We start from the raw sequence: 143,032 nt of genomic DNA on the forward strand, positions 1-143,032 counted from the left end.
ATCAGTATTGCCCCTTAATCAGATGGGGAAAGCTCCAGACAACTGTCGCCACATAGGCAGCTGAGCATTTGCCAACTACCTCAAACATGGAACATTTCTCTTACCCAAGATGGTGCTGGCTCTGCATCCCAAATGTCAGATTGTATTTATGGGGTGTTTCTAGAAACCTCCAAGTCAGAGGGCCCAGGAGCTTTGGAGCTTCTAAAGCAATCTCATTTTTTTTTTTTTTGAGGCGGAGTCTCGCTCTGTCGCCCGGGCTGGAGTGCAGTGGCCGGATCTCAGCTCACTGCAAGCTCCGCCTCCCGGATTTACGCCCTTCTCCTGCCTCAGCCTCCCGAGTAGCTGGGACTACAGGCGCCCGCCACCTCACCCGGCTAGTTTTTGTATTTTTAGTAGAGACGAGGTTTCACCGTGTTAGCCAGGATGGTCTCGATCTTCTGACCTCGTGATCCGCCCGTCTCGGCCTCCCAAAGTGCTGGGATTACAGGCTTGAGCCACCGCGCCCGGCCAAGCAATCTCATTTTCTATGGAGAACTTTAAACCCAAGAAAGCTGGCAATTTGAAGACTAGGTTTTAAGTCAAAAAACCAAACTCTCCCCACTTACATTTTCTAGAGGCTCTAAAGTTTACGGAAGGGAAACATCTTTTTAAGATTTAAGATTTTTAAGTACCAAAAAGGAAGTTTAAAAAGAATCAAGAACAAGTGGCTCAGGGCAGGGAGAAGTGTGCCTGGGAAAATGGCAGCTGTCACTCCTTGCATCCTTAGAAGCTGGGAAAGGAACATGGTACATTCACCAAGGCTGCTGCTGCTCTTTCCTGTAGAGCAGTCACAGGAGGCCTGGACTGGACACTCAATGGCCTCTTCTTGGCTTTTCCACATGGGATCAATCATTTGCTTTCAGAGTACAATGTTGGGCAATCAGGCTCCTCAGCTCTGGAAAAAACCCTTCTACCAATAACAACTTACACAGGACGTTAAGAACAAACATACAAACAAACCACCACTCAATCAAAGAAAACTATTAAGCTGCTGTCTTGGCACTAAGGTATTCATATAGTTTTACATCTGCTAAGAGGCAGATTACACTGTTTCTGATCAGATAAAGATCCACAAATAATTTAATTTAATGAAAAGTGACTGCTCATCACAAAAATGTCTGCCTCTGCCTTACCCAGACCAGGAGTAGACACAGAACGAGCAAAGCTGGTTGGTGATTGTATTATACATTCAGTCAGAGGACAAAGGCCTTAAAGGCTTACTTAGTCCTAATCATTGAGCTTTTCTCCTTACATTTACTAAGGTAAAATATGCCAACAATGAAGGAATTGCTTCATGAATAGTAACCTTGACAATATGATCCCATCTCATTTCCCTATTTCTAAGCTCATCTGAGAAATTGGTCTGGAAATATTCAGAGGGGCCTGAATATCAACCACTTATACCAGTCTTGACTAAAAAAGGTTATAGTGCCAGGGAAACACTTAAAAAAGGCTTTTGTTGGGTGGAGAAAACTAAGAAAAAGCCAGTTTTCATCTAAGTGCATGCACAATGTAAAAGAAAATGGGCTGGGTGAGGTGGCCTGTAATCCCAGCACTTTGGGAGGTCCAGGTGGGTGGACTGCTTGAGTTCAGGAGTGTGAAGCTGCAGTGAGCCATGTTTGCGCCACTGCATTGTAGCCTGTGCAACAAAGTGAGACCTTGTCTCAAAAAAAAAAAAAAAAAAAAAAAAAGAAAAGAGAGAAAAAGAGAAGGAAGGAAAGTAAAGAAAGAAAGAAAAAGGAAAGCGGGGAGGAGGGAGGCAGGCAGCCAGCCAAAGGGAGGGAAAGGAAGAGAAAGGAAAGGAAAAAAAAAGGAAAAGAAAAGAAGGGACCAGCTGGGTGCGGTGGCTCACACTTGTAATCCCAGCACTTTGGGAGGCCGAGGTGGGTGGATCACGAGGTCAGGAGATCGAGACCATCCTGGCTAACACGGCCAAACCCCATCTCTACTAAAAATATAAAAAAATTAGCCGGGTGTGGTGGTGGGTACCTGTAGTCCCAGCTACCGGGGAGACTGAGGCAGGAGAATGGCATGAACTCGGGAGGCGGAGCTCGCAGTGACCCGAGATTACGCCACTGCACTCCAGCCTGGGCGACAAGGGCAAAACCCAGTCTCAAAAAAAAAAAAAAGGGACCAGCTCCAGGAGTGCCCCAAAGGAAGTCTATTTCCTCTTGTTGGATGTATAGTGCAAACAGTTTGCCACCTTCAGTTATTTTCATATTAAAAATCTGCTTTCTTGGCCAGGTGCCGTGACTCATGCCTGTAATCTCAGCACTTTGGGAGGCCAAGGTGGGCAGATCACCTGAGGTCAGGGAGTTCAAGACCAGCCTAGCCAACATGGTGAAACCCTGTCTCTACTAAAAACACAAAAAATTAGCCAGGCGTGGTGGCATGCGCCTATAATCTCAGCTACTCAAGAGGCTGAGGCAGGAAAATCACTTGAACTTGGGAGGTGGAGGTTACAGTGAGCCAAGATCGCCCCACTACACTCCAACCTGGGTGACAGTGAGACTTTGTCTCCAAACAACAACAAAAAACAAACCTCCTTTCTCCTAACATCACTCATCAGAATAACCTATCACTTGAAATAGTGTTTCACAAAGGGAAAATAAGGAAATCAAAAGGAGATGGGATTCCAAACGCTAGTGACAGTTTTCTGTAGGGGTAATAAAAACGCTTACTCCTGATTTGGAAGGAAGGAAAGATGTATTTATAATCCTGACTCAGGAATGGGAAAAGAGGTTTTTTTATTTTTTATATTTGAGACTGAGTTTCGCTCTTGTTGTCCAGGCTGGAGTGCAATGGCGCGATCTTGGTTCACCACAACCTCCGCCTCCCGGATTCAAGCGATTCTCCTGCCTCGGCCTCCCGAGTAGCTGGGACTACAGACATGCGTCGCCATGCACCGCTAATTTTGTATTTTTAGTAGAGGCGGGGTTTCTCCATGTTGGTCAAGCTGGTCTTGAATTCCTGACCTCAGGTGATCCACCCACCTTGGCCTCCCAAAATGTTGGGATTACAGGCGTGAGCCGCCAGGCCCAGCTGAGAGTTCTTCTCTTAAAAACTTACCCTGGGTAGGCCGGGCGCGGTGGCTCAAGCCTGTAATCTCAGCACTTTGGGAGGCCGAGACGGGCGGATCACGAGGTCAGGAGATCGAGACCATCCTGGCTAACACGGTGAAACCCCGTCTCTACTAAAAAATACAAAAAACTAGCCGGGTGAGGTGGCGGGCGCCTGTAGTCCCAGCTACTCGGGAGGCTGAGGCAGGAGAATGGCGTAAACCCGGGAGGTGGAGCTTGCAGTGAGCTGAGATCCGGCCACTGCACTCCAGCCTGGGTGACAGAGCGAGACTCCGTCTCAAAAAAAAAAAAACAAAAAAACCAAACCAAAACAAAAAAAAACTTACCCTGGGTAGTTAAGGGGTGCCATACAGCACACAGAGACAGAGTCAGAGTTTCACCTTAATTACAGACAAGGGACAGTTTATAGGCATTCCAGCCATTATTTAGAAATAATCCATTTCTCCTGACAAGCTACGCAGGTCTCAAAATAACCTGCTGAAGCAAAGAGGAATGATTCAGAAAGCAGAGTATCTTAGCAGTTGGAAGTGAAAGAAGAATGCCTCTATTGCTATGTTAGCGTAGAGAAAGGGTCTCTCTCTGACAACTACCTTTTCCTTCTCTCCACGGACCTTCCTAACTTCTTCCTCCCCACCCCTACAGCCCTCCTTCCAAGTCTTTGTACTAGTCAAAAGTGCATAAATCCGCAGGACAATGCTACCTTTGACCACTGACTGGCCAATAGCAAAGCATGTAAGTATCTGAAGTGACTTTTTACCAAGACACTGCCCCAGCTTTAACCTGACAAAGTACTTTTGGCTATTAAGAAGCAAACAAAAGGAAACCATACTTGATGTTCTCCTGTAACTTTTCCAAGATAATCAAGGTTTCTACAGACTGGCCTTTACATATGACAAAGCCATAGAAACTTCTGTGATGAGCAATGTGGTCCCAGATGAAAACCACCCTGAGAGGGACTTTTTTTTGGTGACTGGGAAAAGTGGCTTCCCTCACTGGGCTTTCATTCTGGCCAGGTACATATACACAGACTGGACCAAAGAAGCTTCATACTCAAATTGGGCAAGACCAAAACGCATTCAAGGGCCTAATGTTGTTTGTGACCATCCAAACCCCTTCATTTGGCACCTGCACACCTGGAGGATGGCTTTTATTTGGCACCTAAAAATACTTAAGAACATTCTTGTGAAAATATCCATATTATGATCTCATAAATGGTAATAAGACGGATGCTAAGATGACAGGCAAATATACAATGAGCTTTCAGGATCTGTGCAACTGACCCACAGTCAACAGTATATAGCTAATAGCAAGCCAATAACTGATGGAAGGCTGGGTATGGTGGCTCATGTCTGTAGTCCCAGCACTTTGGGAGGCTGAGACAAGAGGATCGCTTGAGCCCAGGAGTTCAGGACCAGCTTGGGCAACATAGTGAGACTCCTGTCTCTAGAAAATTAGCCAGGTGTGGTGGCATGTGCCATAAGTCCCAGCTACTTGGGAGGCTGAGGTAGGGGCTGTTTGAGCCTGGAAGGTTGAGGCTACAGTGAGCTGTGTTGTCATGACTCTGACTGCACTCCAGCTTAGGCAAGAGAATGAGGCCCTGTCTCTCTCTTAAAAAAAAAAAAAAGATGGATTTCCACTTGCCAATAATACTGAGAATACAGGGTGATTTTAGGCTTAAGCTAAATTCTAACTCCTTTCCCCACAACTGTTAACAGTTAAGCCTTTTCTGCAAAGTCAAGGATGCTAATAAGCATCCCTGAAATGCTTATAAGAGAACTGTAAGAGGTTTTGGGTTTTATCACACAAGTTCCAAGGTGGAGGAGCAGTGACAGTGAGAGATAAGACAAGGTGAACAAGTTTAAAACCAAAAGCAGTGGACATTTATTCCTTAATTTTTGTGCAAGAGTGTAAAGATGCATTTGAAAGAACCTGATGGCTAGAGCATCAGCCATGGCTTTCAGGTTGGCCTAGTTTACAATCAGGAAAAGAAGGAAAAAAAAGATAACTTGCCTAGTTCACATGATTGATGTTTCTGGCAAACACAGTCGTTTACAAGTTTCAAGCTATATTTTACTCGAGTCAAGGGAAGACTTCAAAAAGCCACATACAGTACAATTTAAAATGGGATGAATATCCTGCAAATGTTAGTGCAAAGTAATTATGTAGACTCTCCAAACAAGATTGTGCTCTTGTTTCCCAGATTTGGTCAATGTTGCTCTTTTATGATTACAATCACAGAGGCTTAACTTACCAAATAGCAATGCCTCTGTGTTTTATGTCCTGTGTACCAAGGGAATGTCACAAGGTTTTGAAGAAACGCAGCTTAGTTTCATTAATAAAGCAAATTTCTTATTGAATTTAACAATCAGGTTCCTGGAATGCTGCATGTGTTAAGTTTCATGGAAATGCTCTTAAGCTTATGCCTCTATCTTGTTCAATAAAATCACTCTTAAGATATCCTTTTTACTATGTAACTGGAATTGTTTCATGATCTTGAAATGCAACCAGTATAAATGAACATTTCAGAAGTGGGAGAAAATCCACCACTAATCTCAACTAGACAAACTTCTTAAAAATCAAAAAGCCTATTCACACAAAATTATATGTAATGACTGTAGTAATCAGTTTATTACACAGATTAATCATTCTTGAACGTACAAGCTCCAGAGGAGCAACTGGGTCTTTAAATATACACAAGTATTTCCATCAAATGAATTTTCACCCTTACATCCAAATAGACCTAAGCGGTTAAAAACATAAGAAAAATAAGAGCTATTAGCTATGTATTAACTGAGAAACCACATACAAACCAAAGAATATGGAAGAGAGGAAGAAGGGATGAAAGGCCAAAGGTTGAAGGGGTAGGGAAATGCAAAAGAGTTGGGAACAAAGCCCATCACACTTGATGTACTAATAGCTCCAATCCATTTAAATGTTGACCAGTTAAACTTAGACCTTAAAATGCAGGATGTGGGTAGAGTTTAATCTGGTTGGTCATAACTTTCACCTAAGACGTAGCTCCTTCGGAATAAAATGAATACAGACACAGTTTCATGTTCTTCACCTTGCTTTTCATAACTGTTTTGAGTTTAAATGGATTCCACTTAAAAATAATCTCCTACAGGTGAGTGGAGCCTTTTCTTTCCCATCCAAGCTCACACCATACCCACCACCCCCCTCACACCTTGCTGTTATCCAAATTTAAGTCAGTAAGAAAAGCTTTTAGTCTCACACCTAGGTAATGCCTGTAGAACTGGCTTGTCACACACACACTTCTCTGCTAGGAGGCAATGTTGGTACAGAAGTACAGTATTTCTAGTTTGTTGTTCCAAGTATGTACAACACGCAGCACTGCTGTATCAGGTAAACATGTGCACAGGGGAAGATGAGGCGTGGGCTCATAGAAAGCAGTCAAATGGAAATCAAAAGGACTTTCTCTTTCAGAGTTCCCCTATCTTTATTTGTAGAGGTTATCCAATAATTTCTTTAATTACATCGCATACTTCTGAGTCCATTCCCGAGCTATTCTGTTGTACCTGTACACACAAAGAGAAGCTTGGCTTAACACAGGTGTGGAGTCAGTAAGCAACAGATTCCATTCATTATCCCATCAAGTAACTTGAAGAGAGTAATTCATAGGACATTCAAGGAAAGGCCCCTTTCTATCCCAAATTTCTGATAAGCATTAATTCAATGATAATGGGAAGGAGCTGTAAAATGTGAAAGTCTCCTTTAATTGCTACTTACAGAGAGTTCTGATTAAATTTTAGTATTTGTTGGCATATACCTTATTCTATACTTGATTGGCCCATTGCTACAGAAGACATCAACTCAATTCATTTATTTAAAGTACTTGAAACTACATGATTCTACATTATATAGTTATTGAACTCATATACTAATAATGATTAAACTGACATAAGGCTGGGTGCAGTGGCTCAGACCTGTAATCCCAGCACTTTGGGAGGCTGAGTCGGGTGGATCACTTGAGCCCAGGAGTTTGAGACCAGTCTGGGCAACATGATAAAACCCTGTCTCTACAAAAAATACAAAAATTAGCAGCGTGTGGTGGCGCATGCCTGTAGTCCAAGCTACTCAGGAGGCTGAGGTGGGAAGATCGTTTGAACTCAGGAGGCAGAGGTTGAAGTGAGCTGATACTGCAACACTGTACTACAGCCTGGGTGACAGAGTGAGGCTCTGTCTCAAAAAAAAAAGGGGGGGGGAAACCCCAACTTTCCTATCAATAAAACTGGTTCTGGTAGAACTTATTTCAACAATTCGGTTGACAAAATGAATGGGTTTATTGCTTCAGAAGAATGTTTGAATAAAGTAAGCAGAGCAAATGGTTCTATAATTCTATTAAAAAAGGGATGCTAGGCCGGGTGCGGTGGCTCACGCCTGTTAATCCCAGCACTTTGGGAGGCTGAGACGGGCGGATTACCTGAGGTCAAGAGTTTGAGACGGGCCTGGCCAACATGGTGAAATCCGGTCTCTACTAAAAATACAAAAAAAATTAGCTGGGCGTGGTGGTGTTCACCTGTAATCCCAGCTACTCGGGAGGCTGAGACAGCAGAATCATTTGAACTTGGGAGGTGGAGGCTGCAGTGAGCCAAGATCGTGACATTGCACTCCAGACTGGGTGACACAGCAAGACTTCAGCTCAAAAAAAAAAAAAAAAAAAGATGCTAGAAAAAAAAGAAAGAAAGATAAGGTCAGGTGTGGTAGCTCATGCCTGTAATCCTGGCACCTTGGGAGGCCAAGGCAGGAAGACTGCTTGAGGTCAGGAGTTCAAGACCAGCCTGGGCAACACATCAAGACCTAATCTCTATTAAATTTTAAAAAAGAAAAAAAGGGATGCTGAGCCTGGGCAACATAGGGATACTCCATTGATACAGAAAATTTAAAAATTAGCTGGTGACTGGGTGTGGTGGCTCACGCCTGTAATCCCAGCACTCTGGGAGGCTGGGGCGGCTGGATAACTTGAGGTCAGGAGTTCCAGACTAGCCTGACCAACATGGCAAAATCCTGTCTCTACTGAAAACACAAAATTTAGCCAAGAATGGTGGTGTGCGCCTGTAATCCCAGCTACTCAGGAGGCACGAGAATCACTTGAGCCTGGGGGGCAAAGGTTGCAGGAAGCCAAGAATGCACCACTGCACTCCACCTGGGCAATGGAGAAAGACTCGGTCTCAAAAAAAAAAAAAATTAGCTGGATGTGATGGCATGTGCCTGTGGTCCCAACTGCTTGGGAAGCTCAGATTGGAGGACTACTTGAGCCTGGGAGATTGAGGTTACAGTGAGCTGTTGATTGTGCCACTGCATTCCAGTCTGGGCAACAGAGCAAGACCCTGACTCAAAAACAAAGCGGGGTGGGGATGGGTATGCTGGCCTCGCATGGTGGCTCATGCCTATAACAACAGCACTTTGGGAGGCTGAGGTGGGAGGACTGCTTGAGGCCAGGAATTAGAGACCAGCCTGTGCAACACAGTGAGATACTGTCCCTACAAACAAATAAAACAAATTAGCCAGGTGTAATGGCATGTACTAGCAGTCCTAACTACTGGGGAGGCTGTGGTGGGAGGATCACTTGAGCCCATGAGTTTGACACTGCAGTGAGCCACGATTGTGCCACTGTACTCCAGTCTGGGCAGAAGAGCAAGACCCTGTCTCTGAAAAAAAAAAAGTGGGGGGTTAGAGGGTGGGGGCAGTGCGGTTTAGGAAAGTTCTGTTCAACAGTGTTCAACATTACTCCATGCTGACTTGGGAAATGACTTCCGGTAAGCATTCAGGCCCACAATTCTAAATATTGGACAAAACAGTTCACTAATCAAAAAAATTTGTGAATAAATTCACAAATAGGAAAAAGCAAGAACCAACTGTTAGAATACCCCATTCCCAGTGTTACCTCCATTAAAAACAAAAAAGGTATCTATGCCTCTCTAATCCAGTAGAATTCAAGTAATTCTTAAATCCTTTCTATTTTAATTTTTTTTTTTTTTTTTTTTTTTTGGTAATGGGAATCTTGCTCTGTCGCCCAGGCAGGAGTGCAGTGGCGCAATTTCAGCTCACTGCAACCTCCACGTCCTGAGTTTAAGCAATTCTCCTGCCTCAGCCTCCCGAGTAGCTGGGATTACAGGTGCCCGCCATCACGCCTGGCTAATTTTTGTAGTTTTAGTAGAGATAGGGTTTCAGCCTGTTGGCCAGGCTGGTCTCAAACCCCTGACCTTGTGATCCGCCCACCCTGGCCTCCCAAAGTGCCGGGGTTACAGGCATGAGCCACCGCGCCCGGCCCTAAAAAAAAAACTATCTACCCTCTCCTATCTACTTCCTCTTATAACGTCACTGAATAGTACATAAAACAATAGATGTTATTAGTGCTAGGCATAGTGGTATATGCTTATCATCCTAGCTACTCCAGAGGCTGAGGTAGGAGGACTACTTGAGCCCACGAGTTTGAGACCAACCTAGGCAACATAGCAAGACTCCATCTCAAAAGAAAAAAAGAAAAGAATAAATGCTACTAGAACACTTTCAGCTACTATCTCTTTTGATATCTTGACCACTGTTCAGTAATTCATAGTACAATTCTAAAACACCCAAATTCTACAATCAAGTTTTGTTTTTAAAAGAAATTTGGGGCTTTCATGCCTAATGGCATTTATTTACTTTCTTCCTTTAGATTATGTCAAATGGTAGAAAATCAATTCTCTTTTCCCATTAATTCACAAATACAAATTCACAAAGCAGGCAAATGGGTACTTGATGAAAAATGCTTTATATATCAAAAGCCAAGCATAAGACATTAAGCTGTTGAAAAATATACCATAGGAAAGTTTTTGTATGGGCATGGTGGCTCACACCTGTAATCCCAGCACTTTGGGAGGCCTAGGCAGGAAGATCATTTGAGGTCAGGAGTTCGAAACCAGCCTGGCCAACATGGTGAAAGTCTCTACTAAAACTACAAAAAAAATGAGCCTGGTGTGGTGGCCCGCACCTGTAATCTCATCTATTCGGGAGGCTGAGGCATGAGAATCATTTGAACCCAGAAGGCGGAGGTTGCAGTGAGCCAAGACTGCACCACTGCACTCCAGCCTGGGTGACAAAGTGAGACCCTGTTTCAAAAAAAAAAAAAAAAAGTTTTTGTAGACAAAAGGAGTCCCATGAAACAATCAGGGATAATAAGACTGGCATCATCTACTTATAATAATACTCAATGCATATATTCTTCTTTTCTAGCCCCGGGAGAGTATATTAGGACTTCACTTTAAATATTTGGCCCATATTCAGCCCTTAAACAAGAAAGATTTGTGACAAACATCTCCATCCCACCACAGACAACTTTCCATCTTGAGGCCATACTTACTTTTCTCTATCTGTTTTGTAGATCCGAGCAATCTCAGGCACTAAAGGATCATCTGGATTGGGATCACACAACAGAGAACAGATGGATAAGAGTACTAGAATGAAAAAAATCGTGTAAATTAGTAGAGGATAAAAGCAAAGGGTTGAGAGAAACATGAGATGCCAAAACATGAGAAAATTCTAAGAATTTATACTGTAATGCCTACAGCTTTGTAAGTTTTACTTACCTTTATATTAACAGTAAACAACAAGGATTTTTTTTTTTCTCTTTTATAGCAGAGTTGAGGTTTCACCATGTTGGCCAGGCTGGTCTCGAACTCCTGACCTCAGGTGATCCACACATCTTGGCATCCCAAAGTCCTGGGATTACAGGCGTGAGCCACAGTACCCGGCCTAATTTTTGTATTTTTAGTAGAGTCGGGGTTTTGCCATGTTGGTCAGGCTGGTCTTGAACTCCTGACCTCGTGATTCACCCACTTAGGCCTCCCAAAGTGCTGGGATTACAAGCGTCAGCCACCACGCCTGGCAAATAGTTTTTTGAGACAGAGTCTCACTCTGTCGCACAGACTGGAGTGCAGTGGTGCAATCTCGGCGCATTGCAAGCCCCACCTTCCGGGTTCATGCCATTCTCCTGCCTCAGCCTCCCGAGTAGCTGGGACTACTGGCGCCCGCCACCATGCCCGGCTCATTTTTTTGTATTTTTAGTAGAGATAGGGTTTCACCATGTTAGCCAGGATGTTCTCGATCTCCTGACCTCGTGATCCACCGTGTCCAGTCTACCAACAAGGATTTTAAGAAGCTTAAACAGACTTCAGTTAGGTCATTAAAAAACAAAAATGAAGGCCGGGTGCAGTGGCTCATGCCTGTAATCCCAGCACTTTGGGAGGCGGAGGCGGGTGGATCACAAGTCATCCTCGGGCTCAAGTCATCCTCCCACCTCACTCTACAGGGGAGACTACAGGTGAGTGCCACCACGTCCAACTAATTTTCTTTGTATTTTTTGTAGAGGTTGGGTTTTGCCATGTTGGCCAGGCTAGTCTTGATCTTCTAGGCTCAAGTGATCCACCTGCCTCCGCCTCCAGAAGTGCTGGAATTACAGGTGTGAACCACCACACCCGGCCATATCTATCATTAACTTATGCATTCCTTACTGAACGCAAAGGGGGCATAAAGTCACTGATTACATTAAGTTCAGTAGCCTCTGACATAATGAAATAAATTTAAATCCTTCTATACTAATGCTAATAGAGCGCAGCCATCTTTCTTTTCTCTAATGTTCTGTACCAAGAGATAATAACTCTCAGCCTACTTTACTCCCAGCACAGAAATCCAGCAGGGAAAGGATTCACTCATATTCCTATCAAATCTATCCTATAGAGATCAAGGGCTTCTGAGAAGTAAAGAAAAAGTTGACATGCCCTATTCGGTTTGGTAACAAAAATGCTATTTCCTTGCCTTAAGAGTATATGAAAAGTTCTTTTAAAAAAATCAGGAAAGATGTTTTGTGACTCTTCATTACTGTTGCCCACAGTTCTGGCAGTTGGCATTCCAAAAACATTTTCCCACTGTCAGGTGTCATCACCTGAAGCCCTCTTCAAGCATAGAACATTCTAACATCAATTAGGAAAGACCACAGGTATTTCCTGGAAATGACAACAGGAAGTTAGAAATTTTTGAATGTTCCTTTAACTTATTCTTCTAAATATTCTAATAAGTCAACTTTAAAGGACAGGTTTTAAAGAAAGGGCTCTTCCTTCTTTCTAGAAAAGTAGGGTACTGGCTATCTGGACCTTGTAAAGATTCTTAGTACACTACTTAGCTTCTTGAATTCATGAAAAATTCCTTTTGGTTTATAATATACTGATATGGTTTGGATCTGTGTCCCCACACAAATCTCATGTTCAACTGTAATCCCCAGTGTTGGAAGTGGGGCCTGGTGGCAGGTGACTGGATCATGGGGGTGCATCCTTCATGAATGGTTTAGCACCACCCCCTTTTTTTTCTTTGAGACGGAGTCTCGCTCTGTCGCCCGGGCTGGAGTGCAGTGGCTGGACCTCAGCTCACTGCAAGCTCCGCCTCCCGGGTTTACACCATTCTCCTGCCTCAGCCTCCGGAGTAGCTGGGACTACAGGCGCCCGCCCGCCACCTCGCCCGGCTAGTTTTTATGTATTTTTTAGTAGAGACGGGGTTTCACTGTGTTAGCCAGGATGGTCTCGATCTCCTGACCTCGTGATCTGCCCGTCTCGGCCTCCCAAAGTGCTGGGATTACAGGCTTGAGCTACCGCGCCCGGCCAGCACCACCCCTTTGATGCTGTTCTTGTGATAGAGTTCTCATGAGATCTGGCTAATAGTGTGTGGCACCTCCCCCCATCTCTCTCTCGGTCCTGCTACTGCCATGTGAGACAGGTGGCTCCCCCTTTGCCTTCTGCCATGAGTAAAAGCTCCCTCAGGGCTCCCCGGAAGCAGATACTGCCATGCTTTCTGTATAGTCCACAGAACTGTGAGCCAATTAAACTTTCTTTTTATTTTTTTTTTGAGATGCAGTTTCACTCTTGTTGCCCAGGCTGGAGTGCAATGGCGCGATCCTAGCTTCCTGCAACCTCTGCCTCCCAGATTCAAGTGATTCTCCTGCCTCAGCCTCCCAAGTAGCTGGGATTACAGGCATGCACCACCACGCCCAGCTAATTTTTATATTTTTGGTAGAGATGGGGTTTCTCCATGTTGGTCAGGCTGGTCTCAAACTCCCAACCTCAGGTGATCTGCCCGCGTTGGCCTCCCAAAGTGCTGGGATTACAAGCGTGAGCCACTGCGCCCAACAAACCTCTTTTCTTTATAAATTATCCAGTCTCAGGTATTTCTTTATAGCAGTGCAAGAATGGGCTGATATATATACTATACCTTTTTCTGTAAAGATAATAACTCTTATTTCTATAACCTGTATAGTTTCTTCATTGAACTTTTACCTATATATATTTATCAGTATTACTTTTTTTTTTTTTTGAGACAGAGTCTCGCTCTGTTGCCCAGGCTGGAGCACAGTGGTGTGATGTTGGCTCACTGCAACCTCCACCTCCCAGGTTCCCAGGTTCAAGCAATTCTTGTGCCCCAGCCTCCTGAGTAGTTGGTACTATAGACACACACCACCCTGCCTGGCTAATTTTTGTATTATTGGTAGAAATGGGGTTTCACTATGTTGGCCAGGCTGTTCTTAAACTCCTGACCTTAAGTGATCCACCTTCCTCGGCCTCTCAAAGTGGATTACAGTCATTACTGCACCTGGCCAGTATTTTCACTAGTGTTACAACGACAGTTACTTTCACTTCTAAAAACATGTAATCAAATGGCTTTATGACACACTTATCTGCTTCCTTTCATTTTTTTTCAGTTTTTTTTTTTTTTTTTTTTTAAATATATATATATAAGGTCGGGCGCGGTGGCTCAAGCCTGTAATCCCAGCATTTTGGGAGGCTGAGACGGGCGGATCACGAGGTCAGGAGATCGAGACCATCCTGGCTAACACGGTGAAGCCCCGTCTCTACTAAAAAAATACACACACACAAAAAAAACTAGCCGGGCGAGGTGGCAGGCGCCTGTAGTCCCAGCTACTCTGGAGGCTGAGGCAGGAGAATGGCATAAACTCGGGAGGCGGAGCTTGCAGTGAGCTGAGATCCAGTCCGGGCGACAGAGCGAGACTCTGTCTCAAAAAATAAATAAATAAAAAATAAATAAATAAATAAATATATTTAGGTCCCCGTCATGGATCTTCAAAGTAGAGGGAATACTGGGTCAAAATTTCTATCCTTGAAGACAGACTATATGTTAAAGGAATAATATCATACAGGATTAAGGCGTTTCATAGAACTACTTGCCCATACATTCAATTTCAAAAAGGGAATCATTAAAACCTTAAACCTGAGACAGTTAACACAATCAAATTCAACAAAATGGCACTGCAATTATTTTAAAGGATAGCTATCCAGATAGAACCTAACAAATCAAACTTGTAACAGTCCTTATCATTTACAATAGCTGAAAAAAAATCAATGCTAGGCGAGAGAAGGGGAAGAACAAAAAGAGATATGGCAATAATTTCAGCTATCTTGCGCCTCCAACACCCCAACCCACCAAAACACACCTCTCACATAATTCCACTTATCTTGGTCCCATTACTAGATTTACATCTCTATTGCTATTTGGTGAAGGAAGTGCAACCAATGGGACCTTCACCAGGCCAGGCACAGGTCCATAAACACTTTCTCAAGTAGCTCTTGAATTGTAAGAGGGCCCACCAAAAGAAAAGGGGACTCTTCTCTAAAAAACTACTTCATTACAACTTTTTTTAAAAATGTGGTTCTCTGGCATCCTGTTTTTATTTCTGCCTAGGACTCTAAAAATTTTACATTAATGCCTCAGAGTTTTGTTTGCTTTAAAAAATTAATTTGTGGGCCGGGCGCGGTGGCTCACGCCTGTAATCCCAGCACTTTGGGAGGCCGAGGCGGGTGGATCACAAGGTCAGGAGATCGAGACCACGGTGAAACCCCGTCTCTACTAAAAATACAAAAAAAAATTAGCCGGGCGCGGTGGCGGGCGCCTGTAGTCCCAGCTACTCTGGAGGCTGAGGCAGGAGAATGGCGGGAACCCGGGAGGCGGAGCTTGCAGTGAGCCGTGATCGCGCCACTGCACTCCAGCCTGGGCGACAGAGCCAGACTCCGTCTCAAAAAACAAAAAAAAAAACAACAAAAAAAATTAATTTGTGGCCAGGAGTGGTGGCTCACACCTGTAATCCCAGCCCTTTGGGAGGCCAAGACAGGCGGATCACCTGAGGTCAGGAGTTCAAGACCAGCCTGACCAACATGGAGAAACCCCGTCTCTACTAAAAATACAAAATTAGCCAGGTGTGGTAGCGCATGCCCTGTAATCCCAGCTGCTCAGAAGGCTGAGGCAGGAGAATGGCTTGAACCTGGGAGGTGGAGGCTGCAGTGAGCCGAGATTGTGCCACTGCACTCCAGCCTGGGCAACAAGAGTGAAACTCCTTCTCAAAAAAAAAATAAAATAAAATTTTAAGATTGAGTCTTGACATCCAAGTTATAACATGACAAATATTCAACACTTTTGACAACTGTGCCTTTATCCCAGTTTCTGGAGTACTTACAAGGAACCAGTTAACTGTCCGTTTTTGCTTCTTTAATCTTCGTAACAACAATGAAATATTTATTATTGTTCCTTTTCTACTGATGACAAAATTTAGGAATATAGGGGCCAATGTGTCTCAAGTCTCATTTAATAAGAGGTGGATCTGAGATCTGAACACAGGCAATTGGATCTAGAATCTATGTTCTTTACCATGAAACTACGTTGCTTCCTGTCTAAATACATGCGTTAAACAAATGCTAAATTATAAGCAGATAATTTCTACTAAAAATACAAAAATTAGTTGGGCGTGGTGGCGGGCGCCTGTAATCCCAGCTACTCGGGAGGCTGAAGCAGGAGAATTGCTTGAACCCCGGAGGCGGAGGTTGCAGTCAGTCAAGATCGTACCATTGCACTTCAGCCTGGGCAACAAGAGTGAAACTCCGTTTCAAAAAACAAAAAAACAAAAATTCATACACCACGTTTCACCACACAAATACCAAAACTAACATTGTTTGTCTATTTCTGGCCACTTAACCACCTTTTTTTTTTTGAGATGGAGTCTCGCTCTGTTGCCCAGGCTGGAGTACAGTGGCGTGATCTTGGCTCACTGCAAGCTCTGCCTCCCGGGTTCATGCCATTCTCCTGCCTCAGCCTCCCGAGTAGCTGGGACTACAGGCACCCACCACCACGCCCGGCTAATTTTTTGTATTTTTAGTAGAGACGGGGTTTCACCATGTTAGCCAGGATGGTCTTGATCTCCTAACCTCGTGATCCGCCCACCTCGGCTTCCCAAAGTGCTGGTATTACAGGCGTGAGCCACTGCACCCGGCCTCACTTAACATACTTTTACATGTAACTTTTGTTACAGTGTATATGCCTTTTTTCTTTTTTCTGCTTTTCTCACAGTATTTTCCTATTTTCGCAATATTTGTAAAGTTCAATACTTTTTTTTTTTGGCAATAGAGTCTCCCTCTGTCACCCAGGCTAGAGTGCAGTGGTACCATCTTGGCTCACTGCAACCTCCGTCTCCTGGGTTCGAGTGATTCTCCTGCCTCAGCCTCCTGAGTAGTTGGGCACACGCCATCACACCCAGGAGTGTACAGGCGCGTGTCATCATACCTGGCTAATTTTTGTATTTTTAGTAAAGATGGGGTTTTGCCATGTTGGCCAAGCTGGTCTCAAACTCCTGGTCTCAAGTGATCTGCCCGCTTCAGCCTCACAAACTGCTGGGATTATAGGCATGAACCACTGTGCCTGGCCAGGGTCAATACTCTCTTAAATGCATGTGCTAGAACCCATTTATTTTTTCCTCTTATGTAAGTAACCTCTAATTTTCAGAACTAAATCACACTGTCACAAATGTACTTGCATACAAAGTTTTTTCAGCATTTGGGATTGTTTTCTTAGTATAAATAAATGAAACTAGAATTATTGCGTAAATGGGCATGGATGATTAAGTATCTTAACACATACTGGCAGACTGGGCTCTACAAACCTGTACCTCTACTTGAAGTATAGAGTGTTCATTTCAATATACCTCATTAGCCTTTTGTCTCCTTCTAAAAATATCTTTGTTAATTAAAAAGGTAAAAAAGGGGCCGGGCGCGGTGGCTCAAGCCTGTAATCCCAGCACTTTGGGAGGCCGAAACGGGTGGATCACGAGATCAGGAGGTCAAGACCATCCTGGTTAACACAGTGAAACCCCGTCTCTACTAAAAAATACAAAAAACTAGCCGGGCGAGGTGGCGGGCGCCTGTAGTCCCAGCTACTCGGGAGGCTGAGGCAGGAGAATGGCGTGAACCCTGGAGGCGGAGGTTGCAGTGAGCTGAGATCCGGCCACTGCACTCCAGCCTGGGCCACAGAGTGACACTCTGTCTAAAAAAAAAAAAAAAAAAAGGTAAAAAATGGGAATGTAACATTCATTTATTTATTCTTTGGTCCCCCTGTGTCCACTCATCTATTAGGATCTGAATTTTTTTCTGATTTTTGTACTTCATATTTTAAACATATTAATCCATTACCATATTTCATTTTTCTCTTAAACAATTGATTTCATTTTCACAAAAGTACATCCAGTAAGCTCTTTTATCACCTCTCAGAGTAGAGTGGTGAGATCTGATAAAGATTCTTTTTTTTTTGAGACAGAGTCTTGCTGTGTCCCCCAGGCCAGCCAGGCTGGAGTGCAGCGGCGTGATCTTGGCTCACTGCAACCTCCGCCTCCCGGGTTCAAGCGATTCTCCTGCCTCAGCCTAAAATATAAAAATTAGCCGGGCGTGGTGGTGGATGCCTGTAATCCCAGCTACTAGGGAGGCTGAGGCAGGAGAATCACTTGAACCCGGGAGGCAGAGGTTGCAATGAGCCAAGATTGTGCCACTGCAGTCCAGCCTGGGCGACAAAGTGAGACTCCACCTCACAAAAAAAAAAAAAAAAGAAACAAACAAACAAACAAAAAATATATATATATACAGAGAGAGAGAGAGAAAATTTTAATCCACTTGTGATTTCATCTGGGAATAATGAGAGAGTATTTTAATCCAAGTGTGATTTCATCTGGGAATAATGTTCAAGGGTTGTACAATTTCAAACCAACACATAAGACAACTACATCACTCAGTTCATTGATATAGAAACCTAAAGACAAGAGCTGGTAAAATATTTACCAATATTTCGTTCTTCAAGAACCTAATGTCTATGTTTATACCATAAGCATTTGTCTAAAGGGCTGATCTATTTCCTGTTCTGGAATAGTCTCTATCTTTTCCATTCATGAATCTCAAGGTTGGAAGAGATGTTAATTGTGTTTATGTTCTAAAAAAAATTCATACCAGTGTCCATCTTTTTTTTTTTTTTTTGTGAGACAGCATCTCGCTCTGTTGCCCAGGCTGGAGTGCAGTGGCATGATCTCTGCTCACTGCAAGCTCCACCTCCTGGGTTCACACCATTCTCCTGCCTCAGCCTCCCGAGTAGCTGGGACTACAGGCGCCCACCACCATGCCCGGCTAATTCTTTTGTATTTTTAGTAAAGACAGGGTTTCACCGTGTTAGCCAGGATGGTCTCGATCTCCTGACCTTGTGATCCGCCCACCTCGGCCTCCCAAAGTGCTGGGATCACAGGCATGAGCCACTGCGCCCGGCCCAGTGTCCATCTTCTAACCTATGCTTGAGTAGCACAACTGACAGAGTAGTCACTACACCAAGGAACGCTTTTGCTTGAAAAATCCAACTCGTTTTCAGTTCTCAAGGTCCACTTCAGAATAAGAAGAATTACTATCTCTTCTTAAAAGAAAAATAATCTTTTCAAAAATAAGTAACTCTAAAAAGACAAAAGACACGGTTGTGTTATCTTGATATCAAATACCCATTGTTACCTTTTGAAATAGTTAGTGCTGGAGACCACTGTGATCGTAGAATATCAAGACAAATGCTGCCATTACTGTTAATATTTGGATGATAAATTCTTGTCGTAAATGCAACCTACAGAAAGAAAGGAAACTTTCTGTAAACTAGTTTATTAGTATTATAGAAAGCATATTAAAAACTGCCACATTCCAATTAATTACCTTAGGTGGTTTGAAGGGGTAATCTGTTGGGAAATGAATTGTCAAGAAAAATACTCCACCCTGATAGGGACTGTCATTCTGTTGATAAAAGAAAAGTGGGATTAAAATGAGTAAATTACATAAACTGTTTATTCTGAAATTAAACTGAATACTTACTGGCCCCATTATTGTAGCTTGCCAATGGAACACTGAAAAATAACAAGAAAAAAGTCACCATGTAACAATATCTACATTGTATCTGTGCCATAGTAACATATCATTCCCCTTCTAATCCAAATTCATTTATAAATAATATGATGAGTATGAGCAAGATGAGGAACATAAAATAACAGTCTAAAGAAACAAGAAAAATGACTAGAATGTCCTAGAACACTGATAAGGTGCTCAATGAAAAATATTCGGAGCCAGGTGTGGTGGCTCACACCTGTAATCCCAACACTTTGAGAGGCTGAGGTGAGAGGATTGCTTGAGCCTGAGAAGTGGAGGCTGCAATAAGCCATGACTGTGCCACTGCGAGACTCTCTCAAAAACAAACAAAAAAAACAAAGTATTTGGGCTAAAACTTCTTGAAACTTCATGTCAGAGAAACAAACTTCTTGACAAGGCTCATAGTTCTACTTTTAAACAGCTATTTCTTTACCTCACAGGGTAAATCATTTCTTCAAAACAATTACATATAATATCCTTTTTTTTTTTTTTTTTTTGTGAGACAGAGTCTCACTCTATCGCCCAGGCTGGAGTGCAGTGGCACCAATTTCAGCTCAATTGCAACCTCCGCCTCCCGGGTTCAAGCAATTCTCCTGCCTCAGCCTCCCAAGTAGCTGGGACTACAGACAAGTGCCACACACCTGGCTAATTTCTGTATTTTTAGTAGAAACAAGGTTTTGCCACATTTAGCCAGGTCTCAAACTCCTGACCTCAGATGATCCACCCACCTCGGCCTCACAAAGCTGGCATTATAGGCATGACTTCATTTATAATGCTGGTATATGGGGGACAAAACAGTAAAGTCAAGGTAGATAATACTCAAACTAAGAAAGACTGGTTTTAACAATGAGAACAAATTTCTAAAAACTCTTGTGTAGGTCTGTACATTACTGGTCCTCATTAAAGAAAGAAAAACATCATCTCTTCTAACGTAGAGGATAAGTTAAAGAGGAAAAAAGAGAAAAAAAGGAGTGAAATTTAAAAAGAAAATATTAGCTAAAAGCCCAAGGTTGATTACAAGCTCTAGGGATACTTCCAATAAGTTACAAACTTGTTCAATAAATAAATATCTTCCAAATGCAGAAAATGGTGCTTGTTCCATGTTCTCATGTTACTAAGTGCAGTATGAGAGATCAAAAGCCAGAGTTTTTATTTATAAGCAAGCTACTACTTAGCACACTTAACATTCATACTATGATCTGAGCAACCTAAGGGAAGTTGTCACTGGGGTTATATTTGAACAACCCAAACGAGATAACTCTTGTCACAAGGTAGAAGAAACATGAAGACTAAGAAGCCATATAAAAATCCACCAGAATGTCAGTCCAAATCCTAAAGTTCCTTCCAACCTCCTTAATATGAAACTAATCCCTATGGTTGGTTTGTTGCTTACTGGGACTTGAACCTAAAAATAGCAGCTTGTTGATTAGGAGTTAAAGGTAAAGGACAGGAATTGCTGAGGCTCCCTTCCTTAGATTAGCCCTCACTAGTACTTAGAAACACTTATATTACTCTCTGCCGACCATTTAATGGATTGTGTAAGCAAAGGACAAAGCCATTCTGGGCCACTAAAACTGGACCTAGTATCTTCAAGGGAAGTCCTATAAAAAGCCCCTTATATGCTGTTTAAAGACACAAAAGCAGGCACCTGTAATCCCAGCTACTCAGGAGGCTGAATTGGGAGGATGATTTGAGCCCAAAAGTTCAAGCCCAGCCCAGGCAACATAGCAAGATCCTGTTTCCGAAAAAATAAAAACAAGACTACAACACACACACACACACGCTCACACGCATGCATGCACACATACACATGAATCTCACTCTATTTTTAATCACAAATATACTTACAATTTGAGTAAATAAAACATTGATAACTAGAATTAACCCCCAATAACAAGGCTAAAAACACTATTAGACAAAAGAATGACCAACTGGCCAAGGGACCTGTTCTTCTACTTAATTCTTTTATGTTATTTAAATTTGTGGTTATAATGGAAGAGTATTAATTGTACCTGCATTCCCGCGCAAAGCTGTAAGAGTTGGGTAAGATAATAAGAAAGCACTGCTTTTAAGTGTTCTCAGGCACTGCCTGCCACAGTGGCGCCCTCATCTCTAATGTCTGCGCTACCTCTAGCTTGCTGAGAAGGCGGATAAGCAAGGAGGTATCTAGATCATGACTAGTTTCTAGAAGGTAGATTATCAGCAAATTGGCCCAGTGGTAAAGCACCCAGGAAGCAACTGGCTACAGAAGTTACTCACAAGAGTGTACCCTTTACTGGAAGGGTAAGGAAACCTCACTGTTACAGGTCTGGTACTGTGGTACTCTGTGAAAATAGATCTCATCAGAAGTCCACTGAACTTCTGATTAGCAAACTTCCTTTCCAGCATCTGACAGAAAAAGTTGCTGAGGACTTCAAAACAAATCTACACTTCCAGCTTTTGGTACTTTGCAGGAGGCAAGTGAGGCCTATCTGATGGGCCTTTATGAAGACACTAACTTATGTGCTACTCATGCCAAATATGTAACAAGTATGCCAAAAGACATCCAGCTAGCATGCCAATTACATGGAGACTGTGCTTAAGATTGGGAAACATTTCATTCTCAAAAAAAAAAAAAAAAAAAATTATTTTTCTTCTGTTATTGGTAGTTCTCTGTTAGATGTATTTTTCCCCCATGGGGTCAAAAGGTAACTATGTATATGACTGCAAGTGGAAAAATAGGGGACAGAAATCAGGTATTGGCAGTTTTTCCATTTTAACTTGTGTGTGAATTTCTAATATAAAATTGAGGATGTAAAGCATTAATTCAAGTCAAACTATTTCCGTGAACAAGTTTCAGCAGTTCACCTTTATAACAATTATAAACAGACCTGTAAATTTTTTCTGGACAATGCTAGCACTTGGATTTTATTTTTGTCACTAGTTATATCATTAGTTTAATATAAAAGAGAGACATGGAAATTATTTACATGATGACAGATTTCAGAACTTCAGTGGAATGGGCAGTTTCACACTGATGTCATTTCAACAGTGATTTATTTCAGTCTACACACTTTCCAAGAATGTGGCCATCTCTTAAAGAAATAAAACTTGTCTCTGGGTGCGGTGGCTCACGCCTGTAATCCTAGCACTTTGGGAGGCCAAGGCAGGTGGATCGCCTGAGGTCAGGAGTCGAGATCAGCCTGACCAACATAGCGAAACCCCATCTCTACTGAAAATACAAAAAATTACCTGGGTGTGGTGGCAGGTGCCTGTAATCCCAGCTACTCGGGAGGCTGAGGAAGGAGAATAGCTTGAACCCAGGAGGCGGAGGTTGCAGTGAGCCGAGATCGTGCCACTGCACTCCAGCCTGGGCAACAGTGCGAGACTCCATCTTAAAAAAAAAAAAAAAGAAAAGAAAAGAAAAGAAAGCACTTTAAAAAAAAGAAAGAAAGCACTTAATAAAGTATTATTTTATTTTATTTTTGTTTAAAATACAGATGGGTGGCCGGGTGCGATGGCTCACGCCTATAATCCCAGCACTTTGGGAGGCCGAGGCAGGTGGATCTCCTGATGTTAGGAATTCGAGACCAGCCTGACTAACATGGAGAAACCCCGTCTCTACTAAAAATACAAAATTAGCCAAGCATGGTGCAGCATTGCCTGTAATCCCAGCTACTTGGGAGGCTGAGGCAGAAGAATCGCTTGAACCTGGGAGACTGAGGTTGCGGTGAGCCAAGATTGCGCCATTGCACTCCAGCCTGGGCAACAAGAGCGAAACTCCATCTCATTGAGAAAAAAAAAAAAAAAAGAGAGAGAGATGAGGTCTCACTATGTTGTCCAGGATGGTCTTGAACTCCTGGGCTCAAGCAATTCACCCACCTCAGCCTCCCAAAGTGCTAGGATTATAGGTGTGAGTCACCATACCCAGCCAAAATATAAAAATATTGAGACAATTTAAAAAATTAAATTTTCCATTAACCATTTAAGTACTAATTCTTTCCTCCTAGTCCTTTTTTTTTTTTTTTTTGAGACGGAGTCTTGCTCTGTCACCCAGGCTGGAGTGCTGTGGCCGGATCTCAGCTCATTGCAAGCTCCGCCTCCCGGGTTCACACCATTCTCCTGTCTCAGCCTCCCGGGTAGCTGGGACTACAGGCGCCACCACGTCGCCCGGCTAGTTTTTTGTAGTTTTTAGTAGAGACGGGGTTTCACCGTGTTAGCCAGGATGGTCTCAATCTCCTGACCTCGTGATCCGCCCGTCTCGGCCTCCCAAAGTGCTGGGATTACAGGCTTGAGCCACCGCGCCCGGCCCTCCTAGTCTTTTCAAGATCAATCTTCTTCTTTTCTTGCTAATACTACTACCAGACTTAAGAAGTTATTAGAAAAATTTAAATCAGAATTTTTTTTTTTTGTTGAGATGGAGTCTTGCTCTGTCGCCTGGACTGGAGTGCAGTGGCTCGATCTTGGCTCACTGCAACCTCCACCTCCCAGGTTCAAGCAATTCTCCTGCCTCAGCCCCCTGAGTAGCTGGGATTACAGGTGCGTGCCACGACATCTTGACTAATTTTGCTGTATTTTCAGTAGAGACGGGATTTCACCACGTTGGTCAGGCTGGTCTTGAACTCCTGACCTCAGGTGATCCACCCACCCTGGCCTCCCAAAGTGCTGGGATTATAGTCATAAGCCACCAGGCCCAGCCTTAAATCAGAAATTTTTAGCTAAATATTTCTTTTTTTGTGTTTCCCTGTTCTTCCTACTAACACAAACAAAGCACAAACAGGCTGTGGGATCAAAATCTACTAACAATCGGACAATGCAGAATCCCCAACAGGGTTGAAGCAGAAATGCCAACAAGCTGCTCATGTTTACAATTATGGAAAGAATACCCTTCTTCTTCTTCTTTTTTTTTTTTAAATGGAGAAGGGGTCTTGCCATGTTGCCCAGGCTGGTCTCAAACTCCTGGGCTCGAGCGATCTGCCTGCCTTGGCCTCTCAAACTGCTGGGAATATAGGCATGAGCCATCAGCAGTGCCCAGCCAGAATACCCAGAATACCCTTCTTTCTTTGAGACAGAGTCTCGCTCTGTCAAGGCTGGAGTGCAGTGGCAAGATCTGGGCTCACTGTAATCCCTGCCTCCCAGGTTCAAGTAATTCTCCTGCCTTAGCTTCCCAAATAGCTGGGATTACAGGTGTGCACCACCTCGCCCAGCTAATTTTTTGTATTTTTAGTAGAGATGGGGTTTCATCACATTGCCCAGACTGGTCTCAAACTCCTAAGCTCAGGCAATCCACCCACCTTGGCCTCCCAAAGTGCTAGGATTATAGGCATGAGCTACCACGCCTGGCCAGAATACCCTTCTTGATAGAAGATGGCAAAAAAAACCCAGATATTTTCAACTAATATTGCAATCTTTCATACGATACTCTAGCATACTGTATATTTTATATATATGTATATATACATACATATATATGCATATATATGTATGTGTATATATATGTATTTTTAAAGAGACAGAGTCTCACTCTATTGCCCAGACTGGAGTGCAGTGGCACAAACTTGGCTCACAGCAGCCTCAAACTCCTGGGCTCAAGCAATCCTCCCACCTCAGCCAACTGAGCAGCTGGGACTACAGGCGAGTGTCACCATGTCCTGCTAATTTTTTTAATTTTTATTTTCATAGAGATCAGGTCTTGCTATGGTGCCCAAGCTGGTCTCAAACTCCTGGCCTCAAGCGATCCTTCTGCATTGGTCTACCAAAGTGCTGGGATTACAGGTATGAACCATTGTACCTGGCAGAAGATTCTTACATTATTGTAAACTTTTAACTCAACATCATAGGTGACCTCATCTGTAATCCATATCTATTTAGTTTAGTAGATCATATCTGTTTAACATTCCAACAGGACTAAACATATATAATCCATTGGCATTAAACTCTGAATAAAAACCTATTCACATTCTAATAACACTATGTTAATTTGTCTTCACTGTGATTAAGGTCAAATTCCATCATCAAGAAAATGAGCAAAAACACATACACAGGACTAAGTCTTTAAAACAGGTGAAGGAAAAGGAAGAAAAAAATTACTAACGTAGCAACCAAGACAAGTAATCTTTATGCCTCTCATAAAATGATCTACAATCTACAGTACCAATAAAAAGGCAGAGAAAGAGAAACTAAAACCCATTCAGATGAATTGAATTAATTAAAGCATTTAAAGACCTACCATTTAAATCTTGAGAATTTTGTCACATTGGTTGAATATAAAGATACCTACTAAAACCACTGATTTAGGTTACTCTCTGGAAGCCTTTCTAGACTCCCTAGCTCTTACAGGTAGAAGTATAAATCAGAGAAGGCAGTGAGAGAATACCAAACCTGCCTCACATTACAATGTTTTTAGAAATAGCTCAAGTAGGCTAGGCGCGGTGGCTCATGCCTGTTCCAGCACTTTGGGAGGCCGAGGCAGGCGAATCACGAGGTCAGGAGTTCGAGATCAGCCTGGCCAACATGGTGAAACCCCATCTCTACTAAAAATACAAAAAATTAGCTAGGCGTGGTGGCAGGTGCCTGTAATCCCAGCTACTCGGGAGGCTGAGGCAGGAGAATTGCTTGAACCCAGGAGACACAGGTTGCAGTGAGCCGAGACCATGCCACTATACTCCAAGCAGACGATAATGTGAGACTCTGTCTCAAAAAAAAAAAAAACAAAAGGAGAAATAGCTCAAGAATTACTAGAGGTTCAAGTAAAAAGGACCCCAAAAATAGTTACTGAATGAAATACTGGCCCATAAGTATAAAATATTGCTACACTTTACATAAACATCTATTTCAAAAATCTTTCATTTAATGATCCATCTTAGGATTGATCAAAATTGACCAAAATAAAAAGTTTTGATAGTAAAAAACAAAAATAAGTTCCCAGCACTATGTTGGTTTAATACTATCAAACCAAATTATGCAAACTGAAAGTTACACAATCTGTTTTATGAGAGTTTAAATGTGAAGTTCACAGATGAAAGATTACTCTTTAATATTCTGAATGAAGCCTTGAGGTTAAAAGGGACAGGCTGGGCACAGTGGCTCACGCCTATAATCCTAGCACTTTGGGAGACCGAGGTGGGTGGATCACCTGAGGTCAGGTGTTCAAGACCAGCCTGGCCAACATGGTGAAACTCCATCTCTACTAAAAATACAAAAAATTAGTCAGGTGTGGTGGTGTATGCCTGTAATCCCAGCTATTTGGGAGATGGAGATAGGAGAATTGCTTGAACCCGGGACGCAGAGGTCGCAGTGAGCCGAGATCGCACCACTGCACGATCTGTTGCACACCTGGGCAACACAGCGAGACTCCGTCTCAAACAAACAAACAAACAAAAAAGCAGGGGACAGTGAGAATATTTGGTAGTATGAGACTGAATCTCCAGAGACCTACACTTGAATGCACAGATCTCAAGACAGTCACATTTACCAAGTGTTCAAAACAAAAGAAAATTGGGTACGGTGGCTCACAGCTGTAATCACAGGGCTTTGGGAGGCAGAAGCAGGAGGATCACTTGAGCCCAGGATTTCAAGACCAGCACAGAAAACATGGTGAGACCGTATTGCTATATATATATATATATATATATATATTTTAATTAGCCAGGGGTGTAAGGGCACGTACCCATAGTCCCAGCTACTCAGGAGGCTGAGGTGAGAGGATCCCTTGAGCCCAGGAGTTTGAGGCTTCAGTGAGCTGCAATTGCGCCACTACACTCCAGCCTGGGCAACAGAGTCATCCCCTGCCTTGAAAGACCAGAGGAGACTCTGTCTCAAAAAAAAAAAAAAGGGCTGGGTGTGGTGGCTCATGTCTGTATGCCTATAATGCCAGCACAGGGGGAGGGGGAAAGGCGGGGAGGGAAGAGAAGATAGAAGGAAACAGACACATGGCCATTCAATCTTCAGCTTACTTTCTTTTTTTTGAGATGGAGTCTTGCTCTGTCGCCCAGGCTGGAGTGCAGTGGCATGATCTCGGCTCACTGCAAGCTCCACCTCCTGGGTTCACGCCATTCTCCTGCCTCAGCTGCCTGAGTAGCTGAGACTACAGGCGCCCGCCACCATGCCCGGCTAATTTTTTGTATTTTTAGTAGAGACAGGGTTTCACCATGTTAGCCAGGAGGGTATTCATCTCCTGACCTGGTGATCCGCCCGCCTCTGCCTCTCAAAGTGCTGGGATTACAGGCGTGAGCCACAGGGCCCGGCTGCTTACTTCTTTCAGGAAATACATTTCTTCCTGCTTACCAGATCTTTGCAGGAAAGTGAAAAAAAATTTACTGGTACATTAAAATCTGGATGTTTTAAAATAAAGCACAGATCTCTACTTTATTTTTATACAAAATATCAACATTAAAATCTGTATGTTTTAAAATAAAGCACAAGTCTCGACTTTATTTTTACACTAAATATCAATAACATGTGGTAATGAGGGATTTGGGTACCAGGATAGTCAAAAGGAGCTCAAAAGTTTCAAAAGGCCAACAGTTTCTGTCTTCCTTCTTCTAAGATTAAATTCTGACTCCTTATAACAAAAATAAGATGACAAAAGGACATTTAGCTATCCAATTATACTTTATGTACTCTTTTTTTTTTTTTTTTTTGAGGCGGAGTCTCGCTCTGTCGCCCAGCTGGAGTGCAGTGGCCGGATCTCAGCTCACTGCAAGCTCCGCCTCCCGGGTTTACGCCATTCTCCTGCCTCAGCCTCACGAGTAGCTGGGACTACAGGCGCCCGCCACCTCGCCCGGCTAGTTTTTGTATTTTTTAGTAGAGACGGGGTTTCACTGTATTAGCCAGGAGGGTCTCGATCTCCTGACCTCATGATCCGCCCGTCTCGGCCTCCCAAAGTGCTGGGATTACAGGCTTGAGCCACCGCGCCCGGCCTACTTTATGTACTCTTATGTGAGGTTCATCAGAAAGATCTGATCAATACTTGTTTTTTTTGTAGAGACTGGGTCTCGACTGTCATCCAAGCTAGAGTATAGTGGCCCAATCATAGCTCACTGCAGCCTCAAACTTCTGGGCTCAAGTGTTCCTCCTACCTCAGCCTCATGAGGAGGTGGGACTACAGGCATGAGCCACCACTTCAAGCTAATTTTCGTTTTAAAGATGGGGTCTTGCTTTGTTGCCCAGACTGGTGAAAAACTGCTGGCCTCAAGTGATCTTCCAGTCTCAGACTACCTAGTAGCTGGGATTACAGGCATGAGCCACTGTGCCTGGCTCTTCTTCACTGTAGTTTTGATTTGCATTTCCCTAATGACAAATGATGTTGAGCATCTTTTCATGTGCTTACTGGCCATGTTCTCTGGAGAAATGTCTATTCGGATCCTTTGATTATTTTTTAATTGGGTTATTTATTTTTATACTGAGTTATAAGAGTTTTTAAACAGCTGGGTGGGATGGCTCACGCCCGTAATCCCAGCGCTTTGGGAGGTGGAGGTGGGCGGATCACCTGAGGTCAGGAGTTCAAGACCAGCCTGGCTAACATGGTGAAACCCCATCTCTACTAAAAATATGAAAATTAGCTTAGGCCGGGCACGGTGGCTCAAGCCTGTAATCCCAGCACTTTGGGAGACCAAGATGGGCGGATCACGAGGTCAGGAGATCGAGACCATCCTGGCTAACACGGTGAAACCTCGTCTCTACTAAAAAATACAAAAAGCTAGCCGGGCGAGGTGGCGGGCGCCTGTAGTCCCAGCTACTCGGGAGGCTGAGGCAGGAGAATGGCGTAAACCCAGGCGGTGGAGCTTGCAGTGAGCTGAGATCCGGCCACTGCACTCCAGCCTGGGCCACAGAGCGAGACTCTGTCTCAAAAAAAAAAAAAAAAAAAAAATCTACTGGATATATATCCCTTATCAGATATATGACTTGCAACAATTTCTTCCATTCTATGTGTTTTATCACTTTCATGATAGCATCATTTGCAGCCTGTATATCTTTAATTCTGATGAAGTCTAATAATACCTATTTTTTTCTCTTACTGATTAGCTTTGGGAGAGTTTGCTTGTTTTTTTGAGACGGAGTTTCAGTCTTGTTGCCCAGGCTGGAGTGCAATGGCGTGATCTCGGCTCACTGCAGCCTCTGCCTCCCGGGTTCAAGCGATTCTCCTGCCTCAGCCTCCTGAATAGATGGGATTACAGGCTCCCACCATCACACCTGGCTAATTTTTTGTATTTTTAGTAAACGGAGTTTCAGCAGAGTTCAAGGCCAGGCTGGTCTTGATTGAATTCCCGGCCTCAGGTAATCCGCCTGCCTCGGCCTCCCACAGTGCTGGCATTACAGGCATACAGACGTGAGCCACCACATCCAGCTTTTTTTTTTTTTTTTGGAGACAGAGTCTCACTCTGTCACCCAGGCTGGAGTGCAGTGGCATGATCTCGGCTCACTACAACCTCCACCTCCTGGTTCCAGCGATTCTCCTGCCTCAGCCTCCTGGGTAGCTGGGATTACAGGCAGGTGGCACCACGCCCCGCTAATTTTTGTATTTTTGGTAGAGACAGGGTTTCACCATGTTGGCCAGGCTGGTCTTGAACTCCTGGCCTCCCAAAGTGCTAGGATTACAGACATGAGCCATCGCATTCGACTGTGGGAGTTTTATTTAACTCTCCAAAGGGAACAATTTTTCAATCTGAGAAAGAAATGTATAGTGCTAACTATGGCAGAAGGGAAGCAAAGCAAAGACAGATTACTTCAGCATGCTAAAGAAAACTTCCAAAATGAAATCAAGTCCCCTGATTCCAACCACTTTTAATTAAAGCTTTTCAGCCATTCTTAATTTGGAGGAATTTACCTAAAACAAAAGCACTTTTCCAACTGAATAGAAAGAGTACGCTGATGGATGTGGCTGATATGATACAGTGGAAGGACAAACTAGAATGAGAAAACCTGAGTGTGAGTCCACACGGAGAATCTCCATGAGCTTCTCATGGGACTCTTTTCTAAAACAGTTTAAAATTTCTACTCCAGTCACCTAAATGAGTTGTTGTAAGGCTTAAATGAGACAATAGTGTGTAAGAGCACTTACTAGATCATTTGGTATGGTTTAGGTACTTAGTCTGCCTTGTTTGGTACCAAATACTATAGTTACTCACGCTAGGTAAGTCAGAATACAATAATGTAAATGAGTTTTTTCATGACATGTACTTGGACTCATAATTTATAATATTTATCTATTTTATCTGTAAAGTAATCCTTGTAAAAGGGCCTTGCTTTGATTCTTCAGGATTTAGTAGACCAGACACATTCTTTTTTCCTTTTTTTTTTTGTTGTTGTTGTTTTTGTTTTGAGACAGTCTCGCTCCCGTTGCCCAGACTGGAGTACAGTGGTGCAATCTTGGCTTACTACAGCCTCAACTTCCTGGACTCAAGCAATCCTCCCACCTCAAACTCCTCCTGAGTAGCTGGGGCTACAGGCATGCACCACCAGGCCAGGCTAATTTTTGTATTTTTTTGTAGAGACAGGGTTTCACCATGTTGCCCAGGCTGGTCTCGCACTCCTGGGCTCAAGTGATCTGTCTGCCTCAGCCTCCCAAAGCACTGAGATTACAGGTGTGACCCACTGTGCCGGACCCAGACACAACATTAGTAAGAAAAATCAGGAAAAAACAATTAGAGGCCGGGTGCAGTACCTCATGCCTGTAATTCCAGAACTTTGGGAGGCCAAGGCAGGTGGATCACCTGAGGTCAGGAATTCAAGACCAGCCTGGTCAACATGGCAAAACCCCGTCTCTACTAAAAATACAAAAATTAACCAGGTGTGGTGGCAGGTGCCTGTAAATCCCAGCTGCTTGGAAGGCTGAGGCACGAGAATTGCTTGAACACGGGAGGCAGAGGTTGCAGTGAGTCAAGGTCGCGCCACTGCACTCCAGCATGGGCAAGAGAGTGAGACTCTGTCTTAAAAAACAAAACAAACAAACAAAAATATTAAACACAAGCTAATTTAACCCTGTACTCATTTTGACCTTAACCTACATATTTACACAAGTATTTGTAAGTATATATACTTAAAATACTTGTTAAATGTTACAAATTTTTTTTGGAGAGTAAGTCTCACTCTGTCACCCAGGCTAGAGTGCAGTGGCACAATCTCAGCTCACTGCAACCTCTGCCTCCTGGGTTCAAGCAGTTATCTGCCTCAGCCTCCCGAGTAGCTGGGATTACAGGCCCCTGTCACTACGCCCGGCTAATTTTTTTAGTATTTTTAGTAGAGACAGGGTTTCACATCTTGTCCAGGATGGTCTTGAATGCCTGACCTCGTGATCCGCCCACCTCGGCCTTTCAAAGTGCTAGGATTACAGGCGTGAGTCACCAGGCCCAGTCCTGTTTTTAGTTTTTGAGACAGTATCTCACTCTGTCACCAAGCTGGAGTACAGTGGCATGGTCCTGGCTCACTGTGAACTCTGCTTCCCAGGCTCAGGTTCAAGAGATCCTCCCACCTTAGCTTTCCAAGGAGCTTGGACGACCGGCATGCACCAACACACCTGGCTAATTTTTTTGTGTGTTTTTTGTAGTGACAGGGCTTCACCATGTTGACCAAGCTGGTCTTGAATTCCTGGGCTCAACTGATTCACCTGCCTCGGCCTTCCAAAGTGCTGGGATTAGAGACATGAGCCATCACACCCAACCAAATGTTACAGTTTTTTGTGAATTAGTTTTACACAGCACAGTCTCGTTCAAATATCCCCTCTTTTAAAAAGTTCAGGCCGGGCGCGGTGGCTCAAGCCTGTAATCCCAGCACTTTGGGAGGCCGAGACGGGCGGATCACGAGGTCAGGAGATCGAGACCATCCTGGCTAACATGGTGAAACCCCGTCTCTACTAAAAAATACAAAAAAAAAAAAAAAACTAGCCGGGCGAGGTGGCAGGCGCCTGTAGTCCCAGCTACTCGGGAGGCTGAGGCGGGAGAATGGCGTGAACCCGGGAGGCAGAGCTTGCAGTGAGCTGAGATCCGGCCACTGCACTCCAGCCTGGGCGACAGAGCGAGACTCCATCTCAAAAAAAAAAAAAAAAAGTTCAAAGACACTATATGGGAAAAAATTATGTTGCAATGAAGTGGAACACAGAGGAAATTATCATCCAATGTATGCATTAAGACATCTCATAGATTATTTTAGACAAAATTAAGCAGATAAATTGGACTTTAAAAATAAAGATCTGCTTTTGGCCAGGCGTGGTAGTTCACGCCTGTAATCCCAGCACTTTGGGAGGCTGAAGCAGGCAGATCACCTGAGGCCAGGAGTTTGAGACCAGCCTGGTCAACATAGCGAAACCACGAATCTACTAAAAATATAAAACTTAGTCAGGCATGGTAGCATGCACCTGTAATCCCAGATATTTGAGAGGCCGAGGCACGAGAATCACTTGAACCCAGGAAGCAGAGGCTGTAGTGAGCCGAGATCATGCCACTGCACTCGAGCCTGGGTGACAGAGCGAGACCCTCTCTCAAGAAAAAAATAAATAAAGACCTGATTTCACAAGTATGAGCCAGTAGAAAGTTGGACACAGACACATATACCATCATCCGTAGTATTATCTTACTCAAGAATAATAGCTAGCTGTAGGTAAAAGCTCAAATCCTTCCTGCCGGGCGCGGTGGCTCAAGCCTGTAATCCCAGCACTTTGGGAGGCCGAGACGGGCGGATCACGAGGTCAGGAGATCGAGACCATCCTGGCTAACACGGTGAAACCCCGTCTCTACTAAAAAATACAAAAAAAAAACTAGCCGGGCGAGGTGGCGGGCGCCTGTGGTCCCAGCTGCTCGGGAGGCTGAGGCAGGAGAATGGCATAAACCCGGGAGGCGGAGCTTGCAGTGAGCTGAGATCCGGTCACTACACTCCAGCCTGGGCGACAGAGCGGGACTCTGTCTCAAAAAAAAAAAAAAAAAAAAAAATACAAAAAAAAAAAATCCTTCATTCCAGGAAAATACCCAGAAGGGATGAAGGTCAGGTAGGAGAGGACCAGAACAACTAACTATACAGCCAATACCTGGCAGAAGATTCAAAATGTAATGAACAACACAGATGATAATGGGATGAACACAGAGTTGCTCCATTCATGGGCCACTAAGGGTTAAACACTGCCTCTTCCCTATAGCATAATTGTTTCTTCACACAAATAACCACTGTTATGCTATTACTCCATTATTCCTTTTAAATACTTACTATCATCTCCAACAGGACCTGCTGAACACTGTGCTGGAGGGTCCCTTGCCAGATCATTCAATTCCTACAGAAAAAAGAAAGAAAAGAAATATATTCAATGTAAATGTACCTTTTATCCATTACTAAAGTTTATATTGTTACCAATATTCTCTGTCATGCTGGTGAAACTCTTTTAAGAGCATTCCTTCAGAGTAAGAGATCAGTAGATTGGTGAATCTTTAAGGTATTTTGGATTCTCCAATGCAATGTGTATTTTTTAAAGTGGGTCATTTTTGCTTTGTTCAGAGCTTAGTAAATAAATACAATGAGGAAGGTAAAACATGTATTATGGGCTGGGAGCAGTGGCTCACACCTGTAATCCCAGCACTTTGGGAAGCTGAGGCGGGCAGATCACTTGAGGTCAGGAGTTCAAGACCAGTCTGGCCAACAAGCCTGTCTCTAGTGAAGATAGAAAAAATTAGCCGGGCATGGTGGTACATGCCTGCAATACCAGCTACTCAGGAGGCTGAGGCAGCAGAATCCCTTGAACCAGGGAGGCGGAGGTTGCAATAAGCCAAGATTGCACTACTGCACTCCAGGCCAGGTGATAGGGTGAGACTCCATTTCAAACAAACAAACAAAAACAAAAAACATGTATTATGTATTAAAGAGCCATAAAAACCGTTTTTTTTTGTTTTTCTGAGACGGAGTCTCGCTCTGTTGCCCAGGCTGGAGTGCAGTGGTGTGATCTCAGTTCACTGCAAGCTCCGCCTCCTGGGTTCACGCCATTCTCCTGCCTTAGCCTCCCGAGTAGCTGGGACTACAGGCACCTGCCACCATGCCTGGCTAATTTTTTGTATTTTTAGCAGAGATGGGGTTTCACTGTATTAGCCAGGATGATCTCGATCTCCTGACCTCGTGATCCACCCACCTCGGCTTCCCAAAGTGCTGGGATTACAGACACGAGCCACCGTGCCCAGCCAAAACTGTTTTAATGTAAACATTTCATTTATTATTTTTCAAAAAAAAATTTAAGGCTAATTTTAGTACCTCAAAACTATTAGGTTACACTTGGGACAACCTCCTAAAGTCATAAATGTTCCAAAATTATACTGGACCATCTGACAAGTTGATACATTTTCAGTGGAAGTCCACTACCAGGGTTCTAAAAGCAGAAAAAACTTTGAAAGAATATATTTTAGACTGGGCACGGTGACTCATGCTTGTAATCTCAGCACTTTGTGGGGTCAAGGCGGGAGGATAATCTGACGTCAGGGGTTCGAGACCAGCCTAGCCTGGTGAACATCGTGAAACCCCATTTCTACTAAAAATACAAAAATTAGCCAAGCATAGTGAGTGCATGTCTATAGTCCCAGCTACTTGGGAGGCTATGGCAGGAGAATTGCTAGAACCTGGGAGGCAGAGGTTGCAGTGAGCCAAGATCATGCCACTACACTCCAGCCTGGGGCAACAGAATGAGACTCTGTCTCCAAAAAAAAAAAAAAAAATTTTAAAAGGCTGACTGAAGTAATAAAAGCCACCATCCATAAAGCTTTGTCGTTTCCAAGAGTGATGGCTCACACCTGTAATCCCAACACTTTGGGAAGCCAAGGCAGCGCCAATCACTTGAGGCCAGGAGCTTGAGACCAGCCTGGCCAACATAGCGAGACCCTGTACTAAAGAAACACAAAATTAGCTGGGAGTGGTGGCACACACCTGTAATCCCAGCTACTCGAGAGGCTGAGGCAGAAGAACCCGGGAAAGGGAGCTTGCAGTGAGCTGAGATCATGCCACTGCACTCCAGCCTGGGCGACAGAGCGAGACCCTGTCTCCAAAAAAAAAAAAAAAAAGCTTTTTAGTCAGAGACTCCTCTATCTGTAATAATGCTTTATAATCAGTTACCAGTTTCTCAGCTTTTTAAACATAAAAGCTCAGAAACTTGAGACTTGTTATTGGGTGGGGACGCCTGAAAAATTACAAGGCAGGAAATCATACTATATTCCATTTCCCCTCAGCTTGGTTTTTGAGACAAAAACAAAGTTCTCAAGAAGAACTAGTGTTTGATTATATTTTAAAACTACAACAGTAAAAAGAGAAAAGTCTAAGATTTTTTAAATCCAAAAACCATTTAGACTCTTACGTTGTTTCATCCTGTCTGTAAGTTTGGAGTACAAAGCATAAAGTACAGAGATAAAGTTTGAAAAAGGGCCGGGCACACTGGCTCCTGCCTGTAATCCCAGCACTTTGGGAGGCTGAGACAGGCGAATCACGAGGTCAGAAGATCGAGACCATCCTGGCTAACACGGTGAAACCCCATCTCTACCAAAAATATAAAAAAACTAGCCAGGCGTGGTGGCAGGCACCTGTAGTCCCAGTTACTCAGGAGGCTGAGGCAGGAGAATGGCGTGAACCTGGGAGGCGGAGCATGAGTGAGCCGAGATTGCACCACTGTACTCCAGCCTGGGCAACAGAGCAAGACCCCATTTCAAAAAAAAAAAAAAAAGAAAGTTTGAAAAAAAGAAGGCTCTGGATTGAGATGATTAACTTACTCAAATATCTCAATTTTTGGATTTTGTGTCTCTAAAATAGAGATTTTCTGCCCATCTCAAGAAAAAAAGTAATAGTTCCCATTCTCAAATATTACTGACAGCACAGCTTGGTATAACTAAGAACATCTGGCTTTATTTAAGACACTGCTGTAGCAACAGGTTGTTATTAAACTATAACTTGAATTTAACAATTGAACAATTCTGAGGTCCTGCCATGTTCATTAAGTGGAATTTTACTTTTGATTTCACTTTAATCTTTTGCTCCTTTCAAACTGAGTTACTTTTTTCCATGCTGAATGACATCAAGGTTTTTAACTCAAGAGCTACGATTTATCTAAGCAGAATACAAGATCCATCAGTCTGTTTCACGAGCCAGTAAGATACAATTTTAAAACCCTAAGCCAAACTTAGACTAATAGACCTTTAACACGCTCATTCAACACTTCCTTGGCTGACGGCACTGATACAGCTGAATCTCAAAAGCATACTGCTAAGTGAAAGAAGCCAGACATAAGGCTACATGATGTATGATTCCATTTATATGACATTCTAGAACAGGCAAAACTATAGTGACAGAAAGCAGATTCATGGTTCCAGTGGCTGGAGGGAGTTGGAGGGGGGAATAACTATAAACAGACATGAAGAAAATCTGAGGAATGATAGAAGTGTTCAAAATCATTATTTTGGTAGAGATTGTACAACTATATGCCTATTTGTCAAAACTCAAATTGTACACTAAATTTTAAGGTATGTAATACTGTATCTCAAAGTTGTTTATTATTGTTTTTTAAAGGGGAGATAAGGTCTCACTATGTTGCCCAGGCTGGTCTCTAATGCCTGGACTCAAGCAATCCTTCCTCCTCAGCCTCCCAAAGTGCTGGAATTACAGGTGTGAGCCACAGAGCCTGGCCAGTTTTTTATTCTTAAAAGCACATTTGGGCTGGGCACAGTGGCTCATGTCTGTAATCCCAGCACTTTGGGAGGCCAAGGCAGGTGGATCACGAGGTCAGGAGTTCGAGACCAGCCTGACCAACCTGGTGAAACCCCATCTCTAAAAAAAAATACAAAAATCAGCCAGGCGTGGTGGCACACACCTGTAATCCCAGCTGCTGGGGAGGCTGAGGCAGGAGAATCACTTGAACCCAGGAGGCGGAGGTTGCCGTGAGCTGAGATTTTGATACTGCACTCCAGCCTGGGCGACAGAGCGAGACTCCATCACACACACACACACACAGTACATTTGGATTCAGAAACAGATCTTTTTTAAAAAAGAAAAAAGCACATAACTATCCATCTTTACATGTGCACAAAATATCTCCAAAGAATACAAAAGAAACGCCAGGCACAGTGGCTCACAGCTGTAATCCCAGCACTTTGGGAGGCTGAGGCACGTGGATCACGAAGTCAGGAGTTCGAGACCAGCCTGGCCAACATGCTGAAACCCCGTGTCTACTAAAAATACAAAAATTAGCCGGGCATGGTGGCACACACCTGTAGTCCCAGCTACTTGGAAGGCTGAGGCAGGAGAATTGCCTGAACCTGGGAGGCAGAGGATGCAGTGAACTGAGATGTCATTGCTGCACTCCAGCCTGGGTGACAGAGTGAGACTCTGTCTCAAAACACACACACACACCACACACACACACACACACACACAAAGAAACTAGTTAATAATGCCTTTAGGAAGGAAAGCTTAGGGGTGAGAATGGGAACTATATTCCTTTTATACATTTTGAATTTTATAAAAGTGTGTATACTGCCTATTTGAAAAATAAATTACCCTTTAAAATTTTTTTTCTCTTTTTTTAACCAAGTGGGTCTGTGCAAGAATTATCCTGACCACAAATGTGGATTAAAATAGCTGTTAAAAATTGTCATCATGGCCGGGCACAGTGGCTCACCTGAGGTCAGGAGTTCAAGACCAGCCTGGCCAACGTGGCAAAACCCCATCTTTACTAAAAGTACAAAAATTAGCCGGGCGTGGTGGGGGCTCCTATAATCCCAGCTACTTAGGAGGCTGAGACAGGAGAACTGCTTGAACCTGGGAGGCAGAGGTTGCAATGAGCCAGTATCGCACTACTCCACTCCAGTCTGCATGACAAGAGCGAGATACCGACTTAAGAAAAAAAAAATTGGCCGGGCGCGGTGGCTCAAGCCTGTAATCCCAGCACTTTGGGAGGCCGAGACGGGTGGATCACGAGGTCAGGAGATCGAGACCATCCTGGCTAACACGGTGAAACCCCGTCTCTACTAAAAATACAAAAACTAGCTGGGCGAGGTGGCGGGCGCCTGTAGTCCCAGCTACTCAGGAGGCTGAGGCAGGAGAATGGCGTAAACCTGGGAGACGGAGCTTGCAGTGAGCTGAGATCCGGCCACTGCACTCCAGTCCGGGCGACAGAGCGAGACTCCGCCTCAAAAAAAAAAAAAAAAAAAAAAAAAAGAAAAAAAAAAATGTCATCATTTGCAGTGTAATCTAAATAGTGAAAACCCAATTACAGCAAATAAACATACAATCTATAAAACTGATTATCTCTACATCATGATGAAAACTGAAGTTGAATCTAGTTGGAACATGTGGGCAGAAAAAAATAATATCCCAATATATCAGGCTGTGTTTTAACAGTTGGCTTTAAACCTATACATTAATTTTAACTATTTTATGAGAAAGAACAACAGAGAAATAAAGTACAGCCAGCCCTCTGTGTCTACAGGTTCCACTAACTGTGGGTCAAATACACTGGGGAAAAAATGATGTCTGTACTGAACATGTGCAGACTTCTTTGGTCATTATTCCCTAAACACCACAGCATAACAACTATTCACAGAGCACTTACAGTGTATTAGGTTTTGTAAGTAATCTAGAGATGACTTAAAGTATACAGGAAGATGTGCAAAGGTTATATGCAAATATTTTTTTTTTTTTTTTTTTTTTGAGACGGAGTCTTGCTCTGCCACCCAGACTGGAGTGCAGTGGCCGGATCTCAGCTCACTGCAAGCTCCGCCTCCCGGGTTTACGCCATTCTCCTGCCTCAGCCTCCCGAGTAGCTGGGACTACAGGCGCCCGCCTCGTCGCCCGGCTAGTTTTTTGTATTTTTAAGTAGAGACGGGGTTTCACCGTATTAGCCAGGATGGTCTCGATCTCCTGACCTCGTGATTCGCCCGTCTCGGCCTCCCAAAGTGCTGGGATTACAGGCTTGAGCCACCGCGCCCAGCCTGTTATATGCAAATATTATGCCATTTTATATCAGGGACTTGAGCATCTGTAGATTTTGGTATCCATGGAAGGACCTGGGACCAACCTTTCATGGATACTGAGGGAGGAATGTATATATAATTACGTTTAGAAAGAAGTGATAGGTAAGGAACTTTGACAGTTAAAGTAGAACATTCTCAATTTAATAAAAGATTCTCAACCCGGTGCAGTGGCTTACGCCTGTAATCCTAGCACTCTGAGAGGCTGAGGCGGGTGGATCACCTGAGGCCAGGAGTTCAAGACCAGCCCGGCCAACATGGCGAAACCCGGTCTCTACTAAAAATGCAAAAATTAGCCAGGTGTGGTGGTGCGTGCCTGTAATTCCAGCTACCCAGGAGGCTGAGGCAGGAGAATCGCTGGAACCCGGGAAGCAGGGGGCGCAATAAGCCGAGATCGTGCTGTTGCACTTCAGCCTGGGCAATAGAGACTGCATCTCAAAAAAAAGAAATTTTAAGGAAAAAAAAAAGATAATTAAAGTAGAATACTAAAACTTTGAAAGCCAAAGACATATATGCATCACACCACTATAGCAAAAAGAAACCCTCTAAATTCCTTGAGGGGAAGGCATCCTTCAAGGGACGTGCAGATTTCCCTTTCACTATATCCTTGAGTAGGCAACTCAAGCTATTAGTCAGTAAAAATTAATGCTTCTTTACAAACCACCCTCCTTCCCTAATCATAACAATTATGGGCCGGGCGCGGTGGCTCAAGCCTGTAATCCCAGCACTTTGGGAGGCCGAGACGGGCGGATCACGAGGTCAGGAGATCGAGACCATCCTGGCTAACACGGTGAAACCCCGTCTCTACTAAAAAAAAATACAAAAAATTAGCCGGGCGAGATGGCGGGCGCCTGTAGTCCCAGCTACTTGGGAGGCTGAGGCGAGAGAATGGCGTAAACCCGGGAGGCGGAGCTTGCAGTGAGCTGAGATCCGGCCACTGCACTCCAGCCTGGGCGACAGAGCGAGACTCCGTCTCAACAAAAAAAAAAAAAAAAAAAACAATTATGAAACAAAATAAAAATAGCATGGGAAAGATGTGTTTACCCTTGGTCCTCATCCTATGGTGTAAGGTGAAAGGAACAAGATGGGAAACTGAAAGGGGTTATGATTAACTTTGTAGAAAAATGGCTCTGAAGTCAAGTTTTAGTAGTCTGAATATTGCTATACAAATCAAGGCTCTTTGGTGGTTAAAATCACACTATGAAAATATTTAAACAAAGATTATGATTCATAGCATTGTAATTTCAGGGCTGCGCATGGTGGCTCACGTTTGTAATCCCCACACTTTGGGAGGCTAAGCAGGGAGGATGACTTGAGGCCAGGAGCTCCAGACCAGCTTGGTCAACACAGTGAGACTCTATCTCCACACAAAAAAATTTTTTTTAATTAGCCCAGCATGGTGGAGGGAGCCTGTAGTCCTAGCTACCTGCGAGGCTGAGGTAGGAGGATTGCTTGAGCCTAGGAGTTCAAGGCTGCAGTGGATTGTGTCACTATACTCCAGCCTAGGCAACAAAGTGAGAGCCCATCTCTAAAAAAAAGTACATATTTTAAAATACATTTTTCATATGTTACGTATGTGTCTATTACATACATACGTATTTGTGTTATATATACATTATATACATAATATATACATCATGTTGTACATTATATACATTATATAACAATGTATACATTATGTTATATTTTTTACATATTAAAAACATATATTAAAATACATATGTATATATAAAACTTCAGGGTCATAAGACATCATTTAGAACTATTCCCAATTTTATAAGAAAACAAAATACAAAGTAACCCAAGGGTAAGGACTTGAGTGTCCTGCTATACCATGGTTCTTTAAATTTGGATCTAAAATATTAGAAATGTACAAGTTAGAAATGTCTGAGAATCGGCCGGGTGCAGTGGCTCATGCCTGTAATCCCAGCACTTTGGGAGGCCGAAGCGGACAAATCACAACGTCAAGAAATCAAGACCAGCCTAGCTAACGTGGTGAAACCCCGTCTCTACTAAAAATACAAAAATTAGCTGGGCGTGGTGGCACTTGCCTGTAGTCCCAGCTACTCAGGAGGCTGAGGCAGGAGAATCACTTGAACCCAGGAGACGGAGGTTGCAGTGAGCCGAGATAACGTCACTGCACTCCAGCCTGGGTGACAGAGCGAGACTCTGTCTCAAAAAAAAAAAAAAGAAAAAGGCCGGGCGCGGTGGCTCAAGCCTGTAATCCCAGCACTTTGGGAGGCCGAGACGGGCGGATCACGAGGTCAGGAGATCGAGACCATCCTGGCTGATACAGTGAAACCCTGTCTCTACTTAAAAATACAAAAAACTAGCCGGGCGATGAGGCGGGTGCCGGTAGTCCCAGCTACTCGGGAGGCTGAGGCAGGAGAATGGCGTAAACCCGGGAGGCGGAGCTTGCAGTGAGCTGAGATCTGGCCACTGCACTCCAGCCTGGGTGGTAGACCAAGACTCCGTCTCAAAAAAAAAAAAAAAGAAAAAAGAAATGTCTGAGAATCTACATGGCATTTGGGAAATTAAGCTGAACCTCTTTTAAGACTACTGAACTGCAGCCGGGCACGGCGGCTCATGTCTGTAATCCCAGCACCTTGGGAGGCCAAGGTGGGCAGATCGCGAGGTCAGGATATCGAGACCCACCCTGGCTAACACGGTGAAACACCATCTCTACTAAAAACACAAAAAAGGCCGGGCGCGGTGGCTCAAGCCTGTAATTCCAGCACTTTGGGAGGCCGAGACGGGTGGATCACGAGGTCAGGAGATCGAGACCATGCTGGCTAACACGGTGAAACCCTGTCTCTACTAAAAATACAAAAAACTAGCCGGGCGAGGTGGTGGGCGCCTGTAATCCCAGCTACTCAGGAGGCTGAGCAGGAGAATGGCGTCAACCTGGGAGGCGGAGTTTGCAGTGAGCTGAGATCCGGCCACTGCGCTCCAGCCTGGGCGACAGAGCCAGACTCAGTCTCAAAAAAAAAAAAAAAAAAAAAAAAAACCACAAAAACATTAGCCGGGCGTGGTGGCACACGCCTGTAGTCCCGGCTACTCGGGAGGCTGAGGTAGGAGAGTCGCTTGAACCCAGGAGGCGGAGGTTGCAGTGAGCCAAGGTCGTGCCACTGTACTCCAATCTGGGCAACAGAACAAGGCTCTGTCTCAAAAAAAAAAAAAAAATTACTGAACTGCAAAGAAAGAACAGTTAAACCAGTAGTTCTCAAAACTGAGATACTGGCCGGGCGCGGTGGCTCAAGCCTGTAATCCCAGCACTTTGGGAGGCCGAGACGGGTGGATCACAAGGTCAGGAGATCGAGACCATCCTGGCTAACACGGTGAAACCACGTCTCTACTAAAAAAAAAAATACAAAAAACTAGCCGGGTGACGTGGCGGGTGCCTGTAGTCCCAGCTACTTGGGAGGCTGAGGCAGGAGAATGGCGTGAACCTGGGAGGCGGAGCTTGCGGTGAGCTGTGATCCGGCCACTGCACTCCAGCCTGGGTGATAGCGAGACTCCGTCTCAAAAAAAAAAAAAAAAAAAACTGAGATACTGACACAGCAGGATCACCATCACAAGGAAGCTTATTAGAATTAGAAATGCAAATTCACAGGCTCTACCCCACAATTACCAGGTCAGAAACTCTGAGGTGGAGTTGAACTGTTTTAACAAGGCCTCAGGAAATTATAATGCACACCAGAGCTTATTACTTTTATGTCTGATGAGTTAAAAAGTATCAGAGACAAAAGGTGATACTAGAAAACTCACTACCAACAAGATTTGAAGGGAAAGCAAGGGAAGGCAAACGACAAAATGGCAGAAACTGAAATCAAAGAGATGAGACTTAGAAGGCCAAGGTGTGTTCCAGGTTTTCTTTTTTTCCTTTTTTTTTTTTTTTTTAAGACAGAATCTTGCTTTGTCGCCCAGGCTGGACTGTAGTGGAGTAATCTTGGCTCACTGCAACCTCTGTCTTTCCCAAGTTCAAGCAATTCTCCTGCCTCAGCTTCCTGAGTAGCTGGAATTACAGGCACCCGCCACCACGCCTGGATAATTTTTGTATTTTTAGTAGAGACGGGGTTTCACCATGTTGTCCAGGCTGGTCTTGAGAACTCCTGACCTCAAGGGATCGGCGTGCCTTGGCCTCCCAAAGTGTGGAATTACAGGTATTAGTCACCACACCCGGCCCCAAGTTTTCAAGACTGATGGAAGGTGAGCAATCTGTCCTTACTACAGTACATGCATTCTCCCTGCCTCACTCCTTTCTTAACTAGGGGTGCAACAGAAACAATTTAATTTTTACTACTTGCTTATGTTCCCAGCACAACACTTAAGCTAATATTTGAAAATAACTGCTTGCATATTTTTAAATTATTAATTTTTAAAACTCAGGAAATATTAGTAACTCATAATTAACTTATATGAGTTTGAAAGACATAATTTCTGACAAATCAAATTATCTGATGCTGATAGACTTAATCCCTTAGCACTCTTACTTTCTTTTCTTTTCCTTTTTTTTTTTGAGACGGAGTCCTGCTCAGTCGCCCAGGCTGGAGTGCGGTGGCGCGATCTCGGCTCCGCCACCCGGGTTCACGCCATTCTCTTGCCTCAGCCTCCCGAGTAGCTGGGACTACAGGCGCCTGCCACCTCGCCCGGCTAGTTTTTTGTATTGTTTAGTAGAGATGGGGTTTCACCGTGTTAGCCAGGATGATCTCAATCTCCTGACCTCGTGATCCGCCCATCTCGGCCTCCCAAAGTGCTGGGATTACAGGCTTGAGCCACCGCGCCTGGCTGAGACAGAGCAACACTGTCTCAAAAAAAAAAAAAGAAAAAAAAAAAGGCTAAACAAGACAGGTGCAGTGGAGGCTGACGCAGTAAGACTGCTTGAGGCCAGGAGTTCAAGACCAGCCTAGGCAACAGAGCAAGACTCCATCTCTACAAAATAGAAACATTTAGCCAGGCATGGTAGTGCACATCTGTAATCCCAGCCACTTGGGAGGCTGAGGCCGGGTTATCACCTGTGCCCAGGAGTTGGAGACTGCAGTGAGCTATGATATGCCATTGTACTTCAGCCTAAGCAACAGACTCTGTCTCTAAAAATACTTTTTATAAAAACTAAACAAGGCAGTATATTGTATTTATGCTGATAAAGTAAATGGTCTAAAATTCTGTTTAACAAAAGAAGATGCTGATTACCCTAACGTAAAACAAATAATTCAAAAAACTATAGACATTTTAAAGAAAATTCTTTTTTTTTTTGGAAACAGAGTCTCGCTATGTTGCCCAGGCTGGAGTGCAGTGGCGAGATCTCTGCTCACCACAAGCTCCACCTCCTGGGTTCAGGCCATTCTCCTGCCTCAATCTCCCGAGTAGCTGGGACAACAGGCGCCTGCCACCATGCCTAGCTATTTTGTATTTTTAGTAGAAATGGGGTTTCACCATGTTAGCCAGGATGATCTCCATCTCCTGACCTCGTGATCCACCCGCCTCGGCCTCCCAAAGTGTGGGGATTACAGGTGTGAGCTACTGCGCCCGGCCTAAGAAAATTCTTTTTTAGACTCATCATTGACCTTAAATACAAAACCAGATCTACACTTGAAGAGGGGGTGGAGAGTGTTAGTTAGAATCAGGAAGTCAGAGAATAAGGTCTATCACTGTTCGTTAAGTAGAAAAAGTCAGCTATGGTAAAAGCAGTTTTAAAGTCAGTGAGTTCCATCTAGTAAGTTATTTATATCCAATAAATTGTAGTTAAGACATTAACATTTGCTTACCACGTTTAAAGTTTCACAAAGGATAAACCAATATGAAATTCTGAGATTAAAAAAAAAAAATTCTAAGCTAGACCCCAGATAATCTTTATCTATCTTCACAACATCAGTTATGGTTTTAAAACATCAACACTAAACATTTGCAATTAAAAAGATTAGACTTATCTTTCTTAGGATGAAAAAAATCTTAACTCTTTATTCTTTATAGGCCTCCTTTTCCTAGAAAGCTATTTTATTAACTGTACTATACAAATCTAGTATCATATATGGCACTATATAGCTATATGTGTGTGTGTGTATATATATATATATATATATATTTTTTTTTTTTTTGGAGACAGGATCTTGCTCTGTCGCCAGGCTGGAGTGCAGTGGCGCAATCTCGGCTCACTGCAATCTCCGCCTCCCAGGTTCAAGTGATTCCCTTCCCTCAGCCTCCCTATATTTCATTTTTAAATTATCTACAACTACCAGAAGTTAACCTCTGCACAAACTCATCTCTATCCCTTTAATGTTTAATTATGACTGCTTGAATGAGAGACAAGGTGTATCATATTCTTCACCACATTCTGTAGAGACTGGAACATGAGAGGCACTCAAATGTCTGAGTGGGTTAATGCTTAGTAGGGTACCAAGCAGAATTAGTGCTTAAATACTTACAAAGGCAAATAAAAAATTTCCAAAAGAAAGTCTAGTCCATTCAGCCCAATAACCAATAATACCAGGAAACAGAAAGCCTACAGGCCAGGTACAGGGACTCATGGCTATAATCTCAGCACTTTGAGAGGCTGAGGCTGGAGGACTCCTTCAGCCCAGGGGCTCAAGACTAGTTTGGTCAAAATAGTGAGACCCTGTCTCTACAAAAAATTAACAACAACAACAACAACAATTAGCCGGGATGTGGTAGCACATTCCTGTAGTCCTAGCTACTCAGGAGGCTGAAGCAGTAAGATTCCTTGAGCCCAGAAGTTTGAGGCTGTAGTGAGCTATAATCTCACCACTGTACTTCTTCAAGCATCTTGTGGGAAGGGGTAAAACTCTGTCTCAAAAAAAAAAAAAAGAAAAGACCTGCATGCGGCCGGGCATGGTGGTTCACGCCTGTAATCCCAGCACTCTGGGAGGCTGACGTGGGCGGATCACGTGAGGTCAGGAGTTCGAGACCAGCCTAACCAACACGGAGAAGTCCTGTCTCTACTAAAAATACAAAATTAGCTGGGCGTGGTGGTGCATACCTGTAATCCCAGCTACATGGCAAGCTGAGGCAAGATAATCGCTGGAACCCAAGAGATGGAGGTTGCAGTGAGCCAAGATCATGCCATTGCACTCCACCCTGGGCAACAACAGCGAAAATGCATCTTAAAAAGAAAAAAAAGTTAGTTTATAGTGACATACACAATATATTACGATGTAATTACTGAACTTGAATGAAAAAGGTGTTTTGGGCCAGGCGCAGTGGCTCACGCCTGTAATCCCAACACTTTGGGAGGCCACGGCACGTGGATTACCTGAGGTCAGGAGTTCGAGACCCTCCTGACCAACATGGTGAAACCCTGTCTCTGCTAAAAATACAAAAATTAGCCAGGTGTGGTGGCGCATGCCTGTAATCCCAGCTACTAGGGAGACTGAGGCAGGAGAATTGCTAGAACCCAGGAGGCGGAGGATGCAGAGAGCCAAGATCGCGCCATTGCACTCCAGACTGGGCAACAAGAGCGAAACTCTGTCTCAAAAAAAAAAAAAAAAAAAAAAAAAAGAAAGAAAAAGGTGTTTTGGGGTAAATGTGGAAAACATGAGAGAATAAGGAGTTTCTTTCTTTGAGTACTTTAGCAACCACTAAGATGGAAATGTGTTTATGAAGAGAATATAGTCATGCTAAACTTAACAAAAGGCATATATTCTGAGAAATCTGTAGCTGTAGAACATCGAAGTGTACTTACAAAAACCTAGATGGTACAGCCTAGGCCACATGGTATACAGCCTTACTGCTCCTAGGCTACAAATCTATACAGCATATTACTGTACTGAATACCACAGGCAACTATAACACAATGGCATCTGTGTATCCTAAACATATGTAAACAGAAAAGGTACAGTAAAAACATGGGGGGGGGGAGGCCGGGCGCGGTGGCTCAAGCCTATAATCCCAGCACTTTGGGAGGCCGAGACGGGCGGATCACGAGGTCAGGAGATCGAGACCATCCTGGCTAACACGGTGAAACCCCGTCTCTACTAAAAAATACAAAAAAAAACCTAGCCGGGCAAGGTGGCGAGCGCCTGTAGTCCAAGCTACTCGGGAGGCTGAGGCAGGAGAATGGTGTGAACCCGGGGGGCGGAGCTTGCAGTGAGCTGAGATCCGGCCACTGCACTCCAGCCTGGGCGACAGAGCAAGATTCCGTCTCAAAAAAAAAAAAAAAAAAAAAAAAACATGGGGGGAGAAAGGTAAAAAATGGCACACCTCTATAGGGCACTCACCATGAACAGAGTCTGCAAGACTAGAAGTTGCGCTGGATGAGTCCATGATGACTGAATGTGAGTGCCCAGGGTATTACTGATTATTGTACACTACTGCAGACTTTATAAACACTGTGCACTCAGCCTATAATACATTTATTTTTTAATTTACTTTTTTTTTTTGAGACGGAGTCTTGCTCTGCCACCCAGGCTGGAGTGCAGTGGCCGGATCTCAGCTCACTGCAAGCTCCGCCTCCCAGGTTTACGCCATTCTCCTGCCTCAGCCTCCCGAGTAGCTGGGACTACAGGCGCCCACCTCATCGCCCGGCTAGTTTTTTGTATTTTTAAGTAGAGACAGGGTTTCACCGTATTAGCCAGGATGGTCTCGATCTCCTGACCTCGTGATCTGCCCGTCTCGGCCTCCCAAAGTGCTGGGATTACAGGCTTGAGCCACCGCGCCCGGCCCCTAATTTACTTTTTTAAAAAAGGAATTACGCTACATTACAACAGCTACAACGTTACTAGGCAACAGGAATTTTTCGGCTCCACTGTCTTATGGGACCACTGTCATATCATCTGTTATTGACCAAAATGTCATTATGTGGCATATGACCGTATTCTCTGTTCATTATTGAATATCAAGAACCTTTCCCATTTTACCTTTAACTATCCTTTGCTCATTTCACAATTTTTTCCTTTTTTCTTTTTTTTTTTTTTGAGATGGAATCTCACTCCGTTGCCCAGGCTGGAGTGCAGTGGCGTGATCTCAGCTCACCGCAACCTCCACCTCCTGGGTTCAAGCGATTCTCCTGTCTCAGCCTCCTGAGTAGCTGAGACTACAGGCGCCTGGCACCACGCCCAGCTAATATTTGTATTTTTAGTAGAGACAAGGTTTCACCTTGTTGGCCAGGTTGGTCTTGAACTCGTGTCCTCAGGTGATCCACCCACCTCAGCCTCCCAAAGTGCTAGGATTACAGGCGTGAGCCACCGGGCCTAGCCAACTTCTTTCTTCAAATTGACAAAATTGTATATATTGTCACGCACAACATGTTGTTCTGGAATATGAATACACTGTGGAATAGCTAAATTGAGCTAATTAACATATTATTATCTCACATACTTATTTACCTCACATACTTATTTCTTTTGGCAGTGAAAACACTTAAAAAATCTACTCTCAGCAATTTTTAAGAATACATGGTTATTGGTCAGGTGCAATGGTTCACGCCTGTAATTCCAACACTTTGGGAGGCTGAGGCAGGTGGATCACCTGAGGTCAGGAGTTTGAGACCAGTCTGACCAACCTGGTGAAACCACGTCTCTCCTAAAAATACAAAAATTAGCTGGGTATGGTGGCGCATGCCTGTAATCCTAGCTACTAGGGAGGCTGAAGCAGGAGAATCGCTGGAACCCAAGAAGCAGAGGATGGAGTGGGCCGAGATCACGCCTTTGCACTCCAGCCTGGGCAACACAGTGAGACACTGTCTCAACAACAACAACAACAACAACAAAAGGCCAGGCGCAGTGGTCACGCCTGTAATCCCAGCACTTTGGGAGGCCGAGGTGGGTGGATCATGAAGTCAGGAGATCAAGACCATCCTGGCTAACACGGTGAAACCCTGTCTCCACTAAAAATACAAAAAATTAGCTGGGCATGGTGGCGGGCACCTGTAGTCCCAGCTACTCGGGAGGCTGAGGCTGGAGAATGGCGTGAACTCAGGAGGTAGAGCTTGCAGTGAGCCGAGATTAGCCACTGCACTCCAGCCGGGGCGATAGAGCAAGACTCCGTCTCAAAAAAAACAAATTTGAATCTAAACTGCTCCAAAATCTGAAACTTTTTCTGAGTACTGACATAATGCCATAAGTAGAAAATTCTACACCTAGTCTCATGTGGTAGGCAGCAGTTAAAACACTGTCAAATTTTATTTCATGAACAAAATCATTTAAAATATTGTGTAAAGGCCAGGCACAGTGGCTGACGCCTGTAATCTCAGCACTCTGGGAGGCCAAACTGGGAGGATCACTTGAGGTCAGGAGTCTAAGACCAGCCTGGCCAACAGGGCGAAACTCTGTCTCTACTAAAAATACAAAATTAGCTGGATGTTACTTGAACCCAGGAAGTGGAAGCTGTAGTGAGCTAAGATCACACTACTGCACTCCAGCCTGGGCAACAGAGCAAAACTCCATCTTAAAAAAAAAAAAAAAAAAAAAAAATCACGTAAGCCTATAATTCCAACACCTGGAGGCCAAGGCAGGAGGATAACTTGAGTCCAGGAGTTCAACACCAGCCTAGACAACATAGTGAGGCCTTGTCTCTACAAAATCAGCTAGGCGGCAGTGCCTATACACCTGTATACACAGTGCCTGCAGTCCTTGGGAAGATGGCTTGAGCACTGGAGTTTAAGACTGCAGTCAGCCATGATTACACCATTGCATTGCACTCCAGCCTGGGCAACAAAGTGAGACTCTATCTCAAAAAAATTAAAAAGGCTGGCACGGTGGCTCATGCCTGCAATCCCAGCACTTTGGGAAGCCAAGTGGCTGGATCACAAGGTCAGGAGTTTGAAACCAGCCTGACCAACATGGTGAAACTCCATCTCTACTAAAAATACAAAAATTACCCAGGCGTGGTGGCGCACGCCTATAGTCCCAGCTACTCGGGAGGCTGAAGCAGAATAGCTTGAACTCGGGAGGCGGAGGTTGCAGCAAGCCGAGACTGCACCACTGCCCTCCAGCCTGGGTGACAGTACGAGACTCCATCTCAAAAAAAAGGAAAAAAAAAGAAAAAACTAAACTAATAAAATTATCTTCAGGCTTCAAAAAATTGTACAAGGCCTATATGAAACATAAATGAATTCTGTGTTTAGACTTGGGTCCCACCCCCAAGATACCTAATTATGTATATGCAAATATCCCAAAATCCAGAAAAATTCAAATCTGAAACACTTAGGGTCCTAAGCATTTTGGATAAGGAACGATCAACTTTACTTTTTTTTTTTTTTTTTTGAGACGAAGTCTTGCTCTGTCACCCAGGCTACAGTGCACTGGCGTGATCTCAGCTCTCTGCAACCTCCGTCTCTTGGGTTCAAGCGATTCTCCTGCCTCCACCTCCTGAGTAGCTGGGATTACAGGTGCTTACCACCGCACCCAGCTAATTTTTTTGTATTTTTAGTAGAGATGGGGTTTCACCATCTTGGTCAGGCTGGTCTCAAACTCCTGACCTCATGATCCACCCGCCTCAGCCTCCCAAAGTGCTGGGATTATAGGCGTGAGTGACCACGCCCAGCCTACTTTTTCTTAATTAACTTTTAAATTTCAACCACTCCGGGACTATAGGAACACTCTGCCTAGAATATTCTTCCCATCCTCTCCTTCCCCACATCCACCTTCAGGCTTCACTTAAATGTTGCCCTTAGAGACCTTCCCAGAAGCCTCTTTCTGCCATTTCCATTTATTTCTTATTAAGTACTATGGTAAAGCCCAGGTTGCTTTAACAACTTTATACAGTTCATATTTGTCTGTGTGGTTATTATTATTTGAGACAGAGTCTCACTCTTGTCGCTCAGGCTGGAGCACAGTGGTGTGAATCATAGCTCACTATAACCTTGAACTAGGCTCACGCAATACTCCTGCCTTAGCATCCCGAGTGAGCTGGGACTACTGGCACATGCCACCACACCTGGCTGTTGTTTATTTTTAAAATTTTTGGCCGGGCGCGGTGGCTCAAGCCTGTAATCCCAGCACTTTGGGAGGCCGAGACGGGCGGATCACGAGGTCAGGAGATCGAGACCATCCTGGCTAACACGGTGAAACCCCGTCTCTACTAAAAAATACAAAAAACTAGCCGGGCGAGGTGGCGGGCGCCTGTAGTCCCAGCTACTCCGGAGGCTGAGGCAGGAGAATGGCGTAAACCCGGGAGGCGGAGCTTGCAGTGAGCTGAGATCCGGCCACTCCACTCCAGCCCGGGCGACAGAGCGAGACTCCATCTCAAAAAAAAAAAAAAAAAAAAAAAAAAAAAATTTGTAGAGGTTGGGTGCAGTGGCTCACACCTGTAATCCCACCACTTTGGGAGGCTGAGGCAGGCGGATCATGAGGTCAGGAGATCGAGACCATCTGGCTAACATGGTGAAACCCTGTCTCTACAAAAAATATAAGAAATGAGCTGGGTGTGGTGGCACATGCCTGTGGTCCCAGCTACTCAGGAGGCTGGAGCAGAAGAATCGCTTGAACCTGGGAGGCGGAGGTTGCAGTAAGCCGAGATCGCACCACTGCACTCCAGCCTGGGTCACGCAGTGAGACTCCGTTTCAAAAAAAGAAAAAAATTTGTAGAAACAGGGTCTCACTCTGTTACACTGTCCCAGCTGGTCTTGTGCTCCTGGACTCAAGCCATCCTCTCTCCTCAGCCATTCAAAATGATAGGACTGGCCAGGCAAGGTGACTCACGACTATAATCTCAGCACTTTGGAAGGCTGAGGTGGGCGTTATCACTTGAGCCCAGGAGTTCAAGACCAGCCTGGACAACATGGTGTAACCCCACCTTTACTAAAAATACAAAAAATTAGCTGGGCATGATGGTACATGCCTGGAGAATCACCTGAGCCCAGGAAGTCGAGGCTGTAGTAAGCCATGATTGTGCCACTGCACTCAATGCTGGGTGACAAGAGTGAGACTCTGTCTCAAAGAAAAGCACTAGGCATGAGCCTTATCTATGTGAACAATTTTTTTTTGAGACGGAGTCTCGCCCTGTCGCCCAGGCAGGAGTGCAATGGCATCGCATGATCTCAATGGCATGGCATGATCTCAATGGCGTGATCTCAGCTCACTGCAACGCCACCTCCTGGGTTCAAGTGATTCTCCTGCCTCAGCCTCCTGAGTAGCTGGGATTACAGGCACACGCCACCACACCCAGCTAATTTTTTCTATCTTTAGTAGAGACAGGGTTTCACCATGTTGGCCAGGCTGTTCTCGAACTCCTGACCTTGTGATCTGCCCACCGCGGCCTTCCAAAGTGCTGGGATTACAGATGTGAGCCACCACGCCTGGCATCTATGTGATTATTTATCTTTTTTTTTTTTTTTTTTCCTTTTTTGTGGAGAACGGGGTCTCGCTGTATTACCTAGGCAGGTCTCGAACTCCTGGGCTCAAGCTATCCTCCCGCCTCTGCCTCCCTGAGAGCTGGGATTACAGGCGTGAGCCACCGCGCCCGGCCATATGTGATTATTTAATGTCTCTTGACCCAGTAACAAATAGGGACCTGACTTCCAGCTTTTTGCACAGAGCCTGGTCCATCAAAACTGCCCAGTAAATATCCGTTGAAGAACCAGATAGTTACAATTACAGTGATTGTCACTGATCTTAAGACTTTAAAAAAAAAAAAAAACATAGCAGAGGTTGGGCACAGTGGTTCATGCCTGTAATCCTAGCACTTTGGGAGGCCAAGGTGGGCGGATCATCTTGAGATCAGGAGTTCCAGACCAGCCTAGCCTTGCTAACAAGGCAAAACCCCATCTCTACTAAAAATACAAAAATTAGGCCAGGCACGGTGGCTCACCCCTGCAATCCCAGCACTTTGGGAGGCCAAGACGGGTGGATCACCTGAGGTTAGGAGTTTGAGACCAGCCTGACCAACATGGAGAAACCCCATCTCTACTAAAAATACAAAACTAGCCAGGAGTAGTGGTGCTTGCCTGTAATCCCAGCTATTTGAGATGCTGAGGCAGGAGAATCACTTGAATCCGGGAGGCAGAGGTTGCAGTGAGCCAAGATCATGCCATTGCACTCCAGCCTGGGCAACAAAAGCATAACTCCATCTCAAAAAAATTTAAAAAATTAAAATACAAAAATTAGCTGGGCGTGGTGGCACACATCTGTAATCCAAGCTACTCAGGAGGCTGACGCAGGAGAATCACTTGAACCTGGGAGGCAGAGGTTACAGTGAGCTGAGATTGCGCCACTACACTCCAGCCTGGGCAACAGAGTGAGACTTCGACTCAAAAATAAATAACTAACTAAAAATAAAACATAGCTGAAATCAGGCTGCATATCATAATCAATGGCATGTCAGCTTAACTGGCACTAAGTATACTTTCCTTCTTAGTAGAATAATGGTAAATCTTTCAATTGATGGCATTTTAGAGTCAATGAAATAAGGTACATGGGAAGGCAATAACCTCATTCTCTGATACTGCAGCCATGGGATCATATAAAGTTTAGCAGAGTGCGGTGGCTCTTGTCTGTAATTCCAGCACTTTAGGAAGCTGGGACAGGAGGATCACTTGAATACAGGAGTTTGAGAGCAACCTGGGCCACATAACAAGACTGTGTCGGCCGGGCGCGGTAGCTCAAGCCTGTAATCCCAGCACTTTGGGAGGCCGAGACGGGCGGATCACGAGGTCAGGAGATCGAGACCATCCTGGTTAACACAGTGAAACCCCGCCTCCACTAAAAAATACAAAAAACTATTCGGGCGAGGTGGCGGGCGCCTGTAATCCCAGCTACTCCAGAGGCTGAGGCAGGAGAATGGCGTAAACCCGGAAGGCGGAGCTTGCAGTGAGCTGAGATCCGGCCACTGCACTCCAGCCTGGGCGACAGAGCAAGACTCCGTCTCAAAAAAAAAAAAAAAAAAAAAAGACTCTGTGTCTACAAAAAATAAAAAACATAGCCAGGTATGGCAGCACACAACTGCTGTCCTAGCTACTGGGAAGACTGAGGTGGGAGGACCACTTAAGCCCAGAGGGTCAAGGCTGCAGTGAGCCATGATTGTGCCACTGCAGTCTAGCCTGGGCAACAGAGCAAGACCCTGTCTCCAAAAAAAAAAAAAAAAAAAAAACATACACAAAACATAAGTTTAGAATTTTGGCAACCAGAGCCAAGGTAGAAGATAACTAAGTAAATGAGAGAGACAGGACAGGAAAATCGTAGGGATGCCAGTAAAACTACTTCTACTTCTATAGCAAGTAGGGGAACAAAAGCATTAGGAAGTATACATAGCACCAACAGCAGATCAGCTGTTCCTTGCTACCAACTCCAGGAGATGAGGAGCAGGGGTGGCGACTCCACAGAGAATCTCTGTCAGGACCTGAAATTCCATCTATTTCTAGTTACTGAAGCAGTGGTCTCTGCTCTCCACCCCTCTATGTCCAAAACAAGGGTGGCACATAGCCAGGTAGATGGAAAGAGTCTATGTGAATAGACAGATGGTGGAGCACCTATGCCAAAAGACTTCACCACTCACTAAGCTTCAAAGGAAACACTGAAATGCTAGGAAAAGGGCTTCTTTCCTGGCATTTGTGCCAGGATCTCCTCCACCGGCTGAATCCCTCCTTAGTAACTACACAGCAAACCAAGAACCTGAAGAACTTATTTGTTGGGTTACTGACACCCTCTTCTGTAACACTAAATCACGCATGTACCGTAATACGAAGCTTGAGAAAATGTGGTGGGGGGGGAGATGAATGCTAATATAATTAACTTGGTGTGTTTTCGTGCTACTTAATATGGCAGGATAGTGGAGACCTTAAAGAGATGCCAACTGGCTGGCCAGGCACAGGTGTGGTGGCTCATGCCTGCAGTCCGAGCACTTTGGGAGGTCAAGGCGGGTAGATCACCTGAGGTCAGGAGTTCGAGACCAGTCTGACCAATATAATGGAACCCCATCTCTACTAAAAGTACAGTAATTAGCCAGACGTGGTGACATGCACCTGTAATCCCAGCTACTCGGGAGGACGTGACAGGAGAATCACTTGAACCCAGGAGGCGGGGGTTGCAAAGAGCCAAGATCACGCCATTGCACTCCAGCCTGGACAACAAGAGTGAAACTCCATCTCAAAAAAAAAAAAAAAAAAAAAGAGATGCTAACTGGCATCCTGTTTTCTACTATACTCTGTAAAACTATGATCACTGAAAAGAACCTGCATGGGCCGGGTGCGGTGGCTCAAGCCTGTAATCCCAGCACTTTGGGAGGCCGAGACGGGCGGATCACGAGGTCAGGAGATCAAGACCATCCTGGCTAACACAGTGAAACCCCGTCTCTACTAAAAAATACAAAAAAAAAAAACTAGCCAGGAGAGGTGGTGGGCATCTGTAGTCCCAGCTACTTGGGAGGCTGAGGCAGAAGAATGGTGTCAACCCAGGAGGCAGAGCTTGCAGTGAGCTGAGATCTGGCCACTGCACTTCAGCCTGGGCCACAGAGCGAGACTCCGTCTCAAAAAAAAAAGACCCTGCATGAACTATTTTTAGTAAGGAGCATATAGGTAAGTTTCAGTACTCTGATGTTTTGAAATACAGTATGTAAAAACTGTTAACCTAAAACTGTAAATCCTGGAAACTTAAAAGTAATACTTTTCATGGACTTTACTCTTTCAAAGCACAGTTGGTTAAGTTTCTGTTTTACAAATTCTCCAACACTAACCTAGAGTGTTCAAAATGATGAGTCTGACCACGGTTACCACAGTCTTCCTACAGACAGACAATCTCTATAAGATGAGTAGATCAATAGTCACATAAACTTAAATTTTACTATGCTACAAAACTGGCTCTATTTGCAAAATTCTTTTTTTTTTTTTTTTTTTTTGAGACGGAGTCTTGCTCTGTCACCCAGGCTGGAGTGCAGTGGCCGGATCTCAGCTCACTGCAAGCTCCACCTCCCGGGTTTACGCCATTCTCCTGCCTCAGCCTCCCGAGTAGCTGGGACTACAGGCGCCCGCCACCTCGCCCGGCTAGTTTTTTTTTTTTGTATTTTTAGTAGAGACGGGGTTTCACCGTGTTAGCCAGGATGGTCTCGATCTCCTGACCTCGTGATCCGCCCGTCTCAGCCTCCCAAAGTGCTGGGATTACAGGCTTGAGCCACCGCGCCCGGCTTCAAAATTCTTAAGAATAACTTAAGAGAAAAAAAAAATTCAAGTTACAAAAAAAAAAAGCCAGATCCAAGTTTCAAGCCTAGGAGTATATTTCAGAATAATTATTCAAAACATCAACTGACAGAGATTTTTGTGGCTCCCTGGAACATTCCGGCCTCCAAAACTAGACGTGAGACACTATTAACAAAAATGTCAACAGGTACATCTAAAGAAGTATCTTTTTAAAATTACATTTTATGTAAGCTTAGAGATGGGAGCCCCTTTGTCCACAATGAAAGCACCCAAGATGGCATCTAATCAAGTATCATCTACTACAGTAATAAAAAGAATTTACTGGCCGGGTACGGTGGCTCACAACTGTAATCCTAGCACTTTGGAAGGCTGAGGCGGGCAGATCACGAGGTCAGGAGATTGAGACCATCCTGGCTAACACGGTGAAACCCCATCTCTACTAAAGATACAAAAAGTTAACTGGGCATGGTGGCACGTGTCTGTAGTTCGTTTCAACAAAAAAAAAATCATCTTTGGGTTCCGTGGATGTGCAAGTTTAATGACAAGTGGCCATATAAAACCCAAAAGAGAAGACACACACAGAGAAGGTAATACAAAGATGGAGGCAGATGCTGGAGTGATGTAGCCACAAAACAAAGGACCCAAGGAATGCTGACAGCCACCAAAGTTGGAAGAGGCAAGGAAGGATTCTCCCTTACAACATCCAGGGGGAGTATGGACCTGAAGACACAATGACGTTAGACTGCTGGCCTCCAGAACTGTGAGAGAATATAGCTCTGTTACTTTAAGCCACCCAGTTTGTGGTAACTTATTATGGCAACCCTAAGAAACTAATACAGATGGTATAAATACGTAAACATTTAATCTAAAGAAAATCACTCACTCCATTAGTGTGCTATTATTTTAAGAAATCTAACACTCCTACCACTGAGGCTTTTGTAAAAATCAACTTTGATTTCAAGGCTTGTTTTCAGTCAGGATCTCGCTCTGTCACCTAGGCTGGAGTGCAGTGCAGATTATAGCTCACTGCCACCTTGAACTCTGGGCCTCAAGAGATCCTCCTCTTCCACCTCAGTCTTCCCAGTAGCTATGACTACAGGCGTGTGCCACCAAACCTGGCTAAGTTTTGCAGTTTTTGTAAAGAAAGGGTCTTGCTGAATTGCTCAGGCTGGTCTCCCAGCCAAGTGATTCTCCCACCTTGGCCTCCCAAAGCACTGGGATTATAGGCATGAGCCACTGTACCCAGCTAATTTCAAAGTTTTTCCCTGACATAAGCCCTTAAGAATTTGGCAAAGCAATTCTATCACTTACATTGGCATGATGCATTACAGGTGGTGGGGTTACTGCTCAAAGAGAACAGCAGACACTTCTACAGTAAGATAATGTTTAACAGAATTGATCTCACAAATCTAGACCTACAAAAATATCACATGTATTAAAAATGTATTTAAGGTAACAGTATTTTGAAGTTTGCTGAAGAATACTGGGATTCAGTCCCTTTTTTAGTTTAGAAATATTATAAGACTTCATTCTTTTCACATTCAGGTTTTTTTTTTTTTTTTTTCATTTTTTGCTTGGGTGACAATGAAGTAAAATGTGAAACACATATCTAACACTGACACCTAAGATTTCGAGATTATACCAATTCCATAGGTCAACATTATTGGCAAGTTAAGACACCATGATAATATTTAAAAACCTTAAAAAAAAAGTCCACCAAATCCAAGAGGCCCATTCCCTCTGTAATGTCCCTCTAGTGTCCTCTATTGACAAAGTCCAACATTTTGTTCACTGCAAAGGTGAAAGAGTCCAGCCCTTCACCAGCTCAAATATATACTTCAGAAGTTATTTAGTCAAAGCAGAGCAAGTACTGGAGGGTGAACTTGGAGCCGACTAATAAACTGCTAAGTGGCAGGGCTGGTTTCACTATTTGTTCCTTTTTATTGGTGAGTAATGCTCCAGTATATGATTTTCTACATTTTGTTTATATATTCAGCTAATGATGGATATTTGAGTTATTTCTTTTTTTTTTTTTTTTTTTTTTGAGACGGAGTCTCGCTCTGTCACCCAGGCTGGAGTGCAGTGGCCAGATCTCAGCTCACTGCAAGCTCCACCTCCCGGGTTCACGCCATTCTCCTGCCTCAGCCTCCCGAGTAGCTGGGACTACAGGCGCCGCCACCTCGCCCGGCTAGCTTTTTGTATTTTTAGTAGAGACGGGGTTTCACCGTGTTAGCCAGAGATGGTCTCGATCTCCTGACCTCGTGATCCGCCCGTCTCGGCCTCCCAAAGTGCTGGGATTACAGGCTTGAGCCACCGCGCCCGGCCTTGAGTTATTTCTAAATATTGGGTACTGTGAATAAAATTGCCAAGCACATTTGTAAAAAAATAACAACAAAACTACCTTTTATGTAGTCCATAAGTGCTAAACCCTCTTCTGTCTAATTTTCCCCACAGGCTTGCAGGGTATAATTCCCATTCTACAGACAGGGAAGCTGAGCTTCAAGAAAATTCACTGGCCGGGCGCGGTGGCTCAAGCCTGTAATCCCAGCACTTTGGGAGGCCGAGACGGGCGGATCACGAGGTCAGGAGATCGAGACCATCCTGGCTAATACGGTGAAACCCCGTCTCTACTAAAAATACAAAAAAAACTAGCCGGGCGAGGTGGTGGGCGCCTGTAGTCCCAGCTACTCAGGAGGCTGAGGCAGGAGAATGGCGGAAACCCGGGAGCGGAGCTTGCAGTGAGCTGAAATCTGGCCACTGCACTCCAGTCCGGGCGACAGAGCGAGACTCCGCCTCAAAAAAAAAAAAAAAAAAAAAAAAAAAAAAAAAAGAAAATTCACTAAGTCACTTGCCTAAGGCCACAAATGCTCCAAAATTCCACTTTTTCTTTCTTCTTCTTTTTTTTTTTTTTGCCACACCACCTGATATTGGCATTCACTGAATGTTATTAGCAAACATGGAACACCATGCTTTAGCTACTAGGAATACGAAGAATAAGACAAGAACTTTGCCCAGGGGAGTTCAGTCTAAATAAGGGAACAATCAATCATGTCTACACACTAGGAAACAATTCTACAGTTGAACTCTGACTGCCTGTATGCCTCATGCATGCTTCCTAGAGAAGCCATTTCTGCTGGGTCTCCAAGTATGAATAAAGAATTTAGGAGGTGGCAGAGGGGTGAGAAGAGATTCTCTGTATAAGCAAAGGTGCTGAACAAAGATCAAAGAGAACATGATTCTGGGAAGGACCAACTACAAGTGTTACAACTACAGCAGCATTCCCCGGGAGATACTAATTACTAATATATATTATAGTAATAAAGACAGTAATATTTTTGTTTCAAATTTTACTTTTTTTTTTTGAGATGGAGTTTTACTCTTGTTGCCCAGGCTGGACTGCAGTGCGCGATCTCAGCTCACTGCAACCTCCGCCTCCCAGGTTCAAGCAATTCTCCTGCCTCAGCCTCCTGAGTGGCTGAGATTACAGGCACCCCCCACCACACCCGGCTAATTTTTTTTTTCCTGTATTTTTAGTAGAGACGAGGTTTCACCATGTTGGCTAGGCTGGTCTTGAACTCCTGACCTCAGGTGATCTACCTGCCTCAGCCTCCCAAAGTGCTAGGATTACAGGCTTAAGCCACCATGCCTGGCATGCTTTTTTTTTTTCTTTTTTGAGACAGAGTCTTACTCTGTTGCCCAGGCTGGAGTGCAGTGGCTCAGTCTGGGCTCACTGAAACCTCCGGCTCCCATGTTCAAGCGACTCTCCTGTCTCAGCCTCCTAAGTAGCTGGGTCTACAGGCACCCACCACCGCGCTTGGCTAATTTTTGTATTTTTAGTACAGCTGGGGTTTCACCATGTTGGCCAGGCTGGTCTCTAACTCCTGACCTCAGGTGATCCACCCGCCTTGGCCTCCCAAAGTGCTGGGAATAACAGGCAAGAGCCACAGCGCCTGGTCAATTCTATCACTTTTAACACGTTTTTAAGAAATACTACATATTTTTGTAGTTTTAAAGCAGTAATTTGCCTTAAGAAACTTGCACACAAGAAAGCAAATGATGCCTACATTTGACTTTCCATCTGTGTTCTGAGGTATAAACATCATTTAGTTTCCAGCATTGTCTATTTGACCATCACAGATCTATCCTATGTTTCTTATCATAATTCAATATATATTTGAGAAGTTATTGCCAGGCACCGTGGCTCACGCCTGTAATCCCAGCACTTTGGGAGGCCGAGGCAGGTGGATCACCTGAGGTCAGAAGTTCAAGACCAGCCTGGTCAACATGGTGAAACCCCATCTCTATCGAATATACAAAAATTAGCTGGGCGTGGTGGCGGTCACCTGTAATTGCAGATACTTGGGAGGCTGAGACAAGAGAATTGCTTGAACCTGGGAGGCGCACATTGCAGTGAGCCGAGACCACGCAGCTGCACTCCAGCCTAGGCAACAAGAATGAACTTTGTCTCAAAAAAAAAAAAAAAGTTATTTAACTGAAGCTTATTATATATTAAATATTTCAAGTGTACTAACCCATCCTCAATTGACTTATATCTAGGAGAAAGACATTTATTATTATTTATTATTATTATTTGTTTTTTGAGATGGAGTCTCACTCTGACACCCAGGCTGGAGTACAGTGGCAAGATCTCGGCTCACTGCAAGCTCCACCTCCCGAGTTCACGCCATTCTCCTGCCTCAGCCTCCCAAGTAGCTGGGACTATAGGCACCTGCCACCATGCCCAGCTAATTTTTTTGTATTTTTAGTAGAAACGGGGTTTCACCATGTTAGCCAGGATGGTCTCAATCTCCTGACCTCATGATCTGCCCGCCTAAGCCTCCCCAAGTGCTGGGATTACAGGCCTGAGCCACTGCGCCCGGCCGAGAAAGACATTTTAAACTGAAAGCAGAGTCCTTTGATTCTTAAACCCAAGGTGTCATATTATGTTAAAATAAACATGAGCAAAGAACAGGCATTTATTTTTCAGAAAAATTAGGGTGACCTATCCATGATGGGATAATTAATGTCAGCAGCAGTCTAACTGCAAAATATGCAGTCTGTATTCTTTCTTTTGCTACCATGTATCTGTTTGAAACAAATTTTCTTTTTTTTTTTTTTGAGACAGAGTCTCGCTCTGTCACCCAAGCTGGAGTGCACTGGCCAGATCTCGCTCACTGCAAGCTCCACCTCCCGGGTTCACGCCATTCTCCTGCCTCAGACTCCCAAGTAGCTGGGACTACATGTGCCTACCACCACGCCCGGCTAATTTTTTGTATTTTTTAGTAGTGATGGGGTTTCACCGTGTTAGCCAGGATGGTCTCGATCTCCTGACCTTGTGATCCGCCCATCTCAGCCTCCCAAAGAGCTGGGATTACAGGCGTGAGCCACCTCGCCCAGCCTCATCTTGATAGTTCTTAATAATTTTGTTTGTGACATAGTTTGATTATATATTTTAATTAATTTATCTGAGATTGGGTGGGGCATGATGGCTCACACCTGTAATCCCAGCCCTTTGAGAGGCTTAGGTGGGTGAATCACTTGAGGCCAGGAGTTCAAGACCAGCTGGCCAGCAAGGTGAAACCTGCTAAAAATACACAGCCAGGCATAGTGGTGCATGTATTTATTAATGTATCTGAGATAATTTGTGCTCTCAATTTTTTTTTTTTTTTTAAGAGACAGATCTCGCTCTGTGGTCCAGGCTGGAATGCATGGAATGCAGTGGCATGATCACAGCTCACTACAGCCTTAAACTCCTGGGCTCAAGCAATCCTCCCACCTCGGCCTTTTGAGTAGCAGGGACTACAGGCACATTTAATTTTTTGTAGACACAGGGTCTTGCTATATTGCACAGGCTGGTCTTGAACTCCTGAGCTCAAGTGATCCTCCTGCCTTGGTTTCCCAAAGTCCTGGGATTGCAGGCATGAGTCACCATATCTGGCCAGTGCTCTCAATTTCAATACAAGTATGCATGATTTCATACATTTTGGCTTGTATTCCATTAATAATATTACTTTGATAAGCATTCTAATAAAGTTGGGAAACACCAGATATGAGGAAGAAGAAAGCAGTTTATCAGAAGCCAAAAGAACTGAATAAAAACGATGCCAACTATTACAAAAATTAAACAAAAACTGAGGTATCCACTGAATGTGGCAATTAAATAATCATTAGTGAACTTACTAAATAGTTCCACAACAGTGAAGACTATTCTTTCAATAATTTTGGGACTGAAATGTCAGAGATGGGAAGGATAAAGATGAAGAAGGAAGTAGCTCTTCTTGGGGAGAGGAAGTTTAAAAAGTTATTTTACTGCCTTTTTTTTTTTTTTTTTTTAATGGGGGAAAACCTTCAATAAGTTTGGATGCTAAGAGGAGTTAGTGGAGAAGAGATTGGAAGTATGAAAACAAGGACAATTACCGGAGAGCAAAAACAAGAAAAGGAAAAAGGTAGGAAGGAGGGAGGGAGGGAAGGAAGGAAAGAGGGAAAGAGAGAGAGAGAAAAGGATGGAAAGCAAAAATTAAGTATGGCAAAGGGAAAAGTAACGTTTCTCTAGAGATTAGAGGGGAGAAGGGCAATGACTAAAACAAGTAAACCTGGTGAGACAACAGCTCTACAGTCAAGATCGCCTGTATCTGAATCCTAGTTCTTCCTACTATAACCATATAATCTTAAGCAAATTTATTTCTCCCACTGTTTCCTTATCTAACCTGGGGAGAAAAGAATTATTAAAAGATTGCTGAAAAGATCAAGTAATTCCTGATGCACAGTGAGTACTCTAAAGAGGATAGCTGAAATGTTTTTTTTTTTTTTGAGACGGAGTCTTGCTCTGTCGACCAGGCTGGAGTGCAGTGGTGCAATCTCGGCTCACTGCAAGCTCCGCCTCTCAGGTTCAAGCAATTCTCCTGCCTCAGCCACCGCACCTGGCTAATTTTTGTATTTTTAGTAGAGACGGGGTTTCACCACGTTGGCCAGGCTGGTCTCGAACTGCTGACCACACAATCCACCCACCTCGGTTTCCCAAAGTGCTGGGATTACAGGCATGAGCCACCGCACCCGGCCAGTCTGTTGTTATAATACCTTGAAGGAAATCCCTAAGAACTCACGTGTAAGATTTCTTTTTTCTCTGCAGAACAGATACTCTGTTTATCTGCTGAGATTAAAATAATGTTTAAGGTAGAAAGACGGTGGTTTTTAATCTTTTTAGATATTAAGGCTGCTCTGCCTAGGGAGTAGACATTCCTTTACTTTCTTAATAAACTCGCTTTCACTTAAAAAAAAAATCCGGCCGGGCGCGGTGGCTCAAGCCTGTAATCCCAGCACTTTGGGAGGCCGAGACGGGCGGATCACGAGGTCAGGAGATCGAGACCATCCTGGCTAATACGGTGAAACCCCGTCTCTACTAAAAATACAAAAACTAGCCGGGCGAGGTGGCGGGCGCCTGTAGTCCCAGCTACTTGGGAGGCTGAGGCAGGAGAATGGCGGAAACCCAGGAGGCGGAGCTTGCAGTGAGCTGAGATCTGGCCACTGCACTCCAGTCGGGCGACAGAGCGAGACTCCGCCTCAAAAAAAAAAAAAAAAAAAAATCCATTTGACTCTGATAAAAGATATATGCAGAAAGCCGGGGGCGGTGGCTCATGTTTGTAATCCCAACACTTTGGGAGGCTGAGGCAGGTGGATTACTTGAGGTCAGGAGTTCGAAACCAGCCGAGATGGGCAGATCACGAGGTCAGGAGATAGAGACCATCCTGGCTAACATGGTGAGACCCTGTCTCTATTAAAAATACAAAAAACCTTAGCCAGGCGTCGTGGCATGCGCCTGTAGTCCCAGTTACTCGGGATGCTGAAGCTGGAGAATCACTTGAACCCAGGAGGTGGAGGTTGCAGTGAGCCGAGATCACACAACTGCACTCCAGCCTGGGTGACAGAGGGAGACTCCATCTCAAAAAAAAACAAAAAACAAAAATTAGTCAGGCGTGGTGGCATGCACCTGTGGTCCCAGCTACTTGGGAGGCTGAGGCAGGAGAATCTCTTGAACCCGGAAATGGAGGTTGCAGTGAGCCGAGATTGCACAACTGCACTCCAACCTGGTCAACAGAGGTAAAGACTCCATTTCAGACAAAAAAAAAAAGGCGGGGGTGGTGGTAGCGAGAATAGAATACCAAATTTGCAATACTTGTTTTTGTTGTTGTTGTTGTTGTTTTGACACAGAATCTGGCCCTGTTGCCCAGGCGGGAGTGCAGGGGTGTGATCACAGCTCACTATAGCCTTGATCTTCCATCCAGGCTCAAGTGATCCACCTGTCTCAGCTTCCTGAGTAGCCAGGACCACAGGCACACATCACCATGCCCAGCTAATTTTGTTTCGCTTTGTTTTGTTTTTGTCTCCCATTATGGACAAATCTGGCCTTGAACTCCCGGGTTCAAGCAATCCTCCCACGTTGGCCTCCCAAAGTGATGGGATTACAGGCATGAGCCACTGTGTCAAGCCTAAATAAATTTGCAGTTTTAAGAGGGCTTATGAGCAACCCTGCCAACAATAAAAAGGGAAGTTGAGGAAGATCTTCAGGTTCCAAGCCATAGTTTAAATATCCAATTGTTTGAACAAAAGAAAAAAAGGCTGCATCCTCTGGATTTATATACCTAACAGCTATGTAACAATAACACATGGCTTGCCAGAACACTGGACAGAGTCAAGAAATCCAGGTTCTCAATTCAGACCTAGTCTTATCTGGTAGGTCACACAGCCTTTCCAGACAGCAGCCTTGAGATGTGCTACAGTGCTAACATTTTATGATTTTATTACCCGAAATCTCACTTGACTCTGCAGACAGAAATACTACTTTATTTCCCTATGTTATAGTTTAACATGATTTTGAAGGTTTGTCTGGAAATCTAACCATCAAAACTTTATTTCTACAGACAAAACAAGTGTGTTCCTGCATTTCTGGGATAAGGCTGCAAAAGTTTTTGCTAGCATGAGGAATGAGTCAGATATTCCTATCCTGGGAACTGCCTAGGATATTTTAGCAGAAATATACAGAATTGGACCTTGTCAAAACCTCTTCCTTGTCAGTCATCAGTACAGTAATACACACTGGGAGACTTCAGAGAAAACCTAGATTTATTAACAGTTATCCTCAATGATGGCTGTTTGAATTATATTTAAATAACAACCTAGTAGAGCCAAAGAAAGTGCTTCAATTCAATGATCTTTTGTAAAGGAAATAACACTTTTTTAGTGGGGGAAAAAACAACTACCTAGAAATTATGTGAAGAAGCTCACCTTTTGGATTAAGAAGGTATGTCTGCTATCCAAGATAAAACTAATTTAAATAGCCATATTCAGACAACCGTTTATTAAACTTCCCAATACTACTACCTGTTAATTCATTTTGTCATTTTGATAGGAATTCCATCAGTCCTTACCTCTAATATTAATCTAATATATGGTACCACACCTCTAGTACAGTATTCCTTTTTTCTTTTTTTTGAAACAGAGTTTCGCTCTTGTTGCCCAGTCTAGAGCACAATGGCGTGATCTCGGCTCACCGCAACCTCCGCCTCCCAGGTTCAAGCAATTCTCCTGCCTCAGCCTCCCGAGTAGCTGGGATTACAGGCATGCACCCCCACGCTCGGCTAATTTTGTGTTTTTAGTAGAGACGCGGTTTCTCCACGTTGAGGCTGGTCTTGAACTCCTGACCTCAGGTGATCTGCCTGCCTCGGCCTCCCAAAGTGCTGGGATTACAGGCATGAGCCACTGTGCCCGGCCTTTTCCTTTTTTTTTTTTTTTTGAGACAAAGTCTTGCTCTGTCGCCCAGGCTAGAGTGCAGTGGCGTGATCTCGGCTCACCACAACCTCCACCTCCTGGGTTCAAGCAATTGTCTGCCTCAGCCTTTCCAGTAACTGGGATCGCAGGCACTCACCACCATGCCCAGCTAATTTTTATATTTTTGGTAGAAACAGGGTTTCACCATCTTTACCAGGCTGGTTTTGAACTCCTAACCATGTGATCCACCCACCTCAGCCTCCCAAAGTGCTGGGATTACAGGCATGAGCCACCGCGCCCAGCCTACAGTATTTTAAAGCAATTTTCTTTCTTCTTTTTTTTGAGATGGAGTCTCGCTCTGTTGCCCAGGCCGCAGTGCAGTGGCAAGATCTTGGCTCACTGCAACCTCTGCCTCCCACGTTCAAGTGATTCTCCTGCCTCAGTCTCCCGAGTAACTGGGATTACAGGTGAGTGCCACCACACCTGGCCAACCTTTGTATTTTTAGCAGAGACGGGGTTTCGCCATGTTGGGCAGGCTGGTCTCGAATTCCTGACCTCAGGTGGTCAGCCCTCCTTGGCCTCCCAAAGTACTGGGATTACAGGCGCAAGCCACCACACCCAGCCTAAGCAATTTTTTAAAATACAGCACTGTTCAGCGTTACAACTACTTTCTTTAAGATCATGCTTTGGTGGCCGGGCGAGGTGGCTCAAGCCTGTAATCCCAGCACTTTGGGAGGCCGAGGCGGGCGGATCACGAGGTCAGGAGATCGAGACCATCCTGGCTAACACGGTGAAACCCCGTCTCTACTAAAAATACAAAAAGAAATTAGCCGGGCGTGGTGGCGGGTGCCTGTAGTCCCAGCTACTCCGGAGGCTGAGGCAGGAGAATGGCGTGAATCCGGGAAGCCGAGCTTGCAGTGAACAGAGACGGCGCCACTGCACTCCAGCCTAGGTGACAGAGCGAGACTCCATCTCAAAAAAAAAAAAAAAAAAAAAAAAAAAGATCATGCTTGGTAACTTCCCAATCTCAGACATTTTTAAAAGTGTATTGTCAGTCTACAGAAAAACTCAAAACATGAAACAGATCATAATGGAAGATTAATACATAAACTTCTACGGGATCAATGTATTTACAAAACTGGTTTTCCCAAGACCTCACACAAAACCATATAAAAATTAGCAAATTGGCCGGGCGCAGTGGCTCACCCCTGTAATCCAGCACTTTGGGAGGCCGAGGAGGGCAAATCAACTGAGGTCTCAAAAAAAAAGCAAGTTTGTGCGGGCACATTGGCTCACGCCTGTAATCCCAGCACTCTGTGAGGCCGAAGCGGGCGGATCACAAGGTCAGGAGATGGAGATTATCCTGGCTAACACGGTGAAACCCCGTCTCTACTAAAAATAGAAGAATTAGCCGGGCGTGACGGCAGGCACCAGTAGTCCTAGCTACTCGGGAGGCTGAGTCAGGAGAATGGCGTGAACACAGGAGGCAGAGCTTGCAGTGAGCCAAGATCACGCCACTGCACTCCAGCCTGGGCAACAGAGCCAGACTCTGTCTCATTTAAAAAAAAAAAAAAAAAGGCAAGTTAATTAGAATTGTATTTAAAAACTACGTTAAGACCAGGCACAGTGTCTCATGCTTGTATTCCCAGCACTTTGGGAGGCCGAGGTGGGTGGATCACGAGGTCAGGAGTTCAAGACCAGCCTGGCCAATATGGTGAAACCCCATCTCTATTGAAAATACAAAAATTAGTTGAGTGTGGCGGCGCAAGCCTGTAGTCCCAGCTGCTCAGGAGACTGAGGCAGGAGAATTGCTTGAATCTGGGAGGCAGAGGTTGCAGTGAGCTGAGATCATACCACTGCACTCCAGCCTGGGTGACAAAGCAAAGACTGTCTAAAAAACAAACTTAATCTTACATAAAGCAATACTTTCAAACTTTTAAAAATACAGGAAGAAGGCCGGGCGCGGTGGCTCAAGCCTGTAATCCCAGCACTTTGGGAGGCCGAGACGGGCGGATCACGAGGTCAGGAGATCGAGACCATCCTGGCTAACACGGTGAAACTCCGTCTCTACTAAAAATACAAAAACTAGCCGGGTGAGGTGGCGGGCGCCTGTAGTCCCAGCTACTCGGGAGGCTGAGGCAGGAGAATGGCGTAAACCCAGGAGGCAGAGCTTGCAGTGAGCTGAGATCCGGCCACTACACTCCAGTCCAGGCGACAGAGCGAGACTCCGTCTCAAAAAAAAAAAAAAAAAAAAAAAAAAAATACAGGAAGTATTGTTTAAATGACTTAATCTTTTTACACTCCTGATTACTTAAGGAACCCCAATCCCTTGTTACTTTAATCCACATACTAAACTGATGTCGACCAAAACGTGTATTTTTTTTTTAATTTGAATCGGTTGGCAAAAAAATCTGGATTTGTGGCTTCTCTCTCTGTTTTTTTTTTTTTTTTTTTTTTTTTAAATGAAAGATATGGCAACACTGGGTCCACAGATTTTGGCAATGGCAATATTTGCAAGGAGCTGGTTAGCAGTTGCCCTCATCTGATAGCACATGCATTTTCTAGCTCCCTCAAATTATCTCTGCTCACTTTGGTACCTGCCTGGCTTTTATAGACATCAGCGTTTGAAATCTTTTTTTTTTTTTTTGGACACAGGGTCTCACTCTGTTGCACAGGCTGGAACATAGCGGTTTGATCACGGTTCACTGCAGCCTCTGCCTCCCAGGTTCCAGAGATCCTCCCACCTCAGCCTCCCACCTAGGTGGGACTACAGTCATCCACCACCATACCCAGCTAATTTTTTGTATTTTTTGTAAAGATCATGTTTTGTCATGTTGCTCAGACTGGTCTCGAACTCCTGAGCTCAAGCGATCAGCCCACTTGGGCCTCCCAAAGTGCTGGGATTACAGGCATGACCCACCGTGCCTGACCTGATACCTTTATTTCATTGAGAACTTTGTCTTGAGACGCCTTAAAAGAAGCTAGCCGTAGGCTGGGTGCAGCGGCTTACACCTGTAATCCCAACACTTTGGGGGGCCGAGACGGGCGGATCTCCTGAGGTCAGGAGTTCGAGAACAGCCTGGCCAACATGGTGAAACCTTGTCTCTACTAAAAATACAAAATTAACTGAGCATGGTGGCGGGTGCCTGTAATCCCAGCTACTTGGGAGGCTGAGGCAAGAGAATTGCTTGACCCTGGGAGCCAGAGTTCATAGTGAGCCAAGATCATGCCACTGCACTCCAGCCTGAGTGAGACTCTGTCTCAAAAAAAAAGAAAAAAAAATCTCTATCACAGAAATAGATCAAGTGACAATCCTGCCATTACTTTGTTTGAAAGCTATGTATACTAAACGTTACCTGCTACTAGTAGCACACCATTAAAATGTACAATGCACTATTACTGTTAAGAAAAGCTTTTAGTATCCAACTCTGGTCAGTCTTCAACTCCTCAAAGAATCAAGATATTTAGCCTTTTACCCTTCCAAAGAATAGAGAAACTAACCAAATACTTCAACATTACAGCACTCTAAGAGCACCAAAAAGCCTCCTACATCTGTATAGCAAAAGTAAAGAAGAAAAACAGGAAGCAAGTCAAAAAGGTCTCTGATCAGCCAAGGAAACCACAGTTCACGGAGTACATGAAGCCCTCTTCAGTCAAGAGCCTACTGGATCTTAATTTAGACACAATTTTAATAAGCTCTGTGATCTGGTTTCTTAGCCCACAACAGATGAGATGCAGCCAACTGGAAAAGGGCTGGGGGTGGTGCTGCTAGAGGCAGGCACTCAAAGCATCAAAATCAAAGCTGAAGACCTAAAAAGTCAGCAGAAAACTTCAAAATATAGCAGGGTGGGGCCATGTGGTATAGATACCAACAATCCCAAAGGATCCTAATCCCTGCCCAGAACTACACACAGTGTTCATAATGACACTCTTTGCTATGCTCTTTTATAGCATAGGTCAGGGGACCTGAAGATGTATATCAAAATAAAGTCCATCAGAAGCTTTTTCCAAAAAAGACATGGCATTTCAAAGACTGCCAAATTCACAGACATGAATAGTGTCCCTCTGTCAAAGAAACAAGATACTGAATTCCTGAAGATGTCACATGTCAAATGTAGTTTTTCTTAGAAAAATTTCATTAGAACCCAGATGCAGCAACTCATGACATATAAGTCAAGAAGGTATTTAAGTAGAATTATTTTTTTTCAGGGAACAATTGGGAAGGTTCAAGATCAAGATCAATTATAGAAGCCAAGCAATGGGGATTCCACTGCAGACACATTACTAGGACTGAAGATAAGATAGAACTGATCTTATCCATGCCTAGTAAATCTGCTGTTCAACTTAACATTGTGGTACAAACAGTTTGGAAAAAAAAATTCATCTCCATTTTGTTTTCACAATCTTTTTGACTGGTATATCAAAATAAATTTCATTTTTCTTATCACCAGCAGTCTCAGAGAAGTCAAGCCATACTTTGTGAAGGGCTCTAGGGGTATAAACTAGGGGAAAATGGCTAATATCGAATTTTACAAGTTCAGGCCGGGCCAGATGAGATGGCTCACACCTGTAATCCCGGCACTCTGGGAGCCCAAAGTGGGCAGATCACTTGAGGTCAGGAGTAATCACTTGAGGTCAGGAGTTCAAGACCAGTCTGGCCAACATGGTGAAACCCCTTCTCTACTAAAAAGACAAAAATTAGCTGGGCATGGCGGCAGGGTGCCTGTAATCCCAGCTACTCCGGAGGCTGAGGCAGGAGAATTTCTTGAACCCGGGAAGCGGAAGTTGCAGTGAGCCAGGATAGCACCACTGCACTCCAGCCCGGGCAACAGAGGGAGACTCTGTCTCAAAAAAAAAAAAAAAAAAAAAAGGTTCAGGCCAGACAAGACAGCTCACGCCTGTAATCCCAACACTTTGGGAGGCTGAGGCAGGTGGATCACTGGAGGTCAGGAGCTGGAGACCAGCCTGGCCAACATGGTGAAACCCTGTTTCTACTAAAAATACAAAAAATTAGATGAGCATGGTGGTGCGTGCCTGTAATCCCAGCTACTCGGGAGGCTGAGGCAGAAGAATCACTTGAACCCAGGAGGTGGAGGTTGCGGTGAGCCAAGATCATGCCATTGCACTCCAGCCTGGGCAACAAGAGTGAAACTCTGTCCCCAAAAAAAGTTCAAATTATTTCTAAACTTGATGTTATTTAAAAATCTTACAAAGGCATATTTTAGGGAAAATCTATTCTGGAAAATATGTAGCAACTCATAAGAAACCATATTACCAGGGCAAGTATTATTAATTAAAATGTATGTTTTGTGTCGAAGAGATATTTCCCTCTCTGAATAAGTCCATTACACACATAAATCAATGTAGAGATTAAAGTCTACATTTCTTTATCTGTAAATTATCACACATTATACCCACTTGCTCTTCCTCAGGTTTTAAAATAAGAGCACAATCTTCTACAAATATTTGATAACTTCCCAATTAGATTCTATAAGGACCTAGCAATTCCTAAATGCCTTAAAAATACATATGTATACATTTTATTTGGATGACTATTCCTGTGTGCTCCTGCCCCTTAAATGGTTAAGACATCTTTGCTTAAGTTCAAGCTTCTTTATGGTATTCAACAAATACCATTTCATTTTAGTACAAGATTTATTGTCTAAAATCTGCCCTTCTTCATTTGTTAGAAATCGAAGTCAAAAGAAGTTAAGGAGCTAACCTAATTATAGTAACCAATGGGACTGATTCCACACTAAGTCTGAGCAAAAATGAAATTACGACCAACCGCTGAGCTGAGGTGTTTAAATCATCAATCTGTATTCTGACTTAGTTTAAGACAAGGTGAAAACTGGTTCTCTTCCTCTTGCACACCCATCCCATCATCCAGAATGGATAACCCCAGTACCTACTTCTCACTAAGTAGCTACAGGTATAGGCCGTGTGCAGTGGGTAATTGATGCCTGTAATCCCAACACTTAAGGGAGGTAGAGGTGGGAGGCTAGCTTGAGCCCAGGAGTTTGACACCAGCCTGGACAACATGGCAAGATCCCATTCTCCACAAAAAGGAAAAAGATGTATTGAAGAAAAAAGTAGCTGCCAGTTTAATATAGCCAATCTGAGTAGCCAGGTGAAACACCGAACAGAAATTAATAGTGGTGCCTCCTTACTTCCAAGGAAAAAAACATGAAAGTGGCACTAACAGGTTACAACATCAGAAAGGGAAAAAAACTAAATTTTAAGCCAATCTTATACTCTAGATGTATTATTAGGAAAACCTCCTTATCGATAACTAAATAATCCTTCACTTTAAAGAGCAAAGAAATCCTTTTAATACAAAATCTAGTATAATCCCTTCCCAGTTAACAGTCTCCGTAAACGTATCACTTAATAGCGTCAAGCCCATTTTGCGAAGAGACTGTGAAAGGAACTTTTGTGTAATTTCTCAGGTGGTTTTTTCAATGTTCAGGTTTCTATCTCTACCTTTGCCAATGTACAGCTTTTCTATTAAATCCAATCCTGCAAAACGGAAGTGTTAGTTTCTAACTACATATTGCAACCTCAAAGAATAAAATGATTCTCCCTCTACTTCCCTCCTCCCTCATAAGTCATCTTTTTTTTTTCTTCTGAACTTCCAACTCTTAACAGTTTCTGGACAAGCAGGGTGGACCGATGTGTGCTGCCACCCAAGAGGTAAGTGAACTCAAGAGATACTTGTGGATCGGGCAAAACGACTTCCTCCGTCAGCCCGAGCTCAGGCGGTTTTGTGGAGGGAGCTAGGGCAGGTGTGGGAGGAGGGAACAGAAATGGGGCGAGAAGCCCTTTCGACCTCTGTCGAAGGGGCCGCCCAACGCCCCAGCGCCCCCCACGGCCCCAACCCCGCCATCCTGGCCGGACAATGGCCCTCAAGTGCAGCGGCAGTCCCAGACTGGAGAGAAGCCCTAAGAGTCCACACCATGCGGGCCTGAAAGGGCAGCCGGGGAGGAACGCTGAGGCCGCCAGAGCACCTCCGGCCTTAAGCGCGGGCTGCGCGCCGGGGCCTCCGCGGGCGCCATCACTGGGAGTGGGGTATGGAGGCCGCCCAGTGGGGCGAGCACCGGCAGCGGGATCCAAGGAGGCCGCGAGGCCGGCGGAGACTACGGCTGGAAGTGCAGGCCGCAGCCTGCTCAGCTGGTCAGCCCCGCAGCCGACCTCCGGCCGCTTACCTTGTGGATTCTCTTCAGAGCCATGGTGGGAGGCGGGTGGCGGCGGCCCCCGGGGCGGGGACGGGGGCGGGGAAGGGACGGGGAAGGGGCTAGGGAGCCTGAGGCCGCCTCGGCGATCGCGGTCGGCCGGAGAAGATGGAGAGTTGAGGAGAGCGGGTCTGGCGGCACGGGCTGAGGGCCGGGGCCCACTCAGCTCCTGGGCCTGCCGCAGCGGTCACCGCATCACCCGGCGGCGGCCCCTTTATTCGCCGCCGCCCCAGCCGCCCCAGCCGCCGCCGCCGCCGCCGTAGCTGCCTCTTCCTCCCAGGATCAGCGCCGCCTATTCAGCCGCCGCGGATCCCTCCGCCAGAAAGCAAAAGCCCAAGCTCAGCCGGCGTCTCTCGGTCGTACAGCCGGAGGGACTGCCTGCCTTCCTGCCTGCTGCAGGTGGACCGAGGGACGCGCGGGCGGGCGGGCGGCGCCGCCGGGGTGGGGCCGTCGGAGCACGGGGTGGGCCCGACCGAGGAGCAGGTCGGGAGGCGCGGGGATTGGCGGCCAGGGGAGGGAGGGCCGAGCCGCGCCGGCGGCGGAGGGATACGGGCCGCCCCTGTGAGTAAGCTACGCACCGCCACCGCCGCCGCCGCCGCCGCCGCCGCCACCACCGCCGCCGCCGCCACCGCCACCGCCACCGCCACCGCCACGGCCGCGGAGGGGCTGATGCTGCGAAGCCCTGGGCGGAGATCCCGCGAGAGCCAGAGCGCGAGTTCTGCAGGCTCCCGCGCCGCTACCGTTGACTTCCTTTCTGATGGGAACCGACGCGCGTGTTACAAAAGATCAATAAACATTAAAAGGCGAATGTTGTCAAAATCGCACGACCGTCCCCGTACCAGTTCCGGGAGGAGGCACTTAGGCCCACTGCAACGTTCCTGAAGGAGGAAGGGACTTGGCCAAAGTCACACGACTCTTCTGAAGTCCTGGTACTTAGCAGATCTCTTTCCAGAGGCCGCGTGGCTGCAGCTCGGGCACCCGCCACGCGGGAGATGTCTCAAAGCCGCTCGACTTGCCGTGAGATTGGCCTTCCGGACGAAGGCCCTAAATGGAGAGGATTTTAATGTTGTGTTCTCTTCAGCCACTGGCATGTCTGCCTTGGAGGTGCCCAGACCTTGCTCAGCTTAGTGAATTGCAAATTGTTACAGGCAAGCGCTGTACCAGCTGCGTCAGAAAAAAAATCACAGTGTGTGCCCCAAATAGTTAAAACCAACCGGCTGGGCGTGGTGGCTCACGCTTGTAATCTCAGCATGCTGGGAGGCTAAGGCTGGCTCATCATTTAAGGTCGGGAGTTCGAGACCAGCCTGGCCAACATGGTGAAACCCCATCACTACTAAAAATACAAAAATTAGGCCGGGCACGGTGGCTCACGCCTGTAATCCCAGCACTTTGAGAGGCCGAGACGGGCGGATCACGAGGTCAGGAGATCGAGACCATCCTGGCTAACACGGTGAAACCCCATCTCTACTAAAAAATACAAAAAAGCTAGCCGGGCAAGGTGGCGGGCGCCTGTAGTCCCAGCTACTCGGGAGGCTGAGGCAGGAGAATGGCGTAAACCCAGGAGGCGGAGCTTGCAGTGAGCTGAGATCCGGCCACTGCACTCTAGCCTGGGCGACAGAGCGAGACTCCCTCTCAAAAAAAAAAAAAAAAAAAAAAGGCAATCAAGGAAATTTTCTAGGGTAATGGAAATGTTCTATCTATTGTTTTGGTTGGAGTTACACAAGTTTATACAATTGTCAAAATTCACAGAACCTTGGCGGGGCGCGGTGACTCGACCCAGCACTCTGGTGGGAGGCTGAGGTGGGCAGATCACCCGAGGTCAGAAGTTCAAGACGAGCCTGGCCAACATGGTGAAACCCCGTCTCTACTGAAAATACAAACATTAGCCAGGCGTGGTGGCAGGCGCCTGTAATCCCAGCTACTCAGGAGGCTGAGGCACGAGAATCGCTTGAACCCGAGAGGCAGAGGTTGCAGTGAGCCGAGATCACACCACTGCACCCCAGCCTGGATGACAGAGTAAGACTCCATATCAAAAAACTTAAATAAGTAAAAAACTCATGGAACCAAACATTAAAGATTTATTGTATGTAAATTGGATATATGTATAGAAACAATATTATAAATTTTTAAAGAGTGTGAAGAATTTTCAGATCTTACATAATTGATCTTGCCTTGGGGTCATTTTTCTTCCCACTCACCCCACGTGGATCATACAGGCCCTGCTTTACCTTCTGTTATCTTACTGAAATTGCAAGCACACTGTATGTTCCTGGAGTTTGATCTCCCCTCTTGGTTGTTAACCTAGTGCTGCAAACATTTTAGTATTTAGAGGCTTTCCCTTGGCAAAGGTGTTCCCACAGCTGACAGCTGTCATACAGCTGGAGATTAAATGATAAGGAGGACAGTCTCATTAATATAAATAGGCAGATGACTGCTGTGGTGAAAAGTACTACTGAATAGAGAGTACAGCCCAAGCAGTTTGGGAACTCCCTATTTCTGGATCTCAGCAACCCTATAGGAGAGCTCATTGTGTTTTATGAGAATGGCTGATGAAGGAGTATTGAATAACCTGTTATTGATTTCCTAGCTGCATCAGTATGATCCCTTTTTCTGGTATTTCCTAAGGTATAGTTTCAAAATGTAAGATTATCCCAAAACATTCTAGACTCTGTAAGATGATACCACTATTAGAAGTTAGCTATTAGAGGCCAGGAGCGGTGGCTCCTGCCTGTAATCCCAGCACTTTGGAAGGCCAAGGTGGGCGGATCACCTGAGGTCAGGAGTTCTAGACCAGCCTGACCAACATGGAGAAATCTGGTCTCTACTAAAAATACAAAATTAGAGGCCAGGTGTGGTGGCTCATGCCTGTAGTCCCAGCACTTTGGGAGGCCGAGGCAGGTGGATTACCTGAGGTCAGGAGTTCGAGACCAGACTGACGAACATGGTGAAACCCTGTCTCTACTAAAAATACAAAATTAGCTGGGCATGGTGGCGCATGCCTGTAATCCCAGCTACTCGGGAGGCTGAGGAAGGAGAATCACTTGAACCTGGGAGGCGGAGGTTGCGGTGAGCCAAGATCGTGCCATTGCACTTCAGCCTGGGCAACAAGAGCGAAACTCCGTCTCAAAAAAAAAAAAAAAATTAGCCAGGTGTGTTGGCATATGCCTGTAATCACAGCTACTTGGGAGGCTGAGGCAGGAGAATCGCTTGAACCCGGGAGGCAGAGGTTGTGGTGAGCCAATATCTCACCATTGCACTCTAGCCTGGGCAACAAGAGCAAAACTCCGTCTCAAAAAAAAGAAAGAAATACAAAAAAAGAAGTTAGCTATTAGAGGCTGGGCACAGTGGTTCATGCCTGTAATCCTAGCACTTTGGGAGGCCGAGGCAGGCGGATCACCCAAGGAGTTCGAGACCAGCCTGGCCAACATGGCAAAACCCCATCTCTACTAAAAATACAAAAAAAAAAAAAAAACAATTAGCCGGGTGTGGTGGCGAATGCCTGTAATCCCAGCTGCGCGGGAGGCTGAGGTAGGAGAATTGCTTGAACCCAGGAGGGGGAGGCTGCAGTGAGCCGAGATCATGCCACTGCACTCCAGCCTGGGCAACAGAGTGAGACTCCGTCTTAAAAAAAAAAAAAAAAGAAGGGCCGGGTGCAATGGCTCAAGCCTGTATTCCCAGCACTTTGGGAGGCCGAGGTGGGCGGATCACAAGGTCAGGAGATCGAGACCATCCTGGCTAACCCGGTGAAACCCGATCTCTACTAAAAAATACAAAAAACGCTAAGGCAGGAGAATGGCGTGAACCCGAAAGGCGGAGCTTGCAGTGAGCTGAGATCTGGCCACTGCACTCCAGCCTGGGCAACAGAGCGAGACTCCGTCTCAAAAAAAAAAAAAGAAGAAGAAGAAATTAACTATTAGAGGTTATCTATTAGAGGCTAATCTATTTATTTGGAAAGGTAAGCTTTGTGAGTTTGTAGTAACTCATTTTTTCATGGCCAAAAGTGGGAACAGTGGTTTGTCCAAGGAATTATACTTGATTTTACATTCCTTTTGTACTGTTGTTCTCATTCATTAATGTAATTAGATTTGGGATGTGTTCTGCTTACCAGCATTTATTCTATTGTTGGGATCTGGCGCCATATCCGTGCCCCACTTCACTGAAGCTGCTAAGTAAAAAAATGACACTAGCTTTGCCACTTACTTCCTGTAACACTTTCTTATGTTTGTTAGCAGTCTGATTTTAGCCTAAAAGTCACCTCTTTTTGGAAGTTTTCCCTAACCAGTCACCCCAGATTAGGCAGATGCCTCTAGGTTAGAGTCCTGTCACCAGAGATTGATCACACTTGATTGTAATTGGTGGACAACTATCTCATTCAATAGACTGTCAGTTTCTGGAGGGCAGAGATCTTGTCTCTATTGTTCCTCTTTTAATCCCCAGTGCCTGGCATCTCAGAGACACTTGTTGAATGAATTCATGAATGACTGGCTGAATAATGAGCAATTCAGGAAAAAACACTTTATAGTCACAGGTTTTGGGTAAGACAGTAGCTCTCTTAAAACACACACACATACACACACACACACACTCCATGGTATGTCACAGAACTACAGTCTACACTCAGTGCAAAGGGGTTCAAAATTCAGTAGGAAGGAGAAATATTGTCCCTCTTCTGTCCTTGGATAAGATATTGTGCAAGTGTGGAGTTCCCCTGGCGAAATATTCTTTTTTTTCTTTTTCTTTTTCTTTTTTTGAGATGGAGTTTCGCTCTTGTTGCCCAGGCTGGAGTGCAATGGCACGATCTTGGCTCACTGCAACCTCTGCTTCCTGGGTTCAAGCAATTCTCCTGCCTTAGCCTCCCGAGTAGCTGGGATTACAGGCACCCACCACCATACCCAGCTAATTTTTTGTATTTCACTATGTTGGCCAGGCTGGTCTCAAACTCCTGACCTCAGGCAATCCACCAGCCTTGGCCTCCCAAAGTGCTGGAATTACAGGTGTGAGCCACTGCGCCCGCCGCCCCCCTGCCCCAGCCCAGTGAAATATTCTAAAAGGAGAAGGAGATGGTGTGCACACTTGTGCTTTTTCTCATACTGACTTCAGTGGTGCTGAGACCAGTGTAATACAATGATATAGTGATTTAGAACCAGGGCTTTTAAAGCCGGGCATGGTGGCTGATGCCTGTAACCCAGCACTTTCGGAGGCAGAGGTGGGCGGATCATGATGTCAGGAGTTCGAGACCAGCCTGACCAACATAGCAAAACCCCGCCTCTACTAAAAATACAAAAACTTAGCCAGGCATGGTGGCGCGTGCCTGTAATCCCAGCTACTCGGGAGGCTGAGGCAGAAGAATCACTTGAACCCGGGAGACGGAGGTTGCAGTGAGCCAAGATCGCACCACTGCACTCCAGCCTGGGTAACAGAGCGAGACGCTGTCTAAAAAAGAAAAAAGAACCACGACTTTGAAGTCAGTGGGTTCAAGCCCTACTCTCCTATTTATTAGGCCATACTGTGAAGTTTGGACAAGTTACTTGACTTCTTGAAACCTGATTTTTCTCATTAGTAAAATGGAGATAATGTTAGTATATTCATAGATTGTGAGGTTAAATAACAAGTGGTGTGTATAAAGTTTGGGGTGTGAAGGAAATGCTCAATAAGTATTGATGATGGCCATGATGATAATGATGATGATTTTTCTGAGAAAAGAGGGATTATAAAAGACTGGTCCTAGCCAACCTTTTGCCCATGAGGGAAATCTACAAGCTCAGTCCTTGTGAAGCTGGGGTTTTGGGTTCCCAGAGGCTTCAATCACTCCTTTTCCTGTGATCTTGTGGCTGGGATGACAGTACATCAGCAGAGGATGGATCGTTTCCTGCAGGCTCAGCCCACACTCCATGTGGCAATCTTGGGTCTTTCTGTCTGGAAAACAAACAGTCTGGCGTTTCAATCCACAGACAGTCCCCCAACCTTCCTCTATATCTTGGAGAGGAGGTGGGAAAACGAGGAACACTTGAATGAGAGGCCGTGCATATATGAGTTGTCTACAAAATCTGTCATTTTTGGGGGGCATTATTTGAAGGAAACGTTTATTTATTTATTTTATTATTATTATTATTTTTTGAGACGGAGTCTCACTTTGTCGCCCAGGCTGGAGTGCAGTGGCACGATCTCGGCTCACTGCAAGCTCCACCTCCCGGGTTCACGCCATTCTCCTGCCTCAGCCTCCCAGTAGCTGGGACTACAGGTGCGCACCACCATGCCTGGCTAATTTTTTTGTATTTTAGTAGAGACGGGGTTTCACCGTGTAAGCCAGGATGGTCTCGATCTCCTGACCTCGTGATCTGCCCACCTCGGCCTCCCAAAGTGCTGGGATTATAGGCGTGAGCCACCGCGCCCGGCCACGTTTATTTATTTTTTTGAGACAGAGTCCTTTTGTCACCCAGGCTGGAATGCAGTGGTGCAATTGTAGCTCACTGAAATCTTGACCTTCTGTGCTCAAACCATCCTCCTGCTTCAGCTTCCTAAAGTGCTAGGATTACAGGCCTTAGCCACCACACCCAGCCATTAAATTTATAATGAAACTTTGGCCAGGCTCAGTGGCTCATGCCTGTAATCCCAACGCTTTGGGAGGCTGAGGTGGGCAGATCACCTGAGGTCGGGAGTTCGAGATCAGCCTGGCCAGCACGGCAAAGCACTGTCTCTACTGAAAATACAAAAATTAGCCAGGCTTGGTGGCAGGCACCTGTAATCCCAGTTATTCGGGAAGCTGAGACAGGAGAATCGCTTGAACCTGGGAGGCAGAGGTTGCAGTGAGCCAAGATCACGCCATTGCACTCCAGCCTGGGTAACAGAGAGAGACTCCCTCTCAAAAAATAAATAAATAAAATGAAACTTTGTTAGTTATTAACCCTGATGCTTAAATAACAGATTTACCTAACTGTAAAACTGGCTCGGCTGGGCACAGTGGCTCACACCAGTAATCCCAACACTTTGGAAAGTCGAGATGGATGGCACACGAGGTTAGGCCCATCTCTACTAAAAATACAAAAAAAAATGCTGGGCGCGGGGGCTCATACCTGTAATTCCAGCACTTTGGGAGGCTGAGGCAGGCGGATCACGAGGTCAGGAGATTGAGATCATCCTGGCTAACACAGGGAAACCCCGTCTCTGCTAAAAATACAAAAAATTAGCTGGGCATGGTGGCAGGTGCCTGTAGTCCCAGCTATTCGGGAGGCTGAGGCAGGAGAATGGCGTGAACCTGGGAGGCGGAGCTTGCAGTCAGCCAAGATCACACCACTGCACTCCAGCCTGGGCGACAGAGCAAGACTCCATCTCAAAAAAAAAAAAAAAAAAGCCGGGCGCGGTGGCTCACGCCTGTAATCCCAGCTCTCAGGGAGGCAGAGGCGGGAGGATAGCTTGAGCCCAGGAGTTCGAGACCTGCCTGGGTAATACAGCGAGACCCCGTTCTCCACAAAAAAAAGGAAAAAAAAAAAAAAAGACAAAAAAAAAAATTAGCTGGGTGTGGTGGCAGGCACCTGTAATTCCAGCTACTTGGGAGGCTGAGGTAGAGCATTGCTTGAACCCAGGAGGTGGTGGTTGCAGTGAGCCGAGATCATGCCACTGCACTCCAGTCTGGGTGACAGAGCAAGATTCCATCTGGAAAAAAAAAAAAAAAAAGGTCAGGCATGGTGGCCCACACATGTAATCCGAGCACTTTGGGAGGTTGAGCTGGGCAGATCATGAAGTCAAGAGATTGAGACCATCCTGGCCAATATGGTGAAACCCCATCTCCCCTAAAAATACAAAAATTAGCTGTGCATGGTGGCACGTGCCTGTAGTCCCAGCTACTCGGGAGACTGAGGCAGGAGAATTGCTTGAACCTGGGAGGCAGAGGTGTAGTGAGCCAAGATTGCGCCGCTGCACACCAGCCTAGTGAGAGAGTGAGACTCCATCTCAAATAAAAAAGTGGCTCACATAGCAAAGGATGTGGCCAAGTTAGGTATCTATCATGAGTCAGGGTAATTTGTAAAGACAAGAACAGAAAAGTACTTGGACCAGCTTGGACAACACAGCAAAACCTTGTCTCTACAAAAACTACAAAAATTAGCTGGATATGGTGGTTGCCCACCTGTAGTCCCAGCTACTCAGGAGACTGAGGTGGGAGGATCACCTGAGTCCAGGAGGTCAAGGCTGCCATAAGCCATGATCACACCACTGCACACCAGCCTGGGTGACAGAGTGAGACCTGTCTCCAAAGAAAGAAAGGTGGGGGAGTGGACAGAGAGAGAGAGAGAAGGAGAGAAAAGGAAGGAAGGAAGGAAGGAAGGGGGAGGGGAGGGGAGGGGAGGGGAGGGGAGGGGAGGGGAGGGGAGGGGAGGGGAGGGGAGGGAAGGGAAGGGAAGGGAAGGGAAGGGAAGGGAAGGAAGGGAAGGGAAGGGAAGGGAAGGGAAGGGAAGGGAAAAAACAGAAAACAAAGAAAGAAAACTACTTGGAGTTTCAGAGGAGTGTGGGACTCTTAGAGATTACAAGGCCAGGAGGGGTGTCCTGGGGAAGTAGAAGGAGAGTTTAAGGACAGTGAGGCAGAATGGGTAGCAGGGTAGTGTAGACAGCTGAATAACCTCCCCATTTTTGAGGACTTGGCAGTTCTCACAGCCTGTAGCCTAAAAGGGACCAGCTTTTTCATGCTAGGGAGACAAGGACGCCAAATACAAAATCTAATGGCTTCAGCCGCGAATAAGACGTATAGTATAACCTGATATGTAGTGTTTCCAATAATGTGTAGAGACTATACAATATAGATGATCTATGTGGCATATGCATAGAATAACATCTGTATTTGGTGGTAATCTGAGGGGAGATTATGAAGGACTTTTGCTTTCTAAGCCATACATTTCTGAAATGTCAAATGTTTTACAGTGAACATATGTTGCTCCTATATGAAGAAAAAAATAAAATTTAGTTGGGCACGGTGGCTCACATCAGTGAGCCAAGATCACGCCGAGACAGAGAGAGAGAGAGAGAGAGACAGAGAGAAAGGAAGGAAGGAAGGAAGGAAGGAAGGAAGGAAGGAAGGAAGGAAGGAAGGAAGGATTGATTGATTGATTGATTGATTAAGGCCGGGCAAGGTGGCTCACGCTTGTAATCCCAGCACTTTGGGAGGCTAAGGCGGGTGGATCACTTGAGGTCAGGAGTTCCAGACCAGCCTGGCAGACATGGTGAAACCCCATCTCTACTTTAAAAAATACAAAAGTTAGCTGGGCGTGGAGGTGCATGCCTGTAATCTCAGCTACACAGGGGGCTGAGGGAGAATAATCACGTGAACCTGGAAGGTGGAGGTTACAGTGAGCTGAGATCTCACCACTGTACTCCAGCCTGGGTGACAGAGCAAGACTCTGTTTCAAACAAAAGAAAATTTAGGCCAGGCTCGGTAGCTCATGCCAGCAATCCCACCACTTTGGGAGGCCAAGGTGGGTGGTTCATGAGGTCAGGAGTTGGAGACCAGCCTGGCCAGTATGGTGAAACCCTGTCTCTACTAAAAATGCAAAAATTAGCCAGGCAGCCAGGCACAGTGGCTCATGCCTGTAATCCCAGCATTTGGGAGGCCGAGGCAGGTGATCACAAAGTCAGGAATTCAAGACTAGCCTGGCCAAGATGGTGAAATGCCCTCTCTACTAAGAATACAAAAATTAGTTGGGTGTGGTGGCGCGTGCCTGTAATCCCAGCTACACGGGGGCTAAGGCAAAGGAATCACTTCAGCCTGGTAGGTGGAGGTTACAGTGACCGAGATCGCACCACTGTACTCCAGCCTGGGCAACAAAGCAAGACTCTGTTTAAAAAACAAAAAAGGCCGGGCTCAGTGGCTCAAGCCTGCAATCCCAGCACTTTGGGAGGCCGAGACGGGCGGGTCACAGGGTCAGGAGATGGAGACCATCCTGGCTAACACGGTGAAACCCCGTCTCTACTAAAAAAATACATAAAACAAAAAAACAAACAAACAAAAAAAACCATAAAACTAGCCAGGTAAGGTGGCGGCGCCTGTAGTCCCAGCTACTTGGGAGGCTGAGGCAGGAGAATGGCGTAAACCCGGAAAGCAGAGCTTGCAGTGAGCTGGGATCCGGCCACTGCACTCCAGCCTGGGCGACAGAGCGAGACTCCGTCTCAAAAACAAAACAAAACAAAAAAAAAAAGAAAATTTAGGCTGGACTCAGTGGCTCATGCCTGTAATCCCAGCACTTTGATGGGCCGAGGAGGGCGGATCACGAGGTCAGGAGATCGAGACCTTCCAGGCTAACATGGTGAAACCCTGTCTCTACTAAAAATACAAAAAATTAGCTAAGCGTGGTGGCGGGCGCCTGTAGTCCCAGCTACTCGGGAGGCTGAGGCAGGAGAATGGCATGAACCCGGGAGGCAGAGCTTGCAGTGAGCCAAGATCCCGCCACTGCACTCCAGCCTGGGTGACAGAGCGAGACTCTCGTCTCAAAATAAATAAATAGGCCGGGCGCAGTGGCTCAAGCCTGTAATCCCAGCACTTTGGGAGGCCGAGACGGGTGGATCACGAGGTCAGGAGATCGAGACTATCCTGGTCTACCCGGTGAAACCCCGTCTCTACTAAAAAATACAAAAAACTAGCTGGGCGAGATGGCGGGCGCCTGTAGTCCCAGCTACTCTGGAGGCTGAGGCAGGAGAATGGCGTAAACCCAGGAGGCAAAGCTTGCAGTGAGCCGAGATCGCGCCACTGCACTCCAGCCTGGGCGACAGAGCAAGACTCCGTCTCAAAAAAAAATAAATAAATAAAATAGATAAATAAATAAATAAATAAAATAAAAATAAAATACAAAAATTAGATGGCCGTAGTGGCGGGCAGCTGTAATCCCAGCTACTCGGGAGGTTGAGGCAGGATAATTGCTTGAAGCCATCTTCAAGCGATTGAAGGAGGTTGCAGTGAGCCAAGATCGCACCATGGCACTCTGCCCTGGGTGACAAGAGCAAAACTGTCTCAAAAGAAAAAAAAAAAAAAAGAGAGTATTTAAGGCCAGGCACAGTGGCTCATGCCTATAATCCCAGCACTTTGGGAGGCTGAGGCGGGTGGATCACCTGAGGTCAGGAGTTCAAGACCAGCCTGGACAACATGGTGAAACCCCATCTCTACTTAGAAAAATACAAAAATTAGCTGGGCGTGGTGGTACATGCCTGTAATCCCAGCTACACAGGGGGCTGAGGCAGAATAGTCGCTTGAATCTGGGAGATGGAGGTTACAGTGAGCCAAGATCGCACCACTGTACTCCGGCCTAGGTGACAGAGCAAGACTCTGTTTCCAAAGAAAAATTTAGGCTGGACTCGGTGGCTCATGCTAGTAATCCCAGACTTTTGGGAGGCCGAGGTGAGTGGATCATGAGGTCAGGAGTTCAAGACCAGCCTGGCCAAGATGGTGAAACCCTGTCTCTACTAAAAATACAAAAATTAGCTGGGCATGGTGGCGGGTACCTGTAATCCCAGCTACTTGGGAGGCTGAGGCAGAGAACTGCTTGAACCTGGGAGGCAGAGGTTGCAGTGAGCCTAGATCACACCATTGCACTCCAGCCTGGGTGACAGAGGGAGACTTCATCACCAAAAAAAAAAAGAAAAAAGAAAAGAAAATTTAAAATCTGTTAACACACAATATTAAAAAAATAGAAGACTAGAAGACAAAGCTGAGAGCAGTGGCATATGCTTATAATCTGAGCTACTCTAGAGGCTGAGGCAGGAGGATACTTTGAGTCCAGGAATTCAAGTCCGGCCTGTGCAACATAGAGACCCCTATCATATCTAAAAATAAACAAATAAAATTGAAGACAATCTATCCATCAGTTGGGAAAGGTTAATTAGATTACCGTAATTAATACTATGGAATACTATGCCAGCATGAAAAGTGTGAGTTAGATCTATATGTCCCTATGGAAGAACTACCACAGCAATTGTTGAGTTAAGAAAGCAGGCCAGGGCTGGGCGCGGTGGCTCAAGCCTGTAATCCCAGCACTTTGGGAGGCCGAGACGGGCGGATCACGAGGTCAGGAGATCGAGACCATCCTGGCTAATACGGTGAAACCCCATCTCTACCAAAAAATACAAAAAACTAGCCGGGCGACGAGGCGGGCGCCTGTAGTCCCAGCTACTCGGGAGGCTGAGACAGGAGAATGGCGTGAACCCGGGAGGCGGAGCTTGCAGTGAGCTGAGAGCCGGCCACTGCACTCCAGCCTGGGTGGCAGAGCAAGACTCCGTCTCCAAAAAAAAAAAAAAAAAAAAAAAAAAGCAGGCCAGTTGCAGTGGCTCACGCCTGAAATCCAGCACTTTGGGAGGCTGAGGTGGGTGGATCACGAGGTCAAGAGATCGAGACCATCCTGGCCAACATGGTGAAACCTCATCTCTACTAAAAATACAAAAAAAAATTAGCTGGACGTGGTGGTGCACACCTGTAGTCCCAGCTACTCGGGAGGCTGAGGCAGGAGAATCGCTTGAACCTGGGAGGCGGAGGTTGCCGCGAGCCGAGATCGTAACACTGCACTACAGCCTGTACAGCCTGGCAACAGAGCGAGACTACATCTAAAAAAAAAAAAAAAAAAAAAAGCAAACTGCAGTAAAATGTATCTGATAGAATTTATACCCTTCCTTATGTGGATTAAAGAAAGTCTCAATGATGTATTCATATGTAAAAAATTAATGGAGTTGCACACTTAACGTGCACTATTTATTGTAAGTTATACCTCAATAAAAGGTTTTTAACCTTCATAAAATTTTGGTGTTTTGTGTGTGTGTGTGTGTGTGTGTGTTTGTGTGTATGTGTTAGAATGCAGTAGCTCGGCCGGGCGCAGTGGCTCACGCCTGTAATTCCAGCACTTGGGAGGCTGAGGCGGGTAGATCACCTGAGGTCAGGAGTTCAAGGCCAGCCTGGCCAACATGGTGAAACCCCGTCTCAACCAAAAATACAAAAAAATTAGCTGGGCATTGTGGCGGATGCCTGTAATCCTAGCTACTTCGAGAGGCTGAGGCAGAAGAATCGCTTGAACCCGGGAGGCAGAAGTTGCAGTGATCTGAGATCACACCATTGCACTCCAACCTGTGTGACAAGAGCAAAACTCTGTCTCAAAAAAAAAGAAAGAAAGAAAGAGAGAGAGAGAGAGAGAGAGAAAGAAAGAAAGAAAGAAAAAGAAAGAAAGAAAAAGAAAGAAAGGAAAGAAAAGGAAAGAGAGAGAAAGAAAGAAAGAAAGAAAGAAAGAAAGGAAGAAAGGAAAGAAAGAAAGAAAAAGAAATAGAAAAAAATCCTTTGTCTTCTGTGGGGTTCCCTAAATCACTCCATTGATTTCAGGGGCATTCCTGTTGCCTTCAATGGCGCTCTGTGGGAAAAGAAAATAAGGTGAACGCCTACCAAAGGCTTCGTGCAAATTGTGCCTACTCCAGATAATGTGATTGCTGATTCCCCTCTAATTTACATTGAGGAAATTGAACTTTTGGTTGAGGTCGGTCTTTTTTGAAGAAGGAAGCAGACGACCTTTAATGCTATGGGCCTATTGTCACTTCAGCACTGCTCTCAGGAAAGAATTGGGATCTGGTGGCGAAGCTAGGCATGAACTGTATCACTTTTTAAATGCCTATTTTTACCGTGCCCTAGAAGCATTCCTTTGGAAAGGTTCCACTGCCAGTAAAAGCCAATGGGAAGCAGGCACCGGGGGCCTGAGAGGCGGATGCTGGTTTTGAGAGGCCCGAGTCGCTAGTGAGAAAGCTGCTTCTGCAGCCAGGCCCCTCCCTGGCCGCCCGCGGCTCTGTCCCTTCCCAGTGTCGTCGCCGGGGCCGCTGGCGCCCTCCGGCGGGGTAGGGCTGGGACCAACCAGAACAGCGCCCTTCCTCTGCAGCCCGCCCACTGACGTGCAATCTAGGATCTATGCGGCCATAGAGGGAAGCTAGGCCCACGGAAGGCAGAAAGGCCAAAGAGATGGACATAAAGTGGAGCGGGGAAAGGAGGACACCCTCACAGTTTGGCAGCACACTGTGCCGAGCGTTTATCTTCCAGAATAATGTAACTAATGTAGGGTGTATGTTCTCCATTAGTTCATAAAGGAGGAGTGTCACACAAAGTTAACCTTCTTTTTCTCCCCGTCATGAAAATTTATTTAACATTTTTGTTTAATTTAAAAAGTAACGGCCGGGCGCGGTGGCTCAAGCCTGTAATCCCAGCACTTTGGGAGGCCGAGACGGGCGGATCACGAGGTCAGGAGATCGAGACCATCCTGGCTAACACGGTGAAACCCCGTCTCTACTAAAAATACGAAAAACTAGCCGGGCGAGGTGGCGGGCGCCTGTGGTCCCAGCTACTCGGGAGGCTGAGGCAGGAGAATGGCGTAAACCCGGAGGCGGAGCTTGCAGTGAGCTGAGATCCGGCCACTGCACTCCAGACCGGGCGACAGAGCAAGACTCCGTCTCAAAAAAAAAAAAAAAAAAGTAACATATGCCGGGCGCGTTGGCTCACACCTGTAATCCCAGCACTTTGGGAGGCTGAGGCAGACGGATCACGAGGTCAGGAGTTCGACACCAGCCTGACCAACACGGTGAAACCCCCGTCTCTACTAAAAATACAAAAATTAGCCAGGCATGGTGGTGCGCGTCTGTAGTCCCGGTTTCTCAGCAGGCTGAGGCAGGAGAATCGCTTGAACCCCAGAGGCAGAGGTTGCAGTGAGCTGAGATGGCACCACTGCACTCCATCTTGGGCGACACAGCCAGACTCCGTCTCAAAAAACAAACAAACAAAAAGTTACATATGTTTGTGTAAACTATTAAAACAATACAGAAACAAACCCGCAGAGCTGGCTTATTTTACTTAGCATGATGTCTTGTAGGTTCATCTATGTTGTAGCATGTGTGGAATTACTTTCCTTTTTAAGTCTGAATTATATGGATATTTATTGTGTTTATCCATTCATCTGCTGATGGACATTTAGGTTACTTCTACCTTTTGGCTATTGTGAGTAATGCTGCTATGAACTTGGGTGTTCTATAAATACATTTTACTTGTCAAAACTATATCATGCCATGCCAGGTATGGTGGCTCACCCCTGTAATCCTGGCACTTTGGGAGGCCAAGGCAGGCTAATCATTTGAGGTCAGGAGTTTGAGACCAGCCTAGCCAACATGGCAAAACCCCATCTCCACCAAAAATTTAAAAATTAGCCGGATGTGCTTGCTTGAACCCAGGAGGCAGGGTTGCAGTGGGCCAAGATCGTGCCACTGCACTCCAGCCCAGGTGAACGAGTGAGACTCCGTCTCAAAAAACGCACACACACAAACAAACAAAAACAACTATATCATGCCATGGATTAACAAAATAGTAGGTTAGGGAAAGTTTCTCTTAATAGAATTCTTCCAGGCCGAGCGTGGTGGCTCATGCCTATAAGCCCATTTCTCTACTACTGTACTTTCCCAGGAATAACTACCGTTAAAAAAAATGGTAATTATCAGTTCATACTTTTTGTTGTTGTTGTTGTTGAGACGGAGTCTTGCTCTGTCGCCCAGGGTGGAGACGATCTCAGCTCACTGCAACCTCCGCCTCCCAGGTTCAAGCAATTCTCCTGCCTCAGCCTCCTGAGTAGCTGGGATTACAGGCACATGCCACCATGCCCGGCTACTTTTTGTATATTTAGTAGAGATGGGTTTTTGCCATGTTGGCCAGGCTGGTCTCGAATTCCTGACCTTAGGTGATCTGCCCACCTCAGCCTCCCAAAGTACTGGGATTACAGGCGTGTGTCACCACACCCGGCTAATTTTTGTATTTTTAGTAGAGACAGGGTTTCACCATGTTGGCCAGGCTGGTCTCCAACTCCTGAACTTCAGTGATCCACCAGCCTTGACCTCCCAAAATGCTGGAATTACAGGTGTGAGCCACTGAGCCCAGCAACTTTTTCTTCAGTAGGGATGGGTCTAGGTATGTTGCTCAGGCTGAACTCCAACTCCTGGAGTCAAATGATCCTCCCGCTTCAACTACTGAGTAGCTCAGACTACAGGTGCCAGCATTGAGCCCTACGTGCACCTTTTTTTTTTTTTTGGAGACGGAGTCTCACTCTGTCGCCCAGGCTGGAGTGCAGTGGCCGGATCTCAGCTCGCTGCAAGCTCCGCCTCCCGGGTTTACGCCATTCTCCTGCCTCAACCTCCCAAGTGGCTGGGACTACAGGCGCCCGCCACCTCGCCCGGCTAGTTTTTTGTATTTTTTAGTAGAGATGGGGTTTCACCGTGTTAGCCAGGATGGTCTCGATCTCCTGACCTCGTGATCCGCCCGTCTCGGCCTCCCAAAGTGCTGGGATTACAGGCTTGAGCCACCACGCCCGGCCCTTTTTTTTTTTTGAAATGGAGTCTAGCTCTGTCACCCAGGCTGGAGTGCAGTGGCCCAATCTTGGATCACTGCAACTGCTGCCTCTCGTATTCAAGCAATTCTCCTGCCTCAGCCTCCCGAGTAGCTGGGATTACAGGTGCCCACCACCACGCCTGGCTAATTTTTGTATTCTTAGTAGAGACGAGGTTTCACCATGTTGGCCAGGCTGGTCTCGAACTCCTGACCTCGTGTTCTGCCCGCCTCAGCCTCCCAAAGTGCTGGAATTACAGGCGTGAGCCACCGCACCCGGCCCAGGTTTATTACTTTTTAAAGCCTGATAATTATACTGTGTATGGTTATGTTCACAGATGAAATGATATGATATCTGGGATTTACTTCAAAATAATATAAAAGGTAAGCAAGTGGGCTGGATGCGGTGGCTCACGCCTGTAATCCCAGCACTTTGGGAAGCTGAGGTGGGTGGATCACATGAGCTCAGGAGTTGGAGACCAGCCTGGCCAACAGAGTGAAACACAGTCTCTACTAAAAATACCAAAATTCCCAGGCAAGGTGGCTCACACTCGTAATCCTAGCACTTTGGGAAGCTGAGGGGGGGTGAATTGCCTGAGCTCAGGAGTTCCAGATCACCCTGGACAACAGGGTGAAACCCCGTCTCTACTGAAATACAAAAAATTAGCCAGGTGTGGCGGCGTGTGCCTGTATTCCCAGCTACTCAGGAGGCTGAGACAGGAGAATTGCTTGAACCTGGGAGGCGGAGGTTGCAGTGAGCTAAGATCATGCCACTGCACTCCAGCCTGGGTGACAGAGCGAGACTCTGTCTCTAAAAAATAAATAAATACGGCCGGGCACGGTGGCTCACGCCTGTAATCCCAGCGCTTTGGGAGGCCGAGGCAGGTGGATCACGAGGTCAGGGGATCAAGACCATCCTGGCTAACACTGTGAAACCCCATCTCTACTAAAAATACAAAAAATTAGCCGGGCATGGTGGCGGGCACCTGTAGTCCCAGCTACTTTGGAGGCTGAGGCAGGAGAATGGCATGAACCCGGGAGGCGGAAATTGCGGTGAGCTGAGATCGCGCCACTGTACTCCAGCCTGGGCGACAGAGTGAGACTCTGTCTCAAAAAAATAAAATAAAATAAAAATTGGCCGAGCGCGGTGGCTCAAGCCTGTAATCCCAGCACTTTGGGAGGCCGAGACGGGCGGATCACGAGGTCAGGAGATCGAGACCATCCTGGCTAACACGGTGAAACCCCGTCTCTACTAAAAAAAATACAAAAAATTAGCCGGGCGAGATGGCGGGCGCCTGTAGTCCCAGCTACTCGGGAGGCTGAGGTGAGAGAATGGCGTAAACCCGGGAGGCGGAGCTTGCAGTGAGCTGAGATCCGGCCACTGCACTCCAGCCTGGGCGACAGAGCGAGACTCCGTCTCAACAACAACAACAAAAAAATAAAATAAAATTAAATAAAATAAAATAAAATAAAAATAAAAATACATACATACATACATACATACATGCATGCATACATTTTGGGAGGCCAAGGCGGGCGGATCACCTGAGGTCAGAAATTCAAGACCACACTGACCAACATGGAGAAACCCCATCTCTACTAAAAATACAAAATTAGCCGGGCACAGTGGCTCATGCCTGTAATCCCAGCTACTCGGGAGGCTGAGGCAGGAGAATCGCTGGAACCTGGGAGGTGGAGGTTGCGGTGAGCTGAGATCGCGCCATTGCACTCCAGCCTGGGCAACAAGAGTGAAACTCAATCTCAAAATAAATAAATAAATAAATAAATAAATAAAATAATGAATGAATAAATAAAAATACACAACTCAGCCAGGTGTGGTGGTGGGTGCCTGTAATTCCAGCTACTTGGGAGGCTGAGGCAGGAGAATCACTGGAACCTGGGAGGTGGAGGTTGCAGTGAGCCGAGATTGTGTCACTGCACTCCAGCCTTGGTGACAGAGCAAGACTCCGTCTCAAAACAATAAATAAAAATAAATAAATATATAAATAAATACATTTTGGGAGGCCAAGGCAAGAGGATCACCTGAGGTCTGAAATTCGAGACCACACTGACCAACATGGAGAAACCCCATCTCTACTAAAAATACAAAATTAGCCGGGCAAAGTGGCGCATGTCTGTAGTCCCAGCTACTTGGGAGGCTGAGGCAGGAGAATCGCTGGAACCTGGGAGGTGGAGGTTGTGGTGAGCTGAGATCGCGCCATTGCACTCCAGCCTGGGCAACAAGAACGAAACTCAGTCTCAAAATAAATAAATAAATAAAATAATAAATAAACAAATAAAAATACAAAACTTAGCCGGGTGTGGTGGTGGGTGCCTGCAATTCCAGCTACTTGGGAGGCTTTCGCAGGAGAATCACTGGAACCTGGGAGGTGGAGGTTGCGGTGAGCCGAGATCATGCCACTGCACTCCTGCCTGGGCAACAGAGTGAGACTCCATCTCAACAAAAATAAAAAAAAGTAAGCAAGTGGAAGAATAAATGAAACAAGACTTCCCACAGTTAGTAATTGTTGAAGCTGGAGAAGGAATGCATGAGAGCTCACTGTAATACATTTCCTCTACCTTTGTATATATTGCAGATGTTCCATAATAATAAAAATGCATATCATAAATATCCTTTATGTAAATACATGGAAACCTGCCTTATGCTCTTTAATAGGGACATAGCCTTCCATATTTATTTAACTAATGCTCTATTAGAGAACTTTTTTTTTTTGGGGGGGATAGTGTCACTCTGCCGCCCAGGCTGGAGTGCAGTGGTGTGATCTTGGCTCACTGCGACCTCTGCCTCCTGGGTTCAAGCGATTCTCCTGCTTCAGCCTCCAAAGTAGCTGGGATTACAGGCACCTGCCACTGCATCTGGCCAATTTTTGTATTTTTAGTAGAGATGGGGTTTCACCATCTTGGCCAGCCTGGTCTTGAACTCCTGACCTCGAGACCCACCTGCCTCAGCCTCCCAAAGTGCTGGGATTACAGGCGTGAGCCACCACACCCTGTCTTCATTTTTTTGTTTTTTTTTTTTTTTTTGAGACGGAGTCTCGCTCTGTTGCCTGGGCTGGAGTACAGTGGCCGGATCTCAGCTCACTGCAAGCTCCGCCTCCCGGGTTCACTCACTGCAAGCTCCGCCTCCCGGGTTCATGCCATTCTCCTGCCTCAGCCTCCTGAGTAGCTGGGACTCCATAGGCGCCCGCCACCTCGCCCGGCTAGTTTTTTGTATTTTTTTTTAGTAGAGACGGGGGTTTCACCGGGTTAGCCAGGATGGTCTCAATCTCCTGACCTCGTGATCCGCCCGTCTCGGCCTCCCAAAGTGCTGGGATTACAGGCTTGAGCCACCGCGCCCGGCTCATTTTTTTTTTTTTTTGAGATTAAAGTCTCACTTTGTCACTCAGGCTGGAGTGCAGTGGCATTAGATCTTGGCTCACTGTAACCCCTGCCTCCCAGGTTCAAGCGATTCTCCCCACCTCGGCCTCCTGAGTAACTGGGACTACAGGCATGTACCACCAAACCTGGCTAATTTTTCTATTTTTAGCAGAGACAAGGTTTTCCATGTTGCCTAGGCTGGTCTCGAACTCATGAGCTTAAGCAATCCTCTAGCCTTGGCCTCACAAAGTGCTGGGATTACAGGTGTGAGCCACCACACCCAACCTTGAATTATTTTATTTTCAAATATTCAATATTCTAAACAATACTATAGGAAATATTCTTGTACAAATGTCTGTGCCCAATTAACTGTTTCCTTAGAACACTTTTTTTTTCTTATGCTTTTTTTTTTTTTTTTCCGAGACAGAGTTGCACTCTTGTTGCCCAGGCTGGAGTACAATGGCATGATATCTGCTTACCACAACCTCAGCCTCCAGGGTTCAAGCGATTCTCCTGCCTCAGCATCCCAAGTAGCCGGGATTATAGACATGTGCCACCACGCCTGGCTAATTTTGTACTTTTTATTTATTTATTTATTTATTTATTTGAGACAGAGTTTCACTCTTTCGCCCAGGCTAGAGTGCAGTGGTGCAATCTCAGTTCACTGCAACCTCTGCCTCCTGGGTTCTATAGATTATTCTGCCTTAGCCTCCCAAGTAGCCAGGACTACAGGCGCACACCATCATGCCCAGCTAATTTATGTTGTATATTTTCTGTAGAGACAGGATTTCACCTCGCTGGCCAGGCTGGTCTTGAATTCCTGGCCTTGTGATCTGCCCGCCTTGGCCTCCCAAAGTGCTGGGATTATAGGCGTGAGCCACTGCCCCTGGCTAATTTTGTATTTTTAGTAGAGACGGATTTTCTCCATGTTGGTTAGGCTGGTCTCGAACTCCTGACCTCAGGTGATCTGCCCGCCTTGGCCTCCCAAAATGCTGGGATTACAGGAATGAGACACTGTGCCTGACCTGGAATAAATTTCCAGAAGTGAAGATGCCAGGTCAAAGAATGTGCAGGGTTTTTTTTTTTTTTTTTTTTTTTTTTTTTTTTTTTTTTGAGATGGAGTCTCACTCTGTCGCCCAGGCTGGAGTGCAGTGGCCGGATCTCAGCTCACTGCAAGCTCCACCTCCCGGGTTCACGCCATTCTCCTGTCTCAGCCTCCCGAGTAGCTGGGACTACAGGCGCCCGGCTCGTCGCCCGGCTAGTTTTTTGTATTTTTTTAGTAGAGACGGGGTTTCACCGTATTAGCCAGGATGGTCTCGATCTCCTGACCTCGTGATCCGCCCGTCTCGGCCTCCCAAAGTGCTGGGATTACAGGCTTGAGCCACCGCGCCCGGCCAGAATGTGCAGGTTTAAAAAAAATGTTTGTATTTGCTGGGCGCGGTGGCTCACGCCTGTAATCCCAGCACTTTGGGAGGCTGAGATGGGTGGATCACAAGGTCAGGAGTTCAAGACCAGCCTGGCCAAAATGGTGAAACTCTGTTTCTACTAAATATACAGAAATTAGCCAGGCATGGTGGTGCACGCCTGTAATCCCAGCTACTGGGGAGGCTGAGGCAGGAGAACCGCTTGAACCCAGGAGGCGAAGGTTGCAGTGAGCCAATACTGTGCCACTGCACTCCAGCCTGGGTGACAGAGTGAGACTCCATCTCAAAAAAAAAAAAAAAGTTTTTAAATTTATGGTGAGATTGTTCTGTAGTTAAATCCTTGGAATTACCTGTTTTCTGATGCTCCCGATAATACACTGGTCCTTATCAATCCTTTTCTTTTCTTTTTTTTTGAGACGGAGTTTCACTCTTGTTGCCCAGGCTGGAGTGCAATGGCACAATCTCAGCTCACTGCAACCTCTGCCTCCCTGGTTCAAGCGATTCTCCTGCCTCAGCCTCCTAAGTAGCTGGGATTACAGGCGCCTGCCACCACGCCCAGCTAATTTTTGTATTTTTAGTAGACAGGGTCTCGCCATGTTGGCCAGGCTAGTCTTGAACTCCTGACCTCGGGTGATCCACCTGCCTCGGCCTCCCAAAGTGCTGGGGATTACAGGCGTGAGCCACCGCGCTCGGCCCCTTTTCTTTTCCTTTCAATCTTTTTTTTGAAGTATAACTTATATGGCATCAATTTCATTCATTTTAGGTGTACAATTCAATGATTTTTCTTTTTTTTTCTACCTAGAGGTTGCGGTGAGCTGAGATTGCACCACTGCACTCAATCTGCGGGACACAGTGGAACTCCATCTCACACACACACAGAAAAGTGTGTATGTGTGTGTATATCCCCTATTGAAGGATATTTAAGTTGAGGAGTTGAGGTTCTTTTTTTTTCTTTTCTTTTTGAGATGGAGTCTTGCTCTGTCACCCAGGCTGGAATCCAGTGGCACAATCTCGGTTTACTGCAACCTCCACCTCCTGGGTTCAAGTGGTTCTCCAGCCTCAGCCTCCCAAGTAGCTGGGATTACAGGCATGTGCCACCACGCCCAGTGGTGATTTTTGTGATTTTTAGTAGAGACGGGGTTTCGCCATTTTGGCCAAGCTGGTCTCAAACTCCTGATCTCAGGTGATCCACCCGCCTGGGCCTTCCAAAGTGCTAGGATTACCGGCGTGAGCCACTGGCCCCGGCCGAGGTTCATTTTTTAGCCCATTACAAATAGTAGAACAGGGCAGGGCGTGGTGGTTCATGCCTGTAATCCCAGCACTTTGGGAGGCCCAGGCAGGCTGATCCCTTGAGGTCAGGAGTTCGAGACCAGTGTGCCCAACATGGTGAAACCTTGCCTCTACTAAAAATACAAAAACTAGCTGGGTGTTGTTGCGGGCACCTGTAATCTCAGCTACTTGGGAGGCTGAGGCAGGAGAATCGCTTGAACCCGAAAGGTGGAGGTTGCAGTGAGCCAAGATTGTGCCACTGTACTTCAGCCTGGGCAACAGAGCAAGACTCTATCTCAAAAAAAAAAAAAAAAAATGGCCGGGCGCGGTGGCTCACGCCTGTAATCCCAGCACTTTGGGAGGCCAAGGCGGGTGGATCACGAGGTCAGGAGATCAAGACCATCCTGGCTAACTCAGTGAAACCCTGTCTCTACTAAAAAAAATACAAAAAATTAGCTGGGCGTGGCGGTGGGCACCTGTAGTCCCAGCTACTCAGGAGGCTGAGGCAGGAGAATGGCGTGAACCTGGGAGGCGGAGATTGCAGTGAGCCGAGATCGCGCCACTGCACTCCAGCCTGGGCGACTGAGTGAGACTCCGTCTAAAAAAAAAAAAAAAAAAAAAAAGTAGAATAAATTCCTAGATGTAATATTGCCATGTCAAAAGATATGCAAACTTGGCCGGGCGCGGTGGCTCAAGCCTGTAATCCCAGCACTTTGGGAGGCCGAGACGGGCGGATCACGAGGTCAGGAGATCGAGACCATCCTGGCTAATACGGTGAAACCCCGTCTCTACTAAAAATACAAAAACTAGCCGGGCGAGGTGGCGGGCGCCTGTAGTCCCAGCTACTCGGGAGGCTGAGGCAGGAGAATGGCGGAAACCCAGGAGGCGGAGCTTGCAGTGAGCTGAGATCTGGCCACTGCACTCCAGTCCGGGCGACAGAGCGAGACTCCGCCTCAAAAAAAAAAAATAAAATAAAAAAAGATATGCAAACTTAAATTTTCTATAGATATTAACAGATAGTTTGCTAAGGAAGTTGTACTGATTTACATCCCCCACCAACAGTGTTTCCCCACACCCCCAAAACATCCCTCATCATAAATGAGGTCACGCATAATTAAAAAAACAACAACAACCCGGATCTTGCTCTGTTGCCCAGGCTGGAGTGCAGTGGCATGATCATGGCTCATTGCAGCTTCGAACTCCTGGGCTCAAGCAAACCTCCCACCTCAGCCTCCTGAGTAGCTGGGATTACAGGTGCATTCCACTATACCCAGCTAGTTTTTGCTTTTGTATCTTTTTTGTGTTTTTTGTAGAGACAAAGTCCCACACTCTTGCCCAGGCTGTTCTAAAACTCCTGAGCTCAAGTGATCCTCCCTCTTCGGCCTCCCAAAGTGCTGGGATTACAGGTATGCACCACAGTGCCCGGCTAGGCATTCTTTTCTTTTCCTTTTTTTTTTTTTTTTTTTTTTGAGATGGAGTCTCCACTCTGTCACCCAAGCTGGAGTGCAGTGGTGTGTGATGCAATCTCAGCTCACTGTAACCTCCACCTTTGGGTTCAAGCAATTCTCCTGCCTCAGCCTCCCGAGGAGCTGGGACTACTGGTGCATGCCACCACGTCTGGATAATTTTTTTGTGTGTTTTTAGTAGAGATGGGGTTTCACCATGTTGGCCAGGCTGGTCTTGAACTCCTGACCTCAGACCATCTGCCCACCTAGGCTTGCCAAACTGCTGGGATTACAGGCGTAAGCCAACCACACCTGGCCCCAGGCATAATTTTCATAAGTTTATTGGCCACTTGTATTTCTTGTTCAGAGACTTGCATGCCTGTATCTTTCTGAACTTTGGTTTCTTCATTTGTAAAAATGGGGATGTAGACTCCTGGTAATCCTAAGCATGAGAATTAGAAGGTCAAAATGAATTTCAAAGCTTGTGCAGTTCCTGTCTCCTTTTCTCCTACCCACTGTGAGTGATAGTCTCATGCATTTTGGCTTCCTTTTTGAAGAGGGCTTCTGACCCTGGAAGGGGGACACTAGGAGCTTCTGCTCTGAGTGGTCTTTGGGCCCTTTTGGTAACTCACTGGAAGTCCCCAGCCGATGGTAGCAGTGACAACCAGGATCCCCATTTGCCTGTACTCCTAGATCACAGCTTTATGGGGGGGCAGAGATTCTGCAAATTAAAAACAAGAATCATTGAGAGGTATTGTGGGAAGCTCTAAATCGGACCCTGAAGATGTGTGTTTAAGAGGCAGGGTTGCCTGCTGGGTGGAGGCCCCAGCACTGCCACTTATTTTGCTGAGTAATATTGGGCAAGTGGCTTCCCCATCTCTGATCCCAGTGTTTTTATCTGCAAAATGGAAATAATAATGGCACTTACCCAGTGGGATTGTTGTAGGCACTGATGAGCAAATGTATGAAGAGCACTAGGCACCTAACTAGGTAGCTATTATTCTTCTTTAACAAAAGGTTTTATAACTTCTCTGTAAGTAGCTCACTTAACATTGCTGTCAGTCAGTAAATTCCCTCTGGCAGTCTAATCGCAATCCCTCCTACTGCCATTCCAGGTCATTTATTTGAATTCCATAGTGAGAGGAGGTCATTTTTAAGGCCCTCCTGTAGCTTTTTCTCTTTTCTCCCTGGTTCCAGGAATGGTCTGTCAAACTCCGTGGGGAGGGGAAGGCAGCACGAGGAGGGTGCTCTTGGGGGCACCTTCCACTTTTTCTTTGCCCTGAACCAATCGCTGGAGACTCGGATACTATCTGCCGATGGTGGGGGTTGGGGAGGGGGCAACAGGCAGCAGGGGTGGGATGGAGTTGGGGATGGGGTGGACGGAAGGCTCACCTGGCCCAGCTTTGGTGTGTGGCTTTCCCTATTCCACTGGGGATTTTCACATGTCTCCTGCCAAAGCCCCAGGGGATCACTGAGCCTTTCTAGAGAAGGAATAATTGGCCAAGCTTGGAAGTGGGCCCCTGTCTAGGGCCTAATAATCATCAGAAAGGCCTTCCTGGCTAGGCTCCCAGGATCCCTGGAGCCTCCTAAGGGGCTTTCACATTCAGGATCTTCTGGCCTCGTTTGATCACTCCATCCTGAGCTGGGGGTCTAGGCTGGGCCTCCACAGGCGGCCAAGCAATGCATAACAATGGCCCCCTGGGACTCAGCGCTCACCACACTCAGGGCCACATCTTAAGTACTTTGTAATAATAATAGCTTGCATTTACTGAGTGTTTATTAGGTACCAAACTCCTCACAACTATTCTGGGAGGAAGATACTGTTACAGACAAGGAAAAGAAAGCGGAAGGTCCTTAATTGCTCAAAATGATAACGCAACAAAATGCCCGTGCTGGGGCTCCAAAACCAGTACTCCCCATCTCTTCCTCCTGTTGGCACTTTGGCCCCCCGTCCTTCTGTATCTGAAGAGTTTTCTTCAGGCTCCTCTCTCACCTCATCTCCGCCCTCCCCCGACACAACTGGGATTTTCAATACCCCCCACCATCAATCACTGTCCCTCCAATTATTGAAGACACCCCTGAGGTCACAAACGGATTAGATCCCCAGTCCCTCCCTGTCCAGCCACCCTGCCATCCTTTCAGGTGCCGCCGCTAGACAACCCACCTGGAGATCAAAGGTTACCAGTGCTGAGAAGGGGCTCTGTCCACACCTTCCTCATCCCAGGGTCAGCTGCTGGCCCTGGACAGAATGTGGCTCTTCGAGAAGGCTGGGAAATGGCCTAGGCTGCAGCTTCAACCCTCTTTTGTCAATTTCTCCCCAGGGTGGCCAGGTCTGGTTGACCCAGGCAACCCAACCAGCGGGGCTGAGGGTGAAACAAAAAGCTGTGTCTCGGCCACTTGCTAGCTGCATGGCCTTGGCCAAGTCACTTATCTATTTTGTGCTTCAGTTTCCTTATCCATAAATTAGGACTAAACATGACACCTTCTCCCCCAGGCTTTCATGATGTAGGATACAATAGATACCTCTTCAAAGGTTTTAGCCTGTTAACCTCCTTTAAAATTCAAGATGTGAAAACTTGTTAAGTACAATGAATTCTGGGTTCCTCTTGAAAGAATCAATATGTCAGTGTGTTCAGCTTCCCTGTTCTTTGTTATCCCTTTTTTTTTTTTTTTTTGAGACGGACTCTCACTCTTGTTGTTGCCCAGGCTGGAGAGCAGTGGCACAATCTCGGCTCACTGCAACCTCCGCCTTCTGGTTTCAAGCGATTCTCCCGCTTCAGCCTCCCAAGTAGCTGAGGTTACAAGCGCCGGCCACTACGCCTGGCTAATTTTTGTATTTTAGTAGAGACGGAGTTTCACCATGTTGGTCAGGCTGGTCTCGAACTCCTGACCTCATGAACCACCCGCCTTGGCTTCCAAAGTGTTGGGATTACAAGCGTGAGCCACTGCGCCCGGATGTTCTCCATTTTATTTTATTTTATTTTTATTATTTATTTATTTATTTATTTATTTTATTTTATTTTTTTTTTTGAGGCGGAGTCTTGCTCTGTCGCCCAGGCTGGAGTGCTGTGGCCAGATCTCAGCTCACTGCAAGCTCCGCCTCCCGGGTTCCCGCCATTCTCCTGCCTCAGCCTCCCAAGTAACTGGGACTACAGGCGCCCGCCACTCGCCCGGCTAGTTTTTTGTATTTTTAGTAGAGACGGGGTTTCACTGTGTTCGCCAGGATGGTCTTGATCTCCTGACCTTGTGATCCGCCCGTCTCGGCCTCCCAAAGTGCTGGGATTACAGGCTTGAGCCACCGCGCCCGGCCTTGTTCTCCATTTTAAAGTTTAACTTCCTGGTTCTTTAAGTCTCCTTGCCCCTAGTTTCAGTAAACGACCCCTCCTAGCCTCTATCACCTGCTCTGTCTTTAGTCATCCTTAGTCACTTGCTCTGTCCTTAGTCACCTGCTCTGTCCTTAGCCATCCTTAGTCACCTGCTTTGTAACCATCCTTCCCGCCGAAACTGCTCACCCTGCCTCTCAGACTCGTACCCCGATCTCTTTAAAATAGCCAATCGGCATTATCTTAGACTGTGCGGTCCAACCCTAGCCAATAGGGGAAAGACACAGCAGTAGGGACTAGCTGCGTCAGGAATAAGAACCCGTTAACCTGTGCGCTCTCGCGTTTGCTCCATCCGCGAAGTAAATTACTTTGCTGAGAAAACTTTGCCTGAGCGCTGTTTTCACTTTGCAGCACCGACCATTTACTTCCAACAGTGAGAATTAAATTAGATAATACACATCAATCATTAACACAATTCCTGAAACTAAATGTTGGGGAAGAGCAGAATGGAATGGTTTAGGTCATTAGTTTAGCACCATTGGTCCCAAATAAAGACAATTTTACTCCCCAGTCCCCAGGGATGAAAGTTTCCCTTCCCTGCTAAATGATCCCTTGGGGGGCCCTGGGTGGTGGGGGACTGGAACCACATGCAGGAAAACTAGAGTGGGGTGGCTATCTGATTGCATTATTATTTTCTCCCCCGCCCCGCCCCGCCCAAGACGGAGTCTTGCTGTGTCACCCAGGCTGGAGTGCAGTGGCTCAATCTTGGCTCACTGCACCTTCCGACTCCCAGGTTCAAGCAATTCTCCTGCCTCAGCCTCCAGAGTAGCTGGGATTACAGGTGTGTGCCACCATGCTCGGCTAGTTTTTGTATTTTTAGTAGAGACAGGGTTTCTCCATGTTGGTCCAGCTGCTCTTGAACTCCCCACCTCAGGTGATCCACCCGCCTCCGTCTCCCAAAGTGCTGGGATTACAGGTGTGAGCCACCTCATCCGGCCTTAATTTTTTTTTTTTTTTTGAGATGGAGGGGAGTCTCACTCTGTCACCCAGGCTGGAATGCAGTCGCACAATCTTGGCTCACTGCAACCTCCACCTCCTGGGTTCAAGGAATTCTCAGCCTCCCCAGTAGCTGGGATTACAGGCACCCACCACCACACCCAGCTAATTTTTGTATTTTTAGTAGAGACAGGGTTTCACTGTTGTCCAGGCTGGTCTCGAACTCCTGAACCATGTTGACGAGGCTGGTCTCGAACTCCTGACCTCAGGTGATCCGTCTGCCTCGGCCTCCCAAAGTGCTGGGATTATAGGTGTGAGCCACTGCTCCCGGCCACCTGGCTAATTTTTGTATTTTGAGTAGAGATGGGGTTTCGCCATGTTGGCCAGGCTGGTCTCGAATTCCTGGCCTCAGGTGATCTGCCCGCCTCCGCCTCTCAAAGTGCTGGGATTACAGGCATGAGCCACTGCACCTGGTCCCGTGATTACTTTCTAGTTTTATCTCCCAGAGCTCCTTGGAATAGCCGCAAACCCAGGCTGACTTCTTTTCCTCATGCCTACCCCTCTCAACCTCCCATCAACTTTATCTCCTAACTTGACTCCTAAAATCTAACTCTAAATAGGCCCATCTGTATTTTGGCAATATAGTCAAAAGTCTGTTCCCTTTGACTCAGCAAGTCCACATCTAGAAATGTATCCTGAAATAACTAAAGCGCCTAGCAAGGATTTTGTTATAAGAATGGTCTTGCCGGGCGCGGTGGCTCAAGCCTGTAATCCCAGCACTTTGGGAGGCCGAGACGGGCGGATCACTAGGTCAGGAGATCGAGACCCTCCTGGCTAACACGGTGAAACCCCGTCTCTACTAAAAATACAAAAAACTAGCCGGGCGCGGTTGCGGGCGCCTGTAGTCCCAGCTACTCGGAGGCTGAGGCGGCAGAATGGCGGGAACCCGGGAGGCGGAGCTTGCAGTGAGCCGAGATCGTGCCACCGCACTCCAGCCTGGGCGACACAGCGAGACTCCGTCTCAAAAAAAAAAAAAAAAAAAAGAATGGTCTTATTGATGTTATTTATAAACAGAAACAACCTCCATGTGTAATGATAGGAGAGTGGGAGATATATGTCTCCAACACAGCATTCTACAGCCATTACAAATTGGGCAGCAGAAAAAGGTTTTAATGACAGGATCAAATCTTCAGAACATACTTTATTCAACTTGTCATATTTTTGAGGAAAATGATACAAACTTATATACTTCTTCTTGTTATCTATGTTTTCTAATTTATTTGCAAATGAGCATGTATTAATCCTGTAATGAAGAAGGAAAAGCCCATCTCTGGCAAATATTGTATACAATATTGTGTATTGTGTACAGATCGGGGTTGAAGGCCTTTGACTGGCTTTGTATTTTTTTATTTTTCTTTCTGAGACAGAGTCTCACTCTGTTGTCTGGGATGGAGTGCAGTGGCACGATCTCGGCTCACCACAACCTCCACCTCCTGGGTTCAAGCAATTCTCTTCCCTCAGCCTCCCAAGTAGCTGGGACTACAGGCACGTGCCACCATGCCCAGCCAATTTTTAAATTTTTAGTAGAGACGAGGTTTCACTATGTTGGCCAGGCTGTTCTCAAACTCCTGACCTCATGATCCGCCTACCTTGGCCTCCCAAAGTGCAGGGATTACAGGTGTGATCCACCGTGCCTGCCCTGACTGGCTTTGTATTTAGCCCCTGGATGGATTCTTGTCTCTTGGTAGCCCAATGAACACCAGAGTAAGAAGCCCCAGCACATCTAGAAGTTAGAGTCAAAATAAAAGTAAGAAAGAGACATGAGCACTTCTGTGGTCCCTCTTTTGATACTCTTTGTCATCCTCATTTATGTGTTTGATGATCTGGAGAGTTGGGGACATGATTCTGACAGTGCCAAGGGGCCTGGGAGTTCTTTTCTCTTTTTCTGATAAACAAAATGGATTCTTTCTTATTCTTTTTTTTTTTCTTTTGAAGCTGAGTCTTGCTCTATTGCTCAAGCTGGAGTGCAGTAGTGCTGTCTCAGCTGACTACAACCTCTGCCTCCCAGGTTCAAGCGATCCTCCTGCCTCAGCCTCCTGGGTGGCTAGGATTACAGGAATGCGCCCCCCTGCCCGACTAATTTTGTATTTTTAGTAGAGATGGGGTTTCTCCATGTTGGTCAGGCTGGTCTCAAACTCCCGACCTCAGGTGATCACTACAGCCTCTACCTCCCGGGTTCAAGCAATTATTGTGCCTCATCCTCCTGAGTAGCTGGGATTACAGGTGTGAACCACCACGCTTGGCTAATTTTTGTATTTTTAGTAGAGGTGGGGTTTTGCCATGTTGGCCAGGTTGGTCCTGAACTCCCAACCTCAAGTGATCTGCCCATTTCGACCTCCCAAAGTGCTGGGATTACAGGTGTGAGCCACCACACCTGGTCAAGAACTTATAAATCAGTTCTATCTGGATGCCTGACCTGGTTCCTGGGGAGGTGGTCTCCTCAGGGCTTGGACACCTTAGGGAGCTGGGGGGAGTTCTTTTTATTTTTATTATTTATTTATTTATTTGAGATGGAGTCTCGCTCTGTTGCCCAGGCTGGAGTGTGGTGGCACAATCTCAGCTTGCTGCAAGCTCTGCCTCCTGGGTTCATGCCATTCTCCTGCCTCAGCCTCCCAAGTAGCTGGGACTACAGGCGCCTGCCACCATGCCCGGCTAATTTTTTTGTATTTTTAGTAGAGACGGGATTTCACCATGTAAGCCAGGATGATCTAGATCTCCTGACCTCATGATCTGCCTGCCTCAGCCTTCCAAAGTGCTGGGATTACAGGCGTGAGCCACCACACCTGGACTATTTTATTTTATTTTATTTATTTTTTATTTTATTATTTTTTTATTATTATTTTTTGAGATGGAATTTGGCTCTTGTTGCCCAGGCTGGAGTGCAATGGTGCGATCTCAGCTCACTGCAACCTCCGCTTCCCAGGTTAAAGCAATTCTGCTGCCTCAGCCTCCTGAGTAGCTGGGATTACAGCGCCTACCACAACGCCCGGCTAATTTTTGTGTTTTTAGTAGAGATGGGGTTTCACCATGTTTGCCAGGCTGGTCTCAAACTCCTGACCTCGTGATCCACCCACCTTGGCCTCCCAAAGTGCTGGGATTGCAGGTGTGAGCCACTGTGCCTGGCCTGACTCTTTTTATTTTTACTTAAAAATAAACAATGAGTCTCCCTCTGTCACCCAGGCTGGAGTGCAGTGGTGCGATCATATCTCGCTGCAGCCTCAACCTCATGGGCTCAAGTGATTCTCCCACCTCAGACTCCCAAGTAGCTGAAACTACAGGGGCACACCACTACTATTTTTGTAGAGACAGCATCTCACTATGTTGCCCAGACTGGCCTCAAATTCTTGGGCTCAAGTGATCCTCCCACCTCAGCTCAAAGTGCTGGGATTACAGGTATGAGCCACTACACCTTTCTGGGAGCTCCCTTCCTTTTCTCCTTCCTCATCCTCTTCCCATCCAATATCCCAGCTCACTCACCTCCTCAGCCATCTACCACCAACACACCCTACCCAGAAGTAGGACTATTATTGTCCTTAAAAGCAAGCATAGAGTGCTCAAGAATATCTATAATAATGACATAGTGTACCTTAGTCTTTCCATTTTGTTACTGGTAAAAGCAGCAGCCAGGCGCGGTGGCTCACACCTGTAATCCCAGCACTTTGGGAGGCCGAGGAGGGCAGATCATGAGGTCAGGAGATCGAGACCACCCTGGCCAACATGATGAAATCCCGTCTCTACTAAAAATACACAAATTAGCTGGGCATGGTGGCTCACACCTGTAGTTCCAGCTACTTTGGAGGCTGAGGGAGGAGAATCTCTTGAACCCGTGAGGTGGAGGTTACAGTGAGCTGAGATCGCGCCGTTGCACTCCAGCCTGGGCGACAGAGCAAGACTCCATCTCAAAAAAAAAAAAAAAAAAAAAGCAGCAGCAGCAAAGATGTTCTGGGCATCTTAAAACTTTGGGATCATTATGGGGGAGGTGGTGCAGGTGGTATGTGTGATAGGAATGCTTTTATGTTGGGTCTCAAAATGTGAGGAGTGTTTAGGCAGGTAGAAAACGTGGCAAAGGAGTGTTCAGGCCAAAGCCTGTGATAAAGCACACAAACGACGTGGGAGATGACAAGAAATGAGATTGAAAGGGCTGTGCATGCCAAAGCTAAAGGTGTGGACTGATCCTGAGGGCAGTCAGAAGCCACTGAAGAGTTTGGGGCCAGTAAGTACCTTCCAGCAACACAGAGAGAAGTGTTAAAATAGCTGATGTTGGCCAGGCACAGTGGCTCACGCCTGTAATCCCAGTGCTTTGGAAGGCTGAGGTGGGAGGATCGCTTGAGTCCAGGAGTTCAAGATCACTTAGAGAGACCCCAACTCTACAAAAAAATGAACAAAATTAGCCAGTCATGGTGGCATGTAACTGTGGTCCCAGCTACTCCAGAGGCTGAGGAGGGGGAATGGCTTGAGCTCAGGCAGTTGAGGCTCAAGTGGGCCAAGATCATGCCACTGCACTCCAGCCTGGGCTCCAACCTGTTTCAAGAAAACAATCAAACAAACAAACAAACAAAAACGCTGATGCTCATTGAGCATCTGCTTCGTAATGAAAAAGATGATTTTGTTTAGTCCCTCCATCACTCTTCCAGGGTTGTTAGTATTATTTCCATTGCGTTGTAAAGGAAACTGGGGTATGAGATTGTTTTCTCAAGGTCACTGCTAGGAATTGGTCCTGGATCCTCTTCCTGTCATCATACTGTTGGTCTGAGAGAGGGTAGGGGTCAGGGAAGGGCTCTGAGACGATGAGGAGACAGGATTGACAACCAGACGCCATGCCTGTCTGGCTGAGGGGGAGGATGGCAGCGCTCTCGAGGATGAAGCACAGGTTTCTGACTCAGGCGCCAGCCAGTGGGAGAAGCAGGCAAAGGCGCGGAGATGTGAGCCACAGGCGCCAGCCAGTGGTCCCAGGTCCGAGGCAGGACCTGAGAAGCGTGGGAGCTGCACCGAGCAGCCGCCGCCTGCCTGCCCTGTCGTACCCAGGCGCAAGTCCAGCCGGGAGGCGCCGCTGCTGAGAGCAGCGCCCTCTAGCGGATGCCGGGCCTTGGCCCGGGCCGGATGAGGTCACCGACCGGAGGCATGTCGGGAAGGGAGCCGCCGCGCCCGTCTCCACGCGCTGGGGGAGGTCTGGGCGAAGCTGCGGCCTGGTCTGTAGGGTCTCTGTCCAAACTGCGAGCCTGTGCACGCGCGAGTGTAGGGCCTCCTGACACATCACCGAGAGCTCTGCGGTACCTTCCCCTGCCTCCCACGGCCACGGTGGTCTCAGACCCCTCAGATTCAACTTTGGATCCCTTCCTCCCGTCCTCACACTCCTCCGGCTTCTCTTACCACGTTTTGGCTCTTGGACACCCTCGTGCTCCCCGCCTCATGCCTCACGTCTCCGGGCCAGTATTTCACCGGGTCCCCTCCACATCCCACTCGCTTCTCTCTGTCCCAACTGCCTGTTTCTTCATTCATGCCAATATCTACTCCAGGCTGGAAGGCCACACCAGCCACCACCAGTCCGGCTCTTCAACCCATTTTTTGCCCTGCAGCTGGAGGACGGAAATTTTTTTTTTTTGTTTGTTTGTTTTGAGACGGAGTCTCGCTCTGTCGCCCAGGCTGGAGTGCAGTGGCGCGATCTCGGCTCACTGCAACATCCACCTCCTGGGTTCAAGCGATTCTGAGGAAGGATATTTGTAAAGATAATGTCGTTTCTAGGACTGATGATCTTCAGCAGCCTTCCTTTCGTATAAAGATCAAAATTCTCCGTCTGACCCACCAGCCTTTGAGGCCTGGACCCCGCACCCTCCAGCCCGTCTTTCTTTCTTTTCTTTTTCTTTTTTTTTTTTTTTTTGAGACAATGTCTTTGCTCTGTCGCCGGGGCTGGAGTGCAGTGGCCGGATCTCAGCTCACTGCAAGCTCCGCCTCCTGGGTTTACGCCATTCTCCTGCCTCAGCCTCCGGAGTTGCTGGGACTACAGGCGCCCGCCACCTCGCCCGGCTAGGTTTTTTTTTTTGTATTTTTAGTAGAGACGGGGTTTCACTGTGTTAGCCAGGATGGTCTCGATCTCCTGACCTCGTGATCCGCCCGTCTCGGCCTCCCAAAGTGCTGGGATTACAGGCTTGCGCCACCGCGCCCGGCCAGCCCGTCTTTCACAAAGCCTCCTTCAGGGAGGATCCACAGTCACCTGCATCAACATCACTGGTGGAACTTGTTTAATACACAGATTCTGGGTCCCTGTGCCAGACCCATCAAATCAGAATCCCTGGGAGTGGCGCGCATTTTCACAAGGTTTCCTTAGTTGAGACCCGCTTCTTGCAGCTCCTCAAAAATTACAGGCTTACTGTAATCCCAGCACTTTGGGAGGCAGAGGCGGGTGAATCACTTGAGGTCAGGAGTTCGAGACCAGCCTGGCCAACATGGTGAAACCCCGTCTCTACTAAAAATACAAAAAATTAGCTGGGCGTGGTGGTGGGCGCCTGTAATCCCAGCTACTTTGGAGGCTGAGGCAGGAGAATCACTTGAACCCAGGAGGTGGAGGTTGCAGTGAGCCGAGACTCCGCCACTGCACTGCAGCCTGGGCGACAGAGTGAGTGAGACTCTGTCTCAAAAACAAACAAACAAACAAAAACAAAAACAGAAAAACCAAAAAACCCAAAAAGCCAAAAACAGGGTTCTCTTCCCTCCTAGCCTGTACACAGCACAGGAGGTGCAGTTTCCCCTTACTTAGACACTACACTTCCTCTGCTTCCTTCACATTGAGGTTACAGGTCATCCCTCTCCTGCTCTCCTGAAGCCCCAGGCTTACTCCTAAAACAGTGCTTAAGTGGAGTTTTGCCTGTCTGCTTCTTTGTCCCCCAATCAGAATGTAAACTCCTTATGGCAAGGGTTGTGTCTGTCTTGTTCACAGAGCAATGTGCCTAGCATAGAGAAGGAGATCAATAAATACATGTTAAGTATTGAATTAATGAATATCTGGGCATATTCCAAGCTTGAGACAATTCTAGGACCTGGCATCTGGTGAGAGAGAAGAGGAACTAGAATAAGCCAGCCCTGGGGGTGGAGGAGAGGAAGTGACTGGGGAGTATCAGGCCCTTCCAGTCCCCCTCCAGCTGTCACCCACAGGAGTCTAGTTTAAGGATGTATCTCTTCCCAAGGATGCCAAGGAGAACCTGTGTGCATATATCAGCTTTCTTCTCTGTGGTCTCTGTGGACATCTTGACCCATCTCTACCCCTCTACTGGGGGGTTGAGTCCTACCTGTACCATCCAGAGCAACTGGCAGATGGCATCTTTCTTTTTTTTTAAAATTTTATTTATTTTTTTTGAGACTGAATTTCACTCTTGATGCCTAGGCTGGAGTGCGATGGCACGATCTCAGCTCACTGCAACCTCCGCCTCCCAGTTTCAAGCGATTCTTCTGCCTCAGCCACCCAAGTAGCTGGGATTACAGGTGTGCACCACCATGCCCGGGTAATTTTTTTAATTTTTAGTAGAGGCAGGGTTTCGTCATGTTGGCCAGGCTGGTCTCGAACTCCTGACTTCAGGTGATCCACCTGCCTCAGCCTCCCAAAGTGCTGGGATTACAGGCATGAGCCACTGCGCCCAGCTTCAGATGGCCTCTTTGTGCTCCAGCAGTACCTTGTCTCTCTGATTTTTGACCCATCAGAGAAATCCCAAGCCCAGTCTAGATAGATAAGCCATTACAGCCTCAAGAAAGCCAGGTTCAGACAGCAGGGCCAGTCCCTGCCGAGCCCATGGGAAACCAGCCAGCTAATGCCGCCTGAGCCAACATAGACCACCCTGTACCCTGTGTTCTGGTCCTTCTCTGGATACAGAGTCAAGGAACTCTGACCCTGACCTCAAGTACACTTCTCACCATTTAGCTGGGAGTTGTGGGAAGGATTTAAATTGAGCCTTAATTAGAATAACCATGGTCATTGCAGCTGTGGTTCTTTTTATTATTTATTTATTTTTTGAGACTGAGTTTCGCTCTTGTTGCCCAGGCTGGAGTGCAATGGCGTGATCTCAGCTCACTGCAACCTCCGCCTCCCAGGTTCAAGTGATTCTCCTGCCGCAGCCTCCCAAGTAGCTGGGATTACAGGCATGCGCCACCATGCCCGGCTAATTTTGTATTTTTAGTAGAGACGGGGTTTCCCCATGTTGGTCAGGCTGGTCTTGAACTCCCGATCTCAGGTGATCCGCCCGCCTCGGCCTCCTAAAGTGCTGGGATTAAAGGCATGAGCCACAGTGCCTGGCTGGTTCTTTTTTTTTTTTTTTTTTTGGGACTGTCTTGCTCAACTTGTTGCCCAGACTGAAGTACAATGGCATGATCTCGGCTCACTGCAACCTCTGCCTCCTGGGTTCAAGGAATTCTCCTGACTCAGCCTTTCGAGTAGCTGGGATTACAGGCATGTGCCACCACACCAGACCAATTTTTTTGTATTTTCAGTAGAGACAGGGTTTCACCATATCAGCCAGGCTGGTCTTGAACTCCTGACCTCAAGTGATCTACCCACCTCGGCCTCCCAAAGTGCTGGGATTACAGGTGGGAGCCACCGCGCCTGGCATTTTTTTTTTTTTTTTTTTTTTTTGAGATGGATTCTCACTCTGTTGCCCAGGCTGGAGTACAGTGGCGTGCTCTCGGCTCACTGCAACCTCTGCCTCCTGGGTTTAAGCCATTCTCCTGTCTCAGCCTCCTGAGTAGCTGGGATTACAGGCATGTGCCATTATGCCCAGCTGATTTTTTTTGTATTTTGGTAGAGATGGGGTTTCACCACGTTGTCCAGGCTGGTCTTGAACTCCTGACCTCAGTTGATTTGTCCACCTCATCCTCCCAAAGTGCTGGAATTACAGATTTGAACCACAGTGCCTGGCTGCAGCTGTAGTTCTTACTGGATGCTTACCATGTGTCAAATACCGTTCTACGCACTTGACACATAGTCTCTTCCACACTTCAAACAATCCCTCTGCAGATTAGGAAACTGAGACCCAGAGAGGTTAAGCCAGCCCATACACTTGAAGGGATGGGTGTAAAGCAGAGTAGTTGAGAGGAGGGAGCCTGGGTGAGTTGGGAGGGATGCACACTTGGTGCAGCCAACAGAGCCTCGGCTTTTTGGCTGGAAGGAAAAGTGCATGCTGGGCAGTCAGCAGTGATGTTTGACGCTCCCTGCCTGCCAGGCTGGGGTGCTGGTGCTTGCTCCTCCAGGCTCCACACCAACTGTTTTCTTCTGTGTTTCTATCTTAGGTGGCCAGTGCTATGGCTTAATGAATTGGAGCTGGGAGTCCTGGCTCTGGAACCTTAGGCAGGTTCCTGCCCTCTCTTGGCCTCAGTGTCCTCTCACTGAAAGGAGTGTTGCTCAGGCACTTCCAACCCCGCCCACGGCTCTCTCTATTCATAGCTTCAGAGCACGATTAAGCTCAGATGCAGAAGCAGCTTTAATTAACATCAGCCTTTTCCGAAAATAGCCCCTCCCCTGCCTCACAGGTGCCCTAGAACACAGGACAGGCACAGACGAGGGAGGTAAGAGAGAGCAGAGGCCCTTCTGTCTGCACATCCCTGAGTAGATGAATTTCTGGCCTCCTCCTGCAGTCTTGGTTCGTTGCCCTGGTGGGTCTCCAGGCTAAAGAGACAGTATCTATTCCTCCTTTTTCTCTTTCTAGTCTATTCATTTATTCATCCCTGCAAGGGGAGAGCCTTCTCTTTGCCAGGCATTATTCTAGCCCTTGGGATACAGCCATGAACCAGATAGACAGCTGTCTCTGTCCTCATCCAACTGGCCACCAGGTGTCACCAGTGCCAGTCACATGGCCTCTTGCAGGCCTGAGAAAAGATGGGCTGGGATAAGGAAGTATGGATGAGTGAACCTGGCCAGCTCTGCTCAGCCAGCCTGATAAGTTCCAGTTGGGCATGGTGGCTCATGCCTTTAATCCCAGCACTCTGGGAGGCCAAGGCAGGCAGATCACTTGAGGCCAGGAGTTTGAGACCAGCCTGGCCAACATGGTGAAACCCTGTCTCTATTAAAAATACAAAAATTGGCCGGGCATGGTGGCTCACACCTATAATCCCAGCACTTTGGAAGGCCGAGGCAGGCGGATCACAAGGTCAGGAGATCGAGACCATCCTGGCTAACATGGTGAAACCCCATCTCTACTGAAAATACAAAAAAATTAGCCGGTCGTGGTGGCAGGCGCCTGTAGTCCCAACTACTCCGGACGCTGCGGAAGGAGAATGGCGTGTCGACCTGGGAGGCGGAGCTTGCAGTGAGTGGAGACCGTGCCACTGCACTCCAGCCTGGGAAACACAGTGAGACTCTGTTTAAAAAAAAAAAAAAAGCCAGGCGTGGTGGCTCACACCTGTAATCCCAGCACTTTGGGAGGCTGAGGCGGGCAGATCGCAACGTCAGGAGATTGAGACCATCCTGGCTAACATGGTGAAACCCCGTCTCTACTAAAAATACAAAAAAATTAGCCGGGCGTGGTGGTCCCAGCTACTCGGGAGGCTGTAGTCCCAGCTACTCGGGAGGCTGAGGCAGGAGAATGGCGTGAACCCGGGAGGCGGAGCTTGCAGTGAGCTGAGATGCGCCACTCCACTCCAGCCTGGGCAAAAAGCGAGACTCCATCTCAAAAAAAAAAAAAAAATTAGCCAGGCATGGTGGCACGTAGTGCCTGTATGTAGTCCCAGCTACTCAGAAGGTTGAGGCACAATAATCACTTGAACCTGGTAGGTGGAGGTTGCAGTGAGCTGAGATCGGGCCACTGCACTCCAGCCTGGGCGACAGAGTGAGACTGTCTCAAAAAACTGAAAAAAGCAAAAACAAACAAACAAAAAAAGCAAGTTCCTCAAGTGGAAAAAAAATCTATCTCCTCAATCCTCCCTCGCCATAAAGATACATTCATGGCTTCCTCAACAGCCCAACTGGCGTGGGACCTTGGGAATTCACAACCTCTGTCCAGTCTGGAATTCTTTCTGCAGCCTGTTCCTCATAGAGAGTCCATCAGCCTTCTTGTAAATCCCTTTGGTGACCACAGCTCACTACTTCACAATGCAGTCCATGTTATTAGAAGGTTCTTCCTGATTTAGAACCAAAATTTGACATTCACTTTGACTTGTCCTACTTCTGCCATCTGTGTTTGTAAAGAGGAAGGCTCTTCTGCCAAACTTGGCCCTGCAGGCACTTTAAGAGATTGTTCTGGTGCCCTGAGTTTGTTCATTTATTTGTTTGTTCACTCATTCATGACTCTATACAGAGCATTTGCTGTGTGCCAGGCCTTGGGGCCATAGCAGAGAATAAATAAGGTTGAGGCCTGTCCTCCTGTGGCTTATAGTCTGTGTAAGAAGCCAGCAACCAAACCAACAGTAATAATAAGGCATGGTCACGGCCAAATAGGAAAGATGTGGGTGGACCTGGAACAGGAGGCAAGGCCCTCACCCACATGGGTACTGGGAAGACTTTCTGGGGCCATCTCCTGTGGTTAGGCAGAAGGTGAGCAACTTCCATGAAGTTCAAAGTTTCAAAGAAAAACAGAGTTTTGCTGATGCTCTGAGCTTAGTCTGCTCACTGGAAAATGCAGCATCATGGAAGAGGGGATGGGAAGAGCCACCTAAGCAGTGAGAGAGAGCACGGAGTGTCTGGAGGCAGATAAGCCCAGTCTTTCGGGAGCACACAAGGGATGAAGGAACTATGAGGGAACGGGCCCAAGATGAAGGAAGAAGCACCTTTGGGCCCCTGAATGCCATCTCAATGACAGTGTTCAAGGCCCAGATCTAGCCTGATGTAGGTTACCTCTCTTGCAGGCACTGCATTTCCACTAACATGGCCCAAGAAAACATCTGCCTTTGGTTTCTATTTTTTGAGATAGAGTCTCTCTCTATTGCCCAGGCTGGAGTGCAGTGGCGCAATTTTGGCTCACTGAAACCTCTGCCTCCCAGGTTCAAGCGATTCTCCTGTCTCAGCCTCCCAAGTAGCTGGGATTATGGGTGTGTGCCACCATGCCCGGATAATTTTTGTATTTTTAGTAGAGATGGGGTTTCACCGTGTTGGTCAGGCTGGTCTTGAACTCCTGACTTCAAGTGACTCACCCACCTCGGTCTCCCAAAGTGCTGAGTTTACAGATGTGAGCCACCACATCCAGCCAGCATCAACCTTTTATTTTTTTTCAGACGGAATTTTGCTCTTGTTGCCAAGGCTAGAGTGCAATGGCACAATCTCGGCTCACCGCAACCTCTGCCTCCCGGGTTCAGGCGATTCTCCTGCCTCAGCCTCCCGAGTAGCTGGGACTACAGGCATGTACCACCACGCCCAGCTAATTTTGTATTTTTAGTAGAGATGGGGTTTCTCCATGTTGGTCAGGCAGCTGGTCTTGAAGTCCCGACCTCAGGTGATCCACTAGCCTCAGCCTCCCAAAGTGCTGGGATTACAGGCGTGAGCCACTGCGCCTGGCCCAGCATCAACTTTTTGATCATAACTTGAAGTATACCTGTGGCCCTTCAAAGCCCTCAAGGATTCTTCACTCAAACTGCTGAAAGACCAAGATACCCCCATCTGGGGATCACACAGCTGTGTTAATGAACCTAAGACCAAGTTTTATTTCCATTTTTCTCTTATTTCCTTTTTTCTCTGTTTTGATTATACAAGCAATACACGTCCATTTTAATTAAAAATTTAAAATATAATGTTTATTATCTTACAGTTTCTGAGATTCAGGAATTTGGGAGTGACTTACCTGGATAATTCTGGCTCAGGGTTTCTTATGAGATTGCAATCAGGATGTCAGCCAGGGATGCAATCATCTGGAGGCTTGACTAGGACTGAGGGTTCACTGCCAAGGTGGCCGGCTCATAGACCTGGCAAGATATTGCCTATTGTTGATAGCAGGCCTTGTAGCTCCACCACTTGGACCTCTTCATGGGGCTGCTTGAGTGTCTTTATGGCGGGGCAGACGACTTTCACCAGAGCAAGTGATCCAAGAAAGAGATCGAAGAGGAAGCCACAGTGCTGTTTAGAACATACTTAGTTCTATTTTTGGGAGTGGAATTAGGCTTCCCTTTTTGAAGGGAGAAGTGTCAGATAACTTGTGGACTTTTTTTTTTTTTTTTTTTTTTTTTGTGGAGACAAAATCTCACCATGTTGCCCAGGCTGGTCTCGAACTTCTGGGCTCAAATAATCCTGCCTCGGCTTTCCAAAGTGCTGGCATTACAGGGGTGAGCCACCTCACCAGGCCTATACACATCTTTTTTTTTTTTTCAGACAGAGTCTTGCTCTGTTACGCAGGTTGGAATGCAGTGGGATGATCGCAGGTTCAAGTAATTCTCCTGTCTCAGCCTCCCGAGTAGCTGGGGGGACTACAGGTGCCTGCCACCATGCCCGGGTAATTTTTTTTTTTTTGAGATGGAGTTTTGTTCTTGTTGCCCAGGCTGGAGTGCAATGGCGTGATCTTGGCTCACCGCAACCTCCGCCTCCCGGATTCAAGCAATTCTCCTGCCTCAGCCTCCAGAGTAGCTGGGATTACAGGTACACGCCACCACCCCTGGCTAATTTTTGTATTTTTAGTAGAGATGGGGTTTCTCCATGTTGGCCAGGCTTGTCTCAAACTCCTGACCTCAGGTGATCCGCCTGCCTCAGCCTCCCAAAGTGCTGGGATTATGTGCCTGGCCTAGACACACCTGTAATCCCAGATGCTCAGGAGGCTGAGGGAGGATAATCGCTTGAACCCAGGAGGAAGAGGTTGCAGTGAGCTGAGACCCTGACACTGTACTCCAGCCTGAGCGACAGACTCTGTCTCAAAATAAATAAATAAATAAATAAATAAATAAAACTAAAAATTTAAAGGTACAAAAGTGCAAAAGCATATGCAGTTAAAAGCGAGTCTTGGCCAGGCGTAGTGGCTCATGCCTGTAATTCCACTACTTTGGGAGGCTGAGGTGGGCAGATCACTTGAGGCTAGCAGTTCCAGACCAGCCTGGGCAACATGGTAAAACCCCTTCTCTACAAAAGATACAAAATTTAGCTAGGTGTAGTGGTGCACGTCTGTGGTCCTAGCTACTCAGAATGCTGAGGCAGAAGAAGCACCTGCGCCCAGGAATTCAAATTCAAGATGACAGAGTGACCCTGTCTCAAAAAAAAAAAAAAAAAAAGCCAGGCATAGTGGCCCATTTCTGTAATTCCAGCACTTTGGGAGGCAGAGGTGGGCAGATCACATGAGGTCAGGAGTTCGAGACCAGCCTGAGCAGCATGGTGAACCCCTGTCTCTACCAAAAGCACAAAACTTAGCCTGGCGAGGTGGTGCCCATCTGTAATCCCAGCTACTCGGGAGGCTGAGGCAGGAGAATTGCTTGAACCCAGGAGACAGAGGTTGCAGTGAGCTGACACAGTGCCCCTGTACTCCAGCCTGGGTGACAGAGATTCCGTCCAAAGAAAAAAACAAAAAACAAAAAAAAACCACCATATATATTAGTGGAAGAGAATTGAGAATCCAGAAATAAACTCTCACATTTACAGTCAGTTGAATTTTTTTTTTTTTTTTTTTTTTGAGCTGGAGTCTTGCTCTGTTGCCCAGGCTGGTGTGGAGCAATGCAATCTTGCCTCACTGCAGCTTCTGCCTCCCAGGTTCAAGTGATTCTCCTGCCTCAGTTTCCTGAGTAGCTGGGAATACAGACATGTGCCATGTCAGGCTAATTTTTGTATTTTTAGTAGAGATGGGGTTTCTCCATGTTGGTCAGGCTGGTCTCGAACTCCTGACATCGAGTGATCCGCCGCCTTGGCCTCCCAAAGTGCTAGGATTACAGGCATAAGCCAATGTGCCCGGCCCTGTCAGTTGATTTTTCTTTCCTTTTTTTTTTTTTTTTTTTTTTGAGACGGAGTCTCACTCTGTCGCCGGGGCTGGAGTGCAGTGGCCGGATCTCAGCTCACTGCAAGCTCCGCCTCCCGGGTTCACGCCATTCTCCTGCCTCAGCCTCCCAAGTAGCTGGGACTACAGGCGCCCGCCACCTCGCCCGGCTAGTTTTTTGTATTTTTTAGTAGAGACGGGGTTTCACAGTGTTAGCCAGGATGGTCTCGATCTCCTGACCTCGTGATCCGCCCGTCTCGGCCTCCCAAAGTGCTGGGATTACAGGCTTGAGCCACCGCGCCCGGCGATTTTTATTTTCAACAAGGGTGCCGAAACAATTTAAGGCGAAAAAGAATAGTCTTTCCAACAAATGGTGCTGGGACAACTGAATATGTACATGGAAAAGAATAAATGTGAATTCCTATTTCACGCCATATAAAAAAGAACTCAAAATGGATCAAATACCTAAATATAAGAGCTAGAACTATTTACACTCTTAGAAAAAGACATAGGCATAAATCTTTGTGACCTTGCTTAGGCAAGAGTTTCTTAGATATGGTACCAAAAGGAAAAGTAACAAAAGAAAACGTAGTCTGGGCACAGTGGCTCATTCCTGTAATCCCAGCATTTGGGGAGGCAGAGGCAGGGGGATCACCTGAGGTCGGGAATTCAAGACCAGCCTGATTAACATGGAGAAACCCCGTCTCTACTAAAAATACAAAATTAGCCAGGCATGGTGGCACATGCCTGTAATCCCAGCTACTGGGGAGGCTGAGCCAGGAGAATACCCGGGAGGCAGAGTTTGTGGTGAGCCGAGATCGTGCCATTGCACTCCAGCCTGGGCAACAAGTGATAAACTCCAACTCAAAAAACAAAACAAAAAAAAGAAAAGGTAGATGAATTGGATTTCATCAAAATTAAAAACTTTCATGCTTCAAAGGACACCATGAAGACAGCAAAAAGATAACCCAATGTAGTGAGACCTTGTCTCTACAAAAAATAAAAAATTAGCTGGGCATGATGCTGTGTACCTGTGGCCCAAGCTACTCAGCAAGCTGAGATGGGAGGATCACTTGAGCCCAGGAGTTTGAGGGTACAGTAAGTCGTGATCATGCCACTGCATGATCCAGCTGGGGTGACAGCAAGATTCTGTCTCAAAATAAAATAAATAAAGATTGCCGGAAGTGGTGGCTCACACCTGTAATCCCAGCACTTTGAGAGGCTGAGGCAGGCGGATCACTTGAGGCCAGGAGTTTGAGACCAGCCTGGCCAACAGGTTGAAACCCCATCTCTACTAAAAATATAAAAATTGGCCGGGCGCGGTGGCTCAAGCCTGTAATCCCAGCACTTTGGGAGGCCGAGACGGGCGGATCACGAGGTCAGGAGATCGAGACCATCCTGGCTAACACTGTGAAACCCCGTCTCTACTAAAAAATAGAAAAAAATAGCCGGGCGAGGTGGCGGGCGCCTGTAGTCCCAGCTACTCGGGAGGCTGAGGCAGGAGAATGGCGGTAAACCCGGGAGGCGGAGCTTGCAGTGAGCTGAGATCCGGCCACTGCACTCCAGGCTGGGCGACAGAGCGAGACTCCGTCTCAAAAAAAAAAAAAAAAAAAATAAAAATTAACCAGGCATGGTGATTCATGCCTGTAGTCCTAGCTACTTGGGAGGCTGAGGCAGGAGAATCACTTGGAAAGTCTCAGGAGCCAGATGTTGCAGTAAGCCAAGATCATGCGCTGCACTCCAGCCTGGGTGACAGAGGAGCAAGACTCTGTCTCAAAAAAAAAAAAAAAAAAGAGAAGAAAAAATTTAAAAATAATATATCTGATAAGTAACTTGTATCTAGAATAATGAGCTCTTATAATAATTAAAACAACGAATTATTACAATAATAAAAAGACAACCCAATTAAAAAATGAGTAGAGTATGGTAGTAAGCACTTCTGATTTCAGCTACTTGGGAGGCTGAGGTGGAAGGATCCCTTGAATGAAGGAGTTTGAGGCTGTGGTGCACTATGATTACACCTGTGAATACCCTCTTCAGTCCAGCCTGGGCAACACGGTGAGAACCCCCCCCAAAAGAAATTTTTTCTTTTCTTTTTTATTTTTTTCATTTTTTGAGGCAGAGTCTCGCTCTGTCACTGCCCTGCTGGAGTACAGTGGCATGATTTCAGCTCACTGCACCCTCCACCTCCTGGGTTCAAGTGATTCTCCTGCCTCAGCCTCCTGAGTAGCTGGAATTACAGACATGCACCACCACGTCTGGCTAATTTTTTGTATTTTTTTAAATAACTGTTATGCTTTTAATGGAGGCAGATACAAAATTCATCAATGCAAAAGAACATTTTACATCCCCATTAACATAGTGATTAATGTAAATTATATCTTGACAATGTAAAATACAGTGTGTTTGGCCTCAGAAAAGAAACTATAGACAATTAGCTACAACTTAAGATAACTGGAAAGGCTCCTTATGTTGTTTTTGCTCACCACCTTTATTATAATACTTCTAAATGATATCTGGAGAAGGAATTAAAAAATAATACAAAGCTCTTTCAGCTGTGGTTCAAAGAACTCTAGTGAAGCTGTATGGCAATGATATCGTGGGACCATGAAGTTTCCCTAGAAGTATTTCCAATAACAGGCAGTTAAGAAGCTTAATAGTTTCAAAGTCTGGAAAGCAGTAAAAGATATCTTAGAGAATTTGAAAACATAAACTCCACTTCTCTCCTACAGAGACATTTTAAAGCATGGACATAACTTTAAGGAGATTGAGAAAACATCAGTAGTTTTCGTAAAGCTTCAACAAACACCCCAAGGTACAAGTGTTGAAAACGGCCTGTTCACTAGAACGTTACTTTTGGAGATATAGGTACGATGTGCTTGCAGTGACAGGATAACTTTATCCCTAGTTAAAAGCACCAGGTGTCAAGCTCAGCTTCCATTTACACAGGATGCACCAACAATCCCTATGATAGTGAATGGCTCAAGTACTATTTCCAATAGGTCTTTTGCCTATTTGCTTAGTCAGTATTGGGGTTCCTTTAAACCCCGTGGGTCTGTAGATTTTTTTTTTTTTTGAGACAGAGTCTCACTCTGTCGCCCAGGCTGGAGTGCAGTGGCGCAATCTTGGCTCACTGCAACCTCCGGCCCCAGGATTCAAGCCATTCTCCTGCCTCAGCCTCCCAAGTGGCTGGGATTACAGGCACCTGCCACTGTGCCCAGCTAATTTTTGTATTTTTAGTAGAGATGGGGTTTCACCATCTTGGTCAGGCTGGTCTTTAACTCTTGACTTCGTGATCCACCTGCCTCAGTCTCCCAAAGTGCTGGAATTACAGGCGTGAGCCACCGCGCCAGTCTGTAGAATATTTTAAAAGGCTAGAACTACCTCAAAAATAGTATTGAAATAATACCGAGCCCTTTTAAAAGAGCTCACTGGATATTTTAATAACATTTATAGAAAGAAAGAAACAAAATTTGCAGTAGCTGAGTTCCTTTCAAGTGAAAAGTAATAATGTAGAACTAACATGTAGGCTAAAATGTTTGGTAATTAATGTCAAAAATTGCCAAGATTATTAATATATATTTTGGTAATCACTATTGGACAGGTTAATTTTTTTGTGAAAAATACACTATATTTTAATAGAACAGGAAAATCATTTATTTCAGACCACTAACAGAAGAAAACCCACAGCAAGAGAAGCATTTATAGGGCAATTAAACATTAGGGAAGTTACTAGCTTTAGAATACATTGATACACTTTGATTATGGAAATATTTCATTTTTAAAACTAGAGTGTTTTTTTTTTTTTTTTTTTTTTGAGACGGGGTCTCGCTTTGTCGCCCAGGCTGGAGTGCAGTGGCGCGATTTTGGCTCACTGCAAGCTCCGCCTCCCAGGTTCATGCCATTCTCCTGCCTCAGCCTCCGAGTAGCTGCGACTACAGGCGCCCGCCACCAAGCCCGGCTAATTTTTTGTATTTTTAGTAGAGACGGGGTTTCACCGTGTTAGCCAGAATGGTCTTAATCTCCTGACCTCATGATCCGCCCACCTCGGCCTCCCAAAGTGCTGGGATTACGGCGTGAGCCACTGCGCCCGGCCAAAACTAGAGTGTTTTAATGTACTTTTAGTAACAATCCAATCTAAGGAGATTTGGAGACCTGTGAAAAAGATGTATCCACAAAGATGCTGCATTTCTAGTGTGGGGGTGAATTAATACTTCTGTAAGAAGGAAGGAACTGAATCACCCCAGCATCAATAAACAGCATTTTTCTTTTAAACAGTAACTCATAATCTGATGACTCACTTCGCTTTACTAGTTGAAAATTAGGCAGGAGAAGAACTGAGCTAACTGGTCAGACCCAGCAACACAATGATTTGGCAAGCCTCAGTCACTCAGCTCATGATGTGTGATAATAGGCAGAAAGGCTGCTCAACTCTTGTCCATTCCTTCGTATCTGTAGAGGAGTTCGATATAACCACTTCTCTTATCAACTTTAAGCTGCATACAGGCAAAGAGATCACAAACTGCAGGGAGGCGGTAATGGTCTGGGGGGAAGTTATGTTTCTCCTGTAGTGGTGAATTAAATAATCCTTCCTGAGTCTTCTTCCAAAGCAGCCACTTGTCTTCTCCAGAGGATAACTGGCTGAGGTTGCCTATCTTCTTTCCTGGCAGGACCCAGTCAGCTGTGTTAAAGGGACACCAGGAAGTGCTCATGGGTCTTTTAAGCTTTTGTTTGCCAGTTCTGTCTTCAGTACTAGGCACTTCCTTGGGACTTCCTTCTTTGTATGGGGGCCTGATAAGCCACTCCAACAAGGGGCTGTTCTTTATGACTTGGAAGGAATCAGCAATTCTAGAAGGAACCATTGTCTTTGGTGCTTTAATTTGTTCTATTAATTCTTTTCTAGAAGGACAGAGCCACATATTTGGGGAATCTTTATGCTTCTCAGGCTCACGTTTGGGTTCCATGGGCATCCCATTTTTATCTTTTCCTTCTTTCTTCAGAAGCCACTTATATGGAGCCTCCTTCTCACAATTCTCATCGCACACACACTCTGCAAAGCTTGTGCAGGGTTCACTGGCTCTGCACACCTCCTCTACCTTACATGGGTCCTGATGGTTCTGGACAAGCCAATCCTCTGTAACCATGCTGGAGGTGGACAATGGTTTCTTGGCCTCCAAGTGGTCATTCAGGCACTTCAGATTGCCCAGGTTTTCAATCCCCACACTTTGGGGCTGGTTTCCCTTACAGTTGGTACAGGAGTCAGTCTTGACCAGCCAATCATTCACATTGTAGGACTGGAACAGCAGCTTAAACTTCTCACTGGTTTCACGACGGCCATTCTCAGGCTTCCTCAGCTTATGGGATTCCTGGGGAGTCAGCCCATCTGATAGGTCCATCTCATCTTGATCAGGAAGCTCTGGATCTTCAATCTTTTCCATTTCAATGGAGAAATAACTAGTAGTGGAATAGCTGTTACAGTTTTGATAACTTGGTTTTTCAGGAATTTCCTGTTGCTGACTCTTGAGGGCCAGTTTTCTAAGCCCTTTAGGTTTCCCCAGACATTACTGAAGAAATTGTAGGCTGGAAGAAGTCTGGCTATTCTCCAAGGTCTGCTTTTGGGTGAGCCAGTCCTGGGAGTTGGTGCTGGGTATGTAAGGAGCCTGATGACCACTGGCAGGTTGACTTCCAAGGAGCCATTCACTGAGAGGGACAGCTACAATACTGGAGGCTGACTTCTGCTCTGGCATTGGGATATAGCTTCTCCTCTCCAGGAAGGGCCCAATATTTGATGAACTAGCATGAGCCATCAGGTGCTCAGGAGTTTGAATGATTTTTAGAGACCCAAATGTGGTGATGGTCTGGCGCAGAGCAGTTGTGTCAGCTTCAAAGAGCAGGACAGTTGAATCTTTAGGCTTAAGGGTCAAACTGCCCAGTCTCTTCAGGCACGCAGAGACTGAATTGGCTAGGTCCTTGTTTTGGGTACACTCCAGTTGATGAGTAAGACAATTGAACTGGCCCAATAAGTAGTAGAGCTGCTGAGCCTGCTGTTGAAGTGTCTCCTTTTTAAGCTGATAGATGAGGTCCACCTGTTCATATAGCCACACCTCATGACTTCTAAGACATTCCAGGCAACAGCTTATGCAACTGTGAATCCGAGCTTTGACCACTCGCAAGTTATCTTTAATTTGCTGTTCAGCCCGGAGAACTCCACCAATAGCAAGCTCCAAGTCCCTCCATGCATCACCACACCTCGAAAGGGGTTCTCCATTACTGGAGCTGCCACTCTGGTCTTAGAAGGTATTCATCCTGCTCACTGCTTCAGGTCCAAGTGCCCCTCCAGATGATCCGAGGGGACCTTGGGTGGTCTGAGACACGGACCACACAAACCTAGGGCCCAAAGCAATTTTTTGTATTTTTAGTAGGGATGGGGTTTTGCCACATTGGCCAGGCTAGTCTCGAACTCCTGGCCTCAAGTGATCTGCTGGCCTTGGCCTCCCAAAGTGCTGGGATTATAGGCATGAGCCACTGCTCCTGGACTAAATTTTTTTTCTTTTGTCTGTAACCATTAGATTCATTTTTATATTTATTAAGCAATAAGGAAACAAACAGTAAGAGCTGGGGAAGATAACTTAAAATGGTTTTCTTTAGGAATGATTTTTTAAAAAATCAAATAACTGTTATTATTTTAAGTTGCATGAGACTGAAGCTGTACCTGGAGAGGAATTTCATTTTCATGACCTGCAAAATTGATTAGGCAATGAGCTATTTTTCCCCCCTCCCTGTGAACACATGTATAAACTTCAATGGGGGCAAATTCCATCCAATACTTTGAAAACCATTTCTCATCTCATAATTTACCCAAATCATGTGCACGACTGCAAGAGGAAATAAACAGAAATCTTTAAGCATACATAAACCACAATATATTATTAATCCTGTACAGACAATCCAGCATTAAGGCTAATTTGATCTTTTAAACATTTTATGGAAAACATTTGACATTTTCACTAGAAAAGCCCACAAACTTTCATAACCCCAAAGGCATATAGCCTCAACAGGCAGGACTCCATCGGGCTCTTCTTGAACTGGGCACTCCTTCACGAGTAGAAAAGCAGTGAAGACATGTGTGTCTTCCTTCACTTCCTGTCTTCACTTCCTGCTGCTCTGCACACACATCTCAATATCTGGCAGAAGGTGGTTTTTGTCTTCCTTAGAGACATTGAACACCTTCACGTCATTTCTGTTTCTGATTTCTTCTACAAGGGCCAGTGGTTTTCCTTTAGGGACTAGGATGGTGCCAGCGATTATAGTCCCTGGGGTAGATAGCATCTCACAAACAGCTTGGATGAAAGGCTGATTTAAGAGTTTAATTTTCCCGCTCTCATCAATGACGCACACTCTTTGCCCTGGGCCACTGCTGGAATCTGCATTCCTCAAGATGGGAGCGCCAACTGCTCAAAATAAGTCAGGTTAACCACATAATGCCCAACTTAGCATCCACATTTTCCAGGTGGAGGCTCTAACCCTCTGAATAAAGGCCCGTGGATGCCGGACAACATGATGACATAAAATCCTATTCTTCTCCCTCCCTGTCTGACTTCCTCTGTATAAAATCTACTGGGGTCGTGGTCAGGGTTGCAGCTGGGTTGGGGTTGCAATTCAGGTCAGGTCCAGGTTAGGGTCCTAATTCAGGCCCTGCTCACCCTGTATCATAGGCCCCCAGCAATTTATTTCATTTATTTATTTATTTATTTTGAGATGGAGTCTCACTCTGTCACCCAGGCTGGAGTGCAGTGTCATGGCCTCGGCTCACTGCAACTTCCACCTCTCAGGTTCAAGCGATTCTCCTGCCTCAGCCTCCCGGGTGGTTGGGATTACAGGCATGCATCACCACACCTGGCTAATTTTTAGTAGAGATGGGGTTTCGCCGTGTTGGCCAGTCTGGTCTTGAACTCCTGACCTCAGGTGATCCGCCCACCTTGGCCTCCGAAAGTGCTGGGATTACAGGCGTGAACCACTGCACCTGGCCCGCATTTTTTTTTTTTCCAAAATGGAGTCTTGCTCTGTCACCAGGTTGGAGAGCAGTGGCACGATCTCAGCTCACTGCAGCCTCTGCCTCCTGGGTTTAAGCGATTCTCCTGCCTCAGTCTCTCAAGTAGCTGGGATTACAGGCACCCACCACCATGCCCAGCTAATTTTTGTATTTTTAGTAGAGACGGGGTTTCACCATGTTGGCCAGGATGGTCTTGATCTCCTGACTTCGTGATCTACCCGCGTCAGCCTCCCAAAGTTCTAGGATTATAGGCGAGAACCACCAAGCCTGGCCCAAAATTTTTTTAAATAAAAAAATAAGATACCACTTTATATACACTAGATGGCTAGAATTTAAAAGACAGAGAATAGCAATTATTCACTAGGATGTAGAGAAACTGGAACCCTCACACATAACTAGTGGGAAAGCAAAATGGTGCAACCACTTGGAAAGCAGTCTGGCAGTTCTTCAAAAGTTCATTTATCTAGAGTTACCACATGACCAAGCATCCCCTCTCCCAGGTACATACCCAAAAGAAATGAAAATGTATGTCCACACAAACACTTGGGCATCAATGATCATTGCAGCATTATTTATAATAGTCAAAAAGTGGAAACAACTCAATTGTCCTTAACTAATTAGTGGTCAATAAAGGTGGTATATCAATGGAATATTATACACAACAGAATGTTTTTGGCAATAAAAAGGATAAAAAGAAATGAAGTACTGATACATGCTACAACGTAAGTAAACCTGTAAAACATGATGCTAAGGGCAGGGCGCAGTGGCTCAGGTCTGTAATCCCAGCACTTTGGGAGATCAAGAATGGCGGATCACCTGAGGTCAGGAGTTCGAGATGAGCCTGGCCAACATTGTGAAACCCTGTCTCTACTAAAAATACAAAAAATTAGCTGGGCATGGTGACTCATACCTGTAATCCCAGCTACTCAGGAGGCTGAGGGAGGAGAACCACTTGAACCCAGGAGGTGGAGGTTGCAGTGAGCTGAGATTGCACCACTGCACTCCAGCCTGGGTGACGGAGCGAGACTCCATCTCAAAAACACACACATGAAAAACAGCCAAAAAACTGGAGATGCTAAGAAGTCGGACACAATCACATGTTGCATGATTCCATTTATGTTGTGTCCAGTATAGGCAAATCTATAGATACAGAAAACAGATTAGCGGTTGGTTGTCTGGGGATGAGGTAGGGGTGTTGGTGGTTGGGAGCTGATGGCTATATTAGTCCATTCTTACACTACTATGAAGAAATACTCAAGACTAGGTAATTTGCAAAGGAAAGAGGTTTAATTGACTCACAGTTCTGCATGGCTTGGGCAGCCTCAGGAAACTTACAATCATGGCAGAAGGCAAAGGAGAAGCAGGCACCTTTTTCACAGGGCAGCAGGATGGAATGAGTGTAAGCAGGGAAAATGCCAGATGCTTATAAAGCCATCAGATCTCATGAAACTCACTCATTATCATGAGAACAATATAGTGGAAACTACCCCATCTTCCAATTACCTCCACCTGGTCCCACCCTTGACATGTAGGGATTATGGGAATTACAACTCAAGATGAGATTTTGGGTGGGGACACAGTCAAACAATATCAATGGCCAAAGGTACAGGTTTCTTTTGGGTGTGACAAAAATGTTCTAAAATTAACTGTGGTGATGGTTGCACAACTATGTGAATATACTTAAAACCATTTAATTGAATAGCATGCTTTAAGTTGGTGAGCTATATATGACATATCTCAATAAAGCTATTATCAAAACGAATAAATAAGTCTGGGCGCAGTGGCTCACGCCTGTAATCCCAGCACTTTGGGAGGCTGAGGGGAGTGGATCACCTGAGGTGGGGAGTTCAAGACCAGCCTGACCGACATGGAGAAACCCCGTCTCTACTAAAAATACGAAATTAGCCGGGCATGGTGGTGCATGCCTGTAATCCCAGTTACTAGGGAGGCTGAGGCAGGAGAATTGCTTGAACCTGGGAGGCAGAGGTTGCAAGTGAGCAGAGATCACACCACTGCAGTCCAGCCTGGGCAACAAGAGCAAAACTCCATCTCAAAAATAAATAAATAAATAAATAAATAAATAAATAAATAAATAGTAGATCTCTGCACCCGGCTAGATACCTCCTTCCAACGAAATGTGGGTTCATTGTTCACTTCCTGAAGATGCAGCAGCTCAGCCAGCCAACTGTGCTTCCCTGCCCCCAATCATGCCATCATTTAGCCCCTCTTTCCTCATCATGTCTACTAGGATAGCACCCTGTTTAGGGAAGACCATGACACAATAGTTAATTCCATGATGGGACAATAGAATTATAACAGAGGGGCAGTTGGAGTCAGACCCAGAAGCCACCCCTGGATTAGACATCAAATCTCTGTGTCTGCTGGAGAGGTGATTTGAGCCCAAGGTAGAAACCAAGGTGAGAGGTGCTGGCAACTCCAAGAGTGTGATTATCAGTGGTGATAATGATGGTGATGGTGCTGGTGGTGGGTGATAAGAGTTAGCAATTACTGGCAGGATGCAGTGGCTCACACCTGTAATCCCAGCACTTTTCGAGGCTGAGGTGTGTGGATTGCTTGAGCCTAGGAGTTCTTTTTTTTTTTTTTTTTTGAGACGGAGTCTGGCTCTGTCACCCAGGCTGGAGTGCAGTGGCCGGATCTCAGCTCACTGCAAGCTCCGCCTCCCAGGTTCACGCCATTCTCCTGCCTCCGCCTCCCAAGTAGCTGGGACTACAGGTGCCCGCCTCATCGCCCGGCTAGTTTTTTGTATTCTTTAGTAGAGACGGGGTTTCACCATATTAGCCAGGATGGTCTTGATCTCCTGACCTCGTGATCCGCCTGTCTCGGCCTCCCAAAGTGCTGGGATTACAGGCTTGAGCCACCACGCCCGGCCGAGCCTAGGAGTTCTTAGCCAGCCTGGACAACATGGTGAAACCCCATCTCTACAAAAAAAAAAAATACAAAAATTAGCTAGGTGTGGTTGTACAAGCCTATAGTCCCTGCTACTTGGGAGGCTGAGGTGGGAGGATCGCCTGAGTCTGGGAGGTTAAAGCTGCAATGAGGTGTGATTGTCATTGCACTCCAGCCTGGGGACAGACCCTGTCTCAAAAACAAACAAACAAGCAAACAAAAACAAAAAAATGACTGGGCAAGGTGGCTCATACCTGTAATCCCAGCACTTTGGGAGGCCGAGATGGGTGGATCACTTGAGGTCAGGAGTTTGAGACCAGCCTGGCCAACATGGTGAAACCTCGTCTCTACTAAAAACACAAAACTTAGCCAGGTGAGGTGGCATGTGTCTGCAGTCCTAGCTACTCGGGAGGCTGAGGCAGGAGAATCACTTGATTCCGGGATGTGGAGGTTGCAGTGAGCTGAGATTGCACCACTACACTCTAACCTGGGCAACAAAGTGAGACTCCATCTCAAAAAAAAAAAAAAAAGACTTAACAATTACTGAGCATTTACAAGTCAGGTCTGCACATGCATTTATGCATTTTTTCTTTCCATTTTCAAAACAATTCTGTCAGATAAAAGATGTTGCTATCCCCACTTTAGGTATGAGGAAATTTGGGTTTAAAGAGGTTGCACATCTGGGCCAAGGTCACACAGCCAGGAGAAGCAGAGACCAGATTGGAAACCAGGTCTACTGTGATCAACCGATGTTAAAATCCCCCCAATGTCCCTGTTCTGGCAGGATTAAGGGGTACTGAGGTTGTGTGGGCAAAAGAGTGGCTCCGTAGAGGCCAGAGGCCTCCCTACCTCATTCACACTCTGTCCAAGGCCCAGGGTCCCCTGAATGAAAGCATGCGGGCTTATTTCTCACCAGAAGCACTGATGATGGGTTTCAGGGAAGACTTGTGAGAGCTGTAACTCAGCCGGAAATAGAAGTGAGAGCCAGCACTTCCGAGGTGTCTGGAGGGAAGAAGCAACTACCAGAGGAAGGAGCAGGCGTGGAGAGGCGTGTGGGAACTCAGCACCACCGGCCTGAGAGCTGCAGCCAATAAGCTAGGCAGCCTGGAACTTGGGCCTAACTTCCCTCTGTGGCCCTCAGCTTCCTCCTCGGAGGACCAGATGGTCAGTCTGGAAGAGCTGTGATGTCCCTGCCTGTCAATACAGCTGATGTGTGTCTGACTGCTGAGGACAATCCCATGCATGTAGCTGTTGTGACGCTTCCTAGGTACTGAGGCCCTGGCCACAGGCCACAAGGGTCCCACCCACTCTCCAGTCCCATTCTTATGCCACTGACCCTGTTATGAATCAAGTTGTGTCTCCAAAAAGATAATGCTGAAATTCTAATCTATGGTAGTTGTGAATGTGACCTTACTTGGAACTTAGAAATAGGGCTTTTGCAGATGCAACTGAGTAAGGTGAGGTCATTAGGGTGGGTCCTAATCCAATGAGTGGTTTTTTTTTTTTTTTTTTTTTGGAAATGAAATCTCACTCTGTCCCCCAGGCTGGAGTATAGTGGTGCAATCTCAGCTCACTGCAACCTCCACCTCCTGGGCTCAAGCGATTCTCCTGCCTCAGCCTCCTGAGAAGCTGGGATTACAGGCATAAGCCACCATGCCTAGGTAAGTTGTTTTTTTTTTGTTTTTTTTTTGAGATGGAGTTTTGCTGTTGTTGCTCAAGCTGGAGTGCAGTGGTGTGATCGTAGTTCACTGCAACCTCCGCCTCCTGGGTTCAAGTGATTCTCCTACCTCAGCCTCCCGAGAAGCTGGGATTACAGGCGCCTGCCACCACACCCAGTTAATTTTTTGTATTTTTAGCAGAGATGGGGTTTCACCATGTTGGCCAGGCTGGTCTCAAACTCCTGACCTCATGTAATCCATTTACCTCGGCCTCCCAAAGTGCCGGGATCACAGGCATGAGCCACTATGCCTGGCCTTTTTTTTTTCCTTTTCTTTTTTCTTTCTTTTTTATTTTATTTTATTTTATTTTATTTTTTTTGAGATGGAGTCTGGCTCTGTCTCCCAGGCTGGAGTGTAGTGGCCGGATCTCAGCTCACTGCAAGCTCCGCCTCCCGGGTTTACACCATTCTCCTGCCTCAGCCTCCCGAGTAGCTGGGACTACAGGCGCCCGCCACCTCGCCCGGCTAGTTTTTTGTATTTTTAGTAGAGACGGGGTTTCACCGTGTTAGCCAGGATGGTCTCGATCTCCTGACCTTGTGATCCGCCCGTCTCGGCCTCCCAAAGTGCTGGGATTACAGGCTTGAGCCACCACGCCCGGCCTATTTTTTTTTTTAGAGATGGGGTCTCCCTATGTTGCCCAAGCTGGCCTTGAACTCTAGCCTCAAGCAATCCTCCTGCCTCAGGCTCCCAAAGCATTAGGATTACAGGCATGGGCCACTGTACCTCACCTGGTGTCTTCATAAGAAGAAAGGACATGTGAAGACAGAGACACACAGAAGGGAGAATGTCATGTGACAAAGTAGGCAGAGATTGGCTCCAGGCACACCTGGGAATACCAGAAGGTAGAAGTGGCAAGAAGAGATCCTTCTCTAGAGCAGGGGTCCCCAGTCCTTGGGCCTTGGACCAGTACTGGTCTGTGGCCTGTTAGGAACCGGGCTGCAGTGGGTGAGCGAGCATTACAGCCTGAGTTCTGCCTCCTGTCAGATCAGTGGTGGCATTAGATTCTCATAGGACCACACACTCTATTGTGAATTGCACATGTGAATTGCACATGCGAGGGATCTAGGTTGCGTGCTCCTTAGGAAAATCAAACTAATGCTCAGATGTGAGGTGGAACAGTTTCATCCTGAAATCATCCCCCTACCCATCCATGGAAAAATTGTCTTCCAAGAAACCGGTCCCTGGTGCCAAAAAGATTAGGGACTGCTACTCTAGAGATTTCAGAGGAAGTGTGGCCCTACCAACACCTTAATTTTGGACTTCTAGCCTCTGGAACTATGAGAGAATAAACATCTGTTGTTTTTAGCCACGAAATTTGTGATACTTTGTTATGGCAGTTCTTAGAAACTAACATAGACCCCTCAACATGCTTACATGCCCCAGCCACACCAGCCGTTGCTCTGTTCCTCCACCGGCCCGGCTCCTTCCCACTCCAGGGCCCTTGTGTGTGCTGCTCCCTTCAGAATGTTGCATACCCACCCACCCCTCATCACTCCCATCCTCCTCCCAAACTCAGTGTAAATGGCCACCTTCAGGGAAACCTGACCCTGGGTATTCCAACTTCTGCACACAGCAGCAGGCTGAGTGCATTCCTCGTAGCCCTGCCACATCTGTAGTTAACTACTCACTCATATAGTTGTGTTCTGCCCATTCTCCTGTCCAACTGTAGATGCCATGACAATAAGTACTGACCTGGCACATGCACCAGCAGTCCTATCCCATGCAGAGCACAGTACACACAGGGATAGACAGCATGGATAAAGGGTGTGCAGAAACCCTGGCCTGGCATTGGAAGGCCCAGGAGGCAGGGGGCCTCTGCTCCCTTCGCAGCCTGCACTCCCTCCCCTACTCTATAGAACCTTTCTCTCCAGTCAGGCCAGGCTAGGCTGGCCTCCTGGCTTCCCTGGCCCCCATCATTCCCACTCTTTTTGGCCAAGCCACAGCTTACTTTATCTGCATGACCTGGCCTCAATGCCTTCTGAGCCTGCAAGGCCTGCATTAGAGCAGATTCAGATTCAGGGAAATGAGCCCAGAGTAGTAGGTAGGGGAGGGAGAGGGGACAGAAGGGAATGGAAAGAGGTGGTTTTTTTTTTTTTTTGTGGTAGAGACAGGGTCTCCCTATGTTGCCCATGCTGGTCTCAGACTCCTGGGCTCAAGTGATCCTCCCACCTCAGCCTCCCAAAGTGCTGGGATTACAGGCGTGAGCCTTAACGCCCGGCCGGAAGGAGGTCTTAAGACTGAGACAATGTTGGAATTCTCTCTCTCTCTCTCTTTCTCTCTGTCTCTCTCTCTCTTTTGAGACTAGGTTTTGCTCTGTTGCCCAGGCTGGAGTGCAGTGGTGTGATCATAGCTCACTTCAGCCTTTAACTCCTTGGGCTCAAGCGATCCTACTGCCTTGAGCTCACAAAGCACTGGGATTACAGGCGTGAGCCACCGTGCCTAGCTGGATTTTCTTTCTTTATGGCATATTTTAAACATTAAACAGGCCAGGCGTGGTGGCTCATGCCTGTAATCCCAGCACTTTGGGAGGCCAAGGCAGGAGGATCACAAGGTCAGGAGATCAAGACCATCCTGGCCAACATGGTGAAACCCCGTCTCTACTGAAAATTCAAAAATTAGCTGGGCATGGTGGCACGTGCCTGTAATCCCAGCTACTCTGGAGGCTGAGGCAGGAGAATTGCTTGAACCAGGGAGTCGGAGGTTGCAGTGAGCTGAGTTCGCGCCACTGCACTCCAGCCTGGCAACAGAGAGAGACTCTGTCTCAAAAATAAACAAACAAACAAACATTAAACAAACGATACATGTTCAATGTAGGGAAAAGAAATCTTAGAAAACATAATGAGCAAAAAAGGGCAATAGAATAAAAATCACCCATATTCCAACTGCACAGAGTAACCTTTGCTAGCACTTTATCATATATTCTCCTGAGTTTTTTTTCTTTTTTGTCTGAGGCGGAGTCTCGCTCTGTCACCCCGGCTGGAGTGCAGTGGCGCAATCTTGACTCATTGCAACCTCCGCCTCTCAGGTTCAAGCGATTCTCCTGCCTCAGCCTCCCAAAGATGGCCTCAATCTCCTGACCTCGTGATCTGCCCGCCTCGGCCTCCCAAAGTGCTGGGATTACAGGCGTGAGCCACTGTTCCTGGCCTTCTCCTAGGTCTTTATGTGAGCCTATTGTAGGTTAGAGAAAGTGTAGGGAATTCCCTGCATTCTTAGGACATGATTTTGAAAAACCAGAGTTTCCAGGAAGCCTCATTGCTCCTCTGAGGCCAGGGCATCTATGAATGTGTGTCTTCCCGTGTCTAGTCATGACGTGGGGAAGGGTCCAGGGCAAGGACCGTCTGCCCTGGATAGGAATGAACTATTGCTGCTCTGCAGGTGCCATCCTAGCCTCACTCTCCAGGCCTGCCCCGTTTTTGAAGCACCTTACTGCAGCCAGAGGCAATTCCCACCCCAAGGGAACTAAAAGCTTGCATCAAGGCCAAGGAAAAATTCCCCCTCTGCCCTGTGAAGGCTTGCTGAAAATCACTGACAAGAGGCAGATTAATGGGAGGAAAAATATACAAATTTATTTGATTGGCCGGGCGCGGTGGCTCAAGCCTGTAATCCCAGCACTTTGGGAGGCCGAGACGGGTGGATCACGAGGTTAGGAGATCGAGACCATCCTGGTCTACACGGTGAAACCCCGTCTCTACTAAAAAATACAAAAAACTAGCTGGGCGAGATGGCGGGCGCCTGTAGTCCCAGCTACTCGGGAGGCTGAGCCAGGAGAATGGCGGGAACCCGGGAGGCAGAGCTTGCAGTGAGCCAAGATCGCGCCACTGCACTCCAGCCCGGGCTACAGAGCGAGACTCCGTCTCAAAAAAAAAAAAAAAAAAAAAAAAAACAAATTTATTTGATCAGAGTTTTATGTGTCACAGAGGCCTTCAGAATGAAGACCTAAAGACAGAGGGCAAATTGTCTATTTTTATGTTTAGGTTCATCAAAGTATGGACACCCTTGTTGAAATATAATTGGACAGAAAGGGTATGTGCTAATGCTAATAGAATGAGTGGGGAAACCCAGCCACGCCCGTCTGTCTAGATTCTTCTTGGCCTCTCTGAGCATGTGTTCCTTCTTTCTGAGTGTGGGGCAGGGGCCCTCTCTGGAATGGGGATTTTATAATCTATGCTCAAACAATGTAGGTCAGACTTTCCCTTCCCTTCCCTTCCTTCCTTTCTCTCGCTCTCTTTTTCTTTCTTTCTTTCTTCTTCTTTTTTTTTTTTGAGATGGAGTTTTGCTCTTTTTGCCTAGGCTGGAGTGCAATGGCACGATCTCGGCTCACTGCAACCTCTGCCTCCCGGGTTCAAGTGATTATCTTGCCTCAGCCTCCCAAGTAGCTGGGATTACAGGCAGTGCGCCATCACGCCCAGCTAATTTTTTGTATTTTTAGTAGAGATGGGGTTTCTCCATGTTGGTCAGGCTGGTCTCGAACTGCCGACCTCAGGTGATCCGCCCGCCTTGGCCTCCCAAATTGCTGGGATTATAAGAGTGAGCCACTGCACCCAGAGTTTTTTTTTTTTTTGAGATGGAGTTTCGCTCTTGTTGCCCAGGCTGGAGTGCAGTGGCACGATCTCGGCTCACCGCAAGCTCCGCCTCCCAGGTTCAAGCGATTCTCTTGCCTCATCCTCCGGAGTAACTGGAATTATAGGTGCCCACCACCATGCCCAGCGAATTTTTTGTATTTTTAGTAGAGACGGGGTTTCACTATGTTGGCCAGGCTGGTCTCGAACTCCTGACCTCAAGTGATCCACTTGCCTCGGCCTCTCAAAGTGCTGGGATTACAAGGGTGAGCCATTGCCCCTGGTCTTTTTTTCTTTTTTTTTTTTTTTTTTGAGATATGGTCTCACTCTGTCACTCAGGCTGGAGTGCAGTGGCGCCATCACAGCTCACTGCAACCTCTACTACCTCCAGGGGTCAAGTGATGCTCCCACCTCAGCCTCCCAAGTAGCTGGGACTATAAGTGTGTGCCACCACTCCTGGCTAATTTTTTTTTTTTTTTTAGAGATGGGATCTCCCTATGTTGCTTAGGCTGGCCTCAAACTTCTGGGCTCAAGTGATCCTCCTGCCTGGGCCTCCACTCACCTGGAGTGGATGTGGCGCAGCTCCACGGCCAGGCTGCAGACCCCATTTAACAGCTGTGCCAGCTGCAGGGAGGCTAGGTGGAGCACCAGGCACTGAAGAATGTGCTCTGGTGGCTCTTCTAGCCACCAGTGCTGGGATTACTGGCATGAAATCAAGGCCAGAGCAAGTTGGGTTTTGGAGCAACCCACCAGGCTTCAAGTCCCCACTCTCAATTACTTAGGCCAGTTATTTCACCTCCCTGAGCCTCGGATTATCCATCTATAAAATGGGGCTAGAATTATACCTACCTGACAGGGTGGCTGGTGAAATGATATACAAGTGAAGTGATATATGCAAGACTTGGCATAATGTCTGGAACAAGGTAAACACATTATTATTATTATTACTATTATTATTAATTATTATTATTAGGTTGATGCATGGGATTTTATAACCTACACTCAAACAATGTAGGTTACATCATTTTTCTTTTCTTTTCCTTTGAGACAGTTTCGCTCTTGTTGCCCAAGCTGGAGTGCAGTGGCCTAATCTCCGTTCACTGCAACTTCTGCCTCTCAGGTTCCAGCTATTCTCCTGCCTCAGCCTCCCAAGTAGCTGAGATTACAAGCGCCCACCACCACGCCCAGCTAATTTTTGCTTTTAGTAGAGATGGAGTTTCACCATGTTGGTCAGGCTGGTCTTGAACTCCTGACCTCAAGTGATCCACACATCTCAGCCTCCCAAAGAGCTGGGATTACAGGCGTGAGTCACTGTGCCAGGCCCGCAATTACTTTTGCACTTACCTAATATCATCCCCACAACCAGAACCAGCAGGCTTTCTTGGAGAAGTCACAGGCGTGGCCGTTTCCTGCAAAGAGCCAAACCCCCATTCCTCTGTGCCCCTCCTCTCCCACCAAGCGCTTTATAAAAAAAGCTCTTGTTACCGGAAATAACTGCTCATTTTCCACTCCTCCCTCCTAGGTCACACTTTTGAGAAAAAGAATCTGCATTCTGGGAACCAGAAGAAAAATATGAGACGGGAAGCATCGTGTGACATGTGTGCTGCCTTTGGCTGAGCGTGTGGAGTCCTGCTCAGGTGGTGGGCACAGTGTGTTTGATCGTGGTGGCTTAAGGGGAACCTGGTGTTCAGAGCTGTGACTGTGGTGAGTGCTTCGAAACATGCTTGGTTTGGGGGTAGCAAAGGGCAATGGAACAGAGGCTTTCTCAAACCTCACCCCTGACCCCAGGACTCAGGTCTAGCTCATCAGGGCTTTGAGGGAAGGGTCCTACCTCTCCCCAGGAAGAGGAAATACCCTCCTTCCCAGCACCACTAAAGCTGTGGTTTGGAGAGACACCAGGGCTAGAGTGTTGTGGAGAAACCAATTGTTGTTAACATCTCATTTTCAGGCTGCACTCAGAGAAGCTGCCCTTGGCTGCTGGTAGCGCCGGGCCTTCTCTCCTCGTCATCATCCAGAGCAGCCAGTGTCCGGGAGGCAGACGGTAGGCTCAAGATCAGCCTGGCAGAATGCCAAGCCTAGGGCCCCTGGCACCCAGAGGCGAGGGGGTGCCTGCTGCTTGCCCTATCCCCACTCCCTGAGCTCTGTTTTCCACACCTTATTAACTAAGGTCCTCCCTGGGGTGGGTTCCGGGGACAGGGGAACCCAGGTCCCCAAGGGTTCTTGGTTGGGTAGGGCTGCACAGGACAGCTTCAAGTCTGGATCTGGGGTAGTTGCTGCCTTCTTTCTTCACCACACCTGTGGTTTCCCTGGGGCTTGGTGGGGCATGTGTGTGTAGGACCTGCTCTGTTTTCAGCAAACCTCACAGAGACAGGAGCTTTGGGGTGACTTAGTCCCAGCCTATCTCCTAGAGGTGTCTGTAAGAGCAGCCTTTGGGAGTGGCTGGGCACCAGCGAAAGGGGAACTGGGAGGAAGTGCCCAGCCAGAGCCTCAGTCCCAGAAGGGCAGGAGGGCAAGGGGAGAATGATCATGCATTTCTTGGTGCCCACAGATGCCCCGCTCCAGTCTGCATCCATCCATCCCGTGTCCCAGGGGTCACGGGGCCCAGAAGGCAGCCTTGGTTCTGCTGACTGCCTGCCTGGGGACCCTTTGGGGGCTAGGAGAGTCACCAGAGCACATTCTCCGGTGCCTGGTGCTCCACCTAGCCTCCTTGCAGCTGGGACAGCTGTTAAATGGGGTCTGCAGCCTGGCCGAGGAGCTGCGCCACATCCACTCCAGGTGACTCATTGCAGTACCCATGGTGACAGGGTTTCCAACATGTGTCACTCCATTGATGCCTAGCCCTATCCCTCCTTGAACCTCTCTGGCTGAGCTGGGCTGGGGCTGGGGCCTGGCTGTCACCCACAGGTACCGGGACAGCTACTGGAGGACTGTGCAGGCCTGCCTGGGCTGCCCGTTCCGCCGTGGGACCCTGTTGCTGCTGTCCAGCTATTTCTACTGTTCCCTTCCAAATGCGGTCGGCCTGTCCTTCACTTGGATGCTTGCCCTCCTGGGCCTCTCGCAGGCACTGAACATCCTCCTGGGCCTCAAGGTATGACACAGGGGGAGGTAGAAGCTCTGGCCAAGTGGAGGCTGTGGCTGGTGTGACCTGCCCTGAGTTGAATACTGGAAGTGGAACTGGTTTAAAGGTTGGAGTCCATGGAGTAGAACATATTATGTCCTAGAACAGTGGGTTTGGCAATGGCAAAGGAGGGATCAAGTCAGGAGCAGGTTGGGAAGCCTTGGAGGAGGAGGAGTTCTCTGGGTGTCCTTGATGGAGGCCCCACATCCCCATCCTGCTGTCCACAGGGCCTGACCCCAGCTGAGATCTCTGCAGTCTGTGAAAAAGGGAATTTCAACGTGGCCCATGGGCTGGCATGGTCATATTACATCGGATATCTGCAGCTCATCCTGCCAGGTGGGCCATCCTCTCTGTCCCCATTTCTAGATCTAACAAATAGACACTAAGACACACAGCCTCTTGTGTTTTTTTTTTTTTTTTTGGAGACGGAGTCTCGCTCTGTCGCCCAGGCTGGAGTACAGTGGCCGGATCTCAGCTCACTGCAAGCTCCGCCTCCCGGGTTCCCGCCATTCTCCTGCCTCAGCCTCCCGAGTAGCTGGGACTACAGGCGCTGCCACCTCGCCCGGCTAGATTTTTGTATTTTTTAGTAGAGACGGGGTTTCACTGTGTTAGCCAGGATGGTCTCGATCTCCTGACCTTGTGATCCGCCCGCCTCGGCCTCCCAAAGTGCTGGGATTACAGGCTTGAGCCACTGCGCCCGGCCCAACCTCTTGTGTTTCTTAACACACAGAACTCACTATACTTTTCAAAGCATTTTCATGTCTGCCAAATCTTTTAATCCCAAGGCATGAAGGATGTCATTATGATGCCTGGTTTGTAGAAAGGAATATGGGGCTTAGAGCCATTAAGTGACTTACCCAAGGTCACTTGTGAATTCTTTTTTTTTTTTTTTTTGAGAAGAAATCTCGCTCTGTCACCCAGCCTAGAGTAAGTGGTACCATCTCGGCTCACTGCAACCTCCTCCTCCCAGGTTCAAGTGATTCTCCTGGCTCAGGCTCCCGAGTAGCTGGGATTACAGGCACCCGCCACCAAGCCTGGCTAATTTTTGTATTTTTAGTAGATAGTAGAGACAGGGTTTCACCGTATTGGCCAGGCTGGTCTCGAACTACTGACCTCAAGTGATCTGCCTGCCTCAGCCTCCCAAAGTGTGGGATTACAGGCGTGAGCCACCACGCCCAGCCGTAAATTCTTTCAATAAATATTTACTGCATGCTGTGTGCTCTCATGTACATTTTATTTTTATTTTTTGAGATGGGGTCTCGCTCTGTCGCCCAGGCTGGAGTGCAGTGGCTGGATCTCAGCTCACTGCAAGCTCCGCCTCCTGGGTTTATGCCATTCTCCTGCCTCAGCCTCCCGAGTAGCTGGGACTACAGGCGCCCGCCACCTCGCCCGGCTAGTTTTTTGTATTTTTTAGTAGAGACGGGGTTTCACCATGTTAGCCAGGATGGTCTCAATCTCCTGACCTCGCGATCCACCCGTCTTGGCTCCCAAAGTGCTGGGATCACAGGCTTGAGCCACCACGCCCAGCCTCATGTGCATTTTCTAATTCACACCCTGTGAGGAAGGAATAATCTTCATTCCTGTTTTGTTTACTTATTTTTAAAAATAAGAGGGTTTTGCTGTGTTACCCAGCCTAGTCTCAGCTCCTGGGCTCAAGCAATCCTCTTGCCTTGGCCTGCCAAAATGCGGAGATAACAGGCAGGAGTCACCATGCCCATCCCTATTTTAGATTTTTTTTTTGGACGAAGTCTCACTCTGTTGCCCAGGCTGAAGTACAGTGGCACAATCTCGACTCACTGCAACCTCTGCCTTCTGGGTTCAAGTCATTCTCCTGCGTCAGCCTCCCATGTAGCTGGAATTACAGGTGCCCACCACCATGCCTGGCTGATTTTTTGTATTTTTAGTAGAAACGGGGTTTCACCATGTTGCCCAGGCTGGTCTTGAATTCCTGACCTCAAGTAAACCACCCACGTCAGCTTCCCAAAGTGCTGGGATTACAGAGATGAGCCACCGCACTGGCCTTAGATTTTTTTTTTTTTAGATGGAGTTTCACTCTTTCGCCCAGATGGGAGTGAAGTGGCACAATCTGGGCTCACTGCAACCTCTGCTTCCCAGGTTCCAGTGATTCTCCTGCCTTAGCCTCCCAAGTAGCTGGGATTTTAGCGGCCCACCACCATGCCCACCTAATTTTTGTATTTTCAGTACAGACGGGGTTTCAACATGTTGGGTAGGCTAGTCTCAAACTCCTGACCTCAAGTGATCCACCCGCCTTGGCCTCCCAAAGTGCTAGAATTATAGGCGTGAGCTGCTGTGCCCAGCGTTTTTTTTTTTTTTTTAAGTGCAGTTCTGAGAGATCAAGTGATTTATCCGACATCACATAGCTTAGAGAGAAGAGAAAGGATTTGAACTCAGGTTTGTCCAGGCTGGACCCTAGACCACTGTACCGTGGAGCCTCTTTTTTTTTTGAGATGAAGTCTCTTTCTGTTGCCCAGACTGGAGTACAGTGGTGACAAGATCTCGGCTCACTGCAACCTCTGCCTCCCAGGTTCGAGTGATTCTCCTGCCTCAGCCTCCTGAATAGCTAAGATCACAGGCACGTGCCACCATGCCTGGCTAATTTTTGTATTTTTAGTAGAGACATGGTTTCACCATGTTGCCCAGGCTGGTCTCGAACTCCTGACCTCAAATGATCCACCTTCCTCTGCCTCCCAAAGTGCTGGGATTACAGGTGTGAGCCACTGTGCTTGGCCTAAGCCTGTGTGTTTTATTCCTCTGACTTGCAGGCTAAAGCTGCAGCTCTTCCATATCTCATTGCTGTCTCCTAAGGCTTCTGCTAGGAGACTGATCTGGGGCTAGAGGCTTCCCTCTGTGTACAGGAGAATGCTGGAAATGTCACTTCTCAGTGCTGTGCCTGCCTCTTAGCCCTGAAAGCCATGGTGGAAAGGGGCGGGGCTGACATAGACATCTGAGGAAAGAAGTGAGGGAGGGCAAAGGGCAGTGCAGTAAGAGGAGGGGTGGGGAGGGCTTTTGGAGGCGCTGCCCCTCCTGGCCTCCTGTATAATGAGAGTGCACTGGACTCTCCATTCTCTGGCATCTACATACTGCAGGGGCCAATGACCTGGGTCTCACTCCTGAATTAGGTGGGAGATAGGGTCAGCAGGAATGACTTCTTGGGCTTCCCTGCCTCAGGACTCCAGGCCCGGATTCAAACTTACAATCAGCGTTACAACAACCTGCTACGGGGTGCAGTGAGCCAGCGGCTGTATATCCTCCTCCCGTTGGACTGTGGGGTGCCTGATAACCTGAGTATGGCTGATCCCAACATTCGCTTCCTGGATAAACTGCCCCAGCAGACCGCTGACCGTGCTGGCATCAAAGATAGGGTTTACAGCAATAGCATCTATGAGCTTCTGGAGAACGGGCAGCGGGTGAGTGTGCAAGGGAGTGGGGGTCCCTGGGTAGAGGTCAGGACCCCAGAACCCTGGGCCCTAGCCAAGAGCTGATGAAAATTCACTGCCCTTCTCTGAGCTGTAGTGTCCCTAGCTGGTCCCAGGTCTGGGCAGGATTTAGCACCGAATGATAATGATAAGTAACATTTATTGAGCACTTACTACATGCTGGATGCTATTCTGGGTGTGTCATCTGATCACCTCATTGAAATCTCACCCCCACCCTATGGGGTAGGGACTGTTAGCATCCCCACTTTACAGAGGAGGACACTGAGGCTCAGAGACACCATAGGAAAGTGGACGATTTCAACTTGACTGTACTATGCTCTTGACCATAAAGCTGCCCCAGATGAAGCCTGTGAGAACATCTGAAGGATTTCATGTGGGTGCAGGGGAACCCAGATCAGAGTTGAACCCCAGAGCCCAGCCCCAGACCTGATTCCTAGCTGGAGCAGTTGACAGCCTGGCTCTGCAGGTCTTGCCCTAGGATCTTAGGAGAAGGATCTGTGAAGGGTAAATTTAGCCCAGCCCTGTCCCTGATTTCAGAGTTGGGTATCAGAGGCAAAGGCAGGCCAGACAGCATAGACCGCATTAGGGTGGCCACCTCCCAGGACTCTATCGTTACAGGCTGAGGGAGTGGGGCCTCAGTCTGTGGTACTGGGGGCCACAGCCTGGACTGGATCCTCCATTCTCCATCCACCTGGTCCCTGGCTTAGTCTGGTCTTCCTCTTACCTCCTCCAGGCAGGCACCTGCGTCCTGGAGTACGCCACCCCCTTGCAGACTTTGTTTGCCATGTCACAACATGGTCAAGCTGGATTTAGCCGGGAGGATCGGCTTGAGCAGGCCAAACTCTTCTGCCGGGCACTTGAGGACATCCTGGCAGATAACCCTGAGTCTCAGAACAACTGCCGCCTCATTGTCTACCAGGGTGAGGAGTTGATAGGGTGAGAGGTTGATAGGTTGGAAGGCAGGAGGAGTCAGGGGTCCCAGGGTCTCCCAAAGAGTCAGAAGGGGCTACAGCAGCACCATGCCCTGGGCCTGACCTTCCTTCCCTGGGAGAAGTCCCCCTCTTCCCAGCACACCAGATTGCTTTTTTAGGTCTTTGACTGTAGTCCCTCAGTGGAGCCTGAAGAGATGGGTTCTAGGGGCCCCTCACTTCATCTAGGATTCCAGAGGAAACAGAAGAGCCCCAGGCCAGTATGTAGTGGGCACAGGAGACTGGGGCTGCAGGCTTGGCTCCACTACTCCCTCACTGTATGACCTCGGGCATGTGTCTGCTCCTCTCTGAACATCAGCTTTAGAAGTGAGAGAGTGGAATTTCATTCTCTCTGAAATCACCTCTTTTTTTTTTTTTTTGAGACGGAGTCTTGCTCTGCTGTCTAGGCTGGAGTGAAATGGCTCGATCTCGGGTCACTGCAACCTCTACCTCCCAGGTTCAAGCGATTCTCCTCCCTCAGCCTCCCGAGTAGCTGGGACTACAGGTGCCCATCACCATGCCTGGCTAATTTTTGTATTTTTAGTAGAGACGGGATTTCACCATATTGGCCAGGCTAGTCTCGAACTCCTGACCTCGTGATCCACCTGCCTCAGCTTCCCAAAGTGCTGGGATTATAGGCATGAGCCGCTGCACCCAGCCTGAAACCACTTCTAGCCTAGGATTCCATGAAACTCTAGTCCCAGTGGCTGGGGGGTGGGTAGGAAGAGGGTGTAAGGAGGGTTAGAGGATCTTCCCAGCAAGTCCTCTAGGTGTGTTCGAGTGGGAATGTGTAAGATCCTCTCTCCACTCTCCCCCATCTCCCTGTTCCAGAACCTGCAGATGACAGCAGCTTCTCACTGTCCCAAGAGGTTCTCCGGCACCTGCGGCAGGAGGAAAAGGAAGAGGTTACTGTGGGCAGCTTGAAGACCTCAGCGGCGCCCAGTACCTCCACAATGTCCCAAGAGCCTGAGCTCCTCATCAGTGGAATGGAAAAGCCCCTCCCTCTCCGCACGGATTTCTCCTGAGACCCAGGGTCACCCTGCCAGAGCCTCCAGTGGTCTCCAAGCCTCTGGACTGGGGGCTTTCTTCAGTGGCTGCATGTCCAGCAGAGCTATTTCCTTCCATAGGGAGCCTTGCAGGGAAGGGTCCAGGACTTGACATCTTAAGATGAGTCCTGTCCCCTTGGGCCAGTCGTTTCCCCTCTCTGAGCCTCGGTGTCTTCAACCTGTGAAATGGGATCATAATCACCGCCTTACCTCCCTCACACTTGTTGTGAGGACTGAGTGTGTGGAAGTTTTTTTTGTTTGTTTGTTTGTTTTTTTGAGACGGAGTCTCGCTCTGTCGCCCAGGCTGGAGTGCAGTGGCCGGATCTCAGCTCACTGCAAGCTCCGCCTTCCGGGTTTACGCCATTCTGCTGCCTCAGCCTCCCGAGTAGCTGGGATTACAGGCGCCCGCCACCTCGCCCGGCTAGTTTTTTGTATTTTTTAGTAGAGACGGGGTTTCACCGTGTTAGCCAGGATGGTCTCGATCTCCTGACCTTGTGATCCGCCCGTCTCGGCCTCCCAAAGTGCTGGGATTACAGGCTTGAGCCACCGCGCCCGGCTGGAAGTTTTTTGTAAACTCTGGATGCTAGGTACTTAGGGAATGTGCCAGGAGTCTTTCATGCGGCCTTCCAGACCCACTCCCCAGCCTTCTGCCCTTCCTCTGCCCGAGGACACCCAACTCTCT

At 46.6% G+C, this 143,032-nt stretch overlaps 2 protein-coding genes, 1 long non-coding RNA gene and 2 pseudogenes across 6 annotated transcripts; 1 reads left to right on the top strand and 4 right to left on the bottom strand.

Annotated features, from left to right (window-relative positions):
- Window positions 1–5,718: 5,718 nt before the first annotated feature.
- On the bottom strand, window positions 5,719–74,001 carry UBE2D2 (ubiquitin conjugating enzyme E2 D2). Of its 3 annotated transcripts, XM_033181038.1 has the most exons (7): window positions 73,390–74,001; window positions 33,557–33,620; window positions 19,331–19,362; window positions 19,175–19,252; window positions 18,983–19,088; window positions 10,483–10,576; window positions 5,719–6,655 (listed from the first exon to the last, which is right to left on the bottom strand). In XM_033181038.1, the coding sequence occupies exons 1-7, from the start codon at window positions 73,411–73,413 to the stop codon at window positions 6,610–6,612; spliced, it is 444 nt and encodes a 147-aa protein (XP_033036929.1). In that variant the 5' UTR covers window positions 73,414–74,001; the 3' UTR covers window positions 5,719–6,609. The 3 variants fall into 3 exon arrangements, with proteins under 3 accessions (XP_033036929.1, XP_033036928.1, XP_033036927.1); XM_033181037.1 differs by having other exon boundaries at window positions 19,175–19,362; XM_033181036.1 differs by lacking the exons at window positions 33,557–33,620; window positions 73,390–74,001 and adding an exon at window positions 32,715–32,811.
- Window positions 60,242–66,502, bottom strand: LOC117065775. The gene is made up of 2 exons (XR_004430035.1): window positions 66,438–66,502; window positions 60,242–60,323 (listed from the first exon to the last, which is right to left on the bottom strand). It is a non-coding gene; the product is annotated as an uncharacterized LOC117065775 (long non-coding RNA).
- Window positions 74,002–120,918: 46,917 nt separating the features above from the next.
- Window positions 120,919–122,831, bottom strand: LOC117065777 (annotated as a pseudogene).
- Window positions 122,832–123,280: 449 nt separating this feature from the next.
- Window positions 123,281–135,114, bottom strand: LOC117066116 (annotated as a pseudogene).
- A 115-nt stretch (window positions 135,115–135,229) lies between these two features.
- On the top strand, window positions 135,230–142,708 carry STING1 (stimulator of interferon response cGAMP interactor 1). Of its 2 annotated transcripts, XM_033181039.1 has the most exons (8): window positions 135,230–135,464; window positions 135,709–135,801; window positions 136,309–136,535; window positions 136,665–136,848; window positions 137,106–137,214; window positions 140,068–140,306; window positions 141,070–141,256; window positions 142,136–142,708. In XM_033181039.1, exons 3-8 carry the CDS (start codon window positions 136,309–136,311, stop codon window positions 142,327–142,329), a joined length of 1,140 nt encoding a protein of 379 aa, XP_033036930.1. In that variant the 5' UTR covers window positions 135,230–135,464; window positions 135,709–135,801; the 3' UTR covers window positions 142,330–142,708. The 2 variants fall into 2 exon arrangements, with proteins under 2 accessions (XP_033036930.1, XP_033036931.1); XM_033181040.1 differs by lacking the exon at window positions 136,309–136,535 and having other exon boundaries at window positions 135,242–135,464.
- The last annotated feature ends 324 nt before the right edge of the window (window positions 142,709–143,032 follow it).

This window comes from Trachypithecus francoisi, unplaced genomic scaffold, assembly GCF_009764315.1.
Source record: "Trachypithecus francoisi isolate TF-2019V2 unplaced genomic scaffold, Tfra_2.0 Lachesis_group2, whole genome shotgun sequence".
Taxonomy (NCBI): domain Eukaryota; kingdom Metazoa; phylum Chordata; class Mammalia; order Primates; family Cercopithecidae; genus Trachypithecus; species Trachypithecus francoisi.

Coding starts and splice junctions, on each gene's coding strand:
- UBE2D2 (XM_033181037.1), bottom strand. CDS start 73,413: ATGGCTCTGAAGAGAATCCACAAG. Junction 19,363..33,556: donor AGGTCCTGTTGGAGATGATA/GTAAGTATTTAA, acceptor GTTATTTTTCAG/TGTTCCATTGGCAAGCTACA. Junction 10,577..18,982: donor AGCACTAACTATTTCAAAAG/GTAACAATGGGT, acceptor TTTTCATTCTAG/TACTCTTATCCATCTGTTCT.
- STING1 (XM_033181039.1), top strand. CDS start 136,309: ATGCCCCGCTCCAGTCTGCATCCATCCATCCCGTGTCCCAGGGGTCAC. Junction 136,536..136,664: donor CTGCGCCACATCCACTCCAG/GTGACTCATTGC, acceptor TGTCACCCACAG/GTACCGGGACAGCTACTGGA. Junction 137,215..140,067: donor TCTGCAGCTCATCCTGCCAG/GTGGGCCATCCT, acceptor TCCCTGCCTCAG/GACTCCAGGCCCGGATTCAA.